The sequence below is a fragment of the Actinia tenebrosa genome, unplaced genomic scaffold, assembly GCF_029948245.1.
Source record: "Actinia tenebrosa isolate PJP-AT-01 unplaced genomic scaffold, QUT_ActTen_1.0 utg165__unscaffolded, whole genome shotgun sequence".
NCBI classification, from domain to species: domain Eukaryota; kingdom Metazoa; phylum Cnidaria; class Anthozoa; order Actiniaria; family Actiniidae; genus Actinia; species Actinia tenebrosa.
Genome location: NW_028292594.1, coordinates 315,572 through 440,903, shown reverse-complemented (window position 1 = coordinate 440,903; position 125,332 = coordinate 315,572). Strand labels below are relative to the sequence as shown.

The window sequence follows — 125,332 nt, the reverse complement described above, 5'->3', positions numbered from 1 at the left end:
TTGACGTGGCACTATTGACCAACTTGTTTTCTCTGGGAAACCTGTTTTAAATTTTCTTGTACTTTTCATCATATTTTCTTCGTTCATTTTGGCTTCACAGTATATAATGACGTTATGCTAGCGTCGAATAGTCTTCCTTTTTTAGCTTTATATGTATATTTTTAAACTTTTCTTGGCAATCAATTTACAATAGATATTAAAGTGTTTTTTAAGTCTTTTGAAAAGAATATTCGTTTTCTCCCACAATAACAATTACAGGAAATAGGCTTCAACGGTAATTACATTAATGACGTCATATCCTGTACAAGCCAACTTTGGAATTTAAAAAAAGACGTAAAAGAGGAAAATGAAAAGCCAATATACAAGTATGACGTGAATGAATGGGTGAGTTCAGCTTCATTTAGCTTATGACGAAAAGGATTTAAAAAGTTAACGAAGTGTGAAAAAAACGCTCATTATTGGAGTATCGTAGGTATTAAATATTTATCCAGTAGACAGCCTAAAATATCTTTCTTGCAAACCAGGCATACATGTTAGCGCTCTAGTTTATAACGAGAAGAATATAGATCCATTCACGGTTTTTTCGACTTTTTAAATGGACGAGTTAGCAAAAATCCATCGATAATGCTGGTAAAGCACCTCGAAGTTAGTACATTAATCAAGTTGCGTTTTCAAGAGAGTGATACGGATTGTTAACAGGCAAATTAAACAACTTTGCATCCCACTGATACGAACGTTTGTAAAATTTCGTGACCCTTTAGGGCTAAGCATAGCTAGTTAATGGAGTGGAAAGGTTTGGAAACTCCATAGAACAAAGCTATTGTTTTGCCTTTGATGTTGAATCGTACCATCACGTGTTACTGTCGAAGGTGCACGATGAAAGCAAGTATAGCTGAAAATGCTCATTTCCTTATTATTTTCATGTATGAGCACTTAGAAAGTAAAAACTATCATTAACTGCTATTAACAGGCGAATTAAATAGTTTTGCATTCCATTATACCAACGTCTGTAAAATTTCGTGACCTATAGGGCTGAGTATATCAATGGAGTGGAATTATGGTTTGGAAACTTCATAGAACAAAGCTATTGTTTTGCCTTTGATGCTGAATCGTACCATCAGTCAGAGCACGATGAACCAAAGCAAGTATAGCTGAAAATACTCATTTCCTTATTATTTTCATGTATGAACACTTTGAAAGTAAAAACTATCATTCCATGACCAAAAACCTTGCGAATAGATATTTCCGTGCAGGTACAGTTAAGTTACTAGGTGATAAGTAAGAAAGCATTAAAAAGGGCATTTCATTTTCAATAAACAATTAATATTAATCATATAGGATTAATTAACAAATAACACATATTGTAGAACATATTGTAGAACATATTTCTTAAGGGTAAAAAACTTTTACATTGCCTAATACTGTGAACAAATGGAGAAACTTTTCCTTCACTGTGCACTGTCAACGTCATATAAGGCAATGGATAAAGACAAACAAAAACATCGAACAAAAGGTTTCCTAACCATTCCGCTCCATTAACCACATGGGCTGAGCTGTAGATCGTTGCAAGAGAGCACATATATTGATGCTCTCGTTGCCATTTTCCAACCTATCACCCTGAAATTTGGAAATTTGAGGTGCTCTTCTTTGTCCAGTGTTGATCGAATTTTTGCTAACTTGCTGAGTAAAATGCCGAAACTAAAATCGTGGAAGGGACGTCCGACTGACATGGCAAATTATACTTCTTCTATAAAGTCAGTGAGGAAAAATTTCTTTCACTTGTAAAATGATTACAATGGTTTGCTGTCCCACAACACGCTTTCCTGCCAGGCACTTAATTGAAACGACGATGATAATGATGATGATGATGATGATGATGATGATGATGATGATGATGATGATGATGATGAGAGGCCCGGGCGACACGTAGAAAATTCTTGTGTAACGCATAGCGGGGACACATTATAATAAAAGCATTAAAATAATTTGAAGTCTTGGTATTTCGTATATTGTTCTAACTACCAGCGAATTCAATTGCTGCCCGAGCAAACGCGCGCAACAACACCCAACATTGTTGGCAGTTGTTGGATAAGGTTGGCGATTGTACTCAAACGGTCCCAACAAGTCTCAACATGTTGGGCATTATGATGACAATGCAAAGGATCCTGTGACGAAATATGTCCGCAATACCTTTCAAACCTAGTGTTTGTTTATCCGCCATTTTACTTGAAATCATCATGGCTGCATTCATACAACGTGGAAAGAAACGAAAATGCGTAGCAGTTATGGTTATAAATGAAATCCTAAACGAAGAAAGCAAAAAAGAAGTGTCGTGGAAAAATTAACGAGAGGCTGGATCAGGCGACAAAACGAAAATGATGGCTTTTCCAATTCAACTTTTTTACTTTGCGTTTGTTTGTTGCTTGAAATGTCCATGGATACGGCGTGCAGTGCGCGTGCGACAGCGTGACTTTGTTGGACGTGCTGTCCAAAGGAACGCAACATTGTTGGGCTACGCTTCGATGATCGCGAAACAAAAGAAATGTTGGGACTTGTTGTCTGAAAAGTTTGACGAATTTCAAACTGGCAACAACATCCAACAAGTCCCAACAACACGCAACATGGTGTTCAAACGCTCCCAACATGTTGGATCCAACAATGTTGCGCTTGTTTGTGCTCGTGTATACCCTGACAGCTGTGCAGTCTATAAATTTTCCAATAGTTGCACCCTCAGCATCCCATAATGTATTAAAACAATAGAAAACAAGATAGAATCAAGATGGTCGCTGTATCGGCAAAAATTAAAGGTCTAGATTCACTGGGAATATTAAAAAATATTTGGGGGGGGGGGGGGGGTGACGCTGACCTAGATTCCTTTTGCTTAACAAGTTAATTTGCATGGCCAACTGTTTTTACTTCTTCATTTCATATTTGGATATCAAACGAGGTATTTTCAACCATGTCTGATCAGTCTTCAGCAAAATAAGTGCGTTTTTTTTGCCTCTGATTACCTCCAAAGCCGTAAAGTATTATGGGTATAGAAAAGTAGAGTTTAGTTTATTTCTGGATTTAATAGGACCATACCTCCAGAACCAGTGCTGAAGCGCAGTATGGCAGCGCGAAGCATTTACGGCTATGCCGGAGATTTCGGCCCCGACACCGCTATCCGAGGATGTACAGACTGATCAGGAAGCTCGGACGAAGCCTAAGGGAGAGGTTAGTCGGCACCTAGAGCGTAGATGATTAACCCCTTTTTGTTTTAGCTTCGCACCAGTGTCCCAAGATGTGCAAAAGGGACAGCATGGTGGTCTTTAGCAAGGGGGGGGGGGGGTCCTACATGGACGCCAGAGACCCGCCGGGGTAATGAGCCCCGCCCCCCATGTAGACCTACACACTACAGATTACTACAATAAACACTAATACAAAAAGATAATCAAAACATCATTTACATATAGAGTATCATCCTGGTCTACCTAGGATTATACTCATCAAAACACTTCATAGGTTATTCAAGCGAACACAACGTTTTCCCTTGCATAAACGTTACACAAGTACAAGTGAAAAGAAGACAAAGAAAACTACTTTTAGGCTGACCAGGTTATAACAGTAATATCCGGAGAAAACTTTCCCAAAACATTCCAGGATCTGTTGAAAAAACGCCTTGATTTTCGACTAACCGAACGTTTAGAGTAACAGAGCAGATGGATATTAAGTCGTTTCACAACCTTTGCTTTAACCACAGAGGCAACAGGGAGAGTACCCTCAAAGCAATACTCATTCCTAGCCAACCACACAAAGTACTTCAACAGATTAAGAAAACAGGAAAAAACAGGTGGAATAATTTGCCGTTCATGATTGTCATATCCAAATAGCATATGACGAGATTGAAGGGATGGCGACAAGGGAGTAACACGCAGAAATAAGGTCTGAGCCCATAGTAACAGTTCTTGCATGAGGTTATATTCAAAGAATAAATGAACTGGAGTTTCCAAAGGATGTCCACAAAAGCATGAAGGATCAGCAATGTTCATACCAAACTTGACAAGTCGATCACAGGTATAGAGCACTCCATGGCAAATCTTCCACGATAGATCACGAACTTGACGATCCAAAGGCATAATGTTCACTTGTGACCATGTGTCTGTCCAATAGAGCTCGCCAAAGATTGGGCGAAATTTCAGAACGCAATTAGGAAGCATAACATTCCTTTCAATGATATTTGAATAAACAGATTTTGTAGTAAGAGATGAGATAGACAATGCACTACCATCAGAGGACCGCAGAATAGCAAAAGTTTTCGATTGAACTGAGAAATGGCCACCGACGTATGCCCAAGCATCTAAAAGTGAGGCATAAAAATCCGGTAGTAAATGAGAAGGATAATATGCAGGATATGAAAGAACAGAACGTAAATCATCACCAAATACTTTCTCCACAAAAAAGGAGAAGAAAGCACACCATTTCGATGGGGACAGGGCCCACCGCTTTATCCACTGACAATGGAGTGCGCGCACCTTTGATTGTATATCAATTAAACCAAACCCGCCTTGAGTGGTGGATTGGAAAAGAACGTTTTGTGACACCAAATGCTTTTTCCCCGACCAAAAAAAATCCAAAGTACACTTGGAAACTTGCGCCAAGACCCAGTTTGGCATGGCTAGTACTGAGGCACAAAACAATAGACCTGCCATGCCAAGTGCATTCAGGACAAGAGCCTTACCAGAATAGGAAAGATTACGATGTTTCCAAGAATCTAGTACACTAGAAAGTTTGTTTAAGCGACCATCCCAATTTGGATGAGAGACATCATCATTTCCTAAACATGTGCCAAGACAAGGAATACTGTCTGAAGACCACTGCAAGTCAATGGGAGGATCACTACGACCTCTCCAAGAGCCTGCCCAAAGCCCTTTAGATTTCTCTTTATTAATCTTAGCCCCAGATGCCTTTTCATATTCCTCATAGATGGAGAAGACAGTGGATATTTCATCGTCATCTGTACATAACAGGGTCGTGTCATCAGCGTATTGGGAAATAAGTGCTGGTTCATAATCAGGGTGCGGAAGAACCAAACCTCTTAAATAGATTGACGCACGGATACGACACGCTAAAGATTCGGCAATCAGTACGTAAAGGGGCGCTGACAGTGGACAGCCTTGTCTTACACCCCTCGATAAATTTATAAAAGGTGTAAAGAAGCCATTTACCAATACCGAAGACTGAGGTCCAGTATAGAACAAGCGTACCCACGAGCAAAAGGAAGGTCCAAACCCCATGCCTTCAAGGACTCTGAGCATGTAAGACCATTCCACCCTGTCAAAAGCTTTTTCCTGATCCAAAGACAATAAGGCCAGAGGTGAATTAGTTATTTTGCCATATGTAACAGCATCTTGAAGAAGCCTGATGTTTTCACCAATAAATCTGCCAGGTACCGAACAGGTCTGGTCAGGAGATACAACATAAGCGATCACTTTTCGTAGACGGCCCGCGATTGATCTTGAAGCTATCTTGTAGTCTGTACATAATAGGGAGATGGGACGCCAGTTTTTCATCAAAAATCTATCTCCCTTTTTATATGAGAGCGTTATAATCCCTCTCCTCTGAGAAACTGATAGTACACCACACCTAAAGGCACAATTAAGTACAGCTACCAGGTCCTTTCCAATGAGATCCCAAAACTTTAGATAAAATTCTTTGGGAAGACCATCAAAACCAGGCGTTTTACCTGACGGCATCCCCTCAAGAGCCTCAAGACATTCCTTCATGGTCAAAGGACCCTCACACACATCTTTCACTTCTAAAGGAATTCTACGTTCCAAGTTAGAAATAAAATCATCTGCAATGGTTTCATCAGTTTCTTGTGAAGTGAATAAACCCTTGTAAAAAGAGAACCAAGCCTGCCTCAAATTCTCAGGATCAGAAACGTATTGATCATTGCTATCTAGAACAAGATCAATCATTTTGTTGGCCCTATTCTTCTTTCCCATACGGAAGAAAAAGGAAGTGGATCTCTCACCCTCTTCAGTCCATTTGGTACGAGCTCTTATTTCTGCCGCCTTGGCTGCCTCTCGATCAAACAATTCTAATTCATTGAGTACACTATGGTATTGATTTAGAAGAGAGAGATCTCCCCCATCTACCAGAACTTTTAATGATCTTGCTTGAGCTTCCAAGGAATGCCTGGATGCCCGTCGTTTGAAAGATAACTTGGAACAAAACCTAGTGGTGGCTTGTTGGATCTTTCTTTTACCTATATCCCACCAAACAAGCAATGACGTACATGACTCTTTCTGAGGTTGCCAGGACTTCCATAAGTCCCTTACGAGCTCCACGTATGCATCATTATCCAAAATACTAACATTGAGTTTCCAAAAATAAGGGCCTCTGGGTGGAACTTCAGGCAATATGAAATCAAGGAAAACAGCAGAGTGATCAGAATGCGGACAAGGTAAAATACTGCACTCAGAAACATGAGGAACAAAACGCAATGGAAGTCCGATCATATCAATGCGGGACGCAGCCATGCCATTAGTACTGATATAAGTAAATTCTTGGGTTCTAGGATGACAGTGCCTCCAAATGTCAATCAAGCGATTTTCATGGAATAAGATGGGAAGGACAGTAACACTGTCATAACTAGCAGGTAGTACAGAATTAAAGGATCGACGATCCAGAATAGGTGTAAAAACCGTATTGAAATCCCCTAAGAGGAGAATGTCAGACGTAGGATCAAGCCTATCATTTACTTGTGTCAAAAAACCATCTCTTTCAGGATTGTGATTGGGAGCATACAGGGAGACGATAGAAACTTTGCAAGAGTCATATTGGACATCTAAATAAGTGAAGCGGCCATTGATACCCGAGTACTGTTTAAGTACAGAAAAGGGAGAGGCACGCTTTAACAAAATTGCAGTACCACCAGAATGCTTTGTGTTGAAATCTCCAAAAGCTAGATAAGGAGAATTATCAAACCAATTATTGAGTTCTTGTTGTGAAATACAGTGAGTTTCTTGGATGCTCACAATATCAGGCGGGCGAGATAAGGAAGACAGCCAAAAAATAAATGTTGTTCTTTTCACATACTCTCGCAGACCATTTATGTTTATAGTGAGAGCCCTCATTTTAAACAAAAATCAACAAGTATTTATGATAGTTTCAATATTCTGAATAACTGCTTATTAATAAACCATCAATTTCAACATTTTCAATAATCATAACATTATTTGTAACATTATTCATATAACACATGACATTACGTAAACAATTCATACTTCAATACAAATCCTTCAATATATGATTAGAAATATAGATAACTATATAAATACGCAAGAAAAATTAGGGTTTCTTTTTAGAACGTTGAGTAATAACCTCCTTTGGATCCACAGATCTTTTGAGGTTACGTAAATTAGTAAAGCAAATGTCCATCCCTTCAGCAGGTTTTTCCTTCGTCGTGTTTTGTTTGACCATATGACTAAATGAAGGAGAGGACAAAGATGTTCCCAAGGAAATTGAAGAGTTAGAATCACACGAAAGAGATAGTACTTCAACATTTTGAAGAGAATCCTGAGAAGAAGGATTAGGAAAAAGCGGTTGCGAAGAAATAACTTCTGAGGAGGAATCCTTTTGCAAAGAAGAACGCAAATCTGTAGGTTCCTGTACAACTTCAGTGATCACACCTGACTGAGATATATTTTCTGTCAACTCTTGAGACTCCTCTGGGAGAGAAAGAGCAGGATGTTGCGGAAAGTCCTGTCCTTCAGGACGATCTATAGCGTAACGAGGGGGTTCAATAAGATCCTTCGAGCAAGCATAAGAATGGTGACCTTGCGCACCACAGCGGTTGCAGACACCTTTTAGGGGACATCTTGTATTTGAATGTCCCCACCAGTTGCATGAGAAACAACATAATGGCTGACTACGGTATCTAATATGAGCAATAAACGGGTCCAAAAGAACACTCGTAGGAATATGCTCATTTAATGTCACAAAAAGCCGTCTATCTCCAGTTTCAAAGCCAAATTTGTCTAAATTTCTCACCACTTGATTTACGCTCCCATATTTTTCAAAGTATTCCTTGATGTCGTCATCCTCCACCTCACAAGGGAGGTTTGAAACCGTCACAACTTGTTGAGGTGATTCAACCCCATTGAAAAAGCAAAAACAGCCCCTAATATAGATTCCTTTCGTAAATAACTGTTCCCTTTGTCTATGAGATTCCTCCTTAAACGTTACTCTACAAGAATAACCTGTATTAGACACCTGAACACATTTTATGGCAGTACGCAATTCGTTTCCAAGAACTTTTCCAATGGCCGCAATAATTTCATCCCTAGTGACCGGCTGTCTAAGCCTCTGTAATTGACGTGGAAGCCCTAATTCTAATGTATTTGGCCTATGTACAGAGAACATATTTGACCAAAAAATAATATACCAAAAATATTAATAATCAGTGCCCTTGAAGGAAATATTCCTAAGTTGTCGAAGTAGGACAAACCTAGGGAATAATCCAACAGGGGGAGGAGGATACAACTCCAGCTCTTGACTTCTTGATTCTTGATTCTTGAGTCTTGAGAATCTTGAGCCTTGAATCTTGAACTGTGAATCTCAGATCTTGGACTTGAATTTCTACACCGACTTGTCAAGAAAAACTTCACCAACTATCGGCAATCGTGAGCTTACTTGCAAAAGATGATGAACCCCTTGCTATGACCAGATGACCCAACGTTTCACCTCTGTCACTGGAAGCTATTAACCTTAAAAGAACTCCTTTCCATGTGGGATGCATGAACTATGACCTGAACTAAAAACAACAACAACAACAACAACAACAACAACAAATCAAGAAAAAATTCCTAATCGATGAAACAGACAGAGGATATTTGGTTTCAAATGAAAACTCTTACCATACAATATATCTCTCATCCATTCAGTCAGCTAGGCTGTTGCTACGCTGTTAGCATTGAGTAAACACAACTCGCGCACTCCAAGCTTTTCGGGCTCGACCCATGGAAACGGATCGACGTCATGAATAACCTTATTATGTCACAGCTTATTATCGTTTTCAATTTTTGAGAAACGTAGATTTTTCAGATTTTTCATTATTCAGTAAAATAATTTATAGTGCGCGCTAGCTCATCATAAATGCACGTGCTGATTGGCTAACGATGACGTATACAAGAGGGTATTCCACGTGGAATGGCATGGAAGATCAGGAGGGATACCATGTTAAGTTTTGCTTTAAAACTTTTATCCTTTAACCCATCAAGCACCACAAATAAACGTGAAAACTACTTGAAAAAACAAAAACAAAGAAAGAAAGACTACTTGATAAAATAAACGATATGTCCCAGAAAATCTAAAAATAAATCTAAGAACAAATGAAATAAGTCAGATATGCCATTATATGACATCTATATCGTCATTTTTTCCATTTTGGACGCGCCCCTTATGCGCCCCCGCCAATACGTCAGCGTCTAAGCGGTATGCTAAATAATCATTCATCGATGTGAGTCTATCGGGTCGAATTTGTGATGATTTCCAAGAGACGCTATGCAAGATATACCCTTTTTTTAAAAGAAAAAAAAGTTGTCGTCGCAAAAGGCGATAGACGATATTAGGTCATTCCGACATGGAAGTGGTTTCGTTTGAATACAAACAACATTGAATCAGTCTCAGCACAACGGTGCATGTTGTTAACGAGAATAAGAAGCAGAAACACAAGTCATTCCAGCTATTCTTGGATCTTGGAATGACCTATTTCCTTTCACTTCTCGCCTATCGCCTATTGCCTATCGCTTTGGGTCATGACAATGTTTCAGTGCTATGAGATGTTTCCGTAGTGTAGTGGTTATCACATGCGCTTCACACGCGCAAGGTCCTGGGTTCGAACCCCAGTGGAAACATTTTTCCAACAGATAATGCATTTCTTATGTCTGTAATAACTAAATATATCATACAAACTAAATATATCATAACATATTTATATAATATATCTATTTTACATAATCTAAAATGAAACCTACAAAAATAACCCAGTGTTTAAAATGTAAGTTATACACGACTAGTCAAAAATGGCCGCCAAACTCGGTTGGGACTAGGGACAATTGAATGCGAGCGAGGTAAGTAAGGCCTCATTAGTAAGCAAAGTCTACTCAGTACAATATTTTGTGTCAAAGTCATTCTCCTTTACTTCAAAAGACGCTTAAAAGAACTCGAATTGTTGAGATGAATGATTATGATACAAAATATCGTACTGAGTAGACTTTGTTTACTAATGAGGCCTTACTTACCTCGCTTGCATTCAATTGTCCCTAGTCCCAACCGAGTTTGGCGGCCATTTTTGAAAGTCGTGCATAGCCAGGACACTTTTCTCTTATATTAGGATATCGTTGAATTCCAATGTCTGTGTTGGTTATGTGGTTCTCAAACGAAATGCAAAAGTTTGCTGTTTCCGCTGGGGCTCGAACCCAGGACCTTGTGCATGTTAGGCACACGTGATAACCACTACACTACGGAAACAGATGCTGTGGAAAAGCCAAAATACTAATTTCATAAATAGCATCGCTGGTCGTTTTGTTTCATATTCGAAGCTAAGACGACGACGAATAAATATAATAAAAATAAGAAAGTAAAGGAAGTAAGAATTGAAAAGATGAAAGATGAAAGTGTAATAAAAGTATGAATACCTAAGCTGAATCTTTTAGCAGGTGTTATTTCGGGTCATTAATATATATTTGTTGGACTGATCATGGTTCATTTATAACTGACAAAAGAAGGTTGTGGCTGATATTTTGGTAAGTAGTTTCAATTGTGTGCATGGCGTAAATTTATTAAAGAGAAACAATAAAGTTCTATTTTCTTGCTTTTAAATCCACTGCTGACTTTTTGAAGCTATTGTTTTGGATAAAACAAAAAAGACCAGTGTAAAAAAAACCATACAAAAGGAAAGCCATGCATTTATAAGATTTCAATAATTTCAGTAATCATTTAAGTACTCAAATATTAATAGTTGAAAATTTATATTGTTTTGAAATAACTATTTTGAGGCGTTGGCTCAGAAAGAGAACTAAAGCCTGACTTATTTGCACGCTGATATATTGCAACTGGCTCTACAGCCGTTTGCCTTATTACCTTGATTTATGCATTGTATTTTTTGAAGATTTTCAAGCAGGGAAATTTATCAATCATAACCTCCGTGGCGCAATGGATTAGCGCGTTGGACTTCTAATTCAAAGGTTGTGGGTTCGAGTCCCACCGGAGGTGATTTATTTTTGCCCTTTCTGCCGAAGCTAAAGGGATAGCATTCCTTTTAGGTAGCGATACATGGCCTATTGTTCATATTCTACCAAATCTACAAAAGTATTTTTACCTTGCAGTTCACTTGAGTCAAACAAGGCTTTTAAAAGTTAGCGTTAAAAGATTCACAACCCAAGATTATATTAGTCTACTTATATATTAGAACTATTACAAAAGTATTCTCTAAGATACACGTTTTCTAAACGTTGTCATCGCCAAAGGCGAGAAGGAGATAGCAGATCAATCCGACATGGAAATGGTTTCGTTGAATGCAAAGAACATGCATTGAATCAGTCATTCCAGCTATTCTTGCAGTGGATCTTGGAATGACCTATCTCCTATTGCTTTTCGCCTATTACCTTTCGCCTTTGGCGATGACAACCTTTTTTGAAACAAATATATATTGCCTTTGTTTCAGGCTAAGGTGACTAATTTAATTGCGAGTAAATTTAGCGATCTTAGCAAGTCACCCGTTTTGCGTCAAAAGTTAAACGCTCAGATATTTCTGAATTTAGCACAAGTAGTGGCTCAAACATTTAGGCTTTTAACGGTAAAACAACAACAACAACAACATAAGCACATTATTATTTTCTTGAATGATAAATTGTACAAAATTAAATAATTGGTCGGCTACCCGCAACTAGTTTTAAGAACTATTCGATTTCAGATCTGATCTTGGTAAATAGGTATCCATAATTCTGTCTGCCGAGTCTCAAAAATGGAATCTTGGGCGCAAGTGGTTGTGCGGCAAAATAGTTCGCAATATAGTGGACTTTCGTATCGAGTTTTCACTGGTTTTACAGGAGCTACTCAGGAGAGGTGTGCAAGGATGTGCAAGCCCTCCCCCTCCCCGCAAATGGGACGACACGTTCTTCGTTGTTGTTGCTTGAATTTATGTTTACCAAAAGACAAAAATGGCGCTCCCCTCATTTCCTAAAATTGACTACTAAGTGTGTGTAAGTGTTAGTAAATATGTGTAAACGTATGTAAGTCTGTGTGTATATGTGTGTAAAGGTAAAGAGTGTTTAAGAGTGTTTAAGAGTGTGTAATTGTGTATAAGTGTGTGTAAGTGTGTGTAAGTGTGTGTAAGTGTGTGTAAGTGTGTGTAAGTGTGTGTAAGTGTGTGTAAGTGTGTGTAAGTGTGTGTAAGTGTGTGTAAGTGTGTGTGTATGTGTGTGTATGTGTGTGTAGTGTGTGTAGTGTGTGTAGTGTGTGTAGTGTGTGTATGTGTGTGTAGCTATGTGTATGTGTGTGTAGTGTGTGTATGTGTGTGTAGTGTGTGTATGTGTGTGTAGTGTGTGTATGTATGTGTAGTGTGTGTAGTGTGTGTATGTGTGTGTATGTGTGTGTAAGTGTGTGTATGTGTGTGTATGTGTGTGTATGTGTGTGTGTATGTGTGTGTATGTATGTGTATATGTGTGTATGTGTGTGTAAGTGTAAGTGTGTGTAAGTGTGTGTAAGTGTGTGTAAGTGTGTGTGTGTATGTGTGTGTGTGTGTGTGTAAGTGTGTGTGTGTGTGTGTAGTGTGTGTAAGTGTGTGTAAGTGTGTGTGTGTATGAGTGTATGTGTGTAAGTGTGTGTAAATGCGCGTAAGTGTGTGTATTTGAGTTTAAGTGAGAGTATGTGTTTGTAAGTGTGTGTAAATGTTTCGTAAGTTGTGAGTAAGTGTGTGTAGGTTTGTGTAAAAGTGTGTGTAAGTGTGAGTAAGTGTGTGTAAGTTTGTGTAAGTGTGTGTAAATGTGTACAAATGTGTGTGTAAGTTTGTGTAAGTGTGTAAGTGTTTGTAAGCACCTGTAAATGTGTGTAAGTGTGTGTGTATGTGTGTTTATATTTGTGTAAATGTGTGTAAGTGTGTGTAAGTGTGTGTAAGTGTGTGTAAGTGTGTGTAAGTGTGTGTGTATGTGTGTGTAAGTGTGTGTAAGTATGTGTAAATGTGTGTAATTGTATGTAAGTGTGTATAGTGTGTGTAAGTGTGTGTAAGTAAATTTAAGCGTGTGTGTATGTACGTGTAAGTATGTGTAACCTGTGTAAGTTAATGTAAGTGCTGTAAGTGTTCGAAAGATTGTGTAAGTTTGTGTAAGTGTGTGTGTATGTATGTGTAACTGTGCTTAAATGTGTGTACGTGTGTGTAGGTGTGTGTAAATGTCCGTAAGTGTATTTAAGTAAGTTTTAGTGTGTGTGTTAGTGTGTGTACGTGTGTGTAAGTTGGTGTAAGTGTGTGTAAGTGTGTGTGTAGGTGTATGTAGGTGTATGTAGGTGTTCGTAAATGTCCGTAAAAGTGTAAGTGTGTGTAAGTTTGTGTAAGTGTGTTTAAGTGTGTTTAAGTGTGTGTGCATGTGCGTGTAAGTTTGTGTAAGTGTGTGAATATTTCTGTGTAACTCTGTGTATGTGTGCTTAAATGTGTGTAAGTGTGTGTAGGTGAGTGTAAATGTCCGTAAGTGTATTTAAGTGTGTGTATTAGTGTGTGTACGGTAGTAAGTTTTTTCATCTTTTCACGGTGTATAATTTACCTACTTTATACATACTGAGATTTTCTTATCAAATTTCCCTGTGTGAAAAACAAGTTCGCGACTTTTTTTTAGCCAATCAGAAAAGCGAAACGATTTGTCACACGTGAAAAAAGCGTTTCGTGCAATCGCAAACCACTGTCGAAGCGAATCGTGTTTTAGCGGTCATCGCGGGTAGCTTTGTCGAGCAGCTTTCAAATACTTTCAGTGTATTCAAGTTGTTCGTAGTTCAAATTAAACTTATCTAATCAAGAGCTAGGAGATATTTGTGAGGATGGCTGAACAATCAAGAAGATTTGTGTCTCTAGACAAACCTATAGAAAGTTTATCGAAGACCAAAAAAAAAAAAAAAAAAAAAAAAAAACAGAAATACTCTGTCAAAACACGAAGAGATGTAAGTTTGCTGACTGAGTTTCTCAACTCCAAAAATGGAAAGAGAAGAGTCGAGAAAATCCTGCCAGAAGAGCTTAATGGGTATATCAGTGAATTGCAGTACTAACTCAAACGAACAACAGAAAAACATGTCTTTGATTCTGAGTGGAAATACTACAAGTACGTCTATAGAAAAAAGACCAGTGTGCAAAGTGCAGTGGGCACCGAGTGCCGTGAATCTTCATTCATGAAAAGTTCTAGTTTCCCTGCAGCAGGTCCATTCAGTGGAGCAGTTTTTCAATGAGGACAGTTTGACATGACAATAAAAACTGAAAACAAGTCGCCGACTTTCACCGATAACTCATTCAAATCAACAGATCGAGTCAACACATTGCTTCATGACGCATCAAGCGTGTGTTTGAATCGTCGCTCTCCGCTTTGACAAACTAAGTTTATAAGACTTCATTGACCTACTGAGTTTGGTTGCTTATTTCGTTATTTTCTAAAGAACGGTTTCATATTTGGTTTAGAATTTAAACGTTTTGCTATTTACTTTGTACCAGATATGTTTTTTGATTTAAATAGTGATATTTTTACATGTAGCAAGCTTTTAGCTTTTCGGAGGAGAATTTTAAAATACAGCAGTTTTGTATTTTTTTAGAGAACCCATTAAAGGTGAATAAATAAAAACAACAAAATCTCAGTATGTATAAAATAAATAAATTACTTCATGGAAAGCACTTTGTACGGGGTTTTCCCACTCGTTGATTTTGTATCTGAAATCTCACTCGTTCGCTTCGCTCACTCGTTCGATTTCAGATACTTAAACAACTCGTGCGAAAATCCCGTACGCGCGCGCTTTCCATGAAGTAATCTCTATTTTCATCATTACTAATACAACATTAATTTAAGGACGATAAAGCTAGTAAACACGTTTTGAAGTAGCTGTATGCCAAGCAATACATTCTTACTATAAGTAAGAAAAAAAGAGAAGAAAATGAAAAAGTTTTTGTTATCGAGATGTTAATGATTAAACACAAGCGTCTCAACACGTTTTCGATGAAAAAAAACCCGAAAACTGATCTTCACTGGTGCGAAAGTAATCATCAAGTAACCGTTAAATGTAGCTTTTTTACAAAACTTAAACTATGCATGTCGTAGCCTCACAAATACGAATACATCAAAATATTTGAGAAAATATTGAGAAATTTAGTCAACTTTATTTATTATTAATTTTCATTAAGCTCGACAAATTTTGACGTCTACTTTAGGAGTACTTTCTTCATTGTGATCGACTGGACGGACCTTTGGGAAATTATATCGGAAATAGAAGGCGCGCGAGAAACTCAATATTTTACGGCAGTTTTGAATCATTTTGTTTGTAGCTCGTGTTATGGAGGACACTGTCTTGATCTCGAGTACGAAACAGTTCATAAAGTTGATTTTTCCCATATTTACTTTCAACTTTCACCTTTGTCTACTGTGGGCTCCCTGTGGTTATACGCATGATAAATGACGTCATAATTTACATTATGATGTCACAGATCTTAAAGTTTTCTAATTTTTGCAAACGTAAAATTTTCATACATTAAAAGTTATTCAATTCTGCTCAATAATTCATCGAAAGACGAAAGTCAATGTTTTGCAACGAAAGTCAAAGCTTCCTCTGAAAGTGTCAAAGAAATATATTCCATGGTAAGAAAAAAACCTTTTAACTAACGCAAGATACTATTTCTATAAATAAACTGAAAACTATTTTTTACAGGCATTGCCTGATCGACTAAGGTCTACCAGGCAGAGGAGCCTTCAAAGAAAAGAAGATGATTCGTCCTGGATTCTCATCATCCTGGGGTTTGCACTTCAAATCATTTTATATGTACCCAGACTTATCCTGTCAGGTGTCGGTAAGTCTATCAAATTTACACTGAAAATACAAAATCCCTTTAAAAAACCTACTCACAGATCTATCTGGCGAACTCACAGTTCGAACCCTGAAACAACCTCTGGGCTGATCTAAGTCAGGGCATGGCTAACTCACATATCAAATTGGAATTTAACCCTCAAATTAAAAGAGATAGAGAGATAATAATATAGGTTTTCCTGGAACTAAGAAGAGACAGACATGCATTTCTTTTTCTTTTCTAGTCTCCCTTCTTGAAGATGTCATTATCTTTTGGTCGTTGGTTCTGCCATCTCTCAGTAAGGTTGTTCCTGAAGTCATGATCATCTTGAGATTTGTGATGTACCTTGTTTTATTTGTACCGAGACTCATTTGCACAGCTATAGGTAAGACAAGCAACTTGTCTATAATGTTATTCACTTTTTACCCAGAGAAATAATTGAAACCATGAATATTGAGTTGTTGGGTCACAGTGTCTCCTGTGCTTAGAGAGAGTTTTTTTTAACATTCCTCGCCTATTTCTTTTATAAGAAAAACACAAATCTTTGTTAGAACCCCCAATACTAATTCAGTTGAACATCCAAAAGAGCTGTGAAGTATGTTAAAGCGAAGGAAGCTTTTCAACGATAAGAGCAGTCAATTACCGTCGATGCCGCAAACCCGCAAATTGTGTGTACATTTCTTCTAGCTAACTGGCGCACACGAATGCGCAGCTCTCAAGTGAAATGTGCATAGCTCAGAACTAGTAAGGAAATCTTCATCCCGTCTTGAAAGTCTAAGGCAACTAAAGAGATCGTCAGTCGCTCCAAGAGAAATGTTTCTGTTTTACGTTACATGTATTAGATATATATTAGAATATCTCTAGAAACGCGCTTTACGCATGCATAATATATTTTTTAACTTTGTATAGCTTAACGTAATTTATCCTAGGCCTTTTAGCTGCACGTTTCAAGTTTAATAAAGCATCTATCTAGCTTCCATCTATCTGTATCATCTTGGCAGAAGCCAATAAATGCAGTGCTTAAAATCAAGCCATGTTTCTTTTTCCAGGAACGCTTTATGATGATGTGAAGTGTTTTCTGTCATTCGTTAATTGCGCCTAACAACCAAGTTGTCACAGGAAATACCAGAGAGAACAATAGAAATGGAAATATATGGATCATTGGAAAAGGCAATGAAACTGAATGCAAGGAACAAAGAGTAAAAGAAAAGCAGGAAAGAAATCCTGACAAAGAAAACGCTGCTCAATCACGTGACCAGCTGGGCGTGGCAGCGTCCAGGAAAACGGCATGCGAGAAAGCTCCTGAACAACATCAACCAACTGCTTCCAGGAAACATGCTGCACCTAAACAAGATCGCGTCACGACCCAAGGAATCCTGATTGGTTGCTGTCTCGCTGACCAACCAATAGTAGAAAAGGTGAATGATGAAAAAGCAAAGAAGAAGCCAAGAAGAAGGCGCAAGAACAAAGCAGCAAAATCAGCAGGGAAACAAACCACAGCTGTTGTAACTGAGATGGAGCAGACCAGTTCAGTTGCGGTGAAACAAGATGAAGTAGTATCGACAAAAACAGGTATTATGAATGGGAATACCATGAAACTATTCAAATCAATCATCCAGGAATCTATTTTTAAAGCGTCCTTAAATTTCATTTATCCCTAAAACAACCTCTGGGGCTGATCAAAGTCAGAGCACGCTTAACTCAGTTAGGGCTGGTCAAAGTAAGGACGTGGCTAACTCACAGATGGAACCTTGACTCAACCTCTGGACTGATCTAAGTCAGGGCACGGCTAACTCACAGATCGAAGCTTGAAACAACCTCTGGGCTAATCTAAGTCAAGCCGGCACGGCTAACTCAGTTAGAGCTGGTCAAAGTAAGGACGTGGCTAACTCACAGATGGAACCTTGACCCAACCTCTGGACTGATCTAAGTCAGGGCATTCTCACTGATCGTATAATGGGTACTGTGAGGAAGCTGAAAATAGAAGTATACCTGGAGGAGAGAATTCCTCCAATCAATTGTGGACAAACACAAAATACCCCTAAGCCCTAGGGTTGGGAGATGAATGCACTAAATAAAACAGGAGTAATAACGTAATTTATATTTTCTGGCTTATTTTCAGAAAGTTGTCCACTGAAGAACACCACATGTACAGCAACAGCAGCTCCAACGCAATGCAACAACAACCATGCTTCTACTAGAAGACGAACCCGTCGCAGTTACAACTTGGGATCCTACATAACGTACGAACAAAAGAAACAATTGTTTACTAAAAAGAAACAACACAAATAGACTCACTGACAAGGTTTCATCCTCGAAATGGTTCCACTGGCTTTTGTTTCCAACATATCTATCTTATTTGAATGTTTCGTCTTTCAGGGGTGGGTCGTCTGTAGGGTGATTCAGGTCGATTCGTCCCAGGCCTCCTCATACACAGCAATCGAACCCTCCAAGTTTCAACTGCGAACCCTCTATTTAGAAAATATCTAAATACAAAATATTTTTCTTGTTTTTACCTAAAAGTTTCAGTTTTTATTACATCCATTTTGAAATCACAAGCAAATCCTGCAATCTGATTGGTTCCCTGCAGCAGTGATTTCAGTATAAATCGCACGATTTTGAGCTCTAAATTGCACGATTTTGCACATCAACTGATATGAACCAATCACAAGAGAGACATGTCATTTTCTAGCCAATTATATCAAGGAATCCATCTGAGTGTTGTGCTTAACGCTTCTTGCGAAAAAAAAGAGCCACGGCTCAAAAAAAATTTTCTGAAGAACAATTTTACCGTCGAAAGTCATAAAAAAAGACTTAAAAAGCCGTAAAAAGGACTTAAAAAGACCAACTGATCACTTAAAATTGTCAAAAGCATCTTTGTAAAGTAACTGCTTAAGTAAGTTGAAGATATTACAGCGAAAAGCAGTGGGGGAAAATGCAATCGGCATCTTTTGAATGTGACTTCTTGGCGATTGATCGTGGAAAGTGGTTTCCTTTCAATCTGTAAAGCATAACAACACATCGACGAAAATACAGTCATTAAAAGAAGTTTTTCTTAAGAAGAAGATTTTTGCTGAGCTACGTGACTTCTTAAGGACAACCGAAGGACTAAACAACCTTTGATTTTTGCTGTTTTCTCGGCACAAAAGTGTGATCTTAACATGTTGAACAGAAATCGTAAAAACACAAGCAGTGAGCATTAATTGGCTGTAATATGGACAACAGCCAGTTCATTACAACCCTTGTGGGCAGGATTGTCTTGTTATTTAATGTAAGTAAGAGATTCTTAATACATGTAATGCCTTTTGGTCCGATATAAATTCATTTTAGTTTTGGATTAAAAGTGTTGGTTTTCAAAATGAGAATCATTGCTCGATCAGTATAAACAAGTTCTCTTGACAGCATGTTTGAATCGACTGCTTTTAGATTGTAAGTCATATCGGTTTAACTGGAAAAAACGTCTTTTTCAAAAAAGATTTCAAAATGGATATAATAAAGTGGTAATTGAACTTCGTGTCATGCAATTTTGGTCTGAAATCAAACTTGCAATTACAAATCGCGCGTTTGATTTCAGACCAAATTGCACTCCACTCAGTTCAATTACCATTATTAACTTTGAGGTGCTTTTTCAGCATTATTGACGGATGTTTGCTAACTTTGTCCATGGTTCGAGCGTGTAACCAACCTTAGTTTGGTTTCTGTCGTTAATACATAATTTAGAATGTAAATGATTGACATTCGTTTGAACGAAGTGTAATGGATCTTGTTCTGAAGAGATTGACATGTGATCTAAAGTGGGAAAACATTACGCCCTATAAAGGTAAGGGTAAAAGGCTATAAAAATATCACCTCCGTTGATATTCGAACCCACAACCTTTGAATTAGAAGCCCAACTCGCTAATCCATTGCGCCACGGAGGCTGTGATTGATAAGCCGAGATTCCCTGCTTGAAGATGTTCAATAAATCCAATGCATAAATCAAAGTAATAAGGCAAACGGCTGTAGAGTCAATTGCAATTTATCAGTGTGCAATTATCATGAGGTGACAGGGCTGGTCAGCCTTAAGTTCTCTTCTGAGACAAGTTTTTTATTATTTCAAAACAATATGTATTTATAACTTGAAATAATTTCTGCTGAAATATTCAGCTTAGGTATTCATATTCTTATTACACTTTCATCTTTCATCTTTTTAATTCACACTTCCTTCACTTTCTTCTTTTTATTATATTTATTCGTCGTCCTCATAGCTTCGAATATAAAACAAAACAATCAGCGATGAAGCTTTTTATCAAATTAATATTTTAACTTTAAACAGCATCTGTTTCCGTAGTGTAGTGGTTATCACGTGTGCCTAACACGCACAAGGTCCTGGGTTCGAGCCCCAGCGGAAACAGCAGAATTTTGCATTTTGTTTGAGAATCAAATAACCAACACAGATATTGGTATTCAACGATGCCTTAACTATATCCTACCATAAGAGAAAGGTGTCCGCATATCCGTAAATGCTTCGTGCTGCCATACTGCGCTTCAGCACTGGTTCTGGAGGTATGGTCCTATTAAATCCAGAAATAAACTAATTACCAAAAACCGTCGCTTTTCTGAAATAGTGATAACTAAATTTTCGACGGCCCTCTTGAATCAATTGTGTGATGCTGATCGTACCCGTGCAACATTCATAAAGCATGGCGGGGCGGTTTTCAAATGATTCATGTGAAGTTTTGGTATTTCGCATATTGTTCCAACTAGCAACAACTAATTCAATTGCTTTTTAGATGTGCTTCTCATAGGAATCCCAAGAGACTCATTTTTACTCAGTCTGGAGAGAAAAGTAAGAGGGCTCGCAGTCAAAGCTTCTCATTGAACAACATCAAGTCGTAAAACAAAAAGACACCCTGTTTGCTGTGCCATCGTACTGTTATCCACGTCAATCGGGCCCTTCCACGTTTTTTTCTCAACTTTTGATACGAACAATAAGCTAGCAAAAGGGTGAAAAATGCGGAAAATGGTAATGATCTAGATCAAATATTAAGCACATTTTGTTACTAAATACATGCAAAATTTAACACAGCAATCAAAACATGCTAGACATTCGAGTAAATATTTCTTTCGAAAAACGGTTGCCATTTAAAGTTCAAATTGTATGTCATATTCCAAAGGAAGTCTTCTCTGATAAATTTTAGTAAAATTCAAGAAATCTGGTAACTATTCGTTGATTCGCGATCGGGTCCAGAAGTTATTTAGCGTCGAATTACCCCACCCAGACTTCTAAGTTAATATGCGCATGCAAGAGAATATTAAGTAAGAGAGCATATCTCCCATACATGGGTCTGTAACCATGAAAGTTTCTTGAAAATCTTTTTTTAGCTGCGCGCGCAAGCCTGAGCTATTTTTAGCATGCGATCCCTTATTGCTGCTCAGAGTTGTAGTGACTTCCATGCGAGCGAAAAATGTTTAGTTCCCGACGAGAAGAATGCCTTCAAAATTAGTAAAAAGTTGAAATGATTAAAGTATCATCTGTTCTATATGGACGAATTAAACATTAACTTAACAATTGAGGTAAAAGAACATCGAAAAAGATCAAATCAGGACGATTTTCAGTATACGAACAAGCTGAAAACAGCGAAGACGCCATGGGGAAGAAAACTACGATGAAAAATAATGCGATGAAAATAGCGAAAAACCTACAGCGAATACAGCCAAAAAAGCATTTATCGTAGTGTTTTCTAAGTTAAGTTAAAGTGATTTAGAAGACGATGAACAAGACCAGTACTTTGTTTCACACACGAATCAGAACAAACTTGCACCGAAATGTACCGAAGAAAAATTTCTGTTTTCACAGAGGAAAAAACTACAAGAGGCTCTGAAATCTGAAATGATTTTTTCACAATTATTTAATATGTTTAGCTTGCCAAAATACGATATGCCACTTTATGCAAAAGTCATTGCCCATTGAGGAAAGGTGAATTAAGGAAACAGTTTGACTTTTAAGACCAGAACTTGCTTTCATATTTTGCACCATGAATTTTCGCTCCGCCTCAACGTTCAATTAAATTCAATTCAATTTTTTCACACACTTTTTTCCTAACTTTTCAAACTCTTAAGTCCCCAACAGACAATAGAAATACAATCACGATATCGGCCAAGTACAAAAAGTGAATCAAACTTAGCATTTGAGGATTCAAACTAATAAAAAAGAGATTATTTTTACCTGATTGAAGGGCATTTTACTTGCGATATTTTCCGTCAGACGCTCTCAGTTCGGCGTATTTGTGCCTTTATGTTTAATTCTTCTGTTCCAAGCACCTTGACTGTTTTCAGCTATCTTAAAACCTCTTCTTTTTACTGGTAAACAACTGATTCCAACAGTAAATGCTAAATTTTCTCTCAAGTTTATAAAGTTTTTTAAACTTTTGTCTCAGCGAATTCAACAGGTTTATTCATCGAAAATCCGGCTCTTTCGTAAACGAGTCCAATCTACCTTCATTTTAGATGTCCATTAGATAACTTGTCATTTTGAAAACACTGAAGTTCAGGTCAGAAGTACGTGTTCTTGGGATACAGCAATATTAACTGTTGTGACGACAGAGAATTTTAGCCGAGTTAATGATTAGCTCAACCGTTCAATATTTAATTCAATTGAGTCAATAAGTCAAATTCAAGCCCAGTTGGTCATAATAGCAGGATAAAAGTTATAGTAACTTTAGGAAGTCTTTTCTTACTACAAAGAATAACGAGTTAATCCGCAGCAATAGATTGTGCATGGCTGAAACAATACGCTAACAAATCGGTTCCGATTATAACGATCTCACGGGAATATTCGGGTTAGTTCGCGTATTGTTTAGCCATGTGCTCATTAGCGCTAAATCTTCATTAACCTACGATCTCTTTAGAAATTAGTTTAGTTTTGTTGGATACGCGGTTGCCACAGACGCTTAAATCTGGGTTGTCCTTAAATATTATTTTAATATTTTAGCTTAGTTTATGACTTGTTTACGATATTTTCTGTTTACCATTTCGGAAATTCTAACTAAGTTATTCCCGTACCAAATTGAGTTAAAGTTTGATTTCTTTTCATAAGATGGTAAACAAAGAGTTAGTCTTTTTAGGAGTATGTACGTTTTTATGTACTTCATTACGAAGTGGTAAGAAAACTAAGATTTCTCACTGCATAGTTACCAACTAGGCTAAGTAAGGGGGGTGCACGACATACTGGTTGTTAAGATAAAACTGAGCTAGACTGGCAGCTGTCCTTCAAGATCCTTGGACTATAAAAGGAGAGTTACCACGCTAGTTTGGTGTGTTAGTCGGGAACCCGAATGCTACAACAACTTGGTACGCTTCCAACAACTTTATAAGGTATGAGTGCACCTCTTCTCTTGTTACCGAGTGTGGAGTGTAACCAAAATAGTGAGTTAATTTAGAAGTGTGATATCCTATATTTCATCGCTTAGTATGTGTGATTGGTATTGGTTACTTAGTGATATTTATTTTCCTAGCGTGTGATATTTACGATTTCAAGTTGTATTAGTTAAAATTATTCAGTCATGCGATTCAATAAATTGTTTTGTAAAGTTACTCTCCGTTCTCATTCCTTTGCGTTAACTCAACGAACTCGCGCTGTCGCGGCATTTGAAATATAGTGCCGTCACAAATTGGTGCCCCGTGTGAGGAAATGAGTTTTTAGTTTTAAATTTCGCGAGGGGAGAGTATTAGTCATTTCCTCTCTAAATGTATTTGTTGCGTTTTACTTGTCCTGGTAATTCGGTTATGCGTAATGAAAGCACGGATCGTTATAAATTTTTTTCGAGAGACTTTGAGTGCTATCGTTTAAGTAGTATTGTGTTATTAACAGTTGGGTCTCGACTGATAATCTAGGGAAACGGTGTAATTTCTAGTGGGTCTTGCTCTTTTATTTGTGTTGTACGGCAACAAACAAAGTACCATTACAACCAACCATTTTAACAAAATTTATTCCATATCACGGGTTAATTGGTTTTGTTCGGCAAGTTATTGTATGACAACGCTAGAAGCCAGAATAATCTAGAAGTATTGCTGGGGACCCAACTAGGTAGTGTATATTTTGTGAAAATTGAATGAGTAAGGTCACTGAAACGACTTATAAGAACGAGAATTCCAAGGACCAGCAGCAGTACTGCGACGGGACCTGCAGCCTTACATTGAACTTGAGGTCCCGGAGTAAAGCGAAAACCATAAAGTCCGCGGACCAGCCGAAGGCCAAACAGAAACCCACTAACAGAAAAGGAACAGAAACTAGTAAAAGCCTACCACCAGAACACGAGAATCCACCAGAAGACAGTCACCCACCAGAACACGAGAATCCACCAGAAGACAGTCACCCACCAGAACACGAGAATCCGCCAGAAGACAGTTATCAAACGGAACAGGTTGAAGCACCGCCAGACCAAGTGAACCAAGTTAACATGGAAGAAGCCGGAGCCCAAGAGCCAGGGATGGTCCCCGAGCTAGCCGCCCAAATTGCCCAGTCTTTGGCCGACATGCAGCAACAACAGCAGCAGGACAAATCCCTGAATGGTCTACCACAGCTCCGAACCTTCACGGGCCATCCAGACGAGGATGTCAGAGATTTTATCGTACAGTTCGAAAGCATGGCTGGACTACGAAAATGGCCTGCTGACCAGAGAAGCCATATCATCGGCTTTTACCTGGCTGGCCATGCCAGGGAATGGTATTCTTCGCTCCCAGCTGACGTGAAGGCCAACTATGCCCAGCTGATCGACGGACTGAAAGCTCACTACGATGGGCAGACATACCTACGCCGCCAAGAGTTGAATAATAGAAAGCAAAGGCCCGAGGAATCAGTGAATGACTATGCCCAGGATATCTCTCGGCGTGCACGCAGTCTTGGTCTGTCCGAACACGACAAGATCCACAAGTTTGTTCAAGGCCTACTGCCCCAACTACAAGAACACGTAGTTATGGCCCGACCTACTACATACAAAGACGCAGTGGAACTCGCCACTATCAAAGCAAGTTTCCTCCAACCGAAACCAGTCTGCGGAGTTGCTGTCCAGTCATCAGCAGAAATCCAAGTACTGCAGGCTCAACTGAACGACTTGAAGGAAGAACTGCGGTACCTGGGAAAGCCACAACAGAGAAGCGAAAATGACGACCTGCCACGACAGATGGCTGCCATGGCTAATGCCATAAGGACGCTCTCGACTAAATTGAACCAACCGACCTTGGCAGCGATACCACAGAGAAGGAACCAACCAAGCAGAATGCCGCCTAATCATCAGTACGACACGGGGGGACAGCGAAGTAACCATGGTTATAACCAACGTGGAGGTAGAGGTCAACGGACCACGGAAGGGGATGTTATTTGCTACCATTGTAGACGGGTTGGACACTACAGACGAAGCTGTCCTGATCTCCAAGAGTATTCAAGGCAGTCGAGATACCAGCAACAAAGCCAAGCCTTCCCACCAAGACCGATAGAAGCCATGTCCGACCCACACCAAAATTACCAGCGCCCGCCGTCAAACTAAACAGGGCTTCTATTCGAGGAGTTCGTGTTAGCCAAAGGATAGGAGCCCGAGGAAATGTAAATAACAACACCTTCAAGCCATTTGAAATACAAAATGCACCGTATATACCCACGTCAAAGAAGTTTAACGAACCGTATAACCCCACAAGTAACACTAATTATTATGCACGAAGGAGTACACAAATTAATGGACCGTGTAACCAGCCCACAAGAAGCACGGAACAATACGCACGAAAAAGTACAGCACCAATTAACCTGCAGCATGAAAGCCCAATAGTCCCCGGAAAAAGTAGCCAAACAAGGAAGGAAGACAGAAAAATGCCCAATAAAGGAATGATTGGGACGATATTAACCACCAGCCACCAGAATGATTATCAAGAAACAGACAATCAAGCCTACCTACACGCGACCGTTCATCCAAGTCAACCAAGTGGTAAGAAACAGAACTATGGAGCCGAGACAGATAAACAACCTCAAAGTCCCTGCCAAATGAAGACTCATCGTGCGAACGAACAACCTGTTGCTGAACGCGGAACCGTTTCCGACCGGCCAATCGGAAACTATTCCGGCAGAGAACTCGCCAGATCGTTTCCTGTACAACAATCAAGTTTTAATCAAGAAGTTACCCAAGAGACAAAAAGACATGAATTTACAAGGAAAATTGAAGAGACAAACGTAAATCAAGAAGTTGCAGACCACGGCAAAGGAAGTGCCGAACAAATTAATATGGAACCAGTTGCAGAATACGAGAAGACTAAGAATACCAAAGATAAAGACGTCGTTAATCAACAGGAACCTGAAACAGTGGAGGTCCTGACCAATGAGCCCAAGGCTGAGCTTCAAAAGCGCTGTCCAAGACAGAACTACAACCACGAGGAAGGTGTAGTACCAGAAAGTTCGAAAAGAGACGAACTGACAATTAGTATTGATAACGATGCAACTGACGAAATTAACGATGATGAAATTAAAGGAAATAAGATGTTAAAAGTGGCGCCACAAGAATCCGAGAATACCAGTACAGGAAAAGACATGGCAAGTCTGGCAGCAAGCAGCAACTACGAGACCGCGGAAATTAACAACAGAATAGCCAAAGAAACAAGGGACAATTACTACCAGGTATCAGTTACGGCCAACGAGATGCCGACAGACGGAGAATCCACAGTTTATGGGGAAATAGCAGATACCAAAGTAAGGATATTGATAGACTCTGGTGCCGCCATATCGGCAGTTAGTGAAAAACTGTTCGAAGAAATACCGCTTCTCCGAAGCAGCGAACTAAACCAAATTCACAATGTACAAGTCCAGTCCGTGAACGGTCAACCACTCAAGATACTTGGACAGATTACCGTTGAAGTAGGAATCGGAGGGCAAAGCTACGAGTTACAAGCCCACATTATCAAGGACTTACACTACAATGTTGTACTTGGCCGAGATTTCTTAAAGGAACACGAAGCCCAAATTGAATTTGCAAAAGAAACAGTACGATTGGCAAGGTTGACTGAGCAAAGCAGCACTTTCCCAAAGAATACCGCCAGAACAGACCCGCAGCTTGGCCCATCCACAGTCGTTGCTGCTGCAACTTACGTAGTTCCACCGCTTACAGAGACCGTCTTCCCTGTAAGGATTACTGGAGACCTAGCAGTCGGAGTTCAAGGCTATGTTGACCCTGACGAGCGACTGGTATCCCGCTTTCAAGTCTTTGGAACCACAGTCCTCGCGAATGTCAGCCAAGAGAAAACAGTTCCATTTCGAGTCATAAACCCGACAGATACACCAGTAACGATCTATCGCAACACCAACCTGGGGTCCTTTTACCCAAGCCTTGGCGTCATGGCTGCGGTCGAGCTGGATGAGCCTAACAACCCTGTGAGTTCTACACCTGAAAATCTAAGTGAATCTAAAGACACAACCGAACAAGTCCCTATACAATGGGACGACGCAAGCATGACGACGGAACAACAGTCTGCACTTCGAAGACTCGTTAATGAACATAGAGATGTATTTGCATTGAAACCAGACGAGCTTGGCTGTACATCATTGGTGGAACATCATATAGACACTGGGAATACCCCACCAATCCGGCGCCCTCCTTACAGAACGTCGCCAGAGCAGAGACAGCGGATCGACACGCACGTACAAGAAATGCTGGAAAGAGGAATAATTGAACCATCAAGTTCCGCTTGGAGTGCTCCTGTAGTACTAGTGAAGAAGCGCGATGGCACCGACCGGTTCTGCGTGGACTACAGAAAGTTAAATGCTGTAACTCGTAAGGACAGCTATCCCCTTCCAAGAACTGATGACGTCCTAGATGCCCTGCACGAAACACAGTACTTCAGCTCTTTGGACCTGATGGCGGGCTACTGGCAAGTGAAGATGGACGAAAACTCACGAGATAAAACTGCTTTTGTCACTCACTCTGGACTATTTCACTTTTTAAAGATGCCATTTGGGCTCTGTAATTCGCCTAGTACCTTCCAGAGACTCATGGAATGTATGCTGAGGGGACTAACCTGGAAGATCTGCCTGCTGTACTTGGACGACATCATCATCTTCAGTAAAACCTTTCAAGAACATCTGGAACACCTGAAGCTAGTATTTGGACGACTACGAGCGGCTAAGGTAAAGTTGAAGCCATCAAAGTGTTACTTCGCCAGTCACAAAGTCGAATTTCTGGGCCATGTAGTAAGCAGGGAAGGAGTCCAACCTAATGAAGACAAGATCAACGCAGTCAAGAATTATCCAAGACCACGAAACGTCACTGATGTCCGAGCATTCTTAGGACTGTGCAACTACTACCGTCGATTTGTCCAAGGGTTCGCCAAGATGGCAGCGCCGCTTAACCAATTAACACGGAAGGCCGCACGTTTCCTATGGAGCGAAGATCACCAAATCGCCTTCGACAAGCTGAAAACTGCACTGACAACTACCCCCATTCTGGCGTTTCCTGACTTCAGAGAAGAATTTCATCTATTCGTAGACGCCAGTCAAGATGCTATTGGAATCACACTAGGCCAAATTCAACATGGTAAAGAACGAGTAATTGCATATGGAGGACGTAATTTATCAGAGACTGAACGCAAGTACAGCACTACAGAAAGAGAAGCACTCGCAGTCGTCTTCGGCATCAAGAAATGCAGACCATACCTATACGGACGAAAGTTCACAGTCCACTCCGACCATCACTCACTTCGCTGGCTGATGAATACCAGACACGAGACTGGCCGACTGGCTCGCTGGGCGCTCACACTACAAGAATACGATTTTGAAATTATTCACAGACCCGGTTCTTCCAATGGAAATGCAGACGCCTTATCCCGACGGCAGTACCACGACAATATTGCAGGAATTGTCTCGCAAGAACCTACACTACCGCTGACCAGAACCCTAGAGCAAGTTAAACAGTTGCAGAGGAGGGATCCTGACCTAGGCGACCTTATTACGTACATTGAAACAGACAAGCTTCCAGCCCAAAATAACAAAGCACGACCACTTATGCTAATAGAAGACCAGTTCTACTTGGATGACAATGGCCTATTGTTCCACATCTGGATGCCCAGTCAACCGGCTCGTCACGCTATCTGCTACCAGCTAGTCATTCCACAAGCCCTCAGATTTGAAGTATTACTGTGGGGTCACGACGACGTTACAGCAGGACATCTTGGAGTAAACAAGACTTATGCCAAACTTCGACAGCGCTACTACTGGAAAGGAATGTTCCGGGACATCGAACACTGGTGTAGATCCTGTATCGACTGTGCTATGCGAAAACAACCCAAGAACAGAGCAAAGGCACCTTTACTTCCCATCCCAGTAGAAGGCGCGTTCGACCGAGTAGCAGTGGACTGTTTGGGACCATTCCCACCAACGCACTCTGGTAATCGTTATATCGTGGTCTTCTCGGATTACCTTACTCGCTGGCCTGAGGCTTTCGCAGTGCCAACCATCGATGCGCCAGTTATTGCACGGCTATTTGTTGAAGAGATAGTTACTCGTCATGGAGCGCCTCGCACCTTACTGTCTGACAGAGGAACGAACTTCCTTTCTTCTCTTTTGAGGGAAATCTGCCAGATCATGAACACTAAGAAGGTCCAGACTACGGCCTACCACCCACAGTGCGACGGAGTTGTCGAACGTTTTAATGGGACGATCGCTCAGTCGCTTTCCATGTACGTTGCCGCTGACCAGAAAGACTGGGATACCTATCTGACTTCCATTCTTTTTGCATACCGTGTCTCTCCACAAGCCTCGACCTTAGACAGTCCGTTTTATCTGCTGTATGGCCGGGAACCAAGGCTACCGATGGATGTGAGTTTACTAGCTCCCTCGAAGCTATCCAACTCAGTAGAAGAGCATCGTAGAAGAATAATCAACCAGATTAATGAAGCCCAGAACCTCGCTCGTATGAACATACAAAAGGCTCAGCAGAAAATGAAAGCACTTTACGACCGAAACACCAAACCTGTTACCTTTGACATTGGTGATAGAGTCTGGGTTTACACTCCAAAACCAAGAAAAGGTTTATCCAAGAAATTGCGTCACTTCTGGTTTGGTCCATACCGTATAACCAAAAAAATGTCACCCGTGCACTTCGAACTTACGACCTGTGACAACAGAAAAGTGAGCACTTCAATCCACGCCAACCGCATGAAACCATATATTGATCCTAATGACCGGCCAATTGCACCACCTGCTAAAGACAATGATGAGCCTTACCTGTGTCATGAAGATCTACCGCCCAATAGCTATGAAGAACCCGGGAATGAGGCAACAGCCGACAGTACGCAACCGGCAGAACCCGAGGAACCCATAGCCGACAGTGCGCAACCAATCGATTCTCAGCCCGACTCAGTACAAGAACAAACTACCCGAACAGGCAATGACGTTTACCAGGCAGAGCGCATCGTTAAGGAAAAGAAAAAGAAAGGAAAATCCTACTACCTCATAAAATGGAAAGACTACGAGGATAAGGACAACACCTGGGAACCTGAGGAAAACATATTGGACAACGCGCTTATCGAAAATTTTAAACGACAGAAGCTCAATAACCGCGTCGCTGCCGCCATTCAGCGTTTTATCAGTTGGCACCGCTGACCCAAACCTCATGCCAGCTAAAGAACCCAGGAGCCAAGACATCCTACGCTCCACTGATACCATCCTGTCCTCTTCGTTTTAGATGATGACGGTGATATTCCTGTTCCTACTCTATATGACCTTGGTCCACGCCCAAGACCCGCACTCTCATGGCTTTGAGGCAATTGGAAGAAAGGTGACCTACTACCCTCAATCCATGATGCCGACAACGAATCCACGTACTTTGGTGTTTTTCAAGGAAACGAAGCTGATAAATATCGTAACAAAATTCCCTACCAGGCGCAGCCGCCCTGCTCCAGTCATCAATAATACATGTTCCGGATAGGCGAAACCATTTCTTGACCAAATACTAGCATCTGTCCACTCTGTGCAGCGAATCACTCGTCGCCTGGTCACGCTTCCTGACCAACCTTGTGGAATGCGATTCCTATCTACGAAGATACTACCATTATGCAACTGGCTTTAGTTCATATATGCGATGCCCACGAATGTACAAGAAATCCCTGACAGCATGTAAAGCATGGGCTTTGGAAACGTGTAAAGGAATCTCTGTGCATGAAAGAACCTGGCTACGACACCGTTCCCGTTAACGATATCCTGACGTACATTGCATTTTCGCTTGGTGTTTTAAACCTTCTGCTACCTTGCCTTATCTTCGTTTCGGGACGACACTTATATCACAGTCACCGCATTCGCAAGCCGGAAGAAATACGCCTCCGCCACAAGGAACAAGTTACTACGGAAGATCCACGCTGCACAGGCTGTAACCACCTCTTACAAGTAACAGATCATGAAGACCCTGACAATGGTACAATTGAACTGAACTCTTAGTTAAACTTAATGGTAATGTTGTACAGTAGTGTACACGTTTTACACAATAGCTGCCACGGGTTAGCAGCTCCGTCTGCAGATTTCATTGTGTTCGCATATTTAATCCAATTTCAAAACAATCGTATTTACTCAACGTTTCAATTGCTATAATGTGGCCATGTTTTCACGTTTTGTCGTTACCTTTCTATTTAACCTCCTCAATATTGGTTAATTCTTTCAACACATTTCAGGAGAAATGTTAATGTAAGGAGAGGGGTATGTGACGACAGAGAATTTTAGCCGAGTTAATGATTAGCTCAACCGTTCAATATTTAATTCAATTGAGTCAATAAGTCAAATTCAAGCCCAGTTGGTCATGATAGCAGGATAAAAGTTATAGTAACTTTAGGAAGTCTTTTCTTACTACAAAGAATAACGAGTTAATCCGCAGCAATAGATTGTGCATGGCTGAAACAATACGCTAACAAATCGGTTCCGATTATAACGATCTCACGGGAATATTCGGGTTAGTTCGCGTATTGTTTAGCCATGTGCTCATTAGCGCTAAATCTTCATTAACCTACGATCTCTTTAGAAATTAGTTTAGTTTTGTTGGATACGCGGTTGCCACAGACGCTTAAATCTGGGTTGTCCTTAAATATTATTTTAATATTTTAGCTTAGTTTATGACTTGTTTACGATATTTTCTGTTTACCATTTCGGAAATTCTAACTAAGTTATTCCCGTACCAAATTGAGTTAAAGTTTGATTTCTTTTCATAAGATGGTAAACAAAGAGTTAGTCTTTTTAGGAGTATGTACGTTTTTATGTACTTCATTACGAAGTGGTAAGAAAACTAAGATTTCTCACTGCATAGTTACCAACTAGGCTAAGTAAGGGGGGTGCACGACATACTGGTTGTTAAGATAAAACTGAGCTAGACTGGCAGCTGTCCTTCAAGATCCTTGGACTATAAAAGGAGAGTTACCACGCTAGTTTGGTGTGTTAGTCGGGAACCCGAATGCTACAACAACTTGGTACGCTTCCAACAACTTTATAAGGTATGAGTGCACCTCTTCTCTTGTTACCGAGTGTGGAGTGTAACCAAAATAGTGAGTTAATTTAGAAGTGTGATATCCTATATTTCATCGCTTAGTATGTGTGATTGGTATTGGTTACTTAGTGATATTTATTTTCCTAGCGTGTGATATTTACGATTTCAAGTTGTATTAGTTAAAATTATTCAGTCATGCGATTCAATAAATTGTTTTGTAAAGTTACTCTCCGTTCTCATTCCTTTGCGTTAACTCAACGAACTCGCGCTGTCGCGGCATTTGAAATATAGTGCCGTCACACTGTATTTCAGTTTAGGTGTAGAATTGTGGAATAACTTACAGTCTCATCTATAACTGCAATCAACTCCAAAATGAATGAATCTCAATCGAGTTGTTTTGATTTAAAAACAAGCTTGAATGATCTTGTCTCAGCTGAGTATTTTTCACATATTCTGCTTATGGATTCCTTCACAACCTTTCAGAATTTCTCAAGGAATTCCTCTAACGCATTTTCTCGTAAAATTGAATAAAGTTTGGTCTGTCAACTACATGAAGCTTGCTTGTCACTGCCGATCTCCCTTGTGTACCCATGACATCACTACAATCTGACCAATCAGAAGTCGTACGTTAAAATAGCTCAGGTTTGCGCGCGGAGCTAAAAATAGATTTTCAAGAAACTTTCATGGGTCACAGGGATATGCTCTCTTATTATATGGCAAGGTAATTTCACGCGCTATGATTGGTCAATTTGCGGTCCATAACTTACGGTACGGACCGAAAAATGAAATGGTTCACTGAGTGTACGTACTGATGATCTTTTAAAACATTCAAATCTTTATCAAAAAAATATATTTCTGGATGAAAATCGTCGGAAAACCTTCAATAAATAATTAAAGATAGCTGAAAGTCACTGGCATTTAATGTAAAACTTATCAAACAAGCGACAACTCTTTCATACAAGCGAAACTCTTTCGATCAAGGCTCTACACGGCACTAGTTGAGCGATTTTATACGACTAGAAGAAACTAGGAAAACTAACTATGCTAAAGCTAAAACTATGTCAAACTACGAACTAAAGGATGGTGAACAGCGGCTAATTCAGTAAATGAAATAAAGATAGGTTTACCGTGACACGGCTTAAAAACGCGTGATTGGTCAATTCAAAATATTAACTGAGGATGCGCAGTGTGGTTTTCCGCTGAATTTAGCGCGGGCGTCAGTACAAAATGGCGGACGAGAAAGAATTCTTGTCGAGCGCTATTTTTTTCCAAAAATCGAAGTTTTTTTCCTAACATAACTGGATTAAATGTCGTAATTGATCAAGAAAACAAGTCAGATGAGTATCTTGATCTTATGTGAATGGTCAATTGTATTGTTTTCAGTCTTATTCGGACAAAAACAAGTCATCGAAGTGTATGTATTTGAATAAAAAGACAGTGAAGAAATGCAATTATTGCGCCGTTATTCTAAGTCTTTTCCAAAGTTCTGACCTATAAATGCTGCTCGATTGTCAAGATAATAATGTAAATATAGTCGTGAGTGCTTTAAATTTGAAAATATGTAATCAAAACTATAGATGAGCATGCTTTACTCCAATTGCACAGTAGAATATTAAAACAACTACAAACAAAAAAGTTAGCTTTTAAAACTGTTTCCACTTAATGTTAGTGCTACATTTATAGACAAGCAGAAGTTGTCAAGGTTCTGAGTTTTATCAAAAACCTGTTATAATCAGGTACTCATTTAGATAAGCATGGTGAAACAACATTTGGAATCTTTGGCTTTTTCACATCCGTGTTTAGTTTAGATATAATGAAATTCTTCATCAATTGTAATCTGACTAGAAAGCCCTTTATGTGGCATAATTTGCTTTTGGGTTCATCCAAAATGCTAATTCCCTCACAGTGTAGTAGTGTTTCATGTATACATCAGATTCCTTGTTTTTGTTAGTTGATTCAATCGTATGTTGTTGGTTGTAAAGGTAAGTGATCTCGACATTACATTTGCATTGTGTATTTCATCAGTCAGACAGAGCGGAAAAACCGGACGCATGCGCATTAGAGACTATTTTCATGAGCAATCCAATATGGCGGACGAAAGCGGTAAAAATCTGTCTCTAGGAAAATTGCTCTAAAAACGGACAAAAACGCAGCAATGACACTCAAAACTTTTGATCACAACTCGTAATCTGCCACAGTACTTGATCTTGGTAGTTTTTTTGAAGCTTGTGGTCGACTTGACGCCAAAATAATGAATTCTTCGACTTGATTCAGAAGGACTTCGATCGCATCTCCTAGTGTTCGATGACAAGTGGAGAATCTTCAAATATAAGGACAGATATGGATATATAAGCTTCATACTTCGGCAAAAGAACGATAACTGAATGAACTTAAACATATCAAATAGCATCCGAAAAATTTTGATACCATTTTTCAAACGAGGCATTTGAACTCACGACACGTGGGCCGAACAAGCGTAAGTTTACCTACACTGTTTTGCTTGTTCAGTCGTAACCTGCAGACTTATCCTTGGCAATTATTTCGAAATATCTGAGTTATTCGCTACTACCTACCAAATGATGATCACTCTTCTGAAATTCTCTGACAAAAACGTCAATCAAGTGATTCACGAAACTGCTGAGTTGAGTAATAAGCATTCTCTCTTGGAGGGTTCGCGTCGTCGTCGTTATCGTCGTTATCATCGTCATCTTCTTCGTCGTCGCTTTCGGCATCATCATCATCTTCGACCTTTAGTGATCCAGCATTAAAAGTGCTAGACAGAGTCTGGACTTTGAGTAGCAGACGAGGATGGCATATAGGGCAGTTGCGAGGAGCGCGAGCAGGCATGCAGAGGACGTGGAAGGAATGTCCACAAGTCAGGGTTAGTGTGTTGTCGTCTTCGGTTTCGCATTCTGCTAAATCACATGCTTCTTGTGGGTCGGGTTCTTCTTCTCCCCAAGCATATCCAAGTGGCAGACTTCTTTGGTCCACAGTGGCATCAAAGGAAGGTAGGTAATATGGCTGTTAAAATTCATGTAAAATCAAACAATTAATTACAGTGTACGTAATTGTTTGTGTTTGTAATTTAAATACTTAAAACACAAACTCGTCTTACCTGAAATTTTTTTCTCCCTTTGGGTGGTTTTACTGTACCATCTCCACTGTTCCAAATATCCCCAAACAGGTCAATGATGTGCTCTGCAGCAAGGCCACAGATAACTGAATAGTCCTTGTGCCCTTGTGTGAATGAATGAACTTTATTTACAAAAAAATGACAGTACAAATAACTGATTTAACCCACTCGCCCTCTAAAAAATAAAAATACCTAAATTAGGAATTATTTATGGGATATGCTGAAGCTAAATAATATTCAAATAATATGTTGAGTCTAATTATAATACCTTGTCCCCTTTTATATTGTGGCACAAACCATTCTTGGAAATCATTGTTGAACCGCAGAGTGTTCAGGATATGAGCTGTTGTTCGTATCTGCTCAGGTGTATACCAGGGCTGTATTTCACTGTCAATTACAAATTTCATAAATTATGTTAATTTACTTTCGATTGGAAATATATATATATATATAAATAGTTAACAGTCTGTAGTAATTATTGCATTTAATATGTGATTACACTTATTTCATTACAGTACCTTCTTAATAATGAATGAAATATTTCCACTTTTTTCTCAGAGAGCACATTCATCGACCTTTTGACATTATGGATTGATGCCAGATTTTCATGATGGATCATGTTACTCAGTTGACACAGAGTGGCCTTGTCATAATGACGACGACGGTGAATAATAAACAAAACAGCAACTCGAACCAGTGCTTCAACTTCCACTGCGAAAGATAACTGGATAGAAGTGGAAGACCAAAGGAACAACTTCGTCCAATAAGTGTAACAACAAAGCATATTCAGTACTCTTGTATCGTTGGCCAAAGTGCTGCAATACAGTGTCCCTGACAAGAAGCCAACCTCCAAAACAAGCAGTAATCAAGGTGCTGATCCTAAAGGGTTTTGGTTTTTTTGCTAATACTTTCCTTTGGCCAAATATAGCCTTGTATAATGGCTCAAAGAAAAATCTGTAGAACTTAACAACATTTTGTTGAGCATTAAAAGAGATGTGAAAGGGTCCCTGCCAAGGTACAAGAGAAATGAAATGGAATGGATCTTCAATTGGATTGAGCTGCAAGAAGAAGGTAAATAATGTAAATAATCTTTGTAAAATTCATAATCAAGCCCTTGTGATCTAGTGTCTTTTATGTCATTTTTTTCCTTTGTTCATGTTGTGTTTACCTGAGCAAGTAATTTTTTCTCAAAATACCAAGTTGGCCAATCTCCTGTCGTAAATAAGATATTATTTTGCATATATTGCACAAGTTGTGGTGATTCTCTAACAGTGTGGAGTAATGCCTCCTTGTAGTTGTTTAGACTCTTCAGGGGTCTTTCATCCTCATCAATTAATACAACTGATCTTAGCGTATCCATTTCCCTTCTTTCAGGATCTGTATAACATCTGCAAACGTCAAGCATTAATGATTGTTATATATATTTCTGACCTTGTAATGATAGGTAATGATATAGGATTTTTTTAAATAAGCTTTCATTGTCGATCCAAGTAAATGATATTGTTTTTGATAAAATTTAAAAAGGTGTGCTGCTGATTATAAGAAGGTTTAATTAAAGTGAACCTGTGGAAATCATAAGTTTTATCTTTTAACTGATTTTTTTAATTATCTACCTCAGGTGTTCTACACATCGTTGTGCATTCTGCATGTCAAATTCAAGAAACTGGTGTGGAAGTGTTGCTTGAAAATATTGGTTGTGGTAGTCAACTAATTGTTCTTGGAACAGCTCCCGTACTTTTGGAACACTTATTCCTCCTCTGCATTCTTTCTGCCCGACGAGTACTGTTTTGTGCAATCTATTTATGTCAGCAGGCACAGGGATTGCAGGTACATTATTCTGAATGTCAAGAATTTCGGTGGCCATATGAACTGCTTTGCTTGTCGTTGATATTTTGGGGTCTTGCACAGTATGAATTGCGTGGAAGTCGTCAATTATTAACAACATGAATTCTTTGTTCTATGACAGTATTAATGACACAAATTATAATGCACACAATATAAATTAAGTCATGAACAACATGGCATGGGTGATGTAGTGGTTCACTGCTGGCCTCTCATCACTGTGGTCTGGATTCGAGCCCTGGCTTGACAGGATCGTGTGAGTTGAGTTTGTTCTCTCCCTTGCCACGAGGGTTTTTTCCAGGTTCTCTGGATTTCCTCCCTCCTATTTTAGTGAATGAAAGAGAGGTGGTTTACCTTATCAGCTTGGTTTATCCTTTCCTTTGTTAATTGGTGACTCATTAAGGCCAAGTCTTTTTTGTGGTTAAAAATTGTTCTGGGGTGGGGGGCAAAGCCCATAGACATGCCAGCCATCAAAGCCTGCTGTGAAGCTCCATGAGTTGCCATGTGAACTCCACAGTCCAGCTGCAGTTTGTTATTTTTCTGAATAAAATCATTTAAATTTATTCAATATTGGCTTATCAGTAAGATAACACTGTTCATTGTGAACTGCCCTTTTCACTATGATGTCACATTAAAATGAGATCAGCTAAGTAAATATTACACCATAAATATCCTGGATGAAAGAAGGTTTAGCCCACATTTCTATTTTTGCTCAAGCAAACAAGCCATGATGTAATTATGAATTAAGGCAGTTTGAAAATGTAATAGTATTGGGATCCCTTCGTTAAGTCGGTATCCATGTGTTAACCTTCACCTTCACTTTGTGTGAGTTATAAATGGTTGAAAATTCGCCTTAGTTATATTCACTACCTGATTTCTAAAGAATGACAGAGTGTGTAAAATGGAAACTGTTCTTTGTAATTGCTGCTCTTCTCGTTTCTTTGTAGGATTACCATACTCATCATTGATAATACTATCATAGATTTGGACAAACAGACCAGGAGCACATTGTTCTGCAAATTTCTTCATTTCTTGTGGGTCATAAAGAAGATGGCCATTGTCATCATAGTGTAAAGTCAGCTCTTTGTGAAATCTTCTGAACAGCTCCCTAAAGCTTGGTGCTGTCACAAACATTTTTGATTTATTGAAACTGAAAGCTTAGTTGGAAGTATTCAATAAGGGTGTACATATATATATATATATAGACCTTCATTACTAAGTTCAAGATATATCACTCAACTATATGATTTTTGGGGGTGAACAGCTTACCTGTAGAATCAATATACTGAGAATATTGTCAAATGACATAGGCACTTCTCTGATTTGTTGAAGGTAAGATTAGAGGGGGGATTTAAATTTCAGTTTTTATTTTGTTTGTTTTATTTTATTTTATTTTAATTTTTTTTACCTGAGAGCTTTTGCTTCAGCATGCTGTTTTCTCGTTGAAACTCCCCTACTTGATGTGCCAAATGACCATTTTCCCTTACAAGTGAGTGGTTGTGCTTTTCCAGTTCCAATATTCTCTTCTGCATCTCTTTATATTTCTCTATCTCTCCTGTGTCTGATTTGTTTCCTTTATTTTGCTAATCAATTTCCAAATTAATTATGTTCAGTTATATAATATTGTTCATTGCGGGTTCACTAAAAACTGTTTGAGGCTTAAAGTCTGTAGGACAATATTTTGTAGAAATGGTTTTACTGTAAATAAGAAAAAGCTGTCTTCCCTTCAGTTTATGTCTGTCTTTCTATTTTCTTACGTAAAAGTGGTCAGGAACACATCGTCTAGAAAACAGTCTAGACAGTGTCTAGACATGTTGCTTTTTTTTGGTTACATAATTATAATAAGAAAAATAGCTTAAATAAATGTGTTTTTCCCCATACCTTTCTCGTATTTTGTGGACAATACGAATCCATAGACGTGATGTGAGTATTTTTGTCGGCGTCACTCAGATGCCCGGAGCTTATGTTTGTACCTCTTTTGGTTGGGTGTACTAGCATCTCGTCAAACACTTTGAATAGGCGTTGGGGGCAGGGGACAAGTGAACCATTACAGGTCTTTTCATGTATAGGATAGCAACAAGTTTTGTTGTTTTGCTGTTTTTTACGCTTCAAATGGTAAAAGCACACTGAAATAGCTTTAGAAAAACCACAACTTCGCGCTTCGAGACCTTCTACTTGACGAACTGAACCACTACACAGGTCGTCGGACTTTCGAAGACGAGGTGAAAAAATACAACTATTATGGGCCATTTTAAATTACTTCTTAATATAAAAACTACGAATGTGTTTCTTCTCCTCGTAGCAACAAATTTAAAGTACTCGGAAGGACTCTTAAAGGGCTTGAAAAAAGGCGGGAATTTGACGCGCTTGCGCCGCTCTTGCGTTCGACATTGACCTTGGAGTGGCAGTAAAAGATAGCAGAAGAAAATGTATTCAAGATTAATGAGGACGAATAATCCAAGAGAATTGATGTTTATTATTAATAAAAGAACATTTCACACTCATCAATCTCAAATACAGTAATTTAATAACATTGAATGGCAATAAAACAAGTTTTTCAAGGGTATATATGCTTCGCAAAACAGTGTAGGTAAACTTACGCTTGTTCGGCCCACGTGTCGTGAGTTCAAATGCCTCGTTTGAAAAATGGTATCAAAATTTTTCGGATGCTATTTGATATGTTTAAGTTCATTCAGTTATCGTTCTTTTGCCGAAGTATGAAGCTTATATATCCATATCTGTCCTTATATTTGAAGATTCTCCACTTGTCATCGAACACTAGGAGATGCGATCGAAGTCCTTCTGAATCAAGTCGAAGAATTCATTATTTTGGCGTCAAGTCGACCACAAGCTTCAAAAAAACTACCAAGATCAAGTACTGTGGCAGATTACGAGTTGTGATCAAAAGTTTTGAGTGTCATTGCTGCGTTTTTGTCCATTTTTAGAGCAATTTTCCTAGAGACAGATTTTTACCGCCCTTCGTCCGCCATATTGGATTGCTCATGAAAATAGTCTCTAATGCGCATGCGTCCGGTTTTTCCGCTCTGTCCATCAGTCAACTTTCATAACAGTCTAGGGTAGTTTTAATCAGTAGTTTTGCCCTGTTTTTACCCACCCATATGGTGCACAAGCAGGTTCTTTTATATTTAGTACACCTAGTGGCATGTGTTGTTTGTTATAGATCATAATAATTAGAATACATTTTCTCCTTTCTGAGAATTGAGAATTATGATATTACCAAAGTTAAAAACCAAAGTAGATAGATTTTCCATCTACCAAGATACAATGTATTTAATAGAGTAAAGGAATACACTGTAAGCACCCTTATGATACACAATTGCAAATTTTAATTAATAGGCCTTGGAAAAATTCCTAAAGACAATATTGGGTTTTTTCATGTTCTTTTTTTTGCTAATAGTTATTTTCCCCTCACACTGCCTCATAAATATATACCCCATCTTCCAATTTTCAACTGTTTTGATACACTAAAATACTAAATGATAGGATGGTTGTTAGGAGTATGATTGTATCCCACCCATAAGATGATTACATCACTCTACCTTCCTGGTTCATCATGAATTCCTTTGGTTGAATCAGTTTTCAATTCTAAACCTAGAACTGAAATGTTCCTTATAAGTGATATTGAGGGTGAGACCTTTGTTGTGAAAATATTTTGAAAATATAAAAAAAGAAGTTGGTTTATTAATTCCATTGTATATGTGTTTATTAAAATTAATGATAACCACTTTCAGGTTATGATTTTTCTATATAGCATTATTGAAACAATTCCTTCTGTCTAACACCCTCAAGATGCAGAATAGCTAGGTTAAAGCTATAGTAGAATATTCCAGCACCTACTTGTGAAAAGATGATACAAAAAGGGCTGAAATAGTTTCACATTGAAAACTTGTTTAAAGTTTTATTATGAAAATTGGTAAACCCAAACCTAGTTTTTGAATCAACAAGATTGGGAGAACCAGAAAAAATTGCCACTATTAATATTTTCTGACATTTCAAATCTAGTATGTCACTCAAAAATAATTCAATAAAACAAACTTTAGATTTTTAAAAAACATCAGAACAAATAAGTCAGTTTTGAAATTTTGCAGAAAAATGTGAAGCCTATTCAGTACAAACTAAAAGACAATCTTCCAATATCTTTGCCGAGTGTTTGGTGAATACCCTTTAACTAAAGACTTGAACTTGGGTAGGTCGAGGATCAGAGATACATTAAAATGATTTCCAAAGAAAAAGAAGATATTTATCCTTCGTATCACAACATTTCATCATTGACTAAAGCTTTTATCCTTAGTCTTAGCGCTCCTCTAAACCAGCTCTTCGAAACAGGTGTCTCCTTGTCCACGAATACGTCTTATCACGAAGAACTTTATTTTTCAAGTACTAATAACTACATCTGAAGAATTCCAATGAAATAAATTTGTGTTAAAATCTAATATAGATTACAATTGTCCCAGTTGAGCAAGCAATAGTTGATTGTACTATTAATATGTCTAACTTCGAATATTTTATTACTTTGAAAGGAAAAATCTAGCACGGCCGAACTTCAAATTCAATGGCCATTTGCAGTTACTTACAACAGATATTAATGAGTAAAAATATCATAATTTTAAGCTTATCTATGTTGATCTGACCGTATTTTTGACTAAAACGTAAACATGACCTACATCAATTTGTTTCACAATTGTCGACTTTTGTACCAAAAAGTAATTTAGCGTATTTCGATAACCGTCATGTTGACCACATTCTAAACATCACTACCACCCTCTAAGTACTTTTTAAATTACACTATGACTGACCAATTAGATATTTTGGTTGCCAGTAAGCTGTAAGCGTGTCGTTTACCGTAGAATTAACGTAAATTTGTTATTTCAGTGAGCTAACAACGTCCAGTTTGAACTTATCTGAATCGATGGGGTGAAGAAGCCAGTATAGTTTCTTTCGTAAACGTTTTAAGCAGTTTTCTAGGCTCATCCGCTCTTGAAGTATGTCCATATTTCAGTAATATTTCACCCCCACTTGAAATTGAATGTGTTTTTAGACAGGAGAGTTGGCAGTACCTTTTTTAATTGAGTCGAAAGTGTGCCTTCTTCATGACTTCAGCCATTGTACATATGGCGGCCTGCTTCAAACAGTCAAAACGTTGAAAATTGACGAAAACTATCCATGTTCAGCCAGCTGTAATTTTTCAAAGCTTCTCATTCATTTCTGGAGACAGTTTTTGAGTTTTTTCTCAATAAAAGGCAGGAAAACAAGCGAAAGGCTGTAGTATTTTTCATCTTGGTTGTGAATATCTTGAATTTTGAAGTACGACAGTTTTCTTCTCAATCTCATGTTGAGTTCTTGAAGTCTTCTTTTGATGCCTTTTTTGCTTTGCATTTATATGTTTTGCAAAATAAAGCCTCACTTTTGTTAACTAGTATTTCAGAAAACTTTAAACTTTAGCTAAATTCTTTCAAAGTAAAAACTAAAACTTCGCCTTTTGAGCGACTCAAACACTACATGACTTTTGGCACGTACAGGAAGCCCTTCCAATGCAATTCTCGTTTGACATGCGCTGTCAACTTTACTTTTTGTTGCTTCGCCTCTTTTTGATCTCAATGCCTTGCCATATAATAAATATCTTATTAACCTCGTTTGCTCGGTCCGTACCGTAAGTTATGGCTCCTCGTTTTTTCCACTTTTTTATGGCCCGCGCGCTACGCGCTTGGGCCATAAGGCAGTGGAAAAAACTCGGTCCATAACTTACGGTACGGACCTCGCACTCGGTTAATAAGAGCTATTTATCCTTTATGTTGATAAGCTCAGATATGTAATCAGGTGTGATACCATTAATAGCTTTGAAAACAAATAGCAGGATCTTAAATTGCGTACGTTCTTTCACTGTTGGCCAGTGTAGATCAACTAATAGTGGTGTAATATGACAATAACGCTCTCATGTGTTGGACTTAATTGAATTTTCTTCATACCTGTCAAACACGACGTGGACTTGCTTATACCGTGCGCAATCGCCTATATAATACTGCGGCTTGGTAATTATCCACAGTCTCCAAAAGTTTGCGTACCAACCAGTGTCCCAACTGCAGCAACTTACTTACACAATCGTGAATAGTAAGCGTTTTCATTTTGTCAAAAACTACATTTGGCTCAGTCTACCTTCACCATGTGTCTACGTTTCCTATTTGGTGGGCTCAAGATTGAAACCGTCGCTTCACTTTTGACTGTAAACGCTCAATTGAATAGCACTTACCGCGTCAAACAACGAACACCAGCAGATTCCCAAGGATTTCTTCCAGTCAATTGGCAGTTTCTGTTAACAACATCCCTGATGAATGTCTATAATTCGCTTATTAGTAGATTCACGAACAACATTCCTACTTTACTCCGTAACTTTTCTTACATCATCTACGCAGAGACCTAAATCGACTTTTTCAAGATCAAAACTGACTCCATGATTGATATATCGAAAGGAAACGTCATTAGCGAAAGACACAAACGACAGTTAAATAATAATTTAGCATTTTTACACAAGTGAATATAATAAATCCTGCGCGCTCATTGGGTCACACTGAATTTACGTGTTATGCTGTTATACTCACCTACAGGTGAATATGACAGTGAAGGCATTTTTGAAAAAAGGCGACGAGCCGTTTCGTCGACAAAACAAAACTTTTCCTCCGCTATTTATTAATTTTACTTGTGTTAAAAATACTAGAACAATTATTGACCTCCGGCTCAGTGAATATCGGAGAATATTTACCTCGTTGCTCGAAGCCTCACGTCACCGTAAATATTCCCCGATATTCACTTCGCCTTTGGCGAATAATTGTTAAATAATGATACATAGTCATGTTATGCTTTCCGTGAGAATTTATAAATTTTGGCAACGAACTCCGCAACGAATCAAAGGTAGATTTTGAAAGTTGCAATGGCTACCAGCAGTTGGTAGCCTGCGTTCAGCCGGTACAATTTCTCTCGAGAGAAAATATACCGGCTGAACTCAGGCTACCAATTGAACGACTGAAAGTCATAAAGTATTTTATGCGATCGCTGCCGCAAAACGCTTCAATTTCGTGGCCTGAAAACATTACGCCCAAACTAAAGAGGTCTACTTGCGAAGCTCGTTGGACATAGCAACGGCAACTAAGGGGAGTCCAGCCGTGAGTGGGGAGAGGATGACGGGCGCACCGAGATATGATATAACAGGTGCGAAGTTTATTATGGTCGACTTGGATTCTAAAAAGTAATACTTCCTATCAGAATATCCAGAAAAACTTTAACCAGTATTTTCTTAGAACCTTAAAGATTATTCCAGTAAAGTTTTACGTTCTAATAATTCTCACCGCGTACGCGGTACGTTAAAAGCCGGGTTTAAGCTCCCAACTATTTTAAGAAGATATTGCATGACAGAAAACTGGAACACTGGTAGATAATTTACTCTCTTTGTTTACCTATAATAACCAACTATAACATGACAACAAAAGTGTCTAAAAACCATTGAAACTCTTGCTGTGAATTCTTTATTCTTCCTTCCCTGACGCTACTGCAGCATTTGCCGTGGTATTTGAAGTCTTGGATCATTGGCCTAGTATCTGGTGCTGTTCTTTTTCGAGTTCCTTAAAAAAAAACAAAGCACAAGCTTCAACTTAAAAGGGAATTTTTTAAAGACTAGAACTAGTAATTACCCAAAATCATTACCTTCAGTTTGACTTTCAGCTTAAGAACTTCTATTTCGTCTTTTAAGGTTTCAATCTTAAGGATCATACAAATGCAAACTCTTTAGGGGTCACCGAGGCTGCAAAACAATTCACTGTCTTTTGCAATATATATAACTATTATTGGCGCTGATTGGTCGAAAGCTGTGCTTTATTAGTGAACGGAGCACATTGCTGACGCCATCCGCGCGCGCGAAGTGCTGCTAGATCCTGCTACCGTCTTTCTTTTTGCGTAAATAAATTCAATACCGAAATAAAATCATAACTATATAATAAAACGAATAAAACAACTTTTTCCGTGCTCCGTTAAGAAAGAAAGCACTTACGTTATGTTTAGTTATGACCTTTTTTACTCTAAACAACACTCCAAAAGCAAACACCGAACTTTGATGAAAAATAGCGAGAGATATTCAGTCAGTTGGTACAAGGGAGAGCACGGCAGAAATAAACTTGTTGGCCTTTCCGTGGTACATAATTTGATTGATTGGTCGTCCTGTGGTGTGGATGCGCATGCGGTTTCTTAAAAGTCGCGCGGGCTCATAAGTAAACAAATATGGCGGATGATCGGGATGATACAAATAAATGCATGACAGTCAATATTATGTACGCCGCCATCTTTGATATTTACTTGAGCCCACGCTATTTTTCGCGGATAGCCGTATTCATCAGCATACGTCATTATCACAGGAAGACCAATCAACAAATTTATGTCTGCCGTGCTCCCTTGGTTGGTAAAGACTGGGTCAAAATTTTGAAGGCATGTTTCCCCGTGAAATTAATCTTGCGAAGTTCATAAAATTTGGTACTCCAAAAACTAAACTTACCTCAACGGCCATCCAAAACCCACACCATCAAATCTCAGTACTAACTTCCCGCATTTTACAAATACTATAGACATACACTCAGGCTGTATTTAATGTACAACTAGAATATAGTATGATAAATACCTTTTTAGGTAATCTTTCCAGTTCTTCCAATACCTCCTTTTCCTACACGAAGAAGTTAGAATCAAATTTCGTCACGTAAACTGAAAGTGCACTTCTGTAATGCCAGCAAACCTCTGGAATTTTGACAAATATTGTCTGGGTTGTAATATATTATGAAAAAAATTGTGATAATTGCGTGACAGAGTCATGTGAAAGTATGTATTTAAGACCACGAGGCGTGTGTGTAGCCTAGACGTACTTATTTTAAGCATATTTTAATAAAGTTATTCACCAAAAATGTAGGAAGCTGAGATCACTGAGGATCATGCCCGGGAGGGACTCTCTTGAAAAGTGGGTAGAGGGGATTGACGGACCTTTTAGGGTCGAAAATGAGACCTCGCGTACCTCTTAGGGTCATTTTCAAAACATTCCGTCGAGTCTCCCTACCCACTTTTCAAGCGAGAGTCTCCCCTCCGGGGGATCATGGGAGACTTTTCATATCAAACAAGTAAAGCTTTTCTATACAAACTGCAGCTAGAGATAATAATAATAATAATAATAATAATAATAATAATAATAATAATAAACTATAAAAATATCAGAGGACGAAAGAAGCTGCCTCGCAGGCGCATAACGATACAACAGATCTTGAAGATATCTAGGAGATACACCATTCAATACTTTAAAAGATATTGGATTAATCTTAAAAACTATTCTTTGTGGAACAGGTAACCAGTGCAGTTGTCTAAGTGTATTACATGTATTATAAATGTGATCAAAGCGTATGTAGACCAGTTATCACGCACGCAGCTGCATTCTGAACATTTTGCAGCTTATCGATCTCGTATTTAGGTATATCGTATAACAAACTGTTACAAAAATCTCGCTTGGAACTAATAAAGGAATGAACAAGAACTTCAGTTGCTTTAGTACTAATGTACTTTCGTATTTTAGCGATGATACGTTGTTAATATGATATGACATTGTTCTGTACTGTCAATTACAACTCCTATATTGCGCGCTCCTAAATTGTTATAAGTAACTATTGATTATTCATATTGACATATTTTAATACGCCAGTAAACCGTACATAGAACTACTCTATACATGACTATGTATATATCTAAGCCACACACGTCTCGTAGTTACGGTCTATCATGTACCTGTGTCGCGCACTAATTGATAAAGATGAAGCAATTAATAACACTATCAATTAAAATAAACCAATTTCTTACCTTCTCATTAAGTAACTCATCTTCATTTTCTTCAGAATTTTTCTACAAGAAAAAATGATACTTCAATAATAATTTAATTGTGTCAATAATATGTGGGATGCTCAGCTGAGGTAAAAGGGTCGCTAAATGGTAGTATTTCATTTCCAAATCATAATTAGTAGCCATTTTGGAATGAATAAGGGACCTTCAGATGAGGCGTTTAACTGAGTTGCAGAAACACGAGAAAATTTTTGAACTCTCTGAGTGAACTAAATACTGTTAAGATATACCTTTTCGAGTTCTTTAATTTTCTTATCATTTTCATCTATAATCTGTAATAAGGTAATTCTTTCCTTGGCCCATTCCTGTTCCATTTCTGAAGTTTTTGACTCTGAGCTTTCATTGCTCTCTACTGAAGCCTAAACAAATAGTTTAGTACAATAAAAAACCACGCATAAGAGCCTAGTTCTAAAGTTTATAACGAACATAAACAGATAGAGTACAAACACTAAACATGTGAAACACTTAGCACTATTTAGTAGTAAATAGTGCTAATTAAACAATAGAAAACAATAGGATTAGCATAATTTAGCAGTATTTAGTGGTATCTGTGTTACACACTTATAGTGTTTGTACTCTATAAGATAACCTGGAATAAGCTATTTATTTAGTAGTTCCTTTCACAGTTCCCTGTGCCATCATCAAAGATAGCCGTGCCTTTGCATCGAAGCGAGAAAAACGGCGAGACAGATATATACCTTTATTTAACACCTTGGACAAGTTTAGGTGTGTCTATAATTGCAAGCTCCCCGTTTGTCTTGTTTCGATTCAAAGGCACAGCTACCTTTGATGATGGCACCAGGAACTGTGAAAGGAACTATTGCAGTTATTTGGACATAATTATGTGCATATTTTATATCAACAATAAATAGAAGCAAAATAAGAACCAGATTTAAAAGCCTAATTTGAGTGTTGTGTCTTCAAGCTACAAATGTTTAAACAGTTTTACTGTGACATCATGCCGGTCTTAATTAAAAATACAAATTCTAACTTGTTCACTGAATACCCTAGTAAACCCTGTGTAACCTCGTACATTCATTAAATATGAAGAAAGTTATAATTGTAGTTGTTGTCGGTGGCATGGGTGGCGTAGTGGTTTACCACTCACCACTGTGGTCGGGGTTCGAGTTCCGGCTCGGGGTAGATCATATATGAGTTGAGTTAGTTTAATGTGTTCATTGTTCTGTCCCTTATTGTTACAAGGATTTTTCTTCAGATTTTCTGGTTTTCCTCCTTCAGTAAAAATCAACCTGAGTCGAGAGCTGCATTCACAGAATATTTAATGTAGTGGTAGTGTGTATGAGTGACAGTGGGCCAAACTGGAAACCAGTATACATAAAATGAATTTGTGGATAAAAACTTGAATTCGTGAAATAATAAGATATTCTAATATCTAAAAAAAGGTAAAATGTTAAACTAATGTTAAAATGAATTAAAGGCGGTCTTCTTGGATGTCATGCTCCTGTGAAGATCGGTGTTTGAAATGTGCCTTACTGATCAAGAAGTTGAAGCCCTCATCCAAGTAGATGAGAAAAAACTGGATGGAGTTGGCATTGCAGTGCATTCCGTGGAACTGTCTGAGGACAAAATAGACACCATCTTGGAAATATATCCCCTAAAACAGTCCCACAATACACTACCAACTTAGCCCAGTCTTTTCCTCAAAAATATATGGTATATATCTAAGGAATACAAAACATAAGGGCATGTCTATAAACACACTGGAAGCTGTAGAGCACAAGAGAAGCAAGCTAGCTAAAAGAACATATTGTGTATCTAAGTGTTATCATTAAGTGTTTCCCTTGCTTTTCCAGTGCTCTACAGCTCCCAGGGTGTTTATATCACTGTACTGACAGAGATATAAGCAGCCGTTTTATGTTGCTTTCATAAAATATTTCAAAATGATTTTGGACAACCTTGTCTCTGTCCATTATTAAAATTTTTAAATATTTAAACAATGTAGCCAGCGAATTGGCATTTCCAATATATCTCAAATATTTTATGCAGCCTGTCAGCTTACATGTTATATTTCAAATATTTAATAAATAGGGTATATCTAAGGTTATTTAAGGGTATATATAGGGTATGCAAGTGCATACAGGGGTAATTTACAAGATTGGAACATAATGGTATGCAAGGGTATACAGAGAATGGGTAGTTAACAATTTATTCGCCGAAGGCGAAGTGAATATCAGGGAATATTTACCGAGACTCGAGTCTTCGAGCAGTGAGGTAAATATTCTCCAATATTCACTGAGGCTGAGGCAAATAATTGTTTTAGTATAAATACACAGGTGATTCTTTCAAAATAGAAAAAAGAAGAAGATAAAAGACATTTTTTTAACAGCAAAGCGGCTGGCCGCCATTTTTGATTATCGCTTGAGGTGATTATCGTGTGATAGTGTGAGTTTCTTGACCAATCAGCAAGCGAGATTTTCAATAATCACCTGTGTATTTTTACTAAAAGGGAATACAAATAAGCATAATATGCCGATATTTCTCTACCCTTTGTTTATAATCTCTATGACATTACTACAAAATGCAAATTACCTTTTCAGAATCATGGCTGTCAAGTGACCACAAAGAGGATGATGCTGCATGTTTTGATGATAGCTTTGAAACTCTAGGAATATCGAAACAAAAGGTGGAAAAATTAATGGACCATGTACAATTATCCATTTTCTTTCAATTTTTTATAACATTTAAAATCATTGCCCGGGGAGGGGGTACTCCACCAGAATTTGGGTAGGGGTGTTCCGCTGGGATTCTGAAATGGGTTTATGACAAAAAACTCAAATTTGTAGACCCTGTTTATGAAAAAAGATATAATTAATCGTAATGAGTTCCTGTTTCAATTATCATGTCATCTCGCGTATCGTTTTTTTACGACCATAATAACCAGTTTCGGTCAACACGAAAATAGAAACCCTGAATATGACAGGAAACTCAGGAAAAAAATTGGAACTTGAGTGAAATTGCATACCCTGTTTATGACAAGAAGCTCGAACAACCCCCCTGCTTCATCATCATCATCATCACACACTTTCATTATCATTCTTGTCATAGGCTATCACAAGTTATAGCTGAACTGTCCTGTCAAACCTATTAAAGTGTTCTATTTCAAATCCTTTCATCCTTTCAAATCCAGTCCATCTGACAGGAAGCTACTTAGCTGCTACCATTCTTCTATCAACATTTATAATAATAATTACTTTTGATATGCTTGTACAATAGCTAATACACTTCTTTTGCCTTCACTGTTGCAGAGATCAAAATTGTTGTACTGTGAAATAGCTTTTGAGACATCTTTTTCATCCATAAATGTTACAAACCTGATAAAAAAAGGCCCTAAAAGTTAGCTAATTAAAAAATAACTGAAAATAAAGTCGCAAAATACATAGCGAAATATGAAGAGGCATTAAGCACCCAAGTGCCTCCCTCACTTTACAGATTTAACCAGCATTAGCTGCATACATTAAAGTTTGAGTAAATCTAAGTCCTGAATGAAAGTTCATTTCTTTGGCTTACCCATAAGTAGTGGCATAGCCAGACTTGGGTTTAGGTAATACAATATCACATACACCACCAATGTTGCTAAACAACCTGACAATGTCTTCCTAAAAAACAAGGTGCATATTAGTCAATTGAATACATTTTGTAAACTAACAATATAAAGTTGATCAACTCATTCCAAGAACACACACTGCACACACAAAGTATTTCTTGATTACATTTTTGACAATTTTTTGGATGACTTATATGAATTTTTTCATTTATGTGCATTTATGTGTTTGGGGTAGGGATGTGCCACTGAGCCCACTGAATCCTGACCCTGTTCCAGAGTAAAATCGCTGAAATTCATACCCTGTTCCAGAGCAAGATTGCTGAAAATCATACCCTGTTCCGGTATTGCAAAAATGGATACCCTGTTCCAGAGAGGAGAGAGCGTGATTTCATATACCCTATCCCAGAGCGAGAGCAATTTTATATACCCTGTTCCAGAGTAGAATCGCTGAAAACCATACCCTGTTTGGCGGCACATATACCCATATAGAGAATATAGGGGAGTACCCCCCCCCCCCCCCCCAGGACTCCAAGGCTACACATTTGGCATATTCTCACTTCTGTTCTTACTTGTACATATGAGCATACACATCTTCCGATTTCAAGTTGTAGGGGGTGATTGCCAATTCTTAATCTTGTATAGCTCAATTATTGTATGCTTCAGATGTAGCTAAAGCCTAATCTATCTATCAATTTTTGGGCCTGGTTGTACGAAGGGTGAATTGATGGGTTGCATGAAGCATTCCCAAGGGAGTCAAAAGACAAAAACATGGCGGCCATTGTGGTGCTGTGAACAATGGATGCTAATGAGTAATCTTTTGTTAAATGGCACCAACATGGCCGCAATGACGTAACATGCAATTGAAGAATAGCACTATCCTATGGACTATCCTTCATACTGACAGACCCTGCTTTTAATTCCTCTATTCAGTTCATAGTTTGTTTGTCTATAATAAGTGATAAGTGATAAGTGAGTTTTGTTTTGTTTTCATACGAAATAGAGTTTCTTCATAAATTTATACACTCTTATGTTCATAATTTAGTAGGTGTAGGTTCCTCCGAACCCCCTAAATGAGAAATAAAAACCCCTTTGTAAACAACCTCTTTTATATTGAATCACCTGACAACAACATTGACCCCTGATATTGGTTCCTCACTTTTCTTGGTTTGATTTGGTTTTTTTTTTTTTGCAAACTCCCTACCTACTCCCTACCCTGGATCAGCCCCGGCTACCAGCATTTAGCTGTAGGTTTTATATGTGAGTTTTTATATGATATATGGGAGTCCTGCCTGCCACTAGTGCAGACTTTAGGTCAGGAATAAAAGAGTTTTACCCTTATTGTAAATTACCAAACTTATAGTAAATAGAGTGCATACCATATATCCGTGAAAAAGTGCAATGTTTTGTAGGTATACGGTCTACTCAACTTACTAATTTTTGCAAATTCGCGCAATTTCCTAATGTAATGTACTCTAGTGTTTGCCTCCTGGGTGCTTTCAAAACAAACATTTTATAGCATGTAATGATAAGTATAAAGGATGATGATACATAACATAAAATATATCCTAAAAAGATAAGCGACCACAAGCTTGGGTAAGTTTAAGCTTCTTTTAGATGGAAGTTTTACTGTAATAAAGTTCTACGAGGCCTTATCCCCCAAGGGTTGTCATATTAAACCTACCTTTGTGGTTCCTAAAGGTATATTTTTGACAAATATTTTGTTTTTCTCTTCAATAACTTCTGTCATTTTATCATGGTATGATTTGAAAACATGGCTCCGTTGGATTTTGGGATAGCAAAGGCCACAGGTAGCCCAAGCTAGGTTTCTGTGGTGTCATGTAAAGGAGGATGTTTCACTAGCATGCTTTGCGCGCCTCGACCAACTATATTATCACACTGAAAAGTCACGTGATCTACTCATTTTCGCTTTGATGTCAATGCAGAAACATCAACTATATGGACTCGACTATGGAGATTAAAGAGGGAAATCGTGAGCCCTTTTTCACTTCAGATCTTCTCTTTCTCTATTGTATTGTCCACAAAAAGGACCAATTAGACTGAATTTGCTGGTATTATGTGTTTTAAAATTGTGACAGTTATCAGCCATCTTCCCAGGTATTTTTATTGAAGAAAGAAGAATTGCATCGTTTTGAACAATGACAGTCTCGATTTTCCGGAAGAAAATCGCTACTGAATAAAGTTTTATCTAGCAGCTGTTGTTCGAGGTAATATACAAAAGCCATGTGTTAAGTTTGTTGTTGTTTATCTACCCTTGAGAAAAATATATAATCTACTTTCTACGATCGAGGATTTTCTTCGGATGTCTTGCCTATGCATTTGAACTTTTAAGTTTTTTGTAAATTTGAAAGAAAATTACACTATCTGCACTGTTGAATACTATAGGTTTGGCTTTCTTGAGTTGAATAAAATTAGTTTCTAGTGGTTTGACTATTTATTCGTTTATAGTTTGTTAGATTAAGGAAATTCTTGAATTGTTTGTCGGGCTTGTGACACGTACTGTGAATAAAAGTAAGCTTAACTCTTTTTCCTCTTTAATAAAACTACCTTCGATTGACTTAAATAAAAAATATATAACATTTTACATTGTCGTTGTTATTATAGATATAAATTTGAATTTTAAAATCAAGATTATCAGAATTGTATAAGATAGTCAAAAATACCATTTTTGGTAATCTAGCAGGTCACGTCAGATCAAGGACATAAGACAAGACGAAGCGAAACACATGGCGAATTTTAGTGGAAATTGTAATGGCCGTATCTCACTCAAACGTGGAGACTTAAGGAGACTTAAGGGATATAGGATAGTATGAAGACTATACTTTATGTAGGTGTGTTCTTTATTAAATTTTCTTCGTCTAATTTCGACTTATTCCCACATAATTCAAAGCCTACAAACAATTCGCTTGTCAAAACAACTTTTATCTTTTTCTATCCATTCATTGATACGGCATATTTTGATTTTTCCTATGGCAAAAATTACAAAAATACCGAACAAGGTCCCAGTTAAATTACCAGACTTTCTATTGTTTGTCAGTATGGATGCAGAAAATATTTAATAAGCAAACGGCTGCTGTTTTCGTTTGGCGAAATAATCGAGGAAAATCGCCGTCGAGATGAAACTTTTCAAACAAACGCTGAGGACAGATGCATAATGAGTACGGCGCGCAAAGCATGCTAGTGAAACATCCTCCTTTGTGTCATGTATAAGGGACTGTGCAATAATAGCTCAGCGCACTGATTCTAAAATTCGGACAAACATTGCATTCTGTTTAACCGCTACGAGGATTATACGAACCGATTTTATTATTTTTACTTAAAGTTACGATAATAACCCATGTAAACTAAGATCAACTGCGATCGGCTGTGAAAATTATTTGCTGAAAGTAAACTTGTAAGTTTGTTTGTCCGAATTTCGCCTTTGTCTTCGTTTTTATGACGTCACGGTTGCGCTTCGCTATTATCGGGAGGGGGGTGCTAAAATTCTCCAAATTGGGCTTAATTTGAAGCTAAACCCCCTGTGCTAAACGTAAAATAACTTCTCACCCCTCCCCCTTTTGAAATGAAATAACTATAATACCCCCCTTCCCATACATCATTATACATCGCGACAATACAAATATTGTGAGATTTAAAAAACAGGCCTTTGAAATGCTACAAAAGTGTGAACAGTTATCAATGATAATATTGATGAGGACACTCTACTAACATTTACATCTCAAACTGACAAATCCTGCCTGAGGCCCTCAGATCTTTTTTCTTCGAAATATTTAGTGGGAAAGCTAAGGAGCTTGTTCAGAACTTCTGTTTTTATCCTTGACATAGCACTAAATATCATGAACATAAAGCTAGAAGAATTAGTACAAGGCAAAACAAAAAAGACATGACATAGTCAATTGTCTTATATACAGTCAATCAATGTGGCATAACTTTACCACAGTACAGTATACACAGGGGAGGCGGAAGCTGAAAAATTTTGGGGGGGCACTCCAATATTTCACGGTACCTTGAAATGACCCCCCCTTCCCTGTTTAGCTTGATTACAAACGTGTATGTGTGATATTTCAATCAGTAACATTTTGCGCGCATTAAACCACTTGCAATTGTGCTGAGAGACACATAAATGATGCAAGTCGTCGCTAGATATATCGTATATTTTTTAGATACAGAAAATTATGTAATATCAAAATAATAAATAATGGTAATCATAACCAAATCTCATGCGTTTTTTTTTTGTGTGTGTGAGGCATTATATTCTGGGGGGCCAGGGCCCCCCCAAAAATCTAGTGGGGGGCCAGTGCCCCCCCCGGCCCCCCCGCTTCCGCCGCCCCTGATACAAAGTAGTGACTTGCATTGTTTTTAGTTACTGTTTTTTGTACTTTTTTTATTACAAAGGATACTCAGTTTATAGATTATATTTCAACACATATAGTTTTGAGGTTGCACCTGTGACAAATTGTGTTCTTTATACAGTAAAAACAAAACAAAACAAAACAAACAAAAAAACAAAAAACAACAAAAACAAAAAAACAAAAAAAAAAAACAATGAATGTTTATTTTAAATAGTACATTTATATGTATCTTTTGAGTTCTATAGTGTGCAAAATCCCATATTGACTTATGACCCCCCCTCTCCATATTTAAGCAATTAGCTTGTAACCCCTCCTACCCTACACTCCAATTTAACTTTTGACCCCCCTATTAATTTTAGAACCTCCCCCCCACCCCCCCGATAATTATTGCACAGTCCCTAAGAAAATCCATGGCGACTCTTACTCAATAAGATCATCAAAATGTGAAATAAATTAAAGAAGTCTTAGCTGACCTTTGAAAAATTGTACTTCTTTTGCCCTGTATACTTCATCATCATCTACATGTCGAGTCTCCTCGGGAGTCATGGTGGGCGCACGATGGCTTGCCGCGTTGGCCTGTCTTATACACGCCAAGATCTCATCAGTTGACTGCAAACAAGTGTCACGTCTAAGCTGACACGAGAAGCTCGACCCTGCCGTGGTTCCCACTGAGAGAGCTAAAAGGTGTGCCGCAATGTCACTGCGGCGAGCGCAGTGTGTAGAATGTATTTTGCTCGATGTTGGCGATAAATTTCCATACAACATCTAGTTAAGCGCAAGGTCTTACCAAGTGATGTTATTAAGATGCATCTATACTTAGATTTTGGATTTAATCAGTTTTAACGTTTATTTCCTCCACCGTGTACGTCATTGATATGCAAGATGTTCCACTGGTAACGTCAAAGGATTTCCAGTCACTTTTTTGCCTCAACTGACCGCAAGATTTTTCTTTTCATTCCAATCCTTGCTCCCAATGTATCTGGAGATCCTCACACATGGAAGAGAGTTGGGATGAAAAATAAATACAATGCAATACAATGGGTTCATGCCCCAGTAGAGAGGAAGACAAAAAATATTAGCTCAAGAACATGCATGAGAATATTTAAGGAATTTGCAATAAATATTTTGTGTTTGCATAGATGACATTACTGACACCAAGATTTGTATTTGACGATTTTTATGTGCACATTTATATGAATGTAATGTAAACGTCAAGGTATTTTAGACACAATGCGGGTCATTTGCAATGAATATTCACGAGACTTCCTTTATTTAAATACCTTTTGCTGGATTACCAATGCAATATCCAAAACCTATTCCAAAATACTGTTTTAAATTTTCTCTTATAATAATGTATTTTCGATTTCAAGATACGAAGCGTTTTTGAGTTTGTTTGCCATCCACGGGACCTTTGGCTAAACTGACTTGTTATTAAGGTGATATATCAGCACATGGGTGACTGTTTGTTGCAAATGGCCTAACATCAGAAATTCATATCCTTTTGAGGACTAGTTATGGACTTCTTTTATCATATAGAATTATTTGACTTTATTTTCGAGGAAGGTGTGGAAAAATTCCTCGAGTATGTTAAGGCCTGGGTCATAGGGCCAAATCAACGAAAATACCAAAAAATAAAAATAAAAAATCATAGAAAATCAGCTATAGCATATTTTACCATGAAACTTCGGCAGTAGTTAATATTAATATTTAAGACCAGCGTCGTGATATACTTTTTGTTTTAAGCTTTTTATTTATCTAGTAGAAAATTAAAAATGGCGCGATGTCGAGAAGTACAGTTTGAGAGTTCGGGAGAAAAGTATAACTCAATTCAATTCTTTGAATTTCACAGTAATTATTTTGGGATCAATAATATCTTACCATATCCAACTAGAAAGTTGAGGACTTTTACTTCGGGCGAAAATAAGGACGCTTTATGTTGTTTTTATTGCAATTTCTCGAGTTTACAATAATTTTCGAATGAAATAACGGATCAATGCCAAGGTTTCGAGTTGGCCCCATAATGCCCGGGCATATAGGAAAGAATTAAGCATATAACAGGGATTTATTTCATCGAATTTCTTGTTCTCCGCATCCGATTTTCCAGCTACGCTTTGAATAAATTATTTTAGGCGCCATTTTGAAGATTACGTAATGATTTGGTAATTTGCATTTTAGCGCGATACCTCCCAAGCTGAGTACAGCGGCTACTATTCTTATTGTAGAATAATTTAACCAATCAGAAGGCAGAAAATACGAAGAGGAACAAGATGGCGGACGAAGTGTTTGAAAACAACAAAGGTTTTAGTTTTATGTTTTCTACTTTTATAAGAGCAAATCTCAAAAATGATCCTACTTGATAACATCATTATACCTTTCTTTCGTAGCAAGTTTAAGTTTGAATCGATTTTTATAGCTCCATTTGCGTAAAAGCTACATTTCATAAACAGCTATCGAATCATATTCCTGAAAATCCTTATAATTTTGTACAAGATTTGGAGAATAAAGTTTGTTCTGCTGAAGTTTAATGACTGATTATTGAAATATGAGTCTTTACAAGTAAAATACTTTGCATTTTGGCGCAAAATTATAGCTTTACCTAGATAGAGATCACTTTCAGCCACGCTCAGTAGCAAGTTCTATTTACAATATCTAAAAGCAAATTTTTGCAAATGTGTCGTACTTTTCTCGATCCCAAGACCTGTGGTTTTGGTAAAATTGGGGCAGTTTTTGCCGGAAGACAAGCCAAGCTTCGTATTAAAAGGGAGCCAAACGAAAGTACTGCGAAGGTTGGCGCTCGAATTCTAGAAGAACGGTACAAAATTTTTAAGGAGATTTTTCTTTCTTCTGATGATGAGGACTTCAGAATGCCCTCCAGCGAGTTTAACAAAAAGCATGCATCGTTAAGTGTCTACATTACCAAGTGGAGCAAATGTGGAAGAAAAAGGGCAGAGATGAATGAATGCTTTGATAAATTTTCCCCACAAAATTGGGCTAATTTATCAAATGCTAGGAAACGAGAGCATACTCTGTTCGATTGCAAGGGATGCCATCAAAATTATGGAAAAGTCCAAGCACTATTTCCAGTGAAATCACCGCTACTAAAAAACAAGGCTAAAGGTAATCCATTCGCAATTGCAAAGGATCTACCAAAAAAAATACCAAGAGCTCCAAGTAAAGCTGAAGTCAAAGAGACGGCAAGAGAACTTTTTAAAGAAATAAATCCAGCATTTGAAAGTATTTGTGGGGTGTCCTTTAGTGAAGCCTTGTCTCAAATACCAGAATCCAATCTAAAAATAAAAGAGACAGCAAATGAGAAAAAGGCTGCCCGCAGAAATATGTTAAGAAAAAACAAAGAAAATATTGAAGCTGAATGGAAAGCATCATCTGTAGAAAGGTAAATTTTGATTGCAAGCCCTTGTGAAAATGGTGAATTTTATTTTAATAAAATTAAGGGCTATATAGAAACTGAACACACTGTAAATCCTATTTAAAAAAAAAGTATTTAGCATGAGCTACTAAATAAATAATAATAAATAAAGCTTTTTTAAATTAATATCTAAAACAGATGCCTTGGATCTAGACAGTCATTTGCTTCCAGGCAAAGAGACAGACTTGCCACTGGGTTTGAAACCAAACAAAGAGCAAGAGAAAGAATTGCTCAAGATCATCCAAAGAAGAGAAAAAACCATTCAGGAGACTTTTCAAGAATGAGCTGGGATAAAGCAGGTCTGAAAGCTGAAGTAGACAGCTATCCAGATGGAACAAAAGTTAACTGGACAGAACTTGCCAAAAGATATAGTATTACAAACAGACACGGAGAAACTGCAAAGAATGGAGGCCAAATTGCTCAGGAATTTCTGATCAAAGAGGGGATAAATGAACATAGATTTAAACGCCCAGGACAAGATTGCCAAGGCCCACGTGTAAGGAGAAAGAAACTCCGTGGAATAGGAGGTAAATGTTACCTTTACTTATGACACTATGTATACAAAGATTGTACAGAATTGTGTGTAAATAATGTCTTTGTAGAATATAATATGGAGGGGAGGAGGAGGGAATGAAAAATATAAGAAAATTAGATTTAATTCTTTGAATTTGCTCTATCTTTACAGGTGAAATATCAATTCCAGTGCCAAGCTCCAATCAGCATCTCAAAGACATGATTAAAGTAAAAATACAAAAGGGAGAGTATACAATTGGAGAGTTGGTTGTCCCAAGGAAGTATGAAAAGCTTATACTTGATAAAAATGGAAATGTAGTCAAAACAGAATTTACTGTTGAAGGAAGGAAACGACCACTTAATGAAATAAGGAAAAAAATGATTGACAAGCACAGGGTTTATATGAGACAACACCCAGATACATTCTATGATGATCTTTCTAGATTAGAAGTAGTAGAAATGCTCAAGAAGCTAGGAGAATTTGATGATGGAGAAAGTCTTGCTTCCATGCGTAACAAGCTTAAAGACATAGAAAGGACAAGACATCTGCTTGTCTGGCATGATCACTCAACAGTTGCCAATCATGGGCACTTAGTTTTCATGGTCTCGTGTGTTTATGACCCTGCATTGTATTTTACTCCAGATGAATTTCAACAAAAATCAGGAAGAAAAGTTGACATACAAGCAGAAGTAGAGAGGCCAGAAATTTACATAGTTGGTAGATGTAGATCTACAGATGTAGAGCAGTTAGCATATTGTGAGACAAGATGTGAGTGCTTGCAGGGCTTAACTGCAAACCTAGAATTAAGTAATGGCATTACCATAACTGACATAATGAGATTTTTCAAAGGAGATGGGCCAGCTGTAGCTTTTGAAGCTGGTCAACAGAAGGGTGGTCATTATTTTTGCTCATCTTGTGGGATGCATGCTATAAGAAGTGATGAACCAGATCACTTCTTTAGATGCAAGCATCTGTCTATGACAGACCGCCAAAAGTTGGTTTTGAAAGGGCCTCAAGGTAGAAAGGGGTCACTTCAAAAGAAACCAAAGCCATTTGAAAACCTTAAAAAAGAAGAGCTGAAGAAAGAGTTGAGAGAAAGAAGACTTTTATACAGTGAAAATGACCTCAAGCCAGAATATGAGAAAGAACTGACAAGTGAGCTGAAAGGAGTACAGAGGGTACCAGCATTATTGTTCCTTAACCCAACACAGAAAATTGATCATCTTAATCTTGGCTCATATGAAGTCCTCCCCTGTGAACCTATGCACGATATCTCCAATCACATTTCAAATATTCTAGAAGAGATTCCAAGTCATCTTCAAAAAGATCAAAAAAAGAAATTTGATGAGATTCTTGAGCTTACTCTTGGAGACAAAGAAATAAAGAGAGCCACAGATTACAGAGCAGCTCTGGTAATCTTTGCCAAGCAATTAAGAGGCCACATTCCTTGTACTATTCAATGTATTCTGGACACACTGGTAGAGATGCAGGCTATTCTCTACTCAGATGACATGAAAAGATGCCCACGCCTTGTCCTTCGCTATCATAATTGCAGCTTCCTACACTTTGTTATGTGTCATAATCAGTTTGGCTCCTCCCCAAAAGCTCTGAACTCTAGAAAACTCTATGGAAAATACTTACATAATCTTGTTTCTCATGCTCCTATCCAGCTTCGCCTCATCTCAGGAATGTCCTGTAATGCAGAAGATGAAGAAAGAATGTTTAGTACCATGAAAAGCATAACACAAACAACATCTTGTAACAGACCAGGTCATATTATTGGCAACCTGCTAGTAAGAATGCAAGCTGAAGAGAACATGGGTAACTTTGATGACTTTTTAAGTACATCAGTTCAGTCCGACAATGTGTCTAAGCTATCTGCTGCCTTGCCAACTTTTTCTAACACAGTCATCAAGGAAAATATTTTACAACATCCCATATATTCCAAATGGTACCAAGCCCATCTTGAGCGAATAAGCGATTTCCTTTTGCCTGGAGAGGGAGTTTGGTGGAAGAGGGACGGTGAGAGTGTGGAGTTCTTTGATTCAAACACTGAGCCTAACGCAAAAGACCAAGGCCCGGTTCTACACCACTTCAGGTCAAGTAACTTAAAGAAAGAAGAATCATATCTGTCTTCATGCTGGGAGAAATGTGTAGAATTCCTAAATGAAAGTTACAAGCTTCCTACACACTTCCTTTATCTACCAAATGCCAGTGGAAATGTCATACGCATAACACATACTTCTGAAGACCAGAATGTAGTTGATTCTGCAGATGAGAATGAGAATGAATCCTTAGAAGAATGTATGCCATACTCTGAAATTATACCAGAAAATCCACAGCCCTCACAAGCACAGCAGTCAGGGAATAACAAACATGAAGATGATGAAGAAGAGCAAGTCTTAGATTTACAAGAAGTTGATGACATGGACAATTGCTCTGAATTGGTGGCTTCTAATAATGCACAACCTACACTACACATGCAAGTACATATTTCACAAGAACATCAGTCTTCATTCTCTATCTATTCTTCTTCCAGCCCTAAAGCAGGCGAAGACACCCCCACAGCTGACAAAAATCCAACACAACACTTTACAATACAAACAAACAATACATTACAAACCCGCCTTGGCAAAACAGTAGAAATTCTACTTGGAAACACTCCCGAGGTATGGCAGTTTGACTCGGCTCGCAGCAGACTGAAATTTTCTCCACAAATCAGAGACCTCATAAGTGAGTATGAAGAGAGACTAGCTGTGATCCAAACAAGAGTACTGGCAGCAAAGAGCACACTCAAAGAACAACTTAAAGACTGGGAAATAAACTATTATCTTAACAATGACTTCAAAATGGTTACGCTTGACGAAATGAAAAATGATCCAGTGGCATCTGTTTATGTAAAAAAGCTAAAATATGCTGACAAATTACTCAAAGAATGGAACATTAGTTTTTAGCCTTGAACTTATTAAATTATTATGAATTATGGTTGTACAATAAAAAAATAAATACCTCATGTAATATAAAGTAATTTTTTACTGATATCAAATACAGAGATTTTAGTAACAAGGCACGAACAATGTTAGGCTTATCGCCTCTCTTGTATTTAAATAAAATAAGTTTTCTAGGCATTTAGAGTGCAAACAATTAATCCGTGAAACACTAATTACTAAATAGTACAAAATAATGCTAATTAAACAATAGAAAACAATGGAATTTGCATGAAATTGTGCTATTTAGTATTACTAAAGTTTCATGGTTATAATATTTGCACTCTAAGCTTTTTATGTACGTGCATGACTGTTTGAGTTGGAACATGCAAAGTGTAAATAATTCAAATATGTATTCAATTCAAGCTTAAACAAATTATATACTTCATAAAGAAGGACTAAGTAAAACATATTTACTCACCTCAACATTGTTTGAATCCTTTGACTTTTAAATTTTAAAAGAAAAGCTTGTAAATTCGCGCATGATACGACGCCATGTTTACATACAAAATTAATATGCAAATGTGCCTCGCTTTCATGAGCGCGACTTCGTTGGGGGTAAAATTCTGATTTTGACCCAAGCCTTAACATACTTGAGTCCATGATTTGATTGTCCTTGCGATCTTTATTTTTATGTTCAAAATGCTATTATTGAACAGAATTAAAAAGGATCACTAAATAACATTAATTCAGGGGCGTATCCAGGAATTTTTTCGAAGGGGGAGGCCCAAATTAAAAAAAAAGAACAACAAAAAAAGAACACATTAAAAACGAAATTATTTTTTACGTTTTATTTTTACAAATTCTTGGCCACCCCCTGTCTACGTCCTGTAATTTATAAAGCCATGCAATAAAATTTTAAATTGTAGTTGACCCGAAACAACCATGTAAGTTCCGTAATTTTGTAGATAATTAATATATGCAAATAAATAAAAGTCTCATGATAATAAAAAAATAATAATTCAATTTATTGGCCCTGATTAATGAGGTACTGATTCCAATTTTGTCTATTTATCATTTGCTTGTTTCTAATATCATTTTAATTGATTCAAGATATCCTCCGTCACTTTCTTGCCCTTAGCAAGAACTTCATTTGGTATAAGTCTTGCAAGAGTTTTGACCTATGGATCAGAAAAAAATTAAAATCATTTTTCATTGAAAGTTTTACTTACAGGTTGGTCACAAAATTACTTGTTCAATACCGTAAAGGCCAAAAAAATTAGGTGGAATAGTTTTCGAGTTTCAGAGAAAGAATATTGATAATTGCTCGCTGGTATTTACCGCCACCCGGTTAGCTTAGTTGGTAAGAACGTATGTCTGTTGTGCGAGAGGTCGTGGTTTGAATCTCAGCCGGACCAACACTCAGGGTCTTCAAATAAATTAGGAGAAAGTGCTGCCTTTGTAATTAAATCTGCAAATGGTTTGACCTGTATGTGGCTCGGATGACCACGTCAATGGCGGTGCCATTCGTTCGTTCGTTGTTTTATTGGTCGGTTGGTTGGTCTGTCGGTCGGTTGGCTGGTTGGTTAATTGATTTAATATTAACCCATCAAAAAGCTGTCCTAAAAAGCCGTGCTCTCTATGTCCCGATATTCCGTGGGACATTATAGAGAAATTCCTAGCTCACGATTCTACATCTCACTTATTTTACATTCCCAGTAGAGCATGTTTTATTTTCAATGCAGAAATATAATCCCAGAAGTATACAGCTTCATGTACCTGTTCCACAGGAGATAACTCCTCAAAATTCGCGGGGACCTTGTTCCTGTCAATTTCACCTGCTTTAAATATTTCCTCAATGACAATCCTGTAAATTAAACAAGTCATAATCATGACAGGATCAAACATAGATCATAGGATGAATCTTCAGACAAATAATGTGCTTTCTGGCCTAGAAGCCGGTACAATTGAGAATTTCATATTAGGCATGGTATTAGCAATTTTGAAGTTAAGTAAAAGCCGTTAAGGCTGATCTTCCACATATTCCGACGGCTAAACGAAGTCGGTGACCCTTTCTTTTATTTGAAGTAGAGAGAATAAGAGAAAAATATCAAATGCCCTTGGCAGGATTCGAACCGCAGCCAGAATATGAAATGTAGGGTATTCGTGAGGATCCCAGAGCGATATTTTTTCTCTATAGGTAAGTTGAACACCGTAAATATGTACGCAAAGAATAGACATAGTATAGTAGTAATAAATTATGCGTTCGGTGTGTATATAATGAAGTAGAGAGAATAAGAGAAAAATATCAAAACTACATTTCATATTCTGGCTGCGTTACCAGCCCGGTTGGTCCTTGTAGTGTAGTGGTTAACACATCGGACTAGAATACCGAAGACGTGGGTTCGAATACTGCCAAGGGCATTTGATATTTTTCTCTTATTCTCTCTACTTCATTATATACACACCGAACGCTTATTTTACTCCAGGTATGATGTAGTTCATCATGCAAAATTTAAATATTTTGCCCATAAAACCCTTTGTCAATACACTCTTTTTTCCATGAACGTCGTTAAACGGTCTTTAAGCGAGTAAAACTTGGTATGTATATATAATGAAATTTATTAGGTCTTGAATTTTTCTTATAATCATATTTTTTGGTCTTTCTTGTGTTTCATCAACCAAGGAGTTTTGTAGAATTGGAGGTGGATATCGTCTAAAATTTGTCTACAGAATAGTCGTATTTTGAATAGGTTTTTCAAATTAATTGTAAAAAGCATAGATACTTTTGTTCGATGCGTTGTTTTCATTATGATGTTGATTAGTGACTATGACGGTGACTATCTGAGCAGCCTGATGATGTTGATTAGTGACTATGACGATGACTATGTGAGCAGCCTGATGATGATGATGATTAGTGACTATGACGATGACTATGTGAGCAGCCTGATGATGATGATTAGTGACTATGACGATGACTATGTAAGCAGCCTGATGACGATGATTAGTGACTATGACGATGACTATGTGAGCAGCCTGATGATGATGATTAGTGACTATGACGATGACTATGTGAGCAGCCTGATGATTATGATGGTGATGATGATGTTGATTAGTGACTATGACGGTGACTATGTGAGCAACCTGATGATGATGATTAGTGACTATGACGATGACTATGTGAGCAGCCTGATGATGATGATTAGTGACTATGACGATGACTATGTAAGCAGCCTGATGACGATGATTAGTGCTTATGACGATGACTATGTGAGCAGCCTGATGATGATGATTAGTGACTATGACGATGACTATGTGAGCAGCCTGATGATTATGATGGTGATGATGATGTTGATTAGTGACTATGACGGTGACTATGTGAGCAACCTGATGATGATGATTAGTGACTATGACGATGACTATGTGAGCAGCCTGATGATGATGATTAGTGACTATGACGATGACTATGTGAGCAGCCTGATGATTATGATAGTGATGATGATGATGATGTTGATTAGTGACTATGACGGTGACTATGTGAGCAGCCTGATGATGATGATTAGTGACTATGACGATGACTATGTGAGCAGCCTGATGATGATGACGATGTGTACAGCCTTAGTCAGGGCGACTTACTTGTAGTTCTGTGAATTCATAACTTGACTACTAACAGCTATGGTTTCTTCTGGATTGAAAGCCTATAAAAATAAATACATTCATTACTTTAAAAATTCAGTACTCTTTTAAAAGGCGCTTAGTCAAGCCATACTTAATAGTTTAAAAAAACTATGGTCGAACACGGTGGCATTTCCTGTCTTGTGTGGAATGTACATCAGCTGAAGTTTTCAATAGGATTCTTTCTCGTTGACAGCACATGATGGTCAGTGTTTGACCACCATTTGAAGCAGATAATGAGGTTCAAAGACAGGCGAGGACAGGTTTTGATGGAGATCAATCAAAGTAAGAGTCTGGTTTTTGTTCGAGGGTCGAGAGGTTGGGATTAGGGTTTCTTTTTCTTGTTTTTTTTCCCTTTTTGTTTTGCCATTGTTCAAAGCGTGTTGCTCATATTAATTATTAACTTTTAGCATATGCCAACTTGTGTACTTCCTAAGAACGCGCGCGCTCATTGGTTAATTGGAGGTGAATATTATACGATATTCACCTCTGAATATCGGAATATTGAGTCGGCAACAAAATGGCATCTGCCGGCAATCGTTTTGCTACAATTTCCGACGAGAAAATTGAAAAAAAGAAAGTAAATGCCATTCCTATCAATACTAAAAAGGTAACGAAGTATGGCCTAAACGTTTTGCTCAAAGTTTTGCGTGAATTTGCACGTAAACTAAAAGTTTCTGTTTGTTTGTTTTTATTGAATTATTGTATATAAAAATAACTTACTCTGTACACAAGTTGGTATACACTTATTTCAATAAAGTTAGTCACCTCAAAAGCTATAAAGCTGAGGCCGACAAGGATTATGGGTAGATTCACTTTACAAGTTCAACCTCGATAACTGTTCATGGACTTGCGCATCTTTTACCGGTTACAGTCTCACCTCTTCTGAGCATCATCGAGCTGCAGTTTGTATTAATAAAGCTTTGTATATATATGCTTTTTTGATATGAAAAGTTTCCCATGATGCTCAGTGATCTCAGCTTTCTAGGATTTTTGGTGACTAGCTTTATTGAAATAAGTGTATGCTAAGACAATTATTCGCCTCAGGCTCAGTGAATATATGGAGAATATTTGTCTCACCGCTCGAAGACTCGCGTCTCGGTAAATATTCCCCGATCGTCATTTCGCCTTCGGCGAATAATTGCTAATTATATGATATAATGCTACTCTCGACTTGGTACTCTCGACTTTCGACCTGACTCTCGACTTGGTACCCTCGACTCTCGACCTGTTACTCTCGACACTCGAATCTCGACCAAAAACCTTTCAAAATAATACCGTAAAATTACAGAGAAACACAAGGTTTCAATGGCAGAAGCCCATGGATTGACATGCAAACGCCCTGATTGCCATCCATGTAAACCTACTTGGTTTGGCGGCAAATCTTACAAATCCGTGCGTTACTGAGAACGCCGGACTGTAACTTGCGCAAATGAAAAAAAAAACCTTCTTTCCACAGACAGTTATAAACTGCCAAGTCTGCGTAATATTTAAAATCATTTTAATTGTTACTCAAACGTGGCTATTTATAACTGTCGGTGGAAATATTTGAAATCATAGTAATGGTGATAACCACCTGATGGAACCATCCTGTTGGAATGATCAAAAGTTCACCAGCCTTTTGAGTTAACGTGATGGCCTTGGCTTTATGAAACATTGGATACGTCTTGTGATCTGGAGCAAAGGCATCAACTGCACTAGAATTGATAACCATACAATATTAGTTAGTTACTAGAGAATTGATAAACACTGCACGATTGTGCCTAATGTTTTAGAGTACTTTCGATGTTTCAATGATGATCTTGTAAAGTTCTAGTCCGGAGTTTCCAACTCTGTCAATCAGAAAATTAAGGTCTTAGACCGTTGTAAGATATTGATATTGGCAGCCAACATTACCAGTATTTTATATTTTTCCAATATTAGGCAGATTCAACATAACTAATAATTGATTGACGCATGGTAACTGTACAGATATATGGAGATAATAATCGCGGACAAGATCAACGCTCGTAAAATGAAAATGGCCGAGGTTTTCACAACTCATGACACGTGTCATTCTACCATTTCTTAGCTAGGCCATGTGCATAGAGGCATTATTTGGGTCTTACCTGTTATATTTGAAGCAATCCAATGGGAATTTGCAACGTTGTTTGTCATAGACATAAAGGTATTCATCTTGACCAGGAGAGTACAGCTTCAAAAGAAGCAATATTGTTTAGGACTGTTTCTCAATACGTTAATATATTAACAAGTTACTTATAAATTACTCTACCGCATATTTTTGTATCGACATTGATGAGACTTATTAGTCGCCATGAATCCAAAAATCTGTTATCTTTTACTTAATTTTCTACTAATATTACTATTATTTATCTCTGAGAACTTGAGAATGATCCCAATTTAAAGTTCTTTTTTATACAGTTGACTAGATCGTGTTTCACTTCTGACCACATACAAACAAAACATCTTAATAAAAGAGACTTTTAAAATTTTCAAGCAGATTTCCTAGTTCATTGACGCATGTTTTGTTTTCAAGTAATGAATTATTTAGCTTCCAAAACGGTTCTTTCATTCAGGGATAGCAGAGTGGTCTGTTGGCTGGAATAATATCACGCTTTTTTACAAATGGTTGCAGTTCATCCGACACGAAAAAGTAATCTAATCTACGACGGCCTTGGTAATTATAGACAGATCACTGTGAACAGCTTAAAGAACACTCCACATTTAAGTAGGACTATATCTGTTAGGCCCAGTGTAGTGATAATAAAGTAACCGTTACAATTTGAGATTAAATTTGAGCTCTAACTAACCTTTATCAAACTTGTAGGCAGAATTCAATAGCTATTTAGGCTGCATTCATAATGTACAGCATATGGGGGGACAGGTGAAATTGAGGGGGGATCGGAAAAATTTTGGTAGGAAAAAGGGAAGATGGGCAAATTATCAGAAAAATGGGGGGGGGGATGCACAATTTTTGGAAGAAGCTACAAGCCTTGCTTAGGGGGGATCATATTTTTTTGAATGATTTTAAGGGGGGTGTTAAGAATTATTCTGAACATTTTCACCTGCCCCCCCTCCCCCCTTCTGCCATACATTATAAACGCAGCCTTATTATACTCATAGCAGTATATGTTTTTCTGTTTAGTTTTAAACAATACCAACCTTCCATATTTTTGATCCATAGAAAACTGCATTAGTTCCTGTCCAGTTATATGGATCTAAAAAATATCATTCCAAGAAAGGAAGAATTAAATCAATTAATTATATGATAATAATAACTTTATTATTATCCCTAAGCTTATAGATGGACACACATACCCTACTAATTGGGAGACCTATGCTTTTCAAAACTTTCCTTTGAACGGCTTAGAAAGGAAACATTTTTTTGGCCCACTCTCTATGGAAATCTGCCATCCCAACTCCCTATAGAGTAGACTAGAAGTTGTATGTAAGCTACCCCATTCAACTCCCTTCATATAGTAGTTCTAGCCACTAATCATTTCGGGTTATGATAATCATTCATTCTATAAGATGACCATCCAATGGATATAAAAACGCAAAAGAAATCACTTGTTTATTTGATGGAATTTGTGGCATTTCTTTTGTATTTCCATGTTAACCTTGAATTAAAGATTTTCAACTTTTAAGAACAGTCCATAAACTAACCAATGTGAAGAGATGATCTCGAGTATGGAGTTCCCCAAAGAAGCATTGCATTCCAGGGCCGTACTTCAGTTGGTAGGAGTTGAAAAAAATCCTCTTTTAAGTATTCCTGTAAAATGTATTTTCTGAATATTAATCTCCTTATAACTGCATCACTTTGAAATTTAATTTTAGAATACTAAGTATGTATATCCAGTTAAGGCCTACATTTACTTAAGAGTGGGGATTGCAAGCGGGGATAACAAAATTTGAGCATAGGGGGCAGTGCTTGAAAGAGGACCAACAAGCCATGTCTGATATCACATCTAGCTGCAGGCCCTTAGCAAGAAAACATGTGGGAACAAATCTTAATATTAGATATAAGGTTGCATTTTTGTCCAGTAGTCATTTATGGCCACAAATTACATTAACGCTTGCAGGCGCAATTTTCTTAAATTACGGCTGTGCCTTGGCTAATATTGTTATTTAATATTATTTATTATGGTCTTATGGGGGAAAATTATCGTTTGCACCCCTCTACATTTCTAAGCCTTGCTATGGGCCTGAGTTGATATGCTGGAACTTCAGTTGTAAGCCATTAATTGAGTCTTTTTAACAAGGGAAGATTTAGCGAGTGAATCTTTGATGCACAGGGTGATGAGAGGTACAGTAGCATGGTATATTCAGGATTATTAATTTGTATTGTCACTAACCAAATCTTTCAAGTCATCTTTCAGCTCGGGGTGAGTTTGTATGAATAACTCATCTTCAACATAAGTCCATAGACTTGGCTTTCCTTCGTGAGAATGCTGGCTATATACATCAATACTAACAGCAAAGCTTTGAGCTTGATGCATGGCTCCCTGGAAATAATAAGAAGTGATGACAGCATGTTTCTACTGAAATTTGCTTTTTACAAATAAATTAAACTTGTTGAAATAATGGCTGCATCTTTCGGTTGTTATACGGTGCAGGGCAAAACAGTCAGTTTGATAAGTTTATTGATAGTATTGCCATGGAAACACCCTTGGACCCAGTCTTTTTTCGAATAAGAATAACAAAATTTCAATTAGTTGCTTAATCTTTGGAATACTCATTTTATTTCAAGTAAGATAAGAGAAGGTATAATGAGCTATATTATTGTTAAAACAACAAGTTGAAATATCAATCCCAGAAGAAATAATTGAGGATTCTTGCTGGTGGATGAATGAAGAGGACACAGACGCTGTCTGGGCCTCAGGTTTATGGAATAAAAATACAAGCTAATTATACTAAAAGAATTACACTGAGGAGATACTAAATTTTTGCTTTTTCTAGGTTTTTACAGCCAATTTTCCTTTTTTTATGCACAAGAATTACTAACCTTATTGATCATAATTATTCTAAATTAAGTTTCTGACGCTATGAAGAGGCTATGAAGACTTAAAATCAATTCTTTCAGCCTTTTTCGCTCACTGTCAAAACAAGGATGAAAACCCAAATGTAAAAACACCATGCAGTTCTAATCTAACAAAATTATGCCTTACTTGCACAGCTTTCATAAAAACCTTTTGATCTCCATAGCGACTGGAAAAATATTCTTTACTCCAATTCATAGCTCCAAAGTTTTTTAAAACATCTGTTATAAGAACAGGTCTGAAACAATGAAAGTAAATTGCAAATGATTATACTGTACGTATTATTAGAATAAGCTGATCTAGGAAAATGTCAACCTATGATGCTTGCAGTCTATTATACAAGAAGCATGCAAATTCCCTTTGAACCTTTGAATTTAAAACAACGGACGGCCAGCAACAAGAATTTGAAATACTGGGAAAGATACATACACAGTAAAGCTGCATTTCAAAAAGCATGGCTTCAAAGTTATATGGAAATATAGAAAGAATATACAATATATATGTATATATTATTGAATGAATGAATGAAGGGAGGAAGGAAAGAAGGAAGGAAGGAAGGAAGGAAGGGATGAATGAATGAATGAATAAATAAATGGATTTGTTCGTTTCTTTGTTCCTTCGTTTGCTCGTTACTTTTTTTTCCCTGATTCATTTATATCTTTTTAATTTATTTGACCATTTTTTAAACAACAGATAAACAGTTCATCATGCTCGATTACTTGGAATATATTCCTACCTTTTTCCATCGTAGTTTTCAACAAACTCTCGAATACTTAAATTGGAGTGTCGATTAATCATTAAGCAGTCTGAATGTTGACAAGTAGAAAAGCTGGCGTCCGTATCAACATTCTCAGTCCATTGGAAGGTCTCGGTCTTTATCGTGGCCAAGAGAAGACAGCATGATAATGATAACAAAATGACTTTGGTTCCAGCCATCCAGGAAGGATAAATGAGCGTTGTTAGCCCAAATATCAAGTTCGCGTTATCTTTTAGCAAGAACTCTGACTTTTCCTTGCGAAATGGATGTGTTAAAGATTAATAACTTCAAAAAAGAAATTCGATATTCAACTTCCATCTAAAGGAGAAATGTTCAAAGTTTTTACATGTAATCTAAAAGACGCAACAGCCTTTTATCTTGTTAAATTCGCTTTCGGTTCCATCCAGTATTTCACTTTCTAGGTTAGTCGGTTAATACAATAAAAACCTACGATTTCATGTATCATGATGTATTGTTGGATATTGATCCGGATATGCAGAAACAAGCAGGCGTTTTCAAAAATGAAGAGAAGGACTGGGGATGTGTTTAAGAAAGCAAGACGTTTTGGCGCGAAAACCCAAAAGCATTACTAACATTTTATTATGTACCCTCTAGAAAAATTAAGGATGTTCTCGATCTGAGGGAGATTCAAAGATACTAGATTTTTAGGACTTGATTTGGAATAGCAAGATGCAAAGAAATTCAAGAATGAAGCGAGAATTAAAGTTGTTGGCAGAAGATCCGCCTCATGGAGTGTCTTGTTGGGCTGTGGGTGACGAGCTGCACCATCTTGAAGCGAGTATGTCCACAAATGAATTCCACTAATTTTATAAAATCTTCTTAATTCTTAGTGGCTAAGTAAGATACCAAAAACTCGTAAATTGCTTATTACATCGATTTTTCCTTACAACTGTTACTATTTTCTGTATTTTCTGCCAGAGATCATTGGAGCTAATGGCACACCATATCATGGAGGAGTCTTCAAGATTGATATACAGATTCCAGAAAGGTTATATATGCTTTAGTTTATAAAATTTCTTCAGTCTCAACCCAATCGCATAAAGAAACTATTTAACTCTTGCAAATCGTGTGTTCTGTGTTTTTTTTTTTAATAAAAGAAAGATAGATAACTTGGGTATATGATAGCAACAGCTACGTGTAGTGGTCTATTATCAATACTGCGTTCTGATTGGATGAGCTACTACTAGGCTATAAGTTATATACTGCTAGTAGCGAAAAGAGACGGCTTTCAAAACCTAAAAATTAAACTTAACGTTAATTGTTTGCATCTATATATTTAACCGACAAGTTGGATTTGACTAAGACAATTAGTCCTCAGGCTTGAGGGCTAATTGCTAATTAGTATAATTTTAGACTTCAAGGTCGAGTGCCCAGTGATTCAGAGATGATATTTACTGCTCAAGCAGTGATTATGAGGTTCCCAGAGTTTGACACATTGGAAGTTATTAAAAACATTTTTCTTTGTCCTGAATTTTGTCTTTTCAAGTCTAAAATAATTGTACTAAGACAATATTATTATTCACCTCAGACTTAATAAATATGGGGGATATTTACTCATAATGTCTCATAGCTTGGTAAAAAATCTCTCATATTCACTTGACCTTCGGCAAACAATTGTTAACTATCAAGACCAAAGGCATGGGATGAGGCAGATAAAAAAATTATAAATGTAACAATGATTGACGACTCTTAATTCTAAAGCTCCACTGTATTCAGGCCTAGCCTTGAATCAAGAAGTTGCTTATTTTGTTCTTCTAATTTCTGCTTTTGTTTACCGACTTAAGAAGTAAGGCTAAGCCTGCATAGTCATAAATTGGATGAGGCAGAGCATGATATCAAAAAATTTTATTCAAATATTATTTTTTTCTGACATTTTGATTGGCCGAGATGACTGCAAATAACTGCCTACAAACAATAACCTGCTTATGCACATTACAGCGAAAAGTGAAAATTTTGCTGCAAATAATAGTCTACTTATATGCAGCAACATAAAGATAATTTAAATGATAAAACAGTTATGATATAGTTGAACTTGGTTATCACGAGATGTTGTTATTTCCACTAACAAATCATGATATTTTACCAAACCTCGTCCACTAATTGCTTATTATGATAACTATTTTGTTCACATAATCATTAAGTAATAATAATAACAATAATAATATTTTTTAAAGTTTTAACTTGCAAATTAGCATGTATAATTATTATGTTCAAATGCGCTTTAAGTGTTACTGGCCATTCAATACTCGACAATTAAATTTACATAGGGCAGAGTGTATTCCTAGTCAAGCAAGCAATAGATTCATGTGACTTGACAGCCATTTATCCATCGCAATTATGATTAAGGGAGGCCAAAACAAAGAATATTGCTCTCATGTGATCCCAGTCTTGTATTTCATTGGGTTTCATTTCACCCTAATGAATAGTTAGTACAATTATTTCAAACATTTTGAAACTCGACGGACCTTGACTGGAACACGTGGATATTCTGCACAAACTTGAGGCTAACCCTGTATGTGCAAATGAGTCTGTAATCAAGAAACACAGCAGTAATTTGGAATTATACAAGAAAATTTTCTATGATTGCAAAAAGAGAAATTGATTGTATTTTGCCCAAACAATATGCCAATACTGCAACAAAGCTATGAGTCAAGTTGTAAGGAATATTATCTCGAAGACCTTAGTACAAAATCACCTTTATACAGTAGATCTTTGTAATGTGTAAGAAACTTTTCTTTGCAATGCAGATACCCATTTGAACCACCCAAAATGAGGTTTGTCACACCTATTTATCATCCCAATATTGACAATAGTGGTAGGATATGCTTGGATATCATCAAGATGCCCCCTAAAGTAAGTCTGTTTGATTAGTTTCATGTTTATTTTCCAGTAATAAATTGTAGCTGTTGCTCCTGAAAATTGATCTAACAACTCCAAGAGATTTAAGACTTTCATCTGTCTTTTGACTCAACTACTGCTAAGTTTTAAGGGGTGTTGCACATGGGTTCCTTGTGAACCCCACTAGATCCACCATTTGTATTGTTTTTGTTTATGGTTGAATTTGTGATTTTAGGGGATGTGGAAACCAGCATTAAACATTGGTTCGATTTTGTCATCTATTCTTCTCTTGATGGACAAACCCAACCCAGATGATCCTCTAATGGCTGACATTGTAAGTATCATTTACTGTACTTTATCATTGTGTGATAATCCCGCAAATCAACCAATCAAAGTGACAAGTGTTAACTTGATACCTCATCAGTGTGGGATAGTCCCACTGATCATCAAGTCACATGTTGGTCTGTTGGGTTATCCCACAACATAGCCTATATGAGTAAAGAGTGGCACTTTGTCTTTCAGACACAACTGAACAACCATATTCGAAAATAAAATTTTCTGCAAAACACTGGGCCAAGAATCAACCAAAACACATACACACCCCAATGTCCCCCTCCTGTGCATAACGAAATTGACAATGTGTATATCACATTGCATAAAAGCTAAGAAAAGCAATTTGAGTGTGTAAACAGCAAGACTTTTCATCCAAGAAACAAAATAAAAGTAAGATCTTGGGGGAGATTTTAAAATTATGCACATTAAATTTAGCAAAAACCGATTAGGTGAGCATGTGCTCTGTTGACATAAGGTAGCAGTTTTGGTTCTGGTCTTTAGGGTTTTCCAGAGCCTACAGCTTGGCTAATGAGTAGGATATGGTGTTACGGTTCAGGAAAACATGTAGACCCAGCGAACTGTTTAAAACAGCTTTAATGAATTTAAAGACGGGTTAAATACAACTTAGATACTCCTAACCTAATAAAACTCTAACCTAGTTTTAATCCATTCAAGTTTATTTTTACTTCTTTTGAAAGCTGAAGAAAAAAGGCTAATCTTTACTTTAAGAATGCCAAAAGCACTCAAGCAACTTCTTTCATCTAATCTTGCATGCTGTATTGGTGAATTCCATCACTCCCACTGCCCTCCCTGGCCCTCCCTGACCCTCCTAGGGGTACATCCATGGTCATCTGTCTTTCATATGTTTGTTCATTTATTAGTATTCTTAGATATGACATGCTTTTTTAATTAAATAATTAAAATTGATGATAATGTAATCTTATTTTTGTCTGTTTCCATTTCAGGCTAATGAATTTCGTTACAATTATTCAGCATTTTTTGACAAAGCAAAACAATGGACATTGACCCATGCCACAGATGGAGCTCCAGCAAATCAAACTCAAAATGAGGTATTGCATAATTTGAACTTTCCTATCCTCTAAAGTACTCTACCACCCTCTTGACTGCTGCAATTCCAGACAGTTGAAGAACTTTTGGATATAATTTTAATTGTACTTGTTGGGTTTTCAGGAATTGGCTGAGAAACATGACGAGAATGATGTTAACATTTCTGGAAAGGAAAAGGCTTTGGATTCTGATACCAATTCAAGCTCTGAATCAGAATCAGATGAAGAGAACAATATTCCTCAAACTACCAATATGCTAAAGGGCGTAAAACGGATATGTTATGATGATAAACCATCTACATCAGGACTTAGGCCTAGCAAAATCCGAAAAGTATAACAAAAATTGAGTTTTTGTTTAAGAGCCAATGGGATTTTTAGAGCCTGTCCGTTTCCCTAGGAGAAGATTTCCTGAACACATTTACCTCACTTATTCCTGATCAGCAACATAATCTAAAACTAAGCCTGATGACGTGTTCCTATATTATAGGTGTCATGAGTCACCAGGCTCATTTTGTTGACAATCAGGACAGAGTAAGGTAAGTGTACTGGGGAGATCTACACCTAACAGTTGTGTAAACTAGTGCAAATGTGGTATTTAGGGAGAGAGAAAAACCACACGTGTTACTTCTGTCATTAACACTTTATTCCAAATGGTGGATCTCACGCAGCCTTCCTAAATAAGGATCCTCCTTACTTAATATTAAACTTCATCTGTATACAAAGGTATATGGTGACTTATAAAACAACACCAATAAAAATTTAGGTGCTTCTTAAAGAAGACTTTAATGTTAGTTACTCACAGACATAATCCTTAAGCCTAGCTGGTAGGATCTGTACTGAACCTGAAATTACTCAAAAAGTATTTCAGTATTTTGTCGAGTATCTTTAAATCTCTTGAAAAATTTATAAATAGATATCATTAAAAGGTATGAAAGAAACTAGTTGTGTACAATTGATTTTTCAGTTTCGAAAACATCAATTTTAGCCGTTTATATAGAAAAACGTTATGTCTAACTCGCAATGCATTGTGGAATACTTGTGGATCCTCTTCTGGGCCAGAGCCGTCTACAGCGAGCGGTGCTGTATCACTTTCTGCTCCTTGAGGAATGGCATTGTGTCGGGAAACATTCGTCTTCGTTGGTGTTGTGTCACTATCCACTTCTCCGGAGTCCGGAGCTAGCATCCTGTTGGGGAATGCTGAATATATCAGGCTTTTTATCACATTTGTGAATTTTCTCGCTTTCTGATTGGTCTAGAGCCGGGACATACCAATAAATTTCGTCAGCAAATCACGCACGCGCTTTTGAAACCTTTTTTATTTCAATTTTTACCCTTGTTTTTGTAGTAAAATTGCTAATTTTCTGTGGTAAAAAATACAATGTCCTCCAGTTTTCCGTGGTATGCCCTCTTATTTACCACTTTTTTCATCTAGCCTTCAAAGGACTCCCTCGGCGTTGACAACATTTTGACGGCTAAATGACAAAAATCATGGTATACAAGAGGACATTCCACGGAAAACTGCAGGAAATTGGTTAATTAAGAGCTTCTTTAAATGCGCAGTGTTTTGCATCATTTTTTTGCCTACCTCTCCATTGCTCTGGGGCCAATAAGGTACTTTCTTGTGCTCTATCCCTAGGTGTCTCAAAAACTGTTCAAAGTTCTTCGATATAAATTGCTGACCATTATCACTGCGGATACTCAAAAGTAAGCCATTTGTTCTAAATGTTGCTTCTATGGCACTGATTACATGTTTGGCATCTGTCTTTCCTATTAGAATTACTTCTGGCCAGCGCGAATGAATGTCAATCACCACTAAGACGTAATGTCCACTTACTTTACCTCGTTAAACAAACAATTGACATGGAAAACATCATATCCCATCTGGTTGGAGCTCTCTCTGCTCTTTAAGTTTCACTTCAATTTTAACCTTTTCCTAATAGTTTTCCCTCTGCATTTATCTTCTCTGGCTTTGTAAAAACTTCCTTGTCGCTGTTGTGCTATAATTTTATTTTGCAACACTATCTATTTCTCGTAATCAGATTTCTAAAAGTCTCTTGGATCGCTTTTCAGAATCTTGTGCGACTTGTTTTTGTTCCAACGATTTTATGCACCCACTGTTAATCATCCTACCATTTATCAGTTACACTTCAGTGCTGAGTGTTATTTTTCCTCCTATTTTCTTACTTTCTTTTGTTTGGACGGAAAACGTTTTCTTCGGTTTCGGTGTGAAAGTTGCGGATTCAAATTTATCCGGCACAGTGTGGACGGGGCCTTAATTTAAAGGTGTCAGAAAAGTTAAACAGGAATAACTGGCTTATGGTAGCCAAGCGTTCATAGCGAGGTTGCTCTTTGATTCTTCAAAGTTGGCTTTTCCTATCATTGCGAATCAGAATTCGCCTAGTGTTGGAGTGCTCACCCACTAATAGGAAACGTGAGCTGGGTTTAGACACAGGGAGCCCGGCTTTGGGATTTGTACATGAACGAATAAATCAATAAAGTGCTTTGGGTTTTCTGCGTTGAGATTTGAAACAAGAAGCCAATGAAAGATTTGAAACAAGAGGCTGATACCACAGGGAACCCGGCTATATTTTTTTGCGTCTTTTAGAAAAGTAACTTTGCTCTTTGTGGATTTCCTGTGTTGTGATCGGATGTAATCAGATCTGCGCTGTGATCAGATCTGCGCTGTAAACTGATAGCCGATTAAATTCAAATTAATAATCGTTGGTAACGCACTCTCTATAGTAAACACTCTCTTTTGACTGCTTACTAAAAAGTGCGTTACACACCACAGGCAACCCATAAGAAATAAAACATCAACGGTTATTGATTTGAATTTAATCGGCTATCAGTTTACAGGGCCGATCTGATCATAGGGCAGATCTGATTACAGCTTATGTAATAGGAAACCGATCACAACACAGGAAACCCACAGAGCAAAGTTATTTTTCTAAAAGAAACAAAAAAATATAGCTGGGTTTCCTGTGCTGATACCTTGAATTTCCGGTAATCGTATTACCAGTAACTTGATAGCAGATAACGTATCAGTGTAACGCACGCCCTAGTAAATGGTAAGAACGGACAGAAGCTTCTTGTTTCAAATCTCAACACAGGAAACCCAAAGTACTTTATTGACTTATTTATCATTGTCGTCTTGTTTCAAATCTCAACACAGGAAACCCAAAGTACTTTATTGACTTATTTATCATTGTCGTCTTGTTTCAAATCTCAACACAGGAAACCCAAAGCACTTTATTGATTTATTTATTCATGTACGAATTCCTAAGCCGGGCTTCCTGTGGTTTAGACCGTCGTGAGACAGATTAGTTTTACCCTACTGGTTTTAGTGTTGTTGTAACAGTAATTTTGCTCAGTATGAGAGGAGCCGCAGAGTCAGACAATTGGCATTTGCACTTGCCTAAAAAGCCAATGGTGCGAAACTACCATCTGTTGGATTACGACTGAACGCCTCTAAGTCAGAATCCGTGCTAGAACGCAACGATAATTACCTCCAAAAGATTTAAGGCGAACAATATCTGCCAAGGCACTAAAGGATATCAAAGTTTAAAATTTCTAGAGCTAAATCCTTTGCAGACGACTGTTGTAGAGTAGCCTTCTGTCGTAGTAGTTACAATGTTCTGAGATTAAGATTTGTTCATCCAACAGAACATACTCCTCCTTGTGAACACTTGGCATTTCAGGGCCTACCTTCGTCCTCTCGGGCGTCGTGAACCAGGCCCGGATCTCTTGTTCTCTTGGACGATAACTTCTTTACCTTTTGATTATCACTACGTCATCAGTTCCCAACATACACTCATGTCATTCAGGGTTAGGGTTAAAAGGGGGCAATACTATAACCGTGCTGAAAATGAAAGCAAATGATCGGAATTCGGGTGTTGCACACCAATAGCACTGTTTCACACGAAACATTGCAGTCATTGGGCAATGTTTTACAGCATTCCCCTTTTTAACCCTAACCCTAACCCTAACCCTAAACTCTTGTTCAGGAATAAAGACGTTTTTGTATTACTCTATTTACTTATCATAGAAAAAACTGGTCATCGCTAATAAGCACCGCAAATACAGCTGTGGCGCGTAACTCAACGAACTGAAGGCATGTGAAGACGCCTTTGGCAGCCGTTTTCATTATCGTCATGTAACATTTGTTATCACCGCCAGCGTCATCTTCACAATCGTCATCATGACCATCATCATATCATCACTACTATCATCATCCCATTACCATCACCATCATCATCACTGTCATCACCTCCAGCTAAATCATCACCATCATCACCACCACCATCACCTCTAACAACACCATCACCATCGACAGGGCAGAAAAACGGGCTTTACTTTCGACGTTTATGCGTTAATAAGCTTTATATTTCATAAACAGGCTCCGCGTTTTGTAGCATGAGGCTAGCTCTTTTGGGGCTGATTAACAAAACACCAAAATTTGGGAAAATTTAAGGGATGCGTATTTGAGATGCAACGCCCTGAACGTTGGGAGAGATGATATTTTGATTAGCACAAAACTAACATTTTTGCTAATACCTCGAGGTTAGCAGAATTTTGTGAAAAGTTTAAAGCACAAGAGACACGAATGAAACACTAAACGTTTTTTAGCATGAATGAGAGATAAAGAGAAAAATTGCGAAAGTAGCAGCCTTGCTGTTTTTCTGCTTTGTCATCACCATATCATCAACATCATCATCACCACTACCTCCACCATCATTATCATCATCATCACAATTAGCCAACCAATATCAAACAATACCGCATGACTAGAATTCAAAGAAACGGAGCAATACTAACTTCCTTGGACCTGAACATCAACAACAACAACAACAACCACTAACCACAACGACAACAACCATCATCACAACGACAACTTCAACAACAAGAATTTCATTTGCAGTCTTACATACAAAGATTTAAAAAAATACAATAAAAAATATAAATATTAGAAAAGAGTAAATTACGTAAGAAAAAGAGTTGGTATCATCACAAAAAATATGAAAATCAAAAGCTTTACATGAAGGTGCCAGTGGGGGTACCCAATTGTCGATTAACTACTAATTAATTTTCCAGCCTAATGCCAGTTAACTGTTAATAATTTAACGAGCGCTGGCCATAATATTAACTAAAATCATGAAATAACCTGCAGTTAACTGTTAACTAATAATCTTACGTCATCTCATTTGCATATTGATATTTCAAATGTTTATATCTCTGAAAATAGAAGTCCACATACAAAAATATTGCAACCATACCACTGAACTATTCAAATAGAAGTAATTTTGAAATTAAAATTTATTCCTTGATATACACTTTAAGAGGATGCTTGCAATATAATCAAGTTTGAAATTAGCGCTCATTAGAAGCCGAATGCCTTTGGTTAGAATACAATAACTAAGCGATAATTGGCTTATGGGATGGTGCGAATGAATGCAAATAAGCGGACTGACTATCCTAAGAACACCCTGTTATTATTGCTTCAAAATATGAAAACAGTTATTTGATAAAAATTTAGCCTCTCGTATAATCGTGGGAGCATCACCTAGCATTCTACTCGTCTTTCGGGCGACGACACCTAGAAAGCTCTACGAAAGGGGTCAATTTTCATCAATAAAGACAATCCATCCAATATTTCACGGTCGATACTCTGTCTGTCACAGAATTCCTGTTCCCCGTTGATTTCAAAGCAAAGATACTTGCAAATGAACAAAAACATTTATCACATCCTTTGCATGAAAAAATCTCTTTTATAATCTAAAAATTTTGATTATCGCAAAACAAAAATATCAATAAAATAGAAAAATGAAAACTTAATTAATGGAAGAATATGATTTAAGAGTTGATTCGATTCGGAGCCTCAAAAGTTCTTTTACTGGATGAGAACTTCATGAGACCATGAGGAAGCGACTTTTCCGCATCCATTCTGAACAACCCTGCTCTCTAAGCCAATCACAATTGAGTATTTTTCATGTATATTATTACCTTTTGAACGGGGTTTAAAAAAGGGGTGCATTAAAAAATAGGTGCATTAAAAAAGGGGTGTTCTGTGTTCTATGTTCTATCCATTCTCAAAAGAGGAGTCTTGGATTGTGGTTTATCTTTTATTGAATCTGGGACCTCTAGTGGCGCCTCTTGAATCTCCTTCTCTTTGTCAGGGGTCTGAACTACCTCTTTCTATAATTGAAGCAAAGGAGAGAGAAAAGAAAATAATGAAGGAGAAGCAAAAATGGAAATATTAGAGAAAGAATTTAAAATTAAGAAAGAAATTTTAGAAAAATAATATAAGATTCGAAGCGAAGAAGGTAAAAGCATATAAAGAGAGGGCAATTGAAAAGGAAAGAAAGAACCAAAGGAAAAAGGAAGTTAAGTAACAAAAGACCGGGGGAAAAGGAGAAAAATAAATAAAATCAGGGCATATAACTTATACACTTTTGGTTTCTTGTTAGGTTAAATATGAATATACCATGAACACTCAAAACAGCCCAAAACGACAATAATGACAACACCAACAAAATAAAGGCATTACACCTGGCATAAAACCTTTAAAAAAAAAAATGTTGCTGAAAGACTTTTCAAGGCATTTGAGTAGACAGGAAAGGATTAAACTATGGCGGATTATAAGTGCAAAACACTTTTATAAGTTTAATATCTATTCGACAATCTTTAAAAAAACAGAGTTGGATAACTTAGAATTTCAGGTCACCTATCCAAGTACCAACCTTTTTCTAACGTGCTTGACTCAGTGTCTTGGAAGCCCAATTTTTTTCCACTGGACCACGATTTTAGGAAATTAGCACAACAATAGCCATGACAACAAAGACTGAACCAGATAGACTAGATAATTTTCCACTTCAAATCAACGTGCCAGTGCGTGGCAGAGTGCAAGGGATTAGCTGTAGATATGGTCTGGGGGCCGGCTAGTCTCTCCCCTGATGCTTCGGCTAGAACACTATCCTGCGTAATCCGTACAACCAAGGGCAGAAGGACTTAATCGCCGTCATGTCCGAAGTCCATACGATGACCCAGCGGATGTCTTGGGGTATGGCATGAAGGCACTGTTTTTTCCTTCTGTATTTTGGAATTAATTATGTAATTAAAGTTGGTGGACGTGGGTTCCATTCCCACCGCATTAAGAGTACTTATTTCTTCTTCTTCTTCATTTCATCTAGACACAGATCGTTTTTTATATTTATATATTCTCTTTTATAAACGACTTTTAATGATTCAAGACAACAAGAATTTTTTTCGTTAGAAAGGATGTTTATTTTTTGCTTTCATTCAGCATTAACAGTTAAGTGATCTTCATCTCAAAAGTTCGAGCTGTGCTATCCTCGTTTACAAACTTTCTGGGAGCAGTTGACCGAGAAGCGGCTTTTACTAAACTTGGATTTTCAGTCTTATATTCTACATACTAAATTAATTTCGTCGTCGTTTACATGATATAGCGGAGCACCATAGTTAAGACGTAAGCAAGATACTGACTATCTGTTGTAAGGGAAGAACACCTTCGAAAAAGTTGCAAAAATAAGGGACTTTTTCGCGTTAAACAAGCTGCGCATTTCCCACTGAAATCTGCAATGCATACCAGTATTTTATAAACCGAGTGTACATTTTGTGATTGACAAAGAACAAAATTTGAATTTTATTTCGCAAACGCGATGATTGTGTAATCAAACTCCATACATTCCTTCATATGGACCTCACAACTTCAAAGTCAAAATGACGGGACTTTTTTTCAAATATTTTAGCATTTTTAGATATCACAATAACCAAATGATTGAAACCCGAGTGTTCATTGTTGGGAAGAAAGGCACACCAACATGAAAATTTGAACTTTGTTTGAAATTTGTCCTATTTTCCTACAATTTAGGGATAAAATGTAGGGGGTTTGGGGCTGAGTTTCAAAAATTTGAAGCAAAATTCCCGAATATTTTGCCATGGTTATTATATTACTATCCGAGACCCGCCAAATTCAAACCGTGTAATGAGATACAAATGAGCCTCTACAAACACGTATTATGCCCGCGATTGCGCAATTTGCCTTTGTTTCTCATCAAAGTATAATCCTGTGTTACAACATTAAGCGGACTCCCACACATCGAAAAAATAAAAATTGGGGGTGGTGGAGGTTGAGACAATTTGATAACTGTCAAGGTTTAATACCCTTGGCATCCTTTCCTAGTTCGCGCGCTGTAAAAAAGAAAGTCAAGCGCCCCTACTCATTTCTCAAATATTCATTTTGATTGATCGCTCCTATCAATTCTATTCATAGTGAAAAAGTTGTAAGCAGAGTGGCGCAGTGGAAGCGTGCTGGGCCCATAACCCAGAGGTCCAAGGATCGAAACCTTGCTCTGCTATGTAGTTATTAGTATTTTTATTCCTTTCTTCTTTTCGTGGTTATTCATTCTGCTGATCAGATTGTCATTCCTCTTTATTTCGAGTCGCGGTTTTTTGTGTAAAACTCCAGAAAAATTAGACAATTTTAATCTCCTTTTCATTTTTGTTTCTTTTTCGGGCTTATAAGATGGCAAAAGGCGTATTTCATCGGATGAAATCAACGAAACATACCCAAATCGTAAACTTCCAGTTACTATATTCCCACATGATCTAGTGGTTAGGATCTGGCGCTCTCACTGCCATGGCCCGGTGTGGGAAATGTTTTGGCATAATACAAACAATACAAGTGAAAGCGGCCATAATTCGAGCGAGCATGGGGATTCGAGCGATACATGGGGAATTAGTGTATCGTATAATAAAAACAAATAATGCATTTGGTTTTTGAGGTACAAAGTAGTTTTTATCAGCCGATCTGATGTTTTTTTACCTACAGATGGTTGCATCTATATATATTTGACCATCCTCTCGAGTGATATCTATAAAACATTTATACAATATTCAACTCTTGAAGTAGAGTAATGTGAAATTAGTTGGATCTAGTGTAACTAACATTAGTCACTTATAAGAACAAGGGGGATTAGCTCAAATGGTAGAGCGCTCGCTTAGCATGCGAGAGGTACCGGGATCGATACCCGGATTCTCCAATTTAAATTTTTTGCTGTAGCTGTTCTTCTCTTTCAATGTCTGATTACTTTTTAATCTTATCTAGGTTATTGAAGTACTTCTACTAACAGATTTGTAATAGAAGCTTTACTTCTTATAGTAGAATAGCTTTGTATTACCTTTGGAGCAGCTGTTCATTAATGTATTCATGAGTTTGTTGGTTTGTTGTAATTTCCATTGATGAAGCTTTCTGGGGCCGGGATGGCGACTTTAATTAGGCCTCTGCAGAGTGCTGCCTTCTCAGAGAACGTTAGCAAGTACAAGTAGTATGTGTGTGGTATCAAGCTCTTTGTATAACAGCCTGGTGAATTTCCTTAGTATGCTGAGCCATACTAGCGTGTCACGAATATTATCCCGTTAGTAGAATACAACCATATCGGGATAACGTGTACTACATAGTTTAATAAGATATAGCTATGTTCTGTTCTCTGATAAAACATTCCTGAACACTGTCAAATTGATAGAAATTACTCGACGACGTTTTGACGTTTCTAACCGCGTTATATCAAGTAAAATCATTAAAACAATGTGTGGTATATGTGGTAAGTTTACCTTATTTGGAATATTGAATCCAGTTTTCTTGTTGGTGAGTTTTCCGCCATTTAAAGTTTTACAATGTCAAGAATATAGATAAGAACTGCAGATATTACAGCGAAGAAATACTTAAAATTGTCCACCATCTTGAATGTAGCTTAGAAACCTGGTCTTTGACAAAGGAAGCCCAAAAGGCCTAACAAGGCAAGATTTCCAGTGCTTCTAAAATTAGATATGACCAGTCCAGAAGCCCGGAGAAGGGGTCTGGGAGATAGCTCCGGAGTTCCCCTGGTTATTGGAATGGCTTCTGATTCGTTCCTACGACCTCTGACACTTTGGGCTCTAACTTCACTACGATTAGTCGTAGAAGTAAGATGACGTCACTCTCTGGTGAATCAACCGATCTACCCTGATTCACCCGTTGGTGAAAGCACATTCTGTATACTACTAAGGTAACCAAAGCATCAGCTTACCTGTGATTTAGGCATGCGCATGCACTTGAAACTTCCTGTCCGAAATTGACGGAACCGGAAGCCAACTCAAAATCGTCTACAGCCAGAGGCTCTCGTTTCTCGGTAGTGACCAAGAGGAACGTGAGTTCTGGGCACAAGATTAGTTATTCTAATAATATGTAGAACAAATCTTATATATTTTGACATTAAATATGACATAAAACTTAATTAAAAGATTTGATTGCCAAATATATATTTTTCTTAAAACTTTGAGGCTCCACAACAAGTTAGTAAAGGTACCCCTCCCCGTTATAATTTTTGGTCAAATTGGCAATTTGATGTGGGTTTTATTTTGCCTGCTAGCCATCTTTTTACGGTGCAAGGACTCGATCCTTCAAAGTATCTAGATATCATCTTTTTCCAATCCTTATAGTTAGCTTCCGCCTCTTCTAGAAGTGCATGATTGGGCATGATTGAGCTGCTCTGACAAGTATGGGTTGTTTTTATTTTTGGATTTGCTTTGTTTATATGTTTATAAAAGAATGATGTTAGTAAGTCATGAAATGTATATATAAATGCCAAAAAATACAATAAGTTTGAATCAAATTTGACGTGCGGGGGTAGTTGAGTGTCATGTTTTGGTTTGTGTATATCACCCGAGGCTACCCTCGAGAGTTTCCTATTTTCCTCTGTCCAGGCTCTGTCGAGAAAAAAAACGGTTTTCGGGTGGCAAAACATTCGAGTCAGGAATGAAAATGGCGTCCAGAGAAGCCGGATTGTGATACTCATTTGGGGATTGCTTCTCAAGAATAATGGTTTTGTTAATTCTGTTAAGCAATCTCGTACCCAGAGCCCACATTCCTCATGGTCATTATTGTAAGTTGTATTTTATAAAAGAAATAAAAAACTTGCTTGCTGTGCTGTGTGCAGTCATAAAGCACTTGGGGGTTGGCAGAACACTCGAGAAGTGTCGAGAAGCACTTCTCTCGTTTTCTGCCACCCCCGCGTGCTTTATGACAGCACACAGCACGCGCGCGCGTTTTCTATTTCTTTAAGAATATGGTAAACTATGCATTTTACAATAACTTACAAATTTCTCGCGCGCTGATTGGTTATTTTTTATCATTAATAAGAGAGCAGACACATAAAAATCTGATGTCAATTTGTTAAACTCAGTTTTCGTGGTCATCGCATGGGAACCCGGTGCGTAACGCTAAAAGTATCTTCCGCCAGGTGTACATCGCATTTCTGATTGGTCGAGCTTTCAAATCACACGCGTCACTTATTGGAAAATGACAACATTACCGGAAAACGAGCAACAAACTAGCATGACGAACGAGCGAAAAAAGTACTTGTTTTGTTATTATGGTAAGAGTATTCGTAGTTCATACATCATATAAAATAATCATTTGAAAAAGCTCTTTTTGAATTCCACAATTAGACAAATCCAAGAGATTTTTGACAAAGTTTACAGCTAAATAACCTAAATTCCTAAATTCCTAATTCACTAGTTTTTAGCTAGTTATATCTTTAAATTCCTAAAATTAGCGGCAAACGAGCAACGAACTAGAATGACAAACGTGTGAAAAAAGTTTTGTTATTATGGTAAGAGTACTTTCATTTGGAGTTTCATTCAATAATTTTATATCTTTCTACAGATAATTTAATATCTAAATTTTGAATGAGTTTAAAATTACACCAAATGTCCGACTGTTTATTGAGCTTTTCGAACTAGTACATGATTATAAAAATGAGTTAAATTTGTGTTGTTGTGAGATATGCTATTGTATAAAGAGCGGTACCATGTCTTTCACTTTCACAAGCTAAGAAAATATTAAAAAACATTTCCAAATGCCAATTTACTGACAAAGAAAATTTTATTTTGTAATTGCATTGCATTTTGCGTTATTTTCTATTTTGTCTCAGTTATTCTTGTCAAGTATACTGAAATGAATGTAGCTTATTAGTTTTTCAAAAACTTTTGTTGTTAACAAGATGAAAACTGGTAAAATTGAATTTTCAAAATCTAGTAAGCTTATGTTTTCAAGCTTCTCGAAAAATAGTAGACTTTTATGAATGAAAATACGGTTCTTGTAAAAACATGTGGATAATTAACCAAACATCGTTAATAATGGTAATTGAACTGAGTGGAGTGCAATTTGGTCTGAAATCAAACGCGCGATTACAAAATCACACGACCGCGTAGCGGGAGTGCGATTTGTAATTGCAAGTTTGATTTGAGACCAAAATTGCACGACACGAAGTTCAATTACCACTTTATTATATCCATTTTGAAATCTTTTTTGAAAAAGACGTTTTTTCCAGTTAAACCGACATGACTTACGATCTAAAAGCAGTCGATTCAAACATGCTGCCAAGAGAACTTGTTTTTACTGATCGAGCAATGATATATTCTCATTTTGAAAACCAACACTTTCAATCCAAAACTAAAATGAATTTATATCGGACCAAAAGGCATTACATGTATTAAGAATCGTTTACTTACATTAAATAACAAGACAATCCTGCCCAAAAGGGTTGTAATGCACTGGCTGTTGTCCATATTACAGCCAATGCTCACTGCTTGTATTTTTACGATTTCTGTTCAAAATGTTTAGATCACACTTGTGCCCACAAAACAGCAAAAATCAAAGGTTGTTTAGTCCTTCGGTTGTCCTTAAGAAGTCACGTAGCTCAGCAAAAATCTTCTTCTTAAGAAAAACTTCTTTTAATGACTGTATTTTCGATGTGTTGTTATGCTTTAAAGATTGAAAAGGAAACCACTTTCCACGATCAATCGCCAAGAAGTCACATTCAAAAGATGCCAATTGCATTTTCTCCCACTGCTTTTCGCTGTAATATCTTCAACTTACTTAAGCAGTTACTTTACAAAGATGCTTTTGACGATTTTAAGTGATCAGTTGGTCTTTTTAAGTCATTTTTACGGCTTTTTAAGTCTTTTTTTAAGACTTTTGACGGTAAAATCGTTCTTCAAAAAAAATTTTTTGAGCCGTGGCTCTTTTTTTTCGCAAGAAGCGGTGAGCTCAACACTCAGATGGATTCCTTGATATAATTGGCTAGAAAATGACATGTCTCTCTTGTGATTGGTTCATATCAGTTGATGTGCAAAATCGTGCAATTTAGAGCTCAAAATCGTGCAATTTATGCTTAAATCACTGCTGCAGGGAACCAATCAGATTGCAGGATTTGCTTGTGATTTCAAAATGGATGTAATAATTAGTGTAAAAGAAGTAAAAGTAAGCAGCAGGTAGGGGGACTCGCGATCGATGCCAAAGATATACGGGTTTAACTCGCGGATTTACGAAGACGGGTACAGCAGATTTACCGCAAACGGAGGTTAAAATATCTTATAAATATACGATGCACGAATGTAAGAAGTTCGTTAACGACTTTTGCATAATTTGTCTAAGACCTAAAGTTATCGTACCTAAGCCAGAACCCTTTTGGTGTTGTGGTAAAAAAATGCAAATAGAAGATGACACGTCAGCACAGTGTTACGAGTGTGGTAAGAATATTCGTAATGCCGTACCAAATGCTACCAAAGAGCAATATTACGCCAATGGAGGTCGTAAGAAAACGCCATATAAGAGATTAAAATACTTCAGGGACTGGATGAGTCATATCCAAGGTTTACATCCGATATATTTAAGCGACGAAGTAAAGAAGAAAATCATAGACCATTTAGAAGAGCCAACCCCGCAAAGTCTACGGAAAACGCTGAAAAAATTAAAACTAGGGAAATATTACAAAGCTATTCCCTATCTTTTGTCTGAAATTACCGGTAAGTCTATTCCCGAGGTTTCTGATATGACAAAAGCCGAGTGGATGTTTTGTCGGCTGGATAAGGATATTCCTTATTACCCTGACGTAATCTACGAAATATTTTACGAAATTGACCCCAACCACCCCCTGTTAGGATGGATTCCGAGAAGATAGTGAATCTTATGGCATAAGATGAGCGAATAGCATAAATCTTATGCCATAAGATGAGCGAATAGCATAAAGCTTATGCCATAAGATGAGTAATTAGCATAAATCTTATGGCATAAGATTACGCGTAATTTCCAGACTGACGTTCAATATGTAAATAGAATCCTGTCACGCTTTTTTCAAAGCAGATGTTTACTGAGCAAGCTTTCTTTGAAGCTCTTCTTTCGCTTCTTGGTAAATCTTTTTGCGAGATTCCTCGGAAAGATCTTTTACGACTGTTTTTTTATTCCTTATGTCCGTCTTTAATTTCTCGTATTTGTCTTCTTCGGCCAGAATAAGCGAGAATTCTACGTCGTTTATCTTTCTGTCACGCAAAGCCTTTGAGACAAGATCGGTAATAGTATTTACTTTAGCCCTAGATAGAGCTATTGTCGTGTCATGCTTGGATATTTTCGTGGATAGCTTTTTCATAATACCCGTAGCAACAGCCGAAATGATACCACAAGCTGCCCCAACGCCGGCCAAAGGAACTCCAACGATTATTCCCGGCCCAGTAAGCGAAGTAGCAACGCCAGAGCCCGTTAACACAACAGATATGGATCCTGAAGTTATCGCAATCTTATGTAGCGTACTCCGGGCTCTAACGTACTTTTTTCTAACTTTTTCATAGTGTTTTGCCTGCCCTTCCAAGTAAGCCAGGATTAAGTTCGCTTTATTCAGACGAAAGTTTTCGGCGTTTAGTTCATTAGGTGTAGTATAGGGAACATCTGGGTACAACTGAGGTGCTGATGGTATAACATCCATTATATATACTAATGTACGACGCTTTTGGGAATGATATTGAGGAGCAGCCACATCACGACAACCGGGATTACTGGAATTGGAGAGCATTTAGGAAGATGTTTCCGCATGCAGACCCTAGTAAGTTCGAAAGGAGACCCGATGGGATTTACTATAACGGCTCTAGGATGTACAGCAACGAGGATTTGAAACCTACGCTGGTCGATCAGATAGACAATCAACTGAAGAATTCTGGTTATGTTAAACCCACACCAACACATCCAAAACCCGTGCAAGGTTGGTCAAAGGAATTATTGCTTGGTACCGGTACTTATCCGATACCCGCGGTTTCATTTGATAAACATCCAAGTTTGGATTTGACATTGAACATGCGGATCTCTAACAACCATTCCTTTTCGTTAAAGGTGCGAGATATCTTCAAAGACGTACCCATTAATCATACCACCGCTAAGGAATCTCATGAATGGTTAAGTGGTCCTAACATGCGTTATTGGCCGCAGCAACTAAACTTTGCGGTTTGGTGTGCCACCAGCGGCTGCGGTGTAAGTGCGAAGTTGATGAAGAATTCGATATTTATGTTTCACTTCCACTTTACCGTCCGAAGAATACTGCATGAGATGGGTGTTATTGCATTACCAGGAGATGCCACGTTTTATCCAAGAGATAACAAATACAGCGTGCCGGCTTATGATAGACTTTGTAAGGAGTTTGGTGTTGTAGGGAAGGATTTCCGATGCACTACGGGCGCTAACAATGGGCTGGGGCATATTTGGGCCTATTGGGGGATTGGTGGGCACGAGCTAAGCAACAGGGAAGTGCATACGCTGCGGTTGCAGTGGGACACTGGGTATCACAAAGAAACTCACGACAGTAGCACCTTCTTTGAACCAAATGCCAAAACCACTAAGGAAGTCAGAGACGGACCTCTGTTCAAAGACGAGGGCGGTAAGTATGCAGGGGCTAACCCGCTGATTATCAAGATTACCAACGACGAGCAAACGAAGCAATACTTTAATTTCATACCCCCAGAAGGTAAAGGACTAACCAAAGCCGGCCTTGCCCGTTTGAACCGCAGCATAGAAGCTTACGTGTATTCCATCCTTGGAGCTCAGGTAAACACCCGATCGAGTATAGTGGGGAATACCGGCGCCGCAGAAGAGACGCGAGCCGAAGCCTTGATCTTATTCGAAAGTTCGATCTTGGAGGGCGACATTAGCAAGGGCGTACAGCGTTACCAACTAGCTATACAAAATTCTAAGGCGAGGTTGGACTATGCAGTAGCCCCGGGTTGTTGGTTAATGCCTAGTAATTTATCTATAAATACTGGTTCTGTAGTAGGATACAACAACAAACTTCAACGAGCTACTAAGGATATGAAGTTTGGGGTGAACGACGTGAACTCTGACACTCTTAGGAACATCCCCCATTTCGTGGAGAAGTCAAAAAAGTCGCATGAAACGAAGCTACCCGTAGTTAAGAAACCATCAAAGAAGGCCCTGCCTGCGATACCTGAGGAATATGACCATAACTTACTAAAGGTCGGCTTAACCGCTGCAAGCATTGGTCTGAGCTATTATATATGGCGATGAACAACCCCTACGTAGCTGGAGTAGATTGTGTTTATACGACTTACACAGGCGAGAAAAAATACACCCAGGCATCTTGGGTTGATGTCACGGGCATGTCCGTGAATTTGAACTACTCAGGAAAGAAATTGATCCTTTGTAGTATTTGCATTGGCACGAGCAGCCATGCCAACGTGGGCTTCAGGTTCCTGGATGAGAATGGCATACTGCAGCCTATGCGTACGAAAACGAACAACAGGGAGCCTGCGCATTTCTCCGTAGAGCCGCCAACGAATAGCGCTGAGAATCTTACGACTTGGACTTTTCACATGGTTGCTGATTGCCATGGGAAGGTAAAGCTGCAAATACGCGTAGACGACACTGGGAGCGTTTGCGTAAATAGCATAGAAAATCAAAGGGATACGACCTATAACCACGAGACCATAAGCACTCTTACGGTGCTTAGCCTTTAGGCCTGAAATATATGAATCCGCATTGGAAGGAAGCCCATTACACTTATTACTTAAGGGATGGGCGGTATACTGATCACGCCTGGCTTGACATTGGGATGTGGGTTGAAGTTGGAGGTCTTGCGTTGATCGTTTGTAGCATTAACGTTACCTCGGGGCGGGCGGGAATCATAGGGTTTAGGTTGGTTGACGAGAACGATGAGCCTTTAGCCCCTCATAGGGTATCGACCAACAATCGAAGTCCTACTCATTTCTCGGCGCAGCCATATCCATTTAGTAACGAGGCGTTTTACGTAGCCACGTTTCAAATGGTAGTCAATTGTAAAAAGTACGCCAAGTTACAGATTTACCCCGACGGTAGTAGAAATCTTGGTTATTATGCTTTCGTAAATAGCACGGACGGTTACGCTAACACCCCCGACAGGACCTGGCATCATAAGGTTATTAGTACCATGACTGCCATACCGCTAGTACCGCATTATCAAGGCGGTGCGAATACTATCTTTACTTATCCCCAGTCGAGGACGCCTCGCGCGCCTGACGACGATAAGCCTGATATAATATACGAGGATAAGATTAACCCTGCATCTTCTTCAGGAGTACCACCCCAATAGCGACGACCAAGATCCAAATGTTGTTGCCCACAAACTTTAGCAGTTCTCCACCGGCCCTAAGTGCCAAGGAAACAACCGAACCCAGCAGCCCAGGAAGACCGTCTGCCATCTTTTTTCCCAAGTCCGTCAGCCCACTGCCTAATTTCTTTACGCCCGCGCCCGTAGCCTTAAGCGTGGATAGGATGACTCCTACTACGCTCGAAATAGCAACCGCAAATGCCAGTGGAATACCATACTTCACCAGAGCTCTTTTTACCTTTTCCTTGGTGGTAAGCCCCAGCTCTTTTTCCAGGTTTTCCTTTTGAGCCCGCAATTCCGCGACTCTTTCCTGAAGGATTTCTACTTCCTTTTGAGCTGCTTCCCTTTCTTCCTCGGTACGAGTTTGGTCCTCGATTACTTCTTGCTGCCGCTCTATTTGCCCCTCCAGGTCCTCAATGGCCTGATCTCTTTGCCGGATTTGTTCCTCCTTAGTATTGATTTCAGCCATTAACCGTCGCCGTTCCACTAAAGAGCCGGCTATGGTGGTTTGCAGGTTATTGGTATCGTCTTTAATTAAGTCTAACTCTTGCAGGGCGAGGTTAAGAGCCCTTTGAGTTTGATTTCTTTCGCGTCGAATTTGGGTTCTTTGGTCTACCAGCTCCCTTATTTCTTGATTTTTAAATTCGACCTCCCTCCTATGCGCGTCGGCAAGCCGCTGGTTTTGCTTCATGTATTCCTCCTCCCTTTCTTCCAACGTTTCCCGCAGCGCTTCCACTGAGGCGCCAGAGCTTTGGGCTTCTCCTAAGTCCTCCCGTGCTTTGTCTAATTCGCGCAGGGCCTGATCCACCTGATTTCCTATTTCTTTTATTCTTTCATCTTGATGGGCGGACTTCTTTTCAGCATCGGCAAGTAGCTGACCTTGCTTTGCATATTCTACGTCTTTTTCTCTTAACTCCCTTTGCAGATCCGCGGCACGTTTTTCCGCGTTGGTCCTTTCGGTTAAGTTGTGCAGCCTTTCTAACAGGCTTCTAGTAGCACGCTGAAAGCCTCTTAATCTCAAGACGTCACCCCTAACGTTGCCCTCCTCATCAAAGAGGTTTTGCGGTTTTGTCCAGCGGTCTTTGTCGGGAAATCTTAAGTCTTGGACGCTTATGAGGACTTTGTTTCCCTTTTCCGTGAGCTTTACGTCGTCAGCATCAAAGTTGTCGTAGCGCAGCTCTAGCTCCTGCTTTGCCCACTCTACGGTTTCCCGCACGGCTGCTTGCGGCTCGCCCATGTTTTGAAGCTCTATGTGCTCACGCGGAAACGTGTACTCGCGTGCTTTGGGATGTCTTAGGGCCTTTGCAATTCTATTCCTTAGGGAATCGTCGACTTGTTGGGTGGGAAGCAGCGGTTCTTCGTCACCGTCGTTAATGTCAGCTTGACCTTCCTCAGTGGTGGGATCGAAGTCGGGGTCTGTTCCTTCTACTTCCATTATATATGATAAGCTCAAAGTTAAATCCCAACGTATTACCTAAGCAGGTTGGCGGACTAAAAGCAGAACGCACCTTTCACCGGGTCACATTCACACCTTCTAGCGCAAAGCCGGGGGAGACGCTGTACGTAGGCGTGCCCCGCCTAACGGATAACCTAGTATTGGTTCCTGGTACCTTGGCTTTAAGGTTTGACCTAGCAATACAACCAAGCACCAAGGACAAGCGCTATACCGTCAATAATGTGGGTAGGAACCTCGTCTCTAAGATGAGAATCAAGTTCGCAGGGGAATCCCTCTTGGATTTGAATAGGTACGATTTGTACACCACGTATAAGGATCTGTGGCTAACAGCCTTCGACCGTGCACAAAAGATAGAGCAGGGAATTGGAAGCGTTATCCTTCGTAAGCTTCGCAGCGATACTAACCCCGCGCCTACGGACTCCAGTGGAGCAACCGCAGTAGCAGACGCAACGAGGGTAAAGACCGCCTATGGTAGCAAGTACGTTATCCCCTTGGATTTCGAAGTAATTACGAACCATGGCGCGTATTACCCCAGACAGTTATCCGAGTTGCAGTTTGAAGTAACGTTAGCAGACACCACGAACGTTATAGGAGGAATGGACAGCGCAATCAGTGGAGCTGTGGATCCCTATTCTATCACCAACTTAGAGCTGCAGTATGAGACCGTGTACAGCGAAGAGCTGGCCCGTAGCGCTGGCATGGAATACAGCTCCGGTAAGGCATTCCTTTACGACCACGTAGTGATGTATAAGACATTTAGCTTCTTGGATAAGACGGATGAGGTTATCAACCAAAGCATTAACCTCCCCCGAAGAAGTCTCACGGGGTTAATGTTGGTGTTTGCTAAACCCTACGAGGCCGGTAAGCGCGACTCCGAAGCCTTTCACAACCCTAACATTACTAACGTCGGCGTGAATATTAACGGAGTCCCAAACAAGGTTTACTCCCAGGGGATAAAGCCCGCAGACGTGTACAGGGAGGCAAAGCGCAAGTTTGGCGACCAAATTAGCCCCGAGGAATTCTTTAAGGATAAGTATGCGCTGTGGATTGATATGCGCACCATCAACGACGAAGACCTGCATGGTCAGGGCTTACGTCTAGTAAATACGCAGGATGGCATAACATTGGAGATCAAGCGCACCAAAAACGCCAGTGCGGGCGACGGTGATAAGATAAACTGCTACGTCTTCGTCGTGTCGGACGCGCAACTGAGCGTAGAAATGAATCAGCTAAAGAGCGTTGCATATTAATGTTAAAATATTTCTTAAATATACAATGCTTCGCGTATTTGAAAACAACGACACCAAACTGCAATGCATAGTGCAAGGCGAAACTTTGTACTTCAAAGCAAAGGAGGTGGCTTTGGCGTTGGGCTATGAGCGCCCTAGAGATGCAATTAGAGCACACGTATCTGAGAAATACCAGAAAAAATGGGTTGATCTACAAGGGGCTGCGAATCACCGCTCCTTTACTACGCAACCAAATGCCGTGTTTATATCCGAACCTGGTTTGTACGAACTGATATTTAGCTCCAAACTACCCAAAGCTGTGGAGTTTCGTGATTGGGTCTTTGAGGAAGTCCTACCCGCGCTAAGGAAAACGGGTAAATATGCAATAGAAAGGCGGTTTGGCGGCCCAAACAAGTTAGTATTCAAGATCGAAAATGAAGCCGACCTACACGCGAAGGTCGTCGACTACACACGTAGGTTTTACCCCGATTTCATCATAGCGCCGGGTCTTGGCGAACTTCAAGATTCAGACAGCAAGCGAATAACCTGCTGGCGAAAAGGCTACCAAGCCGGTCAACCCGACCTTTTAATCCTAAATGCGCATAAGAAATACCGCGGGTTGTGTATTGAGTTGAAAACCCCAAAAGGAAACGGCGTCTTATCCGCGAAGCAATCTAAGAAAATCTCACAGCTTGACGTAAATGGTTACCTAACGATGGTTAGCAACGATTACGACATTATCTGCCGTGCCCTGATGGATTACGCGGATGGCATTCGTATTCCCTGTAAGGGCTGTGTAAAGCGGTTTAAGTCCTACGCCACTTTGAAAACGCACCTAAAGATATTCCATAGGTATAATGAAGCTCAGCTTGACTCACTGGCGTGATCTTGTCCACGGTAAAGCATACGAAATAAAAAATTACGTCGTCTTCGAAGACATCGACCGTTTACGGTTAGTCCTCAAAGACTTAGAAGGAAGGAATATTCCCTTTGGGCGCCGGATTGCGTGCGGTACGTAATTCAGGGCGAGGAATTCACCCACTTACGCAGCTATGGTAAGGTAAATGGCCGATGGAAGTTTGACATTGAAAGAAGAGTCACTCCATCTCCTCTTTGTAGTTAAGCGCCCGCTGCGCTTTAGGATCCGCGGAGCACCAATGCCCCACAAAGGATCCTTCGGAGAATACCCTGTCGCAATGAAGGCAGGTGTATTTTTTACGCGGTTTGGGTATCGGTGGCGTAATGCAGTCGGCAGGTAGTTCGCAAGTAATACAGTCCATATATTGAAAGGGCGATTAGGAATCCTCCTAAGAAGGCGGCTGCGTAGGCTAGCATATACCTTTAAAAGGGGTCCTTATATTTATTAATGTTTCTTCTTTTCTTATTGAGTTCTGCATACCTTCTACAAAAGGGGTCCTTATATTTATTAATGTTTCTTCTTTTCTTCTTAATAAACAATCAAAGAATATTAATAAATATAAGAGTGTGTTTTGAGACTCTTTGCGCAAACTAAGGACGCCTTTTCCTTACCTCCGTGTTTTGAGCATGCCAATCATCAAAGCGATCCAAGTACTCCTTAAAACCGCGGGGATGATGTTGCGGGCACAAACACTGCCAGATATGATCATCTCCTTTCCTTAAGCCACCACACGCGTCACAGGGCGCACTCCAATACTCTGCGTTCTCCCAGCGCGTACCTTCGGCGCGGTCGAACTCCGTAAAGCGTTGGTCTATTTCTTTCTTACGAAGAGTTGACTTCCTTATGGTTTCCGCTGGGCAACATCTCGCAGCGATATCCCCATGCTCCTCGCATACGACGTCCAAATCATAATTACCACGACATCTATGTTGATGCCATGCGTCCGTGAGACCTTCATCGCAGCGCGCACACACATCCTTTAAACACACCCTATTTTCTTGGTGGTATTGCAACATTTGGGGCGTGCTAAAGAGCCGATTGCAATCAGCACAGCGTCTTTCCTTAGACTTCAAACACACCCTTCCTTCCACGTGATATCGCAGCGCCTGTTTACTGCTAAACTGCCGGCTGCAAGTGCCACAGGTGGTGACGTTATCCACCTCTTTAAAACATACCTTCTTTTTTTGGTGATACTGCAAAGCCTGTTTGCTACTGAACTCCCTGTCGCAATCCTTACACTTCATTATATAATAAGAATTTATTAACCCTTATAAGGGATACTTAATAAAGTCCAGCACGCTTTCCTTCGCCCAACCGGCCATCGTCAAAAGCGCACCAAACCTTTCCGCACGCTTCAGACCGCACATTTCATCGTACAATTCCTGCACGCGCTCTTTCAGCCGATCGATCTCCTCCCTTTGCATTTCTATGGTGTCTCTTTTATCTTTTGCGTCGGTGGCAATCCTTCTTACTGCGTCCACTGGGTCCATCGTATATATAATGGATCCGAACCATATTCCCTGCAATGCTCTGATAGTAGGACCCACCGGCTGCGGAAAGACCCAGTTCGTCGTGGAGCAGCTATTAGGACCCTTTAGATACCGCTTCGACTACATCGTGCTGCTTTGCCCCACCTACGTGAATAACCGCACCTGGACGGGCATAGGAGTGAAAGACGACGACTTCTTCGTAGATATCTTAGACCCTAACGAGTTATCCAGCCATCTTAAGTTCTGGCACAAACAATTCCCTAAAGATACGCAGACGCTCCTCATATTGGATGACATTGCCTGTGGGGACGACGTAAAAAGACGCACTTCCGAGCTCGTTAAACTCGCCTTTAGCGGTAGGCATGACAATATCAGCGTTTGGTTGCTCTCGCAGCAGCTTACCAGCGTCTCTAAACCCTTCAGGGAAAACATAGGTTCACTTGTCGTATTTTATACTCCGAGCAAGTCTGATCTGGAAACCATTTTAAGCGACTACGGCGGTGAGATATCCAAGGAACAGCTGCATGAATACATGCGCCACTTAAAGACGCACCAACATTCCAAGATGATCTTCTCTTTGAGGTTTCCGTATTCCATAAAGATCTGCGATCTTTAATATATATGGACATTGAGCAGCTCTTAGATGAAGTCCCCACACAGTTAGACGAAAGTAACCTCAAGGAACAACTTAACATCCTTGTGTCATCTGGGAAGTGCAAAGAAATGATAGGCAAGGAACTTACCCATGAGCAGGTTAATAAGTTGTCGGAAGAGGAAGTCAAGAAGTTCCATAAGAGGTACGAGGCCGCCCTTGCAAGTAAGACCACGGACGCCGTAGCAGACTCCGCTATCCGACTTGCGACTAAATTGCTTGGACTTGCGCTGCCCATAGACGACGTGGAGCAACTGCGGAAGGACATAAGCGAGGACTATGTCATCGCCCAAGAACTTAAGATAACCTGTGGGTGGTTGTCTTTGAAGTGCGGTAAGTTAATGGCAGTCGCCTCTGCGGCACTTCACGTAGCTCAGCATGTCGACTTGAAGGAGGTACTAGGTTCCTTCGGAACATCTTGGAAGGACTTCAAGAAGGATAGAGAAGTCGAAAAGGTCTTCCAGGCGGCACTTGCTGAGGTACCTGATCAAGTCGCCTCAAGTACCTAGTTAAGTCATTCGTAACCAAGTTACTTGTCAAGTCATTCGTAAGTACTTAGTCATGTCATTCGTAAGTACTTAGTCAGGTCATTATTAAGTCGTTCTCAAGTCGTAACCAAGTTACTTGTCAGGTCCTTCAAGTCCCTTAATATAAGATGAGTGGCACCGAAGAACAACCAGAAAAGGCTCCCGTAGAAGATACCAAGATTACCAAGGCTAAATCTCCGGGCAGAGTCGCTGCCGGAAAGAAGCTCGCGGAGATGAACAGGAAGAACAAAGCCAAAAAGTAAGAAAAGGTGGAGGAAAAAGAAGAGGAATCCTTTATTAATCCGGGATACGTCATCGGCGCGTTAGGAGTCGCTATAGCAGCAGGCAGCCTCTACTTACAATGGCGGGCAACGAAGCCAAAAGTAAAGTGGGAGGCCGCAACATATCACGCGCCCGTGCACGCACATGTGGAACCGGCTGTTAGAAAAAGTAAGATCCCTGAAATGGAGTAGATTTATCACCCGCGGCGACCTAGATTTTCCTTCTCGCTTTGTAATATAATGTCGACCGCGTTGTTGAAAACTGTTGAAGAAGCAGCTATTATTACTTCCATCGTTGCGGGTATTGGTTGGGTAGGTAAGAAAGTGCTCAAAGAAGACTTTACTGAAGACCCAAGCAAGAGCTTCGCTAATTTTGCTAAGATGACCGCTGCCGTAGGCGGGGCTATCATGCTAAAGGATTACCTACGGAAGGAAAAGTACCTACCCAATATATAAATGGCTAGTTTAATCGCAGGTGGAGTTATTGCAGCTTTAGCATTCACTGGAGCTAATTATGGTGGTCAGTATTTGGATAGATTAGTTAGAGGCGACAAAAGCGGAGATTTGGCCGCCGAAAGGAAGAGACACGACTTAGCGCTGGAGAAATATCAGCGAGACGTGGCGGCTTGGAATGAAAAAAGACAAGCTTACAGGGATTGGTTGGACAAGAACTACCAAGACAAAATGCAGGCAGACAAGAACTTCGAAAACAAAAACGCCTTTAAACTTTATGCGCAAGCACACCCCGACTTTAGAATGAGAAAGCCTCAGTTTAAGGATTACTACCAGCCTTCTAAGAAACAAAAAGACAATGAGTTGGTCTTCGTAGGAGTCGCAGGGCTGGCCGGAGGCGTAGCTTTGGCGTATCTGCTCTAACGAAGGAAACTGTGTTTCCTGAAATATATGATCGTCTTTTTGGAAAGCGACAAGAATGACTTTACCACTTATCTGAATCCCCCCATCAAAGCCCATAAGGTTAGGCTCATAAGTTGCTCTTTGTACAATTCTTGGTATAACCTGATTAGGGGCATAGTCACTGAGCATACAGGAGGATCTAACTATCAAGCCGTATTGCTGCCCGATGGACATTACACACCAATCACACTGGCCAAGGAATTAGCAAAACACGGTTATACTCTCACCACAGGATTGCCGCACGAAATGACCCTCAAACATAATATGTCAAATTATTCAATGACTTTTGGAAAGTCTGACCCATTGGGATCTTTATTATGTGCTTCAGGCAAGACGATTACCAACACAGCCATACCTGTGAAATGGAAAGTCGCATCCTCTTACGAAGTCTATTGCGATTTAGTCCATAGTTACAACAATGGAGAAAAGTCTTCTCTTATGTCCAAGTTTCTGCCCAAAGGTAATCCATTTGACTCAGAAGAATACACTCCCATTTCTTTGAGTTATGACTTGTCTAATTTGGTAGAAAGCATAAACATCACCATTAAAGTGGACGGAGAAACGGTGGATTTCAACGGACGTAAGATCAATCTTGTCCTGGAATTCATATAATGGGTCGAACTCAGGACAAACTTAAAAGGATTTACTTTGGGCCCGAAGGCTATTGGAAAGGAGCGTCGGCTATCAAGAAACTTGCAGCCGCTGCCAGGGTATCAGAAGAAACGGCTAAGAACTGGCTAAAAAAACAAACCCTCTGGCAGGTTTATCTCCCCGTGCCTAAGTACATTCCCAGGCCCAGTTTTACCGTAAATGCCCCCAACGAAGTTCATCAGGCAGATTTGCTTTTCTTACCGCACGACAAGGTGAGAAGAAAGACCTATAGATACGCTTTGACCGTAGTTGACATCGCAAGCAGATACCAGGACGCCGAACCCATAACCAGCAAGGATTCTGGGGAAGTCGCAGAAGCCCTAGGTAGGATTTATAAGCGCGTCTTGAAATGGCCTAAGCTGCTGCAAGTGGGTGCGGGGACAGAGTTCATGGGCGTGGTTACCAAAACCCTGAAAGACCACGACACCAAGATTAGGAGAGCCGAAGCTGAGTACCACAGGGGTCAGAGCATCGTCGAAAGATTCAATAAAACCCTGGCTGAGCGTCTCTTTGGGTACCAGTATTGGAAAGAGCTGGAAGATCCCTCCAAACGCAACAGGGAATGGACTCAGAGGCTCCCCCAGGTCATCGTGGCTTTGAACAACGAGGTGGCCAGGGCTACGGGAATGAAACCCAAGGATGCCATAAAAAAGAAACACGTGGAACACAAGTCCTACGTCAGAAGTTCAAGGGCGGTCGGACTGAAGGAAAAAAAGCTACCCCGCGACATAGTGGTCAGATACCTCTATCAGCCGGGGGAACTCGAAGGTGGCAGTAAGAGAGCCACGGATCCTAACTGGTCCCTGGAAACGTATGAGATTTCGAAGTCCGTCACCAAGGAAGGGCAGCCCGTGTTGTATTACCTAGATGGCCCAAGTCGTGGATTTGTCAAGGAAGAGCTGCTCATAGTCCCCAAAGACTCAGAGTAGTGCTGCTCCACGCACCCGATTGCACTCTAGGCATGTCAGTCTTACATTGCCTCTGCAATGCCCGCGTTTATTATTTATGCGATCCACGGAGAACTGTTGATCGTCATTTGGGTCAAACCTCCATAGTAGAGGTATGTTACATTTGGCACACCTTGCCCCTTTCTCATAGACGTCGTCCACGCATAGGTCAAACTTTATCCCCGCATAGCGGGGATCTTTGCTCTTTTCTTCGTCGTGGCGCTTGTAGCAAAGGAGCTTCTTAGCAATGTTCTCTTTGGCTACTTCTTCGGGGGTGCGGTCGTAACGCAATTGCGGACCCCAGGCTCTTTTTAACTGTTTGGCATACTCCACACGGCTTACGGCGGTGTAGATGAGGTTGCTCCAACACAGCCGCTGGTCTATGATTCATAAGGTTTCTTTTATGGTAAGCCCTTGCGCGCTGTGGACTGTCATGCAATAGCCCAAGCGCCAGTCTGGATGGGAGGTTATTTTTTCCACCTTTTCTATGGGTACCCAGGCTTTATCGTGCGTTACCGCATTTTGCAGTTGGATGTCGGTACCAGGTACCCAGACGTCTCTTTTTTGCATGCGGGTGTCGTGGGGTTTGTAGCAAACAGGTACGGGATGCGTAGGGAAGCGCTCTCGGTGTATATTTAGCAAATCCTTTTGTATGCGAGACTGTGCTGCGCGTTTGCTGCTCAGCACCAGATCCTTTGGATGCCATGTGTAAAGGAAGTCCTCGTATTTCTTCGCTCGTACGCGTTTGCGTAGTATCTTGTTTTGTTCCGCGTCACTAAGGCCCCGAAGTTCTGCTTTCAGGTTTCTTATTTGATCCTTACTGCGGTAGTCGGTGTTAATTTCTTCGGAGTGGTCTACCATTTCTTTTAACCATTTATGGGGCATCTCTCCGGTTATTGGAGGAGGCTGGCAAGGATCTCCGGCGAATATCACTTGACACTTTCCACGGAGGAATTCTACAAATTCCTGCAGGATTTCTAAAGGAACGGTGCAAATCTCATCCCAAAGTATCACCGGGGGTATGTCGTGGATGGCTTCTGGTACCCACTTTTGACCATTCCAGCGGAAGAAGCTGTGGTAGGTCTGCGCGTCGTAACCCATCTCCGTTAATTCTCTTTCCAGACGGTGCGTTGGCGTTAACACCTTTATCTTTGGAAAGAGTTCCAAAACCCTGGTAGTTTTACCACTGCCTCCCGTTCCGTAAAGGTAAGAGAAGCGTTGGTAAGAGATTGGGTCCGCAACCGACGGTAGAGGCTCCCCGGTTGGTTCCACGCTACCGTAAAGATGTTCTCCGTGATATTCTACACGGCCTCTCCATGCTTTTATCTCCTCATCTTTGACGCGCCATTGACCACTTTCTGCAAGTTCATCGGCAGTGTAGAACTCCTGCATCTTCTCTAACACTTCTGGCTTTACATACAAGGAATCCGTGGCTACGCGTGGGATGTCCTCTTTGTCAAACCGTAGCAGCATTGCTAAGAGATTGATGTGCGCATATGCTAGCATGCTGGCACGCAGATGGTAATACTGTGGTCGATGGTCTTGGTAATAACACAGCGCATTCCATTTCTGTTCTTTTTGACCTTCTATGAAGTAGTCCCATTTCTCTACGGATACCATTGTTCCTTGGTCATGTGCACGTTTTATGAGGAAGCTTAGCTCACCGGCGTCTGTTATTAAGCGTCGCTGCATGTGTTTTTCGCCTTCTTTTGCGCCCTGTGTGAATTTACCTATGACCACACGCGCTGTGGGGTTGTGCTCTGGAAGCCATTGTGTAAAGGCGCTATGGCAGAGTATGGCTTCACGCGCTGTGTATTTTAAAAGCTTGCGCTCTTCGAGGAACTTCAGTAGGGGTATGGGTATCCATTCTTTCTCCTGCAGGTGCTTCCCATACCACGCGTAAATTATGGGATGTAAGTCTTTTGCTAACTCCCAGGTGGTCAGTCTGATGAACCCCGTTGCTGGGGCGTCGTAGTAACCCGGTAGTGACACCCTAAAGAATTGGGAGTCTGGATGTCCGTAACGGTCATAATACTCCTTACAATCCCCAAGGCCTTTGAAACTGGCGGGGTAACAGTGTTTCATATCCAACGACACGTACTCGTCTTCGTTGTACTCCATATTCCAAAGACCGCCGTGACCGTGTTCTACGCAAGCTTTGGAGATATCTTTGAACTCTTTTGGGGTAGGTTTCCAGCCGTTCCTTTTCTTCGCGGCTAAGAAGTCCAAGCTGCGAGAGCTGAGCACTTCGTCTGAAAAGTCCTCACCAAGGGTTTCGCAGGCGCTTTTAATGCGTTGATGTTCCACTTCTGGTCGGTATAAAGTACCATCTTGCGTCATGAATTGACATCCTTCTGAATCCATTAACCAAATAGAATTCTCATGAACTAATTCTGTCAATGGGGAATTCTTATAGACCTTTGTCTCCTTCTTTCTTGGGAACCTCAACCCCCTCCACGCGTGCGCGTTGTGTTGGTAAATGACTATGGGAGCACCTTTGCCTTCGTATTTATGCGTTCCTGGGTAAATAAAGCCGTCGGTGATATCTTTCACATGGATTCGCCTTCCTAACGTGGTTTCCAACTTCTTGATGTTTTCGATGGTTCCTCCAGTTTTACGAGTAGAATGCTCCCATTTCCTGATGGCTTCTCTTCTTTTTGGCGTAAGCTTACCACCCCGAGAGGAATCCTCGAAAAACTCCCTAACCAGCTTCCCAACGCAGTTACCAGGATGTCGCATTGGTTTAAGCTTCTTAACGTCCGGCTTCTTAATTTCGTATGCACCGTAGATGACCACGGTAACCGGGTAAGCGACCTCGTAGAAGAGCATGTCTATTCCCTCAAGTGCTCCCGGTCGTGTGTGCTTATTCAAAACGAAACGGTTCTGCTGACCAGACGCTCTGATAAGATTACGACCCTTTTCTATTATCCACTCACCGTCTAAGTACTTTACGAATGTCAACTCCAAACGGTAGTCACCGGCCGGCATTCTGTTGATTATCTTTTCAGCCATTTTGTGATTCATAGTTTTGTCTGTCTTTCCCTCCATAAATGTAGCGAAGACAAAGTCAGCGTCTGAGTTATCCATCACCTGATTTCCGAGCCTGCGCACAGTTTTGTTTTGAATGTCGTTGATGGTGGCCATGTATATCTAAGGAATATTTTAACCTCCGTTTGCGGTAAATCTGCTGTACCCGTCTTCGTAAATCCGCGAGTTAAACCCGTATATCTTTGGCATCGATCGCGAGTCCCCCTACCTGCTGCTAAGTAAGCTTATGTATTTTGCTTTTTTTACCAGTTTTCAAGTCTGTTTCATAGTCTTGATTTGTCCATAAAAGTTCGGAAATCTCCAAAATTTCGATTTCGATTTCAATGAAAGACATCCGAGGTAATTTCACTAAACCTGATATTGTATTGGATTATTTGTAACCAGGAATTCAAAGCTTAAAAAATGTCGGCCATAGAAAACTTTGTCGAAGAATCTTCCAAGAAAAAAACTAGCACCTGGGGGGGTTGGTGGTGAGTTGTGTACGATCGGGAGAGTATTCTCGCGCAAAGAAAACGATGTAGTGCATTTTCATTCGTTTTCAGTGCATGGTTTTCATTATGGGAGACATTATCTTAATATTGAATGAAAAAATTAAAGATTTTTTCCCGATATTAATTTAATCTTCCATATTCATTCAAATTGGGCTCCCTGTGACTTGCGTATCGGGAGCTCCGCTTTTAGGCAGTGCCTAAATATATTTTAATTAATTCACCTTTTCTCAATGGACATAGAGATTACTTAATGGAAAATGCGCGCGTACGGTTTTTATGCACGAGTTGAGAAGTATCAGACAACGAACCAGTGAGCGTAGCGAACGAGTGACTTTTCTGATACGCATTTACGAGTGCATAAAAACCGTACATTCATTTTCCATTCTGTAATTTATTTATCTCATAGATATTGAGATTTCAAAGATCAAAACTTCTAAGAATCAAACTAATATAGTTGTTGGTCTACAGGCCGGGCGACCATATTGACTGATAAGCTTATTGACTAAAAACGAACAATCAAAAACTTGGACACTACTGCACTAAGAGGTTCGGTCTGTTTTATGAGTCCGGTGAGTGAATGAGTCGTGAGTCTGTGAGTCATGAGTCGAATAAAATAAATCATAATATCTCTCGTGAAAATGATCAAAAATGGTACCGGTATTGAATTTATAGCGGCCATGGACTGCTTCTGTCCCTTCCAGTACTGATTTCATGTGTCTAGCTTTATTGTCTAGCCAACTGAACACTAACACATGGTAAACCAAAAACATCAGGTGAAAGTAATCCAACGAAATTTTAATATTAGATTCTCTGCTGATTGCCTGCATGTGTTTTAATTAACTCACCCTAGAACCGAAATCCATTTCTTCCCATGGTAATTGTTTCAAAACAGCAACCAACTTTTCGAACTTTCGAATTTTCGAATCATTCACTGGACTTGTACTCCAACTCGACTCTAATGTTGTTCATATTTGAACCAATAATCGATATTTTATGAACTGAAAATTGAACTACGATATCTCTACTACTAACAGATTTACCAAACTCAATAGGTTTTGAGATAAGACCTGTATTTATTAGAACATCTCAATGCAAAGCTGCACGAATACTCGCCGATTTGTTTATTCGCTCCAGTCTATCCGCGCATTTCAGCCCTGCTATAGATGGCGGCCACTTAATCCTTCTATAACAAACGGTAGCAATATTCTATCCCAGATCGTTTGGTGCTATTCCAACAACTAGAATATAAAATATAATCAATTTCCCTATTTGACTCATGAGTCATTGACTCATGCGGCTCATTCGAACGTCTTTCTCGTGTTGACTTTCATATCGCTGTCTTTGATCTTGTGCAGCTTGTGTTCCTTGTGTTACCATAGTTGATACGGCACGTGCAGCAGACTGAGGAACATACTTTATTTGAAAACTCTTCGACGCTTGATCAGGTTTACTTGGTAATTTAGGCTTGGACAGCAAAATGTCTCCAAACACAGGGCCATTAGCTTCTTCAGATTGCTCTTCAATAAAGTCACGCAGTTCCTTTATACCGGGTTTGATAGATATGCTTCGTAGGTGTCTGGTTCTTGATAGCCACTTAGAGTTCTAATGCTAAACGGTGATCTTTCCACGATCCGTCTTAAGTTGTCAGAACTGTTAACATCATTCAGAAAGCCAATAGCTGTTATGCACTAGTCAATTGAAACCCCCACCCCCCGACCCCCGCGAAATACCGGGGAATTAAACATTTGAGTGGTGTTAAAATCAGACATTTCCCCCGGTAGGCGGGGACACATTCACTGTCAAAAACCCCCGCTATTGTGGCCCCGTTATTTTGGTTTACTAGTCAACAAGAAACACATTTCACGCCAATTCCAAATTCTTGTGCTACACAGAGCCAATATTGTTGTGTGTTCCATACACTGAATATTCAATACTCAATATTTTCATGGGCTCTGAACCTCAAATCGTGCGAAAACGTTTAGGTTTACGTCTAGTCAGCTGAGAATTTAATGGTATCTTAAATTGAAAATGAACAATGCTTGTAAATATTGCGAAGCAGTAGTTTTAATAGATTAATCATGATCTGATTCTACATTCGAACTGACCGAAACGACTGAACAAAACCCGCGTATAAGAACCTGGGTTTTAAGAACCTGTTAAGCTAAAATTCTCACTTTAAGACCCCTCCACATAAGAACCCATTAAGGCTACAATCTTAAGAAAGATTCTTATCAGTGGAGTTCAGTTTAAAAGTGTATAGGTAGAAACTGCTATAAGTTTGTTTGAGCATGTGTTTTGTGTAGGACATACTGCTCTATACTAGGCTACGGGCTGCCTGTGCTTGGAATCACAACGCCTTCTTGGTATTTTTCAAGATGGCCGACCTCTTGTTTCCAGGCCCTTACATATTCAAACGAGCGTTAAAATCCCCGCTCGATTCCCCGCTGAGAAAACCATTCGTTAAATCCCCGAACCCCCGGTGCAATCATGCTCTTAAAAGCACATCAAAAACGCGTCACGTCCCCGTTCAGTGCCCCGCTAGCCGCGGGGGTCGGGGGGGATTTCAATTGACTAGTGCATAAAGGTGTTGACACAAGATTTAATCTGCATTGAGAACCCCAGAAGAGCAGTACTGTCATACAGCTTTATCACAGGACCATTTGTAAGCTTGTTCACATGGGCTGTGGCGATGTGATAAGGTTCACCAAAGTATCGACTCAAGATTTTGCTTGCTTCCTTGTATCCAAGTGCTGGATCTAACGAGGCACAACTTTCCCCGAGCAATACTGCAACAAATAAGTCAACCTTTCACTGTCTGACACTGTTCGTCTCTCGATGTTGTTGTCGAAAAACGTGAAAAAAGTCCAAGTACTCAAGAGGATCTCCGGTAAATACCATTATATCGGTGTGAGGAAGTGCAAATCCATTCCTTATTGTTGAAGCGTTGAAATGACGATTTTCTTGCTGATGACTGGTTAATCGTTGCTGACATTCCACAATAGACTCTTGTAGTTTAACCAACTTACTGATTTCATTGTTTTCATGCGAAGCAACAGCAGGATTGTCCTTCAGAGAATGAGCAACATTCGGCTTGTACATCGTAGGAATGAAGACATAAGGTTTGTATTGCATTGGAGTTTCAAACTCGAGTTAACCATGAACTTGACTACCATCGGTAAATACACCACGAATTGCTTTAAACTTTGAAGGAGCAATTAACTCAGGCCCCGTCCACACTATCCCCATCGGCAGTAGATTTAGTTTTTAATAGAGTGGTTTTCAAAAACCCGTGAAATACACTTCAGCGTGTTACACTTTAATACACTTTATTGTCCGCATTTTCTTTTGATTTTCTTTTGTGTTTTCGGTGTATTACAATTTATTACACCTTAGTTATTACACTTTCTTTTACGGGTTTTTGAAAACAACTCTATATAGTTACTTAAACAAATTTTAACCAAGTTCAAAAGCCTCTCAATTCTAATGACAGTCAGAAAGCTAGAAAAAAGTTGTCATTTCTCTTCAAAAAAAACAAAAAAAAACACGAAGCTTTTCGGACTAACAATCGAAACGTCAATATACTTACAAACGTTTTTCAATGAGGTTTAATTAAGTTTCCTTCATATTCACTTGTTAGAATGGTTTTAGTCTCACTGTTGAATAGTTAGATAAATTTATCTAACTTAGATAACTATTTAGTTGACGTCACCTAAAATAGTAAAAGTGCGCCAAATAACGGTCATGCTAATCCGGGGGGTTGTTTTACCAGAGAATGAGTGAATAGACATTCATTTGTATCATCGTTTCTCCCCCTGATCTCAGTAGCTGTTTACTCGTAGTTCCAAATTTAGGTGACGTCAGCTAAAATAGTAAATAACTTATCTAATTTAGCTGACGTCACCTATTCAACAGTAAGACTAAAAGCACTCTATCCAGTTGAGCTATCAAAGGGATTATCAACAAGGAAAATTGTTCACGTCCACCAATCAGAATGCAGTAAAAATTGTTGCGTTATCAATCTTGAGCCCACGTTTTTTTTGGTCAGTGTGTTGTAACAAGAGGCTATCGTTGTCGAATCTTATTGTTCGCTATTGTTCTCGTCCAACCAATAAGAGTGCAGTAAAGATTTGTTTGAGCCCGAACCTCGCCTTTCTTGAATGTAAACACGAACATGCGCAAATCTGACTGATATATTAACATAATGTTTAACTATCAGTTTGATTGAAATTTTATAACAGGAGAAAATTATATTTAAAGAATCACTAATAATGTTAACTAGAGTTTTGAAAAATATTGTATATTCGTCTTTCCATGTAAATTACAGGTTTCATATATATATAGTATACATAGTATTTTGCTCTGTCATTGACCACATGTCATGACCATAGGATCAATGGGAGCGGTACGTAAGCCACCCTCCCGCCCTTATCACCCTAGTTCCTCTCAGACAACTAGTTACATTAATTTATTTCAATTACCGCACATTTCATAAGGCTGTCATTGAGCACGTTACATGTGACGTATACTTCTTCAAGTACACATTCGTTTCACTCATTTCGATCGCTGTGCCGTTTTAAATTAAAATTGACCACGTGACACAATATTCCTTCACGTGACCACCCTCTCTACGTCACGTGTTTAAATATCTAGATCCAAAGTGATTTGCCACCCGCCCGCATTAATCCCTCTGGGTCCTCACAGACAATCAGTCTATATATAGTTTCTAACATTGTACATTTTTGTTTAAGGGTGTGACCTTGTCAGGCTACATTCATCTCAGTATTTGTAAATTTGCATTATGGAAGTCATTGACCACAAGAAATGTGACGTAATCACTCCGCGTGATCATCACTTTACGTAACTCATCTTTGATTGGTCCCAGAGCGCGTCGCCACCCGCCCGCCCTTGTCACTCTGGCTCCTCAGTATTTTCTATTTTTCTGTTTGAAGTTTTTTCTCCTCTGCTTGTTCTTTCTCTGTTTGTTTTCCTGATTAGCAAAGCAGAGCAAATCAAATGTCAGTATGTTTCAGATTCTCAACCGCCCGGTCCAGTCCCACACGCAATTGATGAAGGACTGGATCACACTGTTAAGAGAGACGTCATTTCCGTTCGCTGGGTTCCCGAGGATGGGTATTGGTCGCTATCAATAGACGTCACTTCCGGTAATAGCTCTTTTTTGATGGCTTGTAGAATCCTGGAGGTTGTTTTGATCTCTTGTTTTCTGGTTTGATGTCGTGAAAATAGCCAAATACAATAGTTTGAGGACTTATTTTGATTTGTTTTGACTTAGCATCCGCTAGTTGCCCCCCAGTCAACCGCTTATTTGCCCCCCAGTCAACTCCAAAAAGTCACGTGATTGATAGTAAGCAATTGGACTTACTTTCATGATTTCATTGGCTATCTTTTCAGCAAACTCTATTTGCTCTTTTGTTAATGATGTCATGTCAAGTTTCGTACTAAATTAAGAAACAAAAGATGATTAATATCTATAAGAACTAATAATGTTATGATGATCACAATCTAAATATTATCCAGAATATTTACGTATATTGGCTTAGGTCCTCTAGGAACGTCGATTGTACATTAGGGTTTAACTTGTACATTTCTTCTGCAGATAGGATGGTTTGTTCCTGAAAGAAAATTCGCAGTTATAAACTTGTTTGCACATTTTACAAATCGCCACTCAATTGTTGCTGTGATACTGACAACACACCTTCAATAAGTCGTCCTTCTCGAGACATTGTAGTTCGTAGGCTTTGTCGTCATCCTCCTCGGCTTCCCACTTCTACGAAAAACCGAATACTCGTAATCATATTTTCTTTTTTCATAATTTATCTCAGCTGAACCAGGGGCGTTACGAGTTTGGCTTAAAATCGTCAACGTTCTTTTTTTCTTATTTTGTAGGGCTACCTGTGGATTTGGAGGGAATTTTCGCGACAAATCGCGTGTGCTAGCCTCTCAAACCCTGACACTTGCTATGCCACTGCTCAGTCCAGTCTTCCTCACCTTCAACTCTCTGCACGAGGGAATCTTGTTTGTACAGCCAGTTATGTCGCAATCCGTTTTGAAAACGTTGACTCGTGATTCTTCAACAAAAACGTACCAACATCATTAATGAATTGTCTTACAATTTCTGTGAACTCCAGATAGTCACCCTTAATGATCACAGTGTAATTCTCACCTTTCTCCTGTTTTTCGCTTTCCTCTTTTCGTTCTTCCATTTCTTTCCCAATGGTGGAATTTTCTTCCTGGTTTGACACGCTAACGAGAAACAGAAATTTCATAAGTTCTAATTTGTAAAGCAAATGAATTATCCTTTGATATTAAATAAGATCTTCCTTATCTTTAGTTCAATTCACTCGTCTTTGACTTTTATTATCACATGGAAATATACTATTTATTCTATTCCCATTGCTATTCTCTTTACTCACGTTTCTGATGGTTTTGTATCTTCTAATATGGTGTCGGTTTCTTCCAATGAAAAATTACCAAACTAAAAAAGAACAAGTACATTCGTTGTTTTAGTCGATCAAGAAGCTTTCTTATCTTCGCCTGATCGCAGAACCACAGCTCGTAATCATCTTGATAAGTTATGCACTAATAATCTTTTTAGTATCACTTCTGAGCTCAGTATCGCCATCTTAAAACACAGTGTACCCTGCCTGGGTAGGGAAAGTATGATTTAGTTTCCCTCCTTTTTCTAATCTCCAGTCCCCTTGTACCACCGAGCAGGCCAGGTTACTCATATGTCGTCTATCACCGAAGATACTCACCAGTACCGTCTCGTCACTAGTGTCGTCCATGTCAAATGTGAATACCAAGCCAGGCTCTGTTAACAAGTAAGTACTCAATTGTTAGTGTACGTTTACTAATAGTTTATTTATTAATTTATCAAAACAAATCCATACTAATACCGTTAATGAATTATTATAGCATTATCAATATGAATTTATCAGTTCCTTATCATATATTTATCAATGATTTTATCTTAATCATTATATTCGTACCTTTAGCTAGTTGTTTCTTCTCTTTGTTTCTTTGGGTTTTATGTTTGCTCGGCTGATTTGGGTTGTTCTTCTCTGGCAAGCTGGGTGAAAAAAATAACATTTTGTTCCTCATCCATTCATCATACAAACTTCGCAATCCTAAGCAACCTCTTTTCTTATAACGCATTCTAGTGGCATCCCACATGGGGTAGCTTATATGATGCAGGACAAAGTGTAAAACACATGTTCGCATGCGTAAACGATATGATTACTTTAGCGATATACCAAATGGTTTAATTATAGGGCTTCAATAAACACGAGTTACTTACGTCAAAACGAATCCTGTGTTTTGCATTAACTCTTTCGTTTGCTCCAAACTGAAGTCGGCAAACTATAAGAAAAAATCTGAGTTAGAAATTCAATACAAGTAAATAAGATATAGCTTTGATAATGATGTTGAGGAAAATTTAATTTTAGTTTACCGCAATAAGTACGTCCTCACTTTCATCTTCGCTAGAAATGTCATCAGAAACCTGGAATAAATGAAAAATAATGCAATAAGGTAAAACCATCAAGAACTGGAGTAGAGAAAGAAATAGATAAAAGAGAATGAAGAATCAAGGTAGAGCGAGAAGACGGCCTTAGCATACCATAAACAAACCCGTCTCATCTACATTTGCATTACGTGACTTTTCTATGTCTTCGACACAGTCCTGGAGAAATGAAATAGAATAATAAACGAAAAAAAAAAAAACAAACATAAAAACATTTAAAAAGAAAAAGACCCGACTGTGAAAAGAAATAATAGCGAAAAAATTGATCGTCTTTGACCTACCTCGAACGCTTCTTCCTCACGGTCAACATCTCTTTGCTCGTCACATGCAACAAACCATTCCTGGAAAATGTAAGAGAATATTTGAAAAAAAAGAGACGAGAAAAAAAGAAAGAATATAGTGAAAAACAAGTTGATCAATTTTAATGTACCTCAAATACGTTATCCTCAAGGCTCTCATCCGAACTAAACTCGTCACATGCATCAAACCATTCCTGCGGAAAATGCCAGGGATGGTTTGAAAAAAGGGCAGAGAAAAAAGAAAGAATATAGCGAATACAAGTTGATCAATTTTAATGTACCTCAAATACGTCATACTCGAAGCTCATATCCGATCTAATCTCGTCACATGCATCAAACCATTCCTGGAAAATGTAATGGAATAAAAACCATATATCAAGAGACTCTTGAAAAGAAAGGCAACAGAAGCGAACAAAAATTGATTCTGAGATACCTCAAACACGTCTTCCTCAAGGTTCACATCTGCATCAAACCATTCCTGGAAAATGTCCGAAATATAACTATCTAATGAAGCTAAACAGATATACTTCACTGGGTATAAATTTGAAAAGAAATGACTGTAGAAAAACAAAATACTGTAGTGGAAAAAAACTCAATTTAGCGATAAATCAGCCTCACTCACATCATTGGATTCTGCGTTTCCTTTAAAGCATACGTGTTTCTTCTCATTATTTGCAAACCTAAAATAAGCAAACAATATGTGTGAGTTGAGTGTTGTATATTGCATGTTGCTTGTTGTATGCTGCTTGTTGCATGTTGCGTGATGCATGTTGCGTGTTGTATATTGCGTGTTGTATGTTGCGTGTTGTATGTTGCGTGTTGCGTGTTGTATGCTGCGTGTTGCATGTTGCGTGATGTTTGTTGTATGTTGCTTGTTGTATGTTGCTTGTTGTATGTTGCGTGTTGAATGTTGCGTGTTGTATGTTGCATGTTGTATGTTGCGTGTTGTAAGTTGCGTGTTGTATGTTGCGTGCTGTATGTTGCGTGTTGCTTGTTGTATGTTGCTTGTTGTATGTGGAACCCCTCGGAAGAGCCGGGAAGTGTCCTAAAATTGTGTTTGTTGAATCGTAGAGTAAAGACATGTAGACATAATGACTTACCATTTGTAAATAAAAAACACTAGAACAAAAACTGCAACGAAAAAAAACCCGAGATACGCCAAGGGTAGGAAAGATGTTGCCTCAACTGAGGAGTTGTAGACCACTAACGATGTGTTGTCTACAACTGAATAAAGAAATTGAATGATTGGAAAAATGTTCCGTCATTTCTTGTTCAATACTTCCCTACCCCACCCTTCATTTTTTGTTCAATACTCCCCTACCCCACCCATCATTTATTTTCTAATACTCCCCTACCCCAACGCATTATCTCTTGTCCAATACTCCCCTACTCCACCCGTCATTTCTTGTCCAATACTCCCCTACCCCACAATCATTTCTCGTTTAATACTACACTACCCCACCCCTCATTTATTGTTCAATACTCCACTACCCCACCCATCATTTCTTGTTCAATACTCCCCTACCCCACCCATCATTTCTTGTCCAATACTCCCCTACCCCAACCTTCATTTCTTGTTTCCTTCTGCTATACTTATACCGACCTGTGTGATATACTTCCTCCTGTTTGAATTCGCTTATTGTAGTTTGATCGTAATGTTGTCGTATCGGTGGAGAAACTGTCAAACAAAATCTGGATTTAGTTTTCTTTTACTTATTTACATATTTTCAGTATAAACTTTGGTTTAATTTCAATTTCGACTGATAAACTTCCTTCCATTCTTTCTCGCTTGTTCCTGATTCATTTTTCAATAGCCTGTGCATATTTTTTATCAGTAAAGTTTTTCTTCAAAACTCCAATAACATTACCTGCTTCTAATACCACCTCCCTTAGAATTGCATGAGTCTCCAGCAGCTTCCGTTGCTCTGCAAAGAATTGAACCGAGTACATATTTGCAAAAATGTTTGTTCAGGCGTCATTAACCATATGTGAAAACGCCGGAATCAAAAACGCGCCGAAATCAAGTCGCGAGTTTTATCGCTAGAATCACGAGACGCTCACGAGTTTTACCTGCTTGAATGAAGCTCCCATTTCTTCCATTTGCACTACTAAAGATAAAATATTCAATACAAAATTCTATTGCGTAATAAAAAGATATTACGCCGCTAAATATCACGAGTTCGATCATTGTAATGTTATCGGTTGTGCTAACAACCTAAAAGTGAAGTCATTAGTCTAATAATGCGTTTATGACGTCATATTTAGAACGCGTGCGAAAATGACGTCATGTTCGAAAATGGCCAAATTTGGCTGATGCCCGTGACGTCATTACAGGGATCAAGCCAAGTTTTTCAGATTTTTTAGATTATTGATTTTAATCTCAAAATCAAAATCAAAATTAAAGTCAAGTTCTTAATTCTAAAATATCGATATTTTGTTTCATCAAATCATCAAATGAATCTTCGGAAAAAGCGATTTGTTGCCAACCCTTCGTCTCGAGCCAGACGTTCTTGTCTAAACTAAATACTATCTATCGAAAACGAGAGATCATGATTTCATCTTTATGATGATCGCGGCACACACCCATACCCACCCCCAGAGGCGATAAATAGTTTGACTTTTCCCCAAGGAAAACATGTCCAAACGCAATCTCTATGCACACGAACAACACATTTGAATCACACTAGCAACAGATTTTATTGGCAGTTTATATCAGTACATCATGATAATTTTTCGATTGCATGTTACGTCATCCTTACCAAGCAACCATATTTAATCTTACAAAGATGGCCGCTCTTTTTTCTCATGGCTTTCTTAGGAACTTGCAACCCATATAGCTGCCATGATGACTTCTACTGAACTAAAATATAACAAAAAGCGTGGATTTTCTTATAATGAGGCGTGGTATCATCTTCTCTGCCGTAACCATATGAGATGTCTATACTATACTTCTGATGCCAAGAGCCCCAGGGTCCAAAACCAAGATATGTCAGGAAGCTTCCGAAACGATAGACAACTCCCAGTTTAACTCTGACCCTACCAGTTCTGTCATGAAAAGTAGCATTAACGCCTTCACGAGGATTGTTAAATCTGTATCTTTCCATTTGTTTACCCCAAGAAGAGTATATGACTGAGCTGGGTTCCCTGTGATCATGACATCATAAAGCCAGCTAGCGCGCTGTTTTAATTCTAATTTCAACCACTTGGTTTCACTGCTTGTTTTCATCTTCATGCCGAGACAGATCTTGGTCAACTGTCACAACCGTTTGCCCTGATGAAGAGCAAGATGCTCGAAAGCTTGGCTTGATTTATAATTAAAAAGCTGATGAATCATAACTATCATGAATCTTGAAAGTTGTTGTTGGCGCGGGTAATCATGACGTATTTAATGGCAGACGAAAAATGATGAAAACGTTTATACAAGCTCAAGGACTAAGGCGATTCTGGACTTGTAAAACTATAACGCAACTACAAGGCGGTCATGACCGAGTTTTGAGTGCAATTGTACGCGATGCATCGCCCATCAACCCATCAACTCTGGTCATTTCCAAATTAGGGATATTATGTAAAGAATGGGGAAGCGTTTTTTAAAGAAACACTATATCTTCATACTATTAAAAGGATTTGAAAAAAAGTTGGAAAAAACGATTAAAAATATTTTTAGCGCAAAATTCGCGGGCATTTTCTCCAAATTAGGTACCAGTCTCCACTCGGACAACTTCTCGAACCAGTAACAAAATATATGCTTACTTCGTGAGCACAAAGAGGCCAGATTTCTATTGCTATACAAATGGCGGTAGAAGGATGATTTCTTATATCAAAAAAAAACTTCAATTTTGGACTGTTTTGCTTTGTTGGGTTGAAACTCCTGAAAAATCTGAGCATGTGCATCGAAGCTGAAATTGAGCCCGCGATGAATTTTTAGCCTTCCTGCCATGTTCCCATGAGAATCATGACGTCATGGTATCCGAAAAATTTCGGATACGAAATGTTCTCCGTCCACACTAATACGGCTAACCAGCGTTTTCAAATTGTTCCACTCTGGAGACCGTATTTGAAAAAAATTGTTGTCGGTGGAGAATTGTTCCGGATTCGCCCGGACTAGTGTGGACGGTAGGCCTAACCGAATAGATAACAATTCGGATTCAAATTTATCCGGCAAAGTGTGGACGGGGCCTCAGGCTTAAAAATCGTTTTGACGAGGAACGTGCGTGGTTTGACTAAACTGCCTTGGAAGAGACTTTTTGGGTGGAGAAAGTACGTCTTTGTTGGTAGTTGGCCATGTGAAACTGCTTTCAAGAAAGCAGTAAAGGGATTATCGTCTAATTTATGCAGGTGAAGCTTCTTTTGAGTTACGTCTTCGCCGTTGTTATTTCCATCTTCCTCCCAAATGTTTCTCTCAGCTTCAGCTTGGATCTATTTCACCTAGAACTTCTAGAACGTGTCGCTTCTGTTCGAGTAGTAGTAGTTGTTGTTGGATTTCTTGGAAGGTTTTGCCGCTGTGCGTTTAGCTTTCAATTCTTTGATTTTATCACTTATGTTAGAGCCAGAACTTGAACATTTCGCACTAGGCTTCCTACCTTCAGAGAGTCTTTCATCTAGGGTCTTTTTGAAATGATTAGAAGTCGTTTCTTGATGTAACTTTGATAACCATTCCTTGTAAAACTCGTCAACTTCCTTTTCCCCCTCCTTTTGGGTTTCTAATAATTGTATTGCAATCTGTACTTCTGTAATTTCGTTAGTATTCTTGATGAAATCCTTATTAGCTTCAACAAATCTTTGATAAGTTCGGTATAAATCGTCTTTGAACTTTTCCACCGACTCTACGTTGCTGTAGTCGACCATTAATCGCTCAATTTGAGTGTAAACATAAGTCAATCTTCCAAGGTAGCCAGATCTTGATCCATCTCTAAGCCGGTTCATAATTTCTTCGTATTTGGATGATGTAGACTTTCACTTTAAATACTTTACTGGGATTTTGCTAATTTGGCATACGTATTTATTTACTATAAAACGATCCAACTAGAACAAATTCAACATAAAATACAATTTGCAAATGTTTTTGAATATTTTTAGCTTGTTAAGGTGACTGCCTACTTTTGGAAAAAAATATTAAACTTTTTTTAAAACTTTAATTTCTCCAAATCTGGAAAGGAAAATTGGTTGTCCAGCAGCAGTAGGGGGGACTCGCGATCGATGCCGTATATTTGCGGGTTTAACCCGCGGAATTCCGAACGCGGGTACAGCAGATTTACCGCAAACGGAGGTTAAAATATCTTATAAATATACGATGCACGAATGTAAGAAGTTCGTTAACGACTTTTGCATAATTTGTCTAAGACCTAAAGTTATCGTACCTAAGCCAGAACCCTTTTGGTGTTGTGGTAAAAAAATGCAAATAGAAGATGACACGTCAGCACAGCGTTACGAGTGTGGTAAGAATATTCGTAATGCCGTACCAAATGCTACCAAAGAGCAATATTACGCCAATGGAGGTCGTAAGAAAACGCCATATAAGAGAATAAAATACTTCAGGGACTGGATGAGTCATATCCAAGGTTTACATCCGGTATATTTAAGCGACGAAGTAAAGAAGAAAATCATAGACCATTTAGAAGAGCCAACCCCACAAAGTCTACGGAAAACGTTGAAAAAATTAAAGCTAGGGAAATATTACAAAGCTATTCCCTATCTTTTGTCTGAAATTACCGGTAAGTCTATTCCTGGGGTTTCTGATATGACAAAAGCCGAGTGGATGTTTTGTCGGTTGGATAAGGATATTCCTTATTACCCTGACGTAATCTACGAAATATTTTACAAAATAGACCCCAACCACCCACTGTTAGGATGGATTCCAAGAAGATAGTGGATCTTATGCCATAAGATGAGAAATTAGCATAAATCTTATGGCATAAGATTACGCGTAATTTCCAGACTGTCGTTCGATATGTAAATAGAATCCCGTCACGATATTTACTGAGCAAGCTTTCTTTGAAGCTCTTCTTTCGCTTCTTGATAGATCTTTTTGCGAGATTCCTCGGAAAGATCTTTTACGACTGTTTTTTTGTTCCTTATGTCCGTCTTTAATTTCTCGTACTTTTCCTCTTCGGCCAGAATAAGCGAGAATTCTACGTCGTCTATCTTTCTGTCACGCAAAGCCTTTGAGACAAGATCGGTAATTGTATTTACTTTAGCCCTTGACAGAGCTATTGTCTTGTCGTGTTTTGATATTTTGCTTGACAACTGTTTCATAATACCCGTAGCAACGGCTGAAATAATACCACAGGTTGCCCCAACGCCGGCCAAAGGAACTCCAACGATTATTCCCGGCCCAGTAAGCGAAGTAGCAACGCCGGAGCCCGTTAACACAACAGAAATGGATCCTGAAGTTATCGCAATCTTATGTAGCGTACTCCGGGCTCTGACGTATTTCTTCCTAACTTTTTCGTAGTGTTTTGCTTGTCCTTCCAAGTAAGCCAGGATTAAGTTTGCTTTGTTGAGCCTAAAGTTTTCAGCGTTTAATTCGTTAGGTCCCTCCCTAGGTAAATCAGGATAAAGTGGAGGTGCTGATGGTATAACATCCATTATATATACTAATGTACGACGCTTTTGGGAATGATATTGAGGAGCAGCCACATCACGACAACAGGGATTATGCCAACTGGAGAGCATTTAGGAAGATGTTTCCGCATGCAGACCCTAGTAAGTTCGAAAGAAGACCCGATGGGATTTACTATGAAGGCTCCAGAATGTACAGCAATGCGGACTTGGAGCCAAAGAACCCAAAACCCGAGCATAAAGAAAGGCAGCCTAATTTTCCAGAGAATTTATTACCGGCAACGGAGGATTACCCATTTTACGATAACAAAGGCGGCGCAAATGACTTTGCTAAGATGGTTACCTCCTTAGAAATCCCCGTGGGTTCTACGACTTTCAAAATAAAAGTCAGAGACATCTTTAGAGAAACTGCCATGAAACATACCTCAGGGAAAGAATCCAGAGAATGGTTATCAGGTCCCAACATGCGGTATTGGCCGCAGCAGTTAAGCTTTGCTGTCTGGGCTGCTACTAAAGGATGCGGTATAGCCGCGGACATGTTCCATATTCCTTTCCTGCGATTTCATGTTGCTTTTACTATTCGTAGGATATTGTTTGAGTTAGGAGCACCGCTTCCTAGTGACGCTATCTTTAAGCCGAATGATAACAAATATGACAAAGTCGCACGGGAGCGATTAAGGAATGAGTTTAAGCTTACCAACCCTGATTTTCGCAACAAAGAGGGTGCCGCCCATGGTTTAGGAGAGACTTACACCTATGCTTCGTATGTTGGTGCCAGCATAGAAACGCCGGGTATGGGGTATCCCAGTTCCTACGAATTCTCGGACTTAGGAGGCAGCGGAACAAAGGGTAATCTAATTTACTTTATTCAGAGCAAAGAGAAGTATCCTTGGGCGCCTTCCTTTGCCGCAAAGGGCATTGGACTGAAAAACCTAGCAAGGATTAACCGCAGCATTGAAGCCTTTGTTTACTGCATTCTAGGGGCCCAGGTTAGCACTCGCAGCCCCATCGTAGATGCCAGTGGTGCGTCACAGGAAACGCAACAAGTATTCCTTGTCCTCTTCGAAAGCGCTGTTATCGAGAATGAGATCTCTAAGTCGGTGCAGAGATATCAACTTGCAGTGCAGCAATCTAAAGTGCGGCTGGATTACGCCTTGAGTCCTGGTTGTTGGTTGATGCCAAGTAATTTGGTTATCAACGCCAATTCCGTCGTGGGTTACAACAATAAGCTGCAGCGAGCTACCAAGGATATGAAGCTTGGGGTGAATGACGTGAACTCTGACACTCTTAGAAGCATCCCCCATTTCGTGGAGAAGCCTAAGAAGGAGCACGTAGAAAAGCCCGCACCAAAGAACGTAAAGAAGAAGGTCCTGCCTGCGATACCTGAGGAATATGACCATAACTTATTAAAAGCCGGCCTAGCAGTCGCGGGCGTTGGTCTGAGCTATTATATATGGCGATGAACAACCCCTACGTAGCTGGAGTAGATTGTGTCTATACGACTTACGCAGGCGAGAAAAAATACAACCAGAGCTCTTGGGTTGATGTCACGGGCATGTCCGTGAATTTGAATTACTCAGGAAAGAAATTGATCCTTTGTAGTATTTGCATTGGCACGAGCAGCCATGCCAACGTCGGCTTCAGATTTCAAGATGAGAATGGCGTACTGCAGCCTATGCGCGCGAAGACAAACAACAGGGAGCCTGCGCATTTCTCCGTAGAGCCCAACCCAGCCAGCGCCGAAAATCTATCGGTTTGGACTTTCCACATGGTCGCCGATTGCCATGGGAAGGTAAAGCTGCAGATAAGAGTAGATGACACCGGGAGCGTTTGCATAAATAGTATAGAAAATCAGAGAGATACGGTTTATAATCACAAGACCATTAGCACTCTTACGGTGATTAGTCTTTAGGCCTGAAATATATGAACCCACACGCGAAGGAAGATTGGTTTCTTCATTATTTAGAGGATGAGGATTATGGAGATAGCGACGATTGGTTCGACACTGGGCTGTGGGTAAAGGTTGGCGGTTTGGGATTGGTCGTGTGCACTATTACCATTACTGGGTATAATAACTGTAATGTTGGGTTTAGGATCGTTGACGAGGCAGACGCCCCATTACTACCCTACAGAAAAAAAGATAACAATAGGAACCCGGCTCATTTTACATTTGAGCCCACACCCGGAAGCACGGAGAACCTAATGCCGGCAACTTTTCATATGATAGTCAATTGTCAATATGCGAAGCTCCAAGTTCGCCCCAGTGATACTAACCCCGTGGACCCCACCAAATACATAGGTTGGGTCGGAATAAATACCGCCTATACTAGCTCTGGTACCGTAGTGAATGCTGTTTGGAATCATAAGACAATTAGCACCATGACTGTGCTGCCGCTAGTACCGAATTATCAAGGCGGCGCGAATACTATCTTTACTTATCCTCAGTAGAGGACGCCTCGGGCGTCTGACGACGATAAGCCTGATAAGATTAAGCCTTCATCTTCTTCAGGAGTACCACTCCAATAGCGACGACCAAGATCCAAATGTTATTGCCCACAAACTTTAGCAGTTCTCCGCCGGCCCTAAGTGCCAAGGAAACAACCGAACCAAGCAGCCCAGGCAAGCCGGCTGCCATCTTTTTTCCTAAGTCCGTCAGCCCACTGCCTAATTTCTTTACGCCCGCGCCCGTAGCCTTAAGCGTGGACAAGATTACTCCTACTACGGTGCTAATAGCAACCGCAAACGCCAGCGGAATACCATACTTCACCAGAGCTCTTTTTATTTTTTCCCTGGTGGTAAGCCCCAGCTCTTTTTCCAGGTTGTCCTTTTGTGCCTGTAATTCCGCAACTCTCTCCTGAAGGGTTTCCACTTCCCTTTGGGCTGCCTCCCTTTCTTCTTCGGGGCGCGCCTGGTCGTTAATTATTTCCTGCTTTTCGGATATGTTTTTTTCCAGGTCTTCGATGGCCTGTTCCCTTTGTCGGATTTGCTCTTCTTTGGTATTGATTTCGGCGACCAACTGCCGCCGCTCCACCAAAGAACCCTCTATGGCGGTTTGTAATTTCCTAACTTCCTCCTGACTCATGTTTAGGTCCTGCAGGGCAAGGCGAAAAGCCTGTCGAGCTGTATCCCTTTCATCTAAAGCCTTTTCAGCTTCTCGTTTAATTTGCAGTATGCTTTCGTCTTTACTTTGACCCAGCCGCAACAATTGTTTTTTATAGCTTGACTCCCTTTCCTTTAGCGTTTTTTCTAACGCCGCCGTTGGAGCATGTGATTTCTTAGCCTCCTCCAACTCCCTTTCTGCTTTATCCCGATCACGTAAAGCCTGATCTAAGTGTTTCGTCATTTCTTCCATTCTTACGTCTCGTTGACTAAACTTTTTCTCAGCATTAGCAAGTAGTCGACTTTGCTTTTCGTACGCCGCCTCTTTTTCTTCCAGCGCCTTTTGCAGTTCCTCGGCGCGTTTTTCTATCGTGACCCTTTCGGTTAGGGCTTCCAACCTATCTAACATGCTTCGGGTGGCCGCTTGAAAGCCCCTTAACCTTTCCACGTTAACCTTAACTGCACCATTTTCGTCGAAGAGGGTCTGTGGTTTTGTCCAGCGGTCTTTGTCGGGAGACCTCATGTCTTTAACGCTTATGAGGACTTTGTTTCCTTTTTCTGTGAGCCTTATCTCGTCGTCGTCAAGGTGGGGATAAAGCTCATTTAGCTCTTGCGTTGCCCACTCTACGGTTTCCCGCGCGGCTGCCTCCGGCTGCTCCACGTTTCCCATTTCCAAGTACTCAGGGGCGGGTTCATTAGGCTTCTTAGTTCTCCACATGTCTCTTAAGGCGGCTTTGACGCTTTTCCATCTACTACCAAACTTATTTTCTAGGGCTGCGTCGTAAACTAGGGGGTCGGTTTCTGCGCCCTGAGTCCATGCGTCGAATTCGTCGTCATTAATGTCGACTTGACCTTCTTCGGTAAGGAGATCGAAATCCGTTCCTTCTACTTCCATTATATATGATAAGCTCAAAGTTAAACCCCAACGTATTACCTAAGCAGGTTGGCGGGCTGAAAGCAGAACGCACCTTTCACCGGGTCACCTTTACTCCCAGCAGCGCTAAGCCAGGGGAGACGCTGTATGTAGGCGTACCCCGCCTAACGGATAACCTAGTATTGGTTCCTGGTACCTTGGCTTTAAGGTTTGACCTAGCGGTGCCGCCAAGCACCAAGGACAAGCGCTATACCGTCAATAATGTGGGTAGGAACCTCGTCTCTAAGATGAGAATCAAGTTCGCAGGGGAATCCCTCTTGGATTTGAATAGGTACGACCTGTACACCACGTATAAGGATCTGTGGCTAACAGCCTTCGACCGTGCACAAAAGATAGAGCAGGGAATTGGAAGCGTTATTCTTCGTAAGCTTCGCAGCGATACTAACCCCGCGCCTACGGACTCCAGCGGAGCAACCGCAGTAGCAGACGCAACAAGGGTAAAGACCGCCTATGGTAGCAAGTACGTTATCCCTTTGGATTTCGAAGTAATTACGAGTCATGGTGTGTACTACCCCAGGCAGTTATCCGAGTTACAGTTTGAAGTAACCTTGGCGGACACTACGAACGTCATAGGAGGAATGGACAGCGCAATTAGCGGGGCTGTTGATCCCTATTCTATCACCAACTTAGAGCTGCAGTACGAAACGGTGTACAGCGAAGAGCTGTCCCGTAGCGCTGGCATGGAATACAGCTCCGGAAAGGCATTCCTTTACGACCACGTAGTGATGTATAAGACGTTCAGCTTCCTGGATAAGACGGATGAGGTTATCAACCAAAGCATTAACCTCCCGCGAAGAAGTCTTACGGGGTTGATGC

At 39.2% G+C, this 125,332-nt stretch overlaps 8 protein-coding genes, 1 long non-coding RNA gene and 7 other non-coding genes across 17 annotated transcripts; 10 read left to right on the top strand and 6 right to left on the bottom strand.

Annotated features, from left to right (window-relative positions):
• Positions 1-9,829: 9,829 nt before the first annotated feature.
• Positions 9,830-9,902, top strand: Trnav-cac (transfer RNA valine (anticodon CAC)). The gene has a single exon. It is a non-coding gene; the product is annotated as a tRNA-Val (tRNA).
• A 543-nt stretch (positions 9,903-10,445) lies between these two features.
• Trnav-aac (transfer RNA valine (anticodon AAC)) lies at positions 10,446-10,518 on the bottom strand. The gene has a single exon. It is a non-coding gene; the product is annotated as a tRNA-Val (tRNA).
• A 670-nt stretch (positions 10,519-11,188) lies between these two features.
• On the top strand, positions 11,189-11,262 carry Trnar-ucu (transfer RNA arginine (anticodon UCU)). Its single transcript has one exon. It is a non-coding gene; the product is annotated as a tRNA-Arg (tRNA).
• Positions 11,263-17,573: 6,311 nt separating this feature from the next.
• LOC148904384 (uncharacterized) lies at positions 17,574-18,419 on the top strand. The gene is made up of 2 exons (XR_016118929.1): positions 17,574-17,647; positions 18,198-18,419. It is a non-coding gene; the product is annotated as an uncharacterized LOC148904384 (long non-coding RNA).
• Positions 18,420-20,395: 1,976 nt separating this feature from the next.
• Trnav-aac (transfer RNA valine (anticodon AAC)) lies at positions 20,396-20,468 on the top strand. The gene has a single exon. It is a non-coding gene; the product is annotated as a tRNA-Val (tRNA).
• Positions 20,469-24,168: 3,700 nt separating this feature from the next.
• On the top strand, positions 24,169-25,602 carry LOC148904382 (uncharacterized). Its single transcript, XM_089025407.1, has one exon. The coding sequence runs from the start codon at positions 24,169-24,171 to the stop codon at positions 25,600-25,602; it is 1,434 nt and encodes a 477-aa protein (XP_088881533.1).
• An 8,707-nt stretch (positions 25,603-34,309) lies between these two features.
• On the bottom strand, positions 34,310-37,553 carry LOC116291862 (uncharacterized). Its single transcript, XR_016118932.1, has 5 exons — positions 37,303-37,553; positions 36,208-36,778; positions 35,958-36,076; positions 35,672-35,793; positions 34,310-35,577 (listed from the first exon to the last, which is right to left on the bottom strand). It is a non-coding gene; the product is annotated as an uncharacterized LOC116291862 (transcript).
• LOC148904381 (uncharacterized) lies at positions 37,287-39,586 on the bottom strand. The gene is made up of 2 exons (XM_089025406.1): positions 38,352-39,586; positions 37,287-38,090 (listed from the first exon to the last, which is right to left on the bottom strand). The coding sequence occupies exons 1-2, from the start codon at positions 38,663-38,665 to the stop codon at positions 37,859-37,861; spliced, it is 546 nt and encodes a 181-aa protein (XP_088881532.1). The 5' UTR covers positions 38,666-39,586; the 3' UTR covers positions 37,287-37,858.
• Positions 39,587-44,975: 5,389 nt separating this feature from the next.
• On the bottom strand, positions 44,976-52,851 carry LOC116286996 (uncharacterized). The gene is made up of 9 exons (XM_031693604.2): positions 52,711-52,851; positions 50,993-51,081; positions 50,677-50,796; positions 50,015-50,087; positions 47,695-47,823; positions 47,426-47,467; positions 46,212-46,253; positions 45,248-45,301; positions 44,976-45,165 (listed from the first exon to the last, which is right to left on the bottom strand). The coding sequence occupies exons 1-9, from the start codon at positions 52,774-52,776 to the stop codon at positions 45,127-45,129; spliced, it is 654 nt and encodes a 217-aa protein (XP_031549464.2). The 5' UTR covers positions 52,777-52,851; the 3' UTR covers positions 44,976-45,126.
• Positions 52,852-57,873: 5,022 nt separating this feature from the next.
• On the top strand, positions 57,874-62,294 carry LOC116296583 (uncharacterized). Its single transcript, XM_089025405.1, has 3 exons — positions 57,874-58,793; positions 58,965-59,353; positions 59,512-62,294. Exons 1-3 carry the CDS (start codon positions 58,069-58,071, stop codon positions 62,292-62,294), a joined length of 3,897 nt encoding a protein of 1,298 aa, XP_088881531.1. The 5' UTR covers positions 57,874-58,068.
• An 809-nt stretch (positions 62,295-63,103) lies between these two features.
• LOC116286997 (uncharacterized) lies at positions 63,104-72,210 on the bottom strand. 2 transcript variants are annotated; one of them, XM_031693605.2, is made up of 10 exons: positions 71,718-72,210; positions 71,111-71,219; positions 70,298-70,447; positions 69,609-69,714; positions 69,105-69,160; positions 68,051-68,136; positions 67,519-67,639; positions 65,904-65,965; positions 64,047-64,134; positions 63,104-63,448 (listed from the first exon to the last, which is right to left on the bottom strand). In XM_031693605.2, the coding sequence occupies exons 1-10, from the start codon at positions 71,915-71,917 to the stop codon at positions 63,362-63,364; spliced, it is 1,065 nt and encodes a 354-aa protein (XP_031549465.2). In that variant the 5' UTR covers positions 71,918-72,210; the 3' UTR covers positions 63,104-63,361. The 2 variants fall into 2 exon arrangements, with proteins under 2 accessions (XP_031549465.2, XP_031549466.2); XM_031693606.2 differs by lacking the exon at positions 71,111-71,219 and having other exon boundaries at positions 71,718-71,813.
• A 104-nt stretch (positions 72,211-72,314) lies between these two features.
• Positions 72,315-76,935, top strand: LOC116286999 (ubiquitin-conjugating enzyme E2 T). The gene is made up of 6 exons (XM_031693607.2): positions 72,315-72,537; positions 72,678-72,747; positions 74,507-74,612; positions 74,833-74,931; positions 75,896-76,000; positions 76,122-76,935. The coding sequence occupies exons 1-6, from the start codon at positions 72,429-72,431 to the stop codon at positions 76,332-76,334; spliced, it is 702 nt and encodes a 233-aa protein (XP_031549467.1). The 5' UTR covers positions 72,315-72,428; the 3' UTR covers positions 76,335-76,935.
• Positions 76,936-84,300: 7,365 nt separating this feature from the next.
• Trnam-cau (transfer RNA methionine (anticodon CAU)) lies at positions 84,301-84,372 on the top strand. The gene has a single exon. It is a non-coding gene; the product is annotated as a tRNA-Met (tRNA).
• A 611-nt stretch (positions 84,373-84,983) lies between these two features.
• Trnaa-agc (transfer RNA alanine (anticodon AGC)) lies at positions 84,984-85,056 on the top strand. The gene has a single exon. It is a non-coding gene; the product is annotated as a tRNA-Ala (tRNA).
• Positions 85,057-90,919: 5,863 nt separating this feature from the next.
• Positions 90,920-94,012, top strand: LOC148904378 (uncharacterized). Its single transcript, XM_089025398.1, has 2 exons — positions 90,920-91,089; positions 91,218-94,012. The coding sequence occupies exons 1-2, from the start codon at positions 91,051-91,053 to the stop codon at positions 92,400-92,402; spliced, it is 1,224 nt and encodes a 407-aa protein (XP_088881524.1). The 5' UTR covers positions 90,920-91,050; the 3' UTR covers positions 92,403-94,012.
• A 16,969-nt stretch (positions 94,013-110,981) lies between these two features.
• LOC148904377 (uncharacterized) lies at positions 110,982-114,262 on the bottom strand. Its single transcript, XM_089025399.1, has 15 exons — positions 114,207-114,262; positions 114,057-114,119; positions 113,908-113,967; positions 113,723-113,785; positions 113,555-113,605; positions 113,402-113,463; positions 113,094-113,173; positions 112,860-112,915; positions 112,518-112,579; positions 112,268-112,347; positions 112,093-112,172; positions 111,800-111,871; positions 111,631-111,716; positions 111,467-111,542; positions 110,982-111,073 (listed from the first exon to the last, which is right to left on the bottom strand). The coding sequence occupies exons 1-15, from the start codon at positions 114,231-114,233 to the stop codon at positions 111,008-111,010; spliced, it is 984 nt and encodes a 327-aa protein (XP_088881525.1). The 5' UTR covers positions 114,234-114,262; the 3' UTR covers positions 110,982-111,007.
• Between the last annotated feature and the right edge of the window lie 11,070 nt (positions 114,263-125,332).

Excerpts from the sequence above, each read along its gene's own strand:
- LOC148904377 (XM_089025399.1), bottom strand. The coding sequence starts at position 114,233 with ATGAGCTTCGAGTATGACGTATTTGAG. Across the intron at positions 113,464-113,554 it reads GTGAGGACGTACTTATTGCG|TTTGCCGACTTCAGTTTGGA; the intron begins GTAAACTAAAAT and ends TTTTTCTTATAG. Across the intron at positions 111,543-111,630 it reads GAGGACCTAAGCCAATATAC|TACGAAACTTGACATGACAT; the intron begins GTAAATATTCTG and ends TTCTTAATTTAG.
- LOC148904382 (XM_089025407.1), top strand. The coding sequence starts at position 24,169 with ATGAGTAAGGTCACTGAAACGACTTATAAGAACGAGAATTCCAAGGAC.
- LOC116286997 (XM_031693605.2), bottom strand. The coding sequence starts at position 71,917 with ATGGCTGGAACCAAAGTCATTTTGTTATCATTATCATGCTGTCTTCTC. Across the intron at positions 71,220-71,717 it reads GAAAACTACGATGGAAAAAG|ACCTGTTCTTATAACAGATG; the intron begins GTAGGAATATAT and ends TCATTGTTTCAG. Across the intron at positions 63,449-64,046 it reads AGTTATCTCCTGTGGAACAG|GTCAAAACTCTTGCAAGACT; the intron begins GTACATGAAGCT and ends TCTGATCCATAG.
- LOC116286996 (XM_031693604.2), bottom strand. The coding sequence starts at position 52,776 with ATGACAGAAGTTATTGAAGAGAAAAACAAAATATTTGTCAAAAATATA. Across the intron at positions 50,797-50,992 it reads GGCTATGCCACTACTTATGG|GTTTGTAACATTTATGGATG; the intron begins GTAAGCCAAAGA and ends TTTTTTTATCAG. Across the intron at positions 45,166-45,247 it reads AGCTGAAAGTCAAACTGAAG|GAACTCGAAAAAGAACAGCA; the intron begins GTAATGATTTTG and ends TTTTTTTTTAAG.
- LOC116296583 (XM_089025405.1), top strand. The coding sequence starts at position 58,069 with ATGTGTCGTACTTTTCTCGATCCCAAGACCTGTGGTTTTGGTAAAATT. Across the intron at positions 58,794-58,964 it reads AAAGCATCATCTGTAGAAAG|ATGCCTTGGATCTAGACAGT; the intron begins GTAAATTTTGAT and ends TATCTAAAACAG. Across the intron at positions 59,354-59,511 it reads GAAACTCCGTGGAATAGGAG|GTGAAATATCAATTCCAGTG; the intron begins GTAAATGTTACC and ends CTATCTTTACAG.
- LOC148904381 (XM_089025406.1), bottom strand. The coding sequence starts at position 38,665 with ATGTTTGTGACAGCACCAAGCTTTAGGGAGCTGTTCAGAAGATTTCAC. Across the intron at positions 38,091-38,351 it reads CCATTTATAACTCACACAAA|TTTAAATGATTTTATTCAGA; the intron begins GTGAAGGTGAAG and ends ATATTGAATAAA.
- LOC116286999 (XM_031693607.2), top strand. The coding sequence starts at position 72,429 with ATGCAAAGAAATTCAAGAATGAAGCGAGAATTAAAGTTGTTGGCAGAA. Across the intron at positions 72,748-74,506 it reads GATATACAGATTCCAGAAAG|ATACCCATTTGAACCACCCA; the intron begins GTTATATATGCT and ends TTTGCAATGCAG. Across the intron at positions 74,932-75,895 it reads ATCCTCTAATGGCTGACATT|GCTAATGAATTTCGTTACAA; the intron begins GTAAGTATCATT and ends TTTCCATTTCAG.
- LOC148904378 (XM_089025398.1), top strand. The coding sequence starts at position 91,051 with ATGTTAAACCCACACCAACACATCCAAAACCCGTGCAAG. Across the intron at positions 91,090-91,217 it reads ACATCCAAAACCCGTGCAAG|GTGCGAGATATCTTCAAAGA; the intron begins GTTGGTCAAAGG and ends TTTTCGTTAAAG.